This window comes from Peromyscus maniculatus, chromosome 21 (assembly GCF_049852395.1).
Source record: "Peromyscus maniculatus bairdii isolate BWxNUB_F1_BW_parent chromosome 21, HU_Pman_BW_mat_3.1, whole genome shotgun sequence".
Lineage (NCBI taxonomy): Eukaryota > Metazoa > Chordata > Mammalia > Rodentia > Cricetidae > Peromyscus > Peromyscus maniculatus.
The window spans coordinates 48,967,258-49,107,925 of record NC_134872.1 but is presented as its reverse complement, the minus strand read 5'-3'; the positions used below and the strand labels follow the sequence as shown (position 1 = coordinate 49,107,925).

At 48.9% G+C, this 140,668-nt stretch overlaps 4 protein-coding genes and 1 long non-coding RNA gene across 15 annotated transcripts; 3 read left to right on the top strand and 2 right to left on the bottom strand.

Annotated features, from left to right (window-relative positions):
* Positions 1-20,588: 20,588 nt before the first annotated feature.
* Znf318 (zinc finger protein 318) lies at positions 20,589-68,936 on the top strand. Of its 4 annotated transcripts, XM_042266175.2 has the most exons (10): positions 20,592-21,134; positions 23,417-23,568; positions 33,388-34,030; positions 35,303-36,760; positions 39,165-39,264; positions 41,617-41,921; positions 46,418-46,618; positions 47,080-47,179; positions 47,653-47,771; positions 48,054-52,130. In XM_042266175.2, the coding sequence occupies exons 1-10, from the start codon at positions 20,682-20,684 to the stop codon at positions 51,198-51,200; spliced, it is 6,678 nt and encodes a 2,225-aa protein (XP_042122109.2). In that variant the 5' UTR covers positions 20,592-20,681; the 3' UTR covers positions 51,201-52,130. The 4 variants fall into 4 exon arrangements, with proteins under 4 accessions (XP_076413855.1, XP_042122111.2, XP_042122109.2 ...); XM_076557740.1 differs by lacking the exons at positions 47,080-47,179; positions 47,653-47,771; positions 48,054-52,130 and adding exons at positions 57,643-57,795; positions 68,870-68,936 and having other exon boundaries at positions 20,589-21,134; XM_042266174.2 differs by lacking the exons at positions 20,592-21,134; positions 23,417-23,568 and adding an exon at positions 24,861-25,018.
* Positions 57,738-72,064, top strand: Crip3 (cysteine rich protein 3). 3 transcript variants are annotated; one of them, XM_076557742.1, is made up of 10 exons: positions 57,738-57,795; positions 68,870-68,936; positions 69,295-69,355; positions 69,664-69,758; positions 70,130-70,187; positions 70,281-70,412; positions 71,090-71,161; positions 71,286-71,380; positions 71,474-71,531; positions 71,692-72,064. In XM_076557742.1, the coding sequence occupies exons 3-10, from the start codon at positions 69,313-69,315 to the stop codon at positions 71,751-71,753; spliced, it is 615 nt and encodes a 204-aa protein (XP_076413857.1). In that variant the 5' UTR covers positions 57,738-57,795; positions 68,870-68,936; positions 69,295-69,312; the 3' UTR covers positions 71,754-72,064. The 3 variants fall into 3 exon arrangements, with proteins under 3 accessions (XP_076413857.1, XP_076413856.1, XP_006990879.3); XM_006990817.4 differs by lacking the exon at positions 57,738-57,795 and adding an exon at positions 68,068-68,137; XM_076557741.1 differs by lacking the exons at positions 57,738-57,795; positions 68,870-68,936 and adding an exon at positions 58,579-68,137.
* A 241-nt stretch (positions 72,065-72,305) lies between these two features.
* Positions 72,306-78,898, bottom strand: Slc22a7 (solute carrier family 22 member 7). 3 transcript variants are annotated; one of them, XM_042266178.2, is made up of 11 exons: positions 78,786-78,898; positions 78,420-78,629; positions 77,739-77,842; positions 77,487-77,641; positions 77,204-77,372; positions 75,074-75,197; positions 74,640-74,749; positions 74,002-74,216; positions 73,793-73,901; positions 73,084-73,290; positions 72,306-72,670 (listed from the first exon to the last, which is right to left on the bottom strand). In XM_042266178.2, the coding sequence occupies exons 1-11, from the start codon at positions 78,810-78,812 to the stop codon at positions 72,637-72,639; spliced, it is 1,464 nt and encodes a 487-aa protein (XP_042122112.2). In that variant the 5' UTR covers positions 78,813-78,898; the 3' UTR covers positions 72,306-72,636. The 3 variants fall into 3 exon arrangements, with proteins under 3 accessions (XP_042122112.2, XP_006990880.2, XP_042122113.2); XM_006990818.4 differs by having other exon boundaries at positions 78,420-78,812; XM_042266179.2 differs by lacking the exon at positions 73,084-73,290 and having other exon boundaries at positions 78,420-78,812.
* LOC121824751 (uncharacterized) lies at positions 77,236-84,733 on the top strand. Of its 2 annotated transcripts, XR_013046761.1 has the most exons (4): positions 77,236-81,113; positions 81,243-81,387; positions 83,090-83,185; positions 83,669-84,733. It is a non-coding gene; the product is annotated as an uncharacterized LOC121824751 (long non-coding RNA). The 2 variants fall into 2 exon arrangements; XR_006066726.2 differs by having other exon boundaries at positions 78,892-81,387; positions 83,669-84,730.
* A 4,664-nt stretch (positions 84,734-89,397) lies between these two features.
* Ttbk1 (tau tubulin kinase 1) lies at positions 89,398-132,853 on the bottom strand. 3 transcript variants are annotated; one of them, XM_076557738.1, is made up of 15 exons: positions 132,623-132,853; positions 129,078-129,239; positions 124,621-124,768; positions 123,970-124,043; positions 123,609-123,749; positions 122,800-122,904; positions 122,533-122,598; positions 121,877-121,969; positions 121,674-121,799; positions 119,131-119,285; positions 116,175-116,406; positions 115,831-116,009; positions 112,699-113,260; positions 93,141-94,729; positions 89,398-92,510 (listed from the first exon to the last, which is right to left on the bottom strand). In XM_076557738.1, the coding sequence occupies exons 2-15, from the start codon at positions 129,183-129,185 to the stop codon at positions 92,126-92,128; spliced, it is 3,963 nt and encodes a 1,320-aa protein (XP_076413853.1). In that variant the 5' UTR covers positions 129,186-129,239; positions 132,623-132,853; the 3' UTR covers positions 89,398-92,125. The 3 variants fall into 3 exon arrangements, with proteins under 3 accessions (XP_076413853.1, XP_076413854.1, XP_076413852.1); XM_076557739.1 differs by having other exon boundaries at positions 129,078-129,235; XM_076557737.1 differs by having other exon boundaries at positions 89,398-92,507; positions 132,623-132,740.
* Positions 132,854-140,668: the final 7,815 nt, after the last annotated feature.

The window sequence follows — 140,668 nt, the reverse complement described above, 5'->3', positions numbered from 1 at the left end:
CAGCAGACTGGTAATGCCACAGCCATGTGGTAAAACATAGATTAATAGAAATGGGTTAATTTGGCCGGGTGGTGGTGGCGCATGCCTTTAATCCCAGCACTCGGGAGGCAGAGGCAGGCGGATCTCTGTGAGTTCGAGGCCAGCCTGGACTACCAAGTGAGTCCCAGGAAAGGCGCAAAGCTACACAGAGAAACCCTGTCTTGAAAAACCAAAAAAAAAAAAAAAGAAAGAAAAAAAAAAGAAATGGGTTAATTTAAGATGATAGAGCTAGCTAGCAAGAAAGTTAAGCCATTGGTCATAAAGTTTGTAAACAATATAAGCCTCTGAGTGATTATTTTATAAGTGGCTGCGGGACTTCGGGGCTGGGTGGGACTGGAGAAACTTCCAGCTACACTCAGGTACCACGGATGACAGGCCAATCAACCACCAGGGACTGTGGTGGCTACTGCGGGTTCCAGCCTTTGTTCCAGGCCCCTCACTCCCCAAGCTGAACAAGGCAGAAAGGAGGCCTGGGTTAATCTTGTCCTGCCGGGGTTGTCATGGCAAATGCTTCCGGCTCCTCCACCGGAAGTCCACGCTGAGGAGGCCAACCGAAAAGGCCCAAGGTGGCCTGCTTCGGTCCCTCGGAGACCAAAGAGTTGTATTTTCCAGTAAAATGATCTTAAGGACCTCAGAGGCGGTGGCTGCACCCCCTTCAACAAATTATATCTTGACAATCCTGGAGACATGAGGTAAGGGAAGAAAACTCCATCCTGTGAGTCTTCACCCTCACACTTCCCAGCCCTCATATGCATTTATACTTTTTTGTTTTTGTTTTTTTTTTTTTTTTTTTTTTTTGGTTTTTCGAGACAGGGTTTCTCCGTGTAGCTTTGCGCCTTTCCTGGAACTCACTTGGTTGTTTTTGTTTTTTGAGAATGGATTTCTCTGTGTGCCTTGCTGTCCTGGATCTCGCTCTGTAGACCAGATTGGCCTTGAACTCACAGAGCTCCTTCTGCCTCTGCCTCCTGAGTACTGGGATTAAAGGCACACACCACCTCTGCCAGGCTGCAACCAAGTTTTTAATGCATGAGCCTTTAGGGGGCCACTTCTTATCTAAACTATCATACAAGGAGTGCCTAGGCCCAGTTCTCTAAAGACTGTCAATGTTTTTATCTTCCCACTCACTTGGCACAGAGCTCTCAATAAAGATATAGCCCCGAGCAGAAGGTTGGCAACTGTCTTGTTCATCTTGCGTGTAGAGGCAAGGGTGCCCCTGGCTGTCAGCGGAAAATCTGGCACAAGTCCTCCTATTCTGATGAGGCCCTTACATCTCCATTTCCTCACAGGGAGCCACACACTAACAGCAACCCTTCTTTATAGATTCATTCCAGAGCCCAGCGGCCTGCAGCTTCAGCATTTCCATTGCCAGGGGAAGACAGTTTCAGAATGTGTCTTGCTTCTCAGGCTCTGTGTTAGTTTGACACTTTGTTGCTGTGAAAAGGTACCTGACAAACAGCTCAAGAGAGTGATATGTTTAGGCTTATGGTGTCAGTGGCCTTGGCTTTGTAGATTGTAACCGACTTTCTTTTGGGCCACCGACCGGCTCCCAAATCATGTCATGGAGACTTAATATTAGTTATGAATACTTGGCCTTAACTCATGCTTGTCCCACTGGCTCTCATAACTTAATTAACCTGCTTCTCTTCATCTACACTTTGCCTCTAGGCTTTTTACCTTTCTTTCATTCTGTGCATTCTCCATGTCTGACTGGCTGCTGCCTGGCTGCCTGGCCCCAGGCATCTCTCTCTCCTTCTCCCTAATTCTCTCTCCCATTCTCTCTTGAGCTTAGATTTCTCCTCCTCCTTATTCTCTCTGCCCTCCAGTTCTTCCTATCCCCCTACTGCCTAGCTATTGGCCGTTCAGATTTTTATTAGACCAAGCAGGTGCCTTAGGTAGGCAAAGCAACACATCTTTACATCATTAAACAAATGCAGCATAAGCAAATGTAACCCATTTTTGCCTAGTTAAAGTAATATTCCACAAGTGATTCTGCACCAATAGTGAGGTGGAACATGATAGCCTTGGAAACCTGAGGCTGAGGCTACTCACCTCGTCAGACAGGAAGCAGAGAGGGGAGGGGACACTGGAGGCCAGGTGTAACCTTCAGAGTCCGGTGTTCAACATTATACAATGGGAACTTCTAGGACAGGCCCCTAGTGGCCTGTTTCCCCTCACATTTCCATCACTTCTCAGAACAGCATCAGCGCCTGGGACTAGGCCTCCACCACATAAGCCTATGGGAACATTGCATATTGAAATCATAACATTCAATCCCTAATCACCAAAGGTTCATGGACTTTTTTCATAACACAAACAGTATTTAGTCCCATTCCCCGAGTCCCCCAATCTTAACAGTTCCATCATTGTTCAAGGAGATGGAAAGATGGTTCAGCAGTGAAGAGCTCTGGTTCCTCTTTCAGAGGACCCATGTTTGATTCCCAGCACCGGCATGGTTGGCTCATAATCATTTGTAACTCCAATTCCAAGGGATCTGATGCACTCTTCTGGCCTCCATAGGCACCAGCTACACACTTGGTGCACAGATCTACATGCAGGCAAAACACCCAATGTTGTTCAAAAGTCCATATTAAATGTCAATTCCTAGCTATGGGCCCCTGGAAAATAAAAAAGAAAATGTATACTTTCATTATAAGTGGAATAGAGTAAACATTCTCATTCCAAAAGGGAAGAATAGCAAGGAAGGAGTGGATGAAACCCAGCACCTCCTGCAGTTTTGTGTTCAGCAACAGAGCAGGGCATGAGCTCCTCCGGGCTTGGGCAGCCTGCTTTATGGCCTTGACGTTTGGAGCCATGTGGCATGTTTCTTGGGCTGGCTCCATTTATTGTTGTCTACCACTTTCCTTGGATGAATCTCTAATATCCTGGGGCCACCAATGAAGCTGAGACTTTACGCTCACAGCTTTGAGCATTGCTTTCTCAGGGGCTGCCTGCAAGGACTTAGAACTTTCAGATACTGCTCGGGTTCTCATATTTCCTCTAAAACTCAAGTAAAAAAAAATCTCTACAACCATGCGAGTTCTTTGTGCCTGCAAAATCAGCAATGTGTGGACGGTTCTAAGATCTGCTGTTGGCTCAAGCACAAGCCAGGCCCCTGGAACCGACACCACATTTGCCTCCCTGGGCCTTTGAGCATGAACTGTGATCCAGGAAAACAACTTCTTAGGTGTGCCTGTGTGAGCAAGGTGTCCTGGAGGTACTTTTCCCCCAAGGAAACATCTTTCATATGACTTTACTCTTTCTTACTCTTGAGTCAGTAAAGGGTGAAGCCTGGATAATTATTTAGATTCCTTGGATGTGTTTCCTATCTTCTGATGCAAAATACTTCATTTCTTTTTTAATTATTTATTTTATGTGTATGAGTACTTTGCCCGCTTGTATGTGTGTGCACCATGTGTGTGCCTGATGCCCATGGAGACCAGAAAAGGGACAAGTTGTAGGCAGTTGTGAGCCACCCTATAGGTGTTGGGAATTAATTGTGATCCTCTAGAATAGGTAGTGCTCTTTTTTTAATTAAGAATTTTTTATTCATTTTACATACCAACCACAGATTCCCCCTCTCTTCTCTCCTCCTGCCCCTCAGCATTCCCCCGCAACTTACCCTCCATTCCCTCTCAGACAAGGCAATGTCTTCCATGGATAGTCAGCAGAGCCTGATACATTCAGTTGAGGCAGGTCCAAGCCTCTCCCCCTGCCTCAAGGCTGCACAAGGTGTCCTACCACAGGCACTGAGCTTCAAAAAGCCAGCTCATGCACCAGGGATGGATCCTGATCTTACTGTCAGGGGCCCCTTAAGCAGATCAAGCTACAAAACTTTCGCTTATGCAGAGGGCCTAGTCCAGTCCCATGGACCACAGCTGTTGGTCTAAATTTCATGAGTTCCCACTAGTTTGGTTGTCTCTGCAGGTTTCCCCATCATGATCTTGATGCCCCTTGCTCACAGAATCCCTCTTCTCTTTCTTTAACTGGACTCCTGAAACTCGGCCTGATACTTGGCTGTGGATCTCTGCATCTGCTTCCATCAGTACTGGAGAAAGGCTCTATGATGACAGTTAGGGTAGTCACCAATCTGATTACAGGGGTAAGCCAGTTCAGGGACCCTCTCCACTATTGCTGGAGTTGTCCTTGTGGATTCCTGGGAATTTCCCTAGCATCCAGTTTCTCCCTACCCCCATCATGTCTCCCTCTATCATGGTGTCTCTTTCATTGCTCTCCCACTCCACCCCTGTTCCAGCTCAACCATCCCACTCCCTTATGTTCTCATCCCCCATCCCCTACCCTCTATTGCCCCCCTCTTACACCCAGTTTACTCATGGAAATCTCATCTATTCCCCCTTCCCTCTTAGGGTCTTCCTTGTTAGCTAGCTTCTCTGGAGTAGACAGTGCTCTTAGGCCCTCAGCCACCCCTCCAGCCCCATCCCCTTTTTTGAGACAGTCTCTCTACATAGCCCTGGCTGTCCTGGATCTCACTCTGTAAACCAGGCTAGCCTTGAACTCACAGAGATTTGCCTGCCTCTGCCTTCTAAGTCCTGAGATCGAAGGCATGCACCACCATACTCAGTCCTCTTATTAACGATGCTGATGTCTTCAGAAACCATGTCTTCTGTATTGTCACTTAGTCTCAACTTGCTCTGGCTTTTCTTAACCGAACTACAAATTTCTCATGTATTTTTTTATTTGCTTTCTGCTACTGATTTTTGTGGTGATATTTTGTTTGTGATCTAACAAATAAAGCTTGCCTGAAGATCAGAGTGTAGAGCTAAGCCACTAGTTAGTCTTAGAGGCCAGGCAGTGGTGGCACACACCTTTAATCCCAGCACTTAGGAGGCAGAGGCAGAGGCAGACAGATCTCTGTGAGTTCAAGGCCACCCTGGGCTACACAAGATTGATCCAGTTTAAAGGAGAAACGGAGCCAGGTAGTGGTGGGGCAAGCCTTTGATCTCAGCACTTGGGACATGGTGACAAGAAGCGATATGGCTGGGTGGAGAGAGGAATATCAGGCAGGAGGAAACATGAGCTCAGCTCCCTTTCAAGTTGAAGATTCAGTAGAGGTAAGAAGTCTTTCTAGTGGCTGGCTGCTCTGCTTCTCTGATCTTTCAGCATTCACCCTGATATCTGACTCCAGGTTTTTATTATAAGACCAATAAGGATTCATGTGACATCTGGTGTCCAACTTTGGGGCACGAATTCACGAAAAAGCCGCCTTTCTGCAGGCACCAGCACAACCGGAGCCACACCCAGCTAGAGTCCTACCCTGCGGGCCAAGTTTCTGCTGCAGCCTCTCTGCAGCAAACTCCATAGGGTTTGGGGCTCCAAAAACCGCAGCAGTACTCATAAGTGGATACTAGATAAAAAGAGAAGAACAATCAGACTGCAACCCACAGATCCAGGGAGGCTACATAGCAGGGGGGACCCTAGGATGACTATGGCTTATAATAAATTTTGGTTTTACTCAATCACTATTAGCATAAGAATTTGTACTGTATCAAGCTGATAATAGAAATAAATAAAAATGAAAATAAAAGAAAAATACAGAGAAAATGTTGCCTTCATGGCGCCTACTTATAATAATTCTCAGCCTGTTAAGAGACATCAATGGAAGGTTCTCCCATAGGGAATATTAAATGGCCCTACCCTGTGCCAATAAATTGTAAGTCAGCCATTGGAAATGATATATAAGCAATTTACTCAATCTATAGTTTACCATTACAGGGACAACATCTTACCAGCTGATTCTAATATAGATACTTTAGAATGTTTGAAGAAGTAAAGAAAATTTTGTCTTGTTAGGGACTACAAATTGCTCCTAAAAAATACAAAGAGGAGAGTCTATTAATTATTTAGGATATAAAATTGGTCTACAAAAAAATTAGACCCCAAAAGGTGCACATTAGGAGTGATGAGTTGTGGACTCTTAATGACTTTCAAAGATTGCTAGGAGACATTTCCTATCTATGGCCCATGACTGGAGTAGAAAATCCAGAACTGGTTACCTCCAAACCTGAAAAGGTAACAAGGACCTAAATAATCCAAGAGAATTATCAGCTGAATCTGAGAGAGAATTGGCTTTGGTGGAAAAGAAATTACAGGATGTACATGTAGATCATTTGGATCCAGGACTTGATTGCGTTCTGGTTATTTTACACTCTACCCATTCTCCTACAGGAATATTAATGCAGAGTGAAGATATTATCTTAGAATGGATCGTATTACCACATAAACAGAGTAAAAAATTAAAAGCTTATATGGAGAGGATTCTAAAAGGAAAATTGTGACTTCATCAATTAGCAGAAATAGACCCAACAGAAATTGTAGTACCTTTTAATAATGATGAAACTGACAAATTATGTGCAGAAAGTGAACCTTAGCAAAGAGTTTGCAGTAATTTTTTGGGGAGAGGTTAACAACAAATATCCTAAAAGCAAGAGAATTCAATTTATAAAAAGTTCTAGCTGGATCCTTCCTCATATTGTACAGAGAACACCTATATCTGGAGCCCTGACATTCTATACTGATACAAATAAATCAGGAAAAGCAGGTTACAAATCAGCAAATTTAAGTACAGTGGTTCAAAGCTATTATGACTCCATCCAAAAGTCAGAATTATATGCTATTCTGATGGTATTAATGGATTTTACAGAACCTCTTAACATAGTTACCGACTCTTAGCATGCAGAAAGAGTTGTTTTACACATTGAAACTGCTGGATTTATTCCCAGTGAGTCAGAATTAACTTTGTTATTTATTCAGTTATAAGAAATAATCAGGAAGGGTTGGAGATTTAGCTCAGTGGTAGAGCGCTTGCCTAGCAAGTGCAAGGCCCTGGGTTCGGTCCTCAGCTCTGGAAAAAAAAGAAATAATCAGGAATAGAAATCATTCCTTATATTTAACACACATCTGATCCCATACAGGTCTTCCAAGCCCTCTGGCACAAGGTTATGAGGAAACTGATCAACTATTGATAGGAAATGTGCTGGAGGCCTCAGAATTTCATTAAAAACACCATGTCAATAGCAAGGGTTTGAAAAGAGATTTTTTCCATCACTTGGCAACAAGCCAAGGAAATGTGCTACTTGTTCTTTATACAACCAAACTCCACTACCTGCAGGGAATAACTCAAAGGGTACTCTAAGTAATGAAGTCTGGTAGAAGGATGTGTTTCATTTTGTAGAATTTGGAAAATTAAAATATGTATACCACACCATAGATACCTATTCAGGATTTCAATGGGCAACTGCTTTGAGCTATGAAAAGGCTAATTCTGTAATCATACATTTGCTGGAAGTTATGGCCATCATGGGTATATCTGTATAAATTAAGACTGGCAATGCTCCAGCTTATGTTTGAAGTAAAATGAATCAATTTATTGCTTATTACAATATAAGGCATATTATAAGTATACTACACAATCTTTCAGAGCAAGCAGTTATAGAGTCAAACTGAACTCTAAAACATATGCTAAATAAACAGAAAGAGGTAACAAAGACCTCAGAAAAAATTGCATAATGCTTTATTAACTTTGAATTTTCTCAGTGCTAATGAGAAAGGAACAACAGCTGCGGAGATACATTGGATAATAGAAAAAAAACTATAGAATTAAATCAGCCTGTATAGGTTAAAGATGTGCTGACCTCAGAATGGAAACCAGGATATGTGTTACATTGGGGATGAGGTTTTGCTTTTGTCTCTACAGGAGAAGATAAGCTGTGGATACCATCAAAATTGATAAAGGTTTGATTTGAACAAGAGAGACCTCTTCATTAGAAGAGGTGATAGTTGATCAAACAGTATAGCTGCTCAATCTAAGCTAATTTATAAGACTAACAAATGCTTCTCATTTGATCAGATATAATTTGCCAAAAGGAAACCTTCCTATAGTTAGTGTTGGGGCAGGGTTTTGTTTTTGTCTTTTCAGGAGAATGAAGGTGTTGTTTGAATATTAGATTTTTGTTTTGTTTTGTTTGAGACAGTGTTTCTCTGTGTAGCTTTGCACCTTTCCTAGAACTCACTCTGTAGCCCAGGCTGGCCTCGAACTCACAGAGATCTGCCTGCCTCTACTTCCCGAGTGCTGGGATTAAAGGCATGCACCCCCACTGCTGGACTTTAGATGGTCTTTTAATAAAAAACCCAGAGCCAGATATCAGGGTGAAAGCTGAAAGGTCAGAGAAGTTGAGCAAGCCACCGCCACCACCTATGACCTCACCAACTCCATGAATCCTCTGACTGAAATCCTGAGTCCTCACCAGAATGAGTCTCAGCTAAACTGCTTTAGTTCCTGTTTCCTTACCCTCGTATACCTTTCTCTGCCCTGCCATCACTTCCTGGGATTAAAGGCGAGTGTGCTTCCCAGTACTGGGACTAAAGGTGTGTCCCACCACTGCCTGGCTCTGTTTCCAGTGTGGCCTTAAACTCACAGAGATCCAGACAGAATCTCTGCCTCCCTGAGTGATAGGATGAAGGGTGTGTGCCACCACTACTTGGCCTCTATGTCTAATCTAGTGTCTGGCTCTGTCCTCTGATGCTCTGGCAAGCTTTATTTCTGTACACAATATATCACCACATGAAGGAATTCAGCTAAGGAATCTGAAGACCACTGGACAAATGAGACATCTGAAGAAAAAAGACAAGTTATCAAAAAAAAAAAAAGTGTCAAGAAAAAGAGTAAATTGGCCTATTGATATATCACATTTTCAACAGGATAAAATTTCATAAATCTTCCTAAATGTTTGTTTCTGCTATTCTCTACAAACCTATAATGCAAATGGTCTAGTTCAATTAAAAATTAAAGCTGGCTTTGGAGTTGGAGTGTGGCTCTCTCCTTCTTTAAACCCAAGCATGCTTGTTGAAGTAAAACTCAAAATCTCTGTCTCGTGTCAGAAGAACCACCTGATATGGGACTATTTTATTACCAGTAATTTCATAATCCTTTGGTTTTATTTTGACTCTTTGGAGCTTTTCTTAAAGTATAAATATTATCCCAAAACTTATAAGATTAATGTGTGTGTGTGTGTGTGTGTGTGTGTGTATATATATATATATATATATATATATATATATATTAAACTTTTTGTCACGATAATAATGGTCATATACAGTACTAACTAATTCTAGAAAAAGGCTTCATCTAGCTTCCTGTACATGATTTCGGTTTGAGTCTCCATCAGTTCTCTGCAGTGAATCATGACCTTGCTTAACAGTGACCTTTGAAGTCTCCAAAAGGATGATGGGGCCCCACAAGGGTGATTCCACATGGATTATGATAATGCCACTAAGCTGACAAACACCACCTAAAGATTGGCTTTGGACTATAAACTGCTCAGGACAATCCTGAGGTGGCTACCTGAAATGATCCAGCCTCACAGACTACTCTAGCCAGGACTTGAGACAAGCCCTGCACTTTCCCATTACAGAGACTGAACAACAAATGATACAGCTACTTCTCCCAAGACTAGACAATTAACCCAAATTTTTCTTTTCAGGATCCCCTAAAGATGTTGTTGCCTCTAGACTTCCCGAAGTAAATTTAAGAACACAATGCCCACATTCCCAAGAGGTGGGGTGAATGATTTTTTTTTGTTGTTGTTGTTTTTCGAGACGGGGTTTCTCTGCGTAGCTTTGCGCCTTTCCTGGAGCTCACTTGGTAGCCCAGGCTGGCCTCGAACTCACAGAGATCCGCCTGGCTCTGCCTCCCAAGTGCTGGGATTAAAGGCGTGCACCATCACCGCCCAGCGATTTTTGTTTTTTTTTTAATGGGTTATGGATATTTGTCATCATTTAGGGTGGCTGGTTACAAGTTGTTACTGGTAACAGGAAAAAAGCTGAACAAAGGAGATTAGATTCAGGGTTCTTGTTTTGAAAAATAAAAAAGGAAAAAAGGAGATATAGAAATGATAGGATAAAAGGGTAGATTATTGAATCTACTTTCAAAAAGCAACTACATGTTTTAAATATTTTACATTGATATAGATCTTTGTATATTGATACAAAGTTGAAATTATTTTTGTTAGAACATACTGTACATACGATTTTTAATCTTGTTCAAAGTATTGTATGTACCTATACATCTCATTTAACAATATAATGCAAATTGCTAGCCATTGAAAGTTATTATTGTAAACTATTTAGGATAATAAAAAATGCAGGTTAGTAATTAGTCACCTATTACAATCGAACTTGTTGTCATATTAGGTATATTTTCAAGGCCAGAGATATATTTTAGATAGATAGGTTGTCTTCAAATACTTCAGAGATCTACAGGATATGGCATTTAAGATGTTTTAATAATGTAGGCTCTCTTTTTTTTTTGTGACAATGAGACATGTCTGCTCCTGGAAGCACCAATCTATTTCGAAGAAGATGATAGGCATCAAAAAAACTCTGTATGGAATTTAGTTTCTTTCTTTCTTCCTTTTTTTTTTAGAAGCATAAATATTTATGTGTAACAAAGGAGTTTGTATACAGTGTTGAAAATCTACAACTTCTTGTTAAATTTACATTTGTACTTCTCCTTTTTAAACAAACATTTATAATCATTATTTTATACAGCTATAGATATGTAAATACAACATTGAGTTCAGTGGTCCTTCAGCATTTTCCACTTAAATGTTTTTTTAACATAAAAACAGGTTATGATTTCAAATTCCAGAGTTATTTGAATGTGGAAAATATTTTTTCTGTAGAAAATAGTAAAAATGATAACATTTCCCAATAAGCCCTTTTAAGCCAAATAATAGCTGAATTATACATATAAATATTGATTAGATTCTGGCATACAGAAGAAACCTATCTTCATCTGTTCAGAGAGCTATGTTTTATTTAAGTTGTGTAAGTGATATTCCTATTCATCTTCCCCTTCACTGTTTGATTTACAGCAGATATTTTTCTATAGATTAATCTATAATCTAAAAAGATTTTAGCCTCCCCTCCTGAAAGTACAGCCAGCATATCCTTTTATCAGCTTGATATGATACAAATTATTATCCTAATAGTGAAATGTTTCACTAAAGCATGCCCAGTGATTGGGCAAACCCGAAACTTATTATAAGCCATGGTCATTCTAGGGTCCTCCCTGCTAGGTAGCCTCCCTGGATCTGTGGGTTGCAGTCTGATTGACCTTTGACAGTCTGATTGTCCTTTGGACAGCCTGCTTTTCAGATTTTCCAATTTTTGGAGTACAGGTTTTTGAAGTATGACCTGATGATTCTCTGGATTTCCTCATTGTCTGTTGTTATGTCTCCCTTTTCAATTCTGATTTTGTTGATTTGGATATTCTCTCTCTCTCTCTCTCTCTCTCTCTCTCTCTCTCTCTCTCTCTCTCTCTCTGCCTTTTGGTTAATTTGGATAAAGCCTTGTCTATTTTGTTTATTTTTTTCAAAGAACTGATTCTTTGTTTCATTGATTCTTTGTATTTTTCTCTTTGTTTCTATTTCATTGATTTAAGCCCTAATTTGATGATTTCCTGGCATCTATTCCTCCTAGGTGACTTTGCTTCTTCTTGTTCTAGAGCTTTCAGGAGTGCTGTTAAGTCATTAGTGTGAGATTTCTCCAACTTCTTTATGTGGGCATTTAGTGCTATGAACTTTCCTCTTATCCCTGCTTTCAGTGTCCCATAAGTTTGGGTAAGTTGTACTTGCATTTCCATTGAATTCTAGGAAGTCTTTAATTTATTTCTTCCTTGACCCATTGGTGATTCAGTTGAGCATTATTCAGTTTCCATGAGTTTGTAGGCTTTCTGTAATTTTTGTTGTTGAAATCTAACTTTAAGGCATAGTGGTCCGATAAAATACAGGAGGTTATTCCAATGTTTTTGTATCGTCTGAGATTTGCTTTGTGACCGAGCATGTGGTCAGTTTTCAAGAAGGTTCCACTGAAAGACCCCAGCCCTTCAGGCTTACACCCCCAAGCCTCAGAAAAGAGAAACTTCAAGCACCAGGAAATGAGAAACTAAAAATCTAGCTCCAAGGGCAACCTGACTCAGCCACTGTTCAATCTCCCCTGCAACCATATAACAATGTAAAGAGATCTCTGTTAAGAGATGTGCTCAACTGTGACTGGGATAGTTGCAGGTGTTCCAGGAAGGACCACCATGATCTTTGTGTAAACTCCGCTCCCGCCCTGATATCCCCACTTGAGGTTTCAGGAAGAATGTACCTGTTGACATAACTGTACCCCTCTGTGATCACTCTGTACCCAGACCATGATCTTGTGAAACGAAATTGTATGGGAACTGTAATCTTGTGGCTTTTGTGGGTTTTTCCTTTAAAAACCCCCATGTGGCTGCAGTAAGATGCGGCTCTTGCTCATAGGAGCAGAGTTTGCCCTTCTATATAGAAGCTTCAATAAAAACCTCTTGCTATTGCATTAACTGGACTGGAGTCTGGGTTCTTGGGGCGCCCACTCGAGACCCCCAGATTTGGGGTCCAACACCATGGGGTGCTGAGAAGAAGGTATATTCTTTTGTGTTAGGGTGGGATGTTCTATAGATATCTATTAAGTCCATTTGAGTCATAACATCTGTTAGGTCCTTTATTTCTCCGTTAAGTTTCAGTCTGGTAGATCTGTCCATTGGTGAGAGTGGTGTGTTGAAATCTCACACTACTAGTGTGTGGGGTTTGATGTGCGATTTAAGCTTTAGTAATGTTTCATTTACAAATGTGGGTGCCTTTGTATTTGGAGCATAAATGGTCAGAATTGAGACTTCATCTTGGTGGATTTTCTCTATGAATAAACACGTAATGTTCTTCCCAATATCTTTCGATTTAGTTTGAAGTCTATTTTATTAGATATTAGGATAGCTACACCAGCTTGCTTCTTAAGTCCATTTGATTGGAAAGCCCTTTCCCAGTCTTTTACTCTGAGGTAGTGTTTGTCTTTGAAGTTGAGGTGTGTTTCTTGTATGCAGCAGAAGCAATGGATCCTGTTTTGTACTCATTCTGTTAGCCTGTGTCTTTTTTTTTTTTTTTAAAGATTTATTTATTTTGTATACAGCATGTATGACTGCAGGCCAGAAGAGGGCACCAGATCTCGTTACAGATGGTTGTGAGCCACCATGTGGTTGCTGGGAATTGAACTCAGGACCTCTGGAAGAGCAGTCGGTGCTCTTAACCTCTGAGCCATCTCTCCAGCCCTAGTCTGTGTCTTTTTATGGGTGAGTTGAGACCATTGATATTGACGGATATTAATGACCAGTGATTGTTAATTCCTGTTATGTTTAGGTGGTAGTGTTGGGTTTCCCTTCTTTGTTATTTTTTTGATGTGGAATTTCTATTGCCTGAGTTTTCATGGGTGTGTCTAATTTCCTTAGGTTGGATTTTTCCTTCTAGTGCTTTCTGTAGGGCTGGATTTGTGGATAGGTATTGTTTAAATCTGGTTTTATCATGGAATATTTTGTTTACTCCGTCTATGGTGATTGAGAGTTTTGCTGTGTATAATACTCTGGGTTGGCATCCATGGTCTCTTAGTGTCTGCATGTTTCCCCAGGACCTTCTAGCTTTCATTGTTTTCATTGAGAAGTCTGGTGTTATTCTGATGGGTCTGCCTTTATATGTTACTTGGCCTTTTTCCTTTGCAGCTCTTAATATTTTTTCTTTATTCTGTATGTTTAGTGGTTTGATTATTATGTGGCAAGGTGACTTCTTTTTTTTGGATCCAGCCTATTTGGTGTTCTGTAAGCTTCTTGTATCTTCATAGGTATTTCTTTCTTTAGGTTGGGAAAGTTTTCTTCTATGATTTTGTTGAATATATTTCTGTGCCTTTGAGTTGGTATTCTTCTCCTTCTTCTATCCCTATTATTCTTAGCTTTAGTCTTTTCATGGTGTCCCAAATTTCCTGGACGTTTTGTGTTACACCTTTTTTGTCTTTAGTGTTTTCTTTGACTGACAAATCTATTTTTTCTATTGTATCTTCAACGTCAGAGATTCTTTGTTCAATTTCTTGCATTCTGTTGGTTATGCTTGCATCTGTAGTTCCTGTTCATTTAGTCAGATTTTCTATTTCCAGCATTCCCTCAGTTTGTGTCTTCTTTATTGTCTTGATTTCAATTTTTAAATCGTGAATTGTTTCCTTCATCAGTTTAATTGCTTTTTCTTGGCTTTCTTTGATTTCTTCCAATTTTTTGTTTGTTTTTTTTCTTCCATTTCTTTAAGGGAATTTTTCATTTCCTCTCTAAGTTAGTTTTTCATTTCCTCTTTAAGAGAATTCTTCATTTCCTCTTTAAGGGGCTCTATCATCTTCTTAAAGTCATTTTTAGGATTGATTTCTTCTGCTTCTTCTGAATTGTTATGTTCAGGTCTTAAAGGTGTAGAACCACTAGGTTCTAATGATGTCATATAGGTCTTTATGTTGTTGCCTGTATTTTTGCACTGGCGTCTGCTCATCTCTTCCTTCACTCGGTGCAGGCAGTGTCTGTGTCTGAAGGTGCCTCTCTTGTTCCAATTGTTAGTTTTGGTCTACTGGGAGTTCTTGGTCAAATTGGTACTGATGGGCTCTGTTTCTCCAGGAGCAGCTTAGTCTCATGGGTGTTAGTGGGTTCTGTCTCAGGGAGCAGCTGTTCCCAAGGTGGGCTTATGGCTCCAGTGGTTGTTGGTGTCACATGGGGGTGGTTTTCTTGGTGAGGAGGCAGGGATAGAAACCACTGTCCAGTCCCTGGGGCTCTAATGGCTGTTCCCAATCGGTGCAGGGTGGTTTATGACTCCAGTGGTCATTGGGGTTGCAGAGGCTGGTTTTCTTGGTGAGGGAGCAGGGAAAGGCAGCTGCCTGGTACCTGGGGCTCCAATGGCGGGTTTGGGTTGGGGGGAGCAGCATGTAATGTGCCCCTAGGGCCTAGGGGCTAGAAACCTGGTCTGCCGGTCTGGAGATGGGGCCTTACCTGTTTCCAGTAGGTGTAGGGTGGGCTTATGACTCCGGTGACCTGGTTCAATGGTTGGACAGCTCCTTCTCTTGAGTTCTCTCAGGTAGCGCTCTGCTTGCTTGCTAACTCCTCAGCTGATCTTGTTTCCTCAGACTGTAGGCTTCTGAGACCTCTCCTGAATGGATCTCAGCTGAATAGGTTGATCAAAAGAGCAATCTCACCAATGCCTCCAAGTTGTTCGACTTCGAATGATCAGCAACTGAACCCCAGGCCGGCCATGGGCAGAATGCTTGGGTCCAATCTGGTCATGTCCCATGGCAACAGCTTCTTCCCTGAGTGCTCTATGAAATCCTCAGCTGTTTCCAGCCAGTATAGGATGGGTTTATGACTCCAGTGACCTGGTTCGGTGGCTGGACGTCTCCTTCTTTTGAGTTCTTTGGTTGAGCTCTGCTCGCTCATCGGCCAACTCCTCAGTTGATCTTGTTTCCTCCAAAACCACTGTTTTAAATCTCTTCAAAAGTAGACAGGATGGCCTTTAGTGGTGATACTGCCCTGTAATTCTAATACTTCCATCTCCCTCTTTTTCTCCCTCATTCTCTTCTCTCATTCTCCTCACCAGATTTTTTTTTTTTTGGTTTTTCGAGACAGGGTTTCTCTGTGTAGCTTTGCGCCTTTCCTGGAGCTCACTTGGTAGCCCAGGCTGGCCTCGAACTCACAGAGATCCGCCTGGCTCTGCCTCCCGAGTGCTGGGATTAAAGGCGTGCGCCACCACCGCCCGGCAACCAGATTTTTTTTTTTTTTTTTTTTTTTTAAAACAGTTTTTAAAATTTGGGTTCGTCTAAGGTTTCTTCATTAATTAATTTGGTTTGTGCCTTTGTAAACTGCTCTTGAAGATACATTGTGAGTTTCTTACTGGAGTTTACTTTCTTTGTTGCAAAGTTAGGCACTGGGCTAGAAAATGCCCTTACCTTGACTGCTGACAGTATGCTGTCCAAATGGGACAAGCAGGACACAAAAGAAAGGACTCTGAACCTTGCCAAGACAAGGTAGGACAGCCCTTCAGAAAACCCTACTTCATAGAAAAGTCTGTCAGATATTCTAGGCCAGTAGGCTGAACTAGGATACCTCAACGTTGCAAAAGAACCTTGGATGACTGTCCAGGCAGCCAGCTGTTTCTGTCATTTCTCACATTTTTTGTAAGTTGCTTGTTTGTACTTCCTGCTTACTCAGGTAATATTATTTCCTTCTCGGGTCTCTGATGGAGTTGAAGACTAGATAGTAATACAGTTATAGTTTTCCTTATTTACCAAACTCAGAAAAGAAACTCACTAAAGAGGTGTAAAGTGTATAGGGTTGAGAGACATCCAAAGACAGTTTTGGATGGTAACGCAAGTTAGGATAGAAAGTGAATTAGGTATAAGACTTTGGACTCACCAAGATAGGCCAGATAATGGAGTATTTTCTCTGAATTTGTCAAATGCAAATGGATTAGATGTTGTTGATGTATTTATTGCCTGTATATGTTGTATATAGTTATTGTACTTATTGTACATAGCTTTTCTTATATTAGTTATAACCTTCTATTTTTATTTTATTTTATTTACTTATTTCCCTAAAAAAGGGGAAATGTGGTGTTGTTTGTGATCTAACAAATAAAGCTTGCCTGAAGATCAGAATGTAGAGCTTAAGCCACTAGTTAGCTACAGAGGCCAGGCAGTGGTGGCACACACCTTTAATCCCAGCACTTGGGAGGCAGAGGCAGACAGATCTCTGTGAGTTCAAGGCCAGCCTAGGCAACTGGCACAAATCATTCAATGCTTTGTCAAGCAAGAGAATGAGGGCCATGGTATGGGCTGCCTGAGGACGAGGGTCTGACAGCAAGAACGATATCTCAGACCGCAGTCGTGGGAAATAGCTAAAGATTTAAGCCTGCAATGGGGGCCTAGCATAGCCGATGAAGGCTGTGGATGGGGTTTCCCCAGCCCCGAGGACACCAGAGGGACACTGGGTGACCCACGGTCACTCCCATGGGTTCCGGGAACTGCTGGTAAGGGGAAACTCACCCATTGTAACAGCCGGTGGCTGGGCAGATGGAAAAGCGGGCAGTTGTAGGTAGAGCAGACCTTGCTACAGGATCCCAGGTGCAGGGCACTGGGAGGGCCCGCGTCGCCTTAGCACCGATGTTATTTATTAAGTGGCACTGTTTACCTTTCAAGAGAAGCCACGAGGCACAACAAAGCCCACTCTAAGAGTTTATTAGGGGAAGGGAATAGAAAGGGTGTGCATAGGCCTAGGGAATGACCGTGCAGGGAGAGAAGGAATAGGTGGAATCTGCTTTTATAGGTCCCCCCTTCACCCCCCCTCCCCGCACATGCAAATGGGCTTACACAGCTACACCATGCATGAGCATAGATTATGGGATCACGCAACGCACAAATGACTAAGCATCTTGCTTGGCTACTGGACCACGAATGCCTGGTCATGTAACTGGGGGGGTGGCTAGGAATTCTAGCACCATTGCCTTTTTTAATTTTTTCTTTTTCTTTTCTTTTCTTTTTTCTTTTTTTTAAGATAGCATTTCATTATATAGTCCTGACTGTCCTGGAACTCCGTATGCAGGCCAGACTGGCCTCAAACTCAGAGATCTGCCTGCCTCTACCTCTGGATCTGGGATTAAAGGTAAGCATCACCTTTTAAAAAAGCCCACCAAGGTGACAGCCGAGAAAAGAGCCATCATTTGTAAGCTAGCCATATGCATTTCGGGGAACGATTTTGGAAGATAACAGCATGCTGCACCACACAGGAAAGGCCTTGTTCTTTTGATCTCTTTCTGTACCAAACCTTGCTGTCAGAAATGGCTGCCAGTCAGAGAGCGGTGAGGGGCAAAGTCCAGGGAGTAAAAGCCGGGTTGTGGAGAAGCCCAGCCCACTCCTAAACCCACCAGGCTCCAAGGCTGGCGCTGAGAGCTGTTACCTGAAATGAAGTTTAAAGGTTTGTTTGGTTTGGTTCAGAGTTTTTGAGACTGGAACTCTGAAAGGCCATGAGGATGACCTTGCATGTTTGGTCTTCCTGCTGCTGTCTCCCAAGTTATGTGCCTCCCGCCTGCCACAGGCTTTGTGACCCTGGGCTAGACATTTGCCCTGCCGCAGTAACACCACTCACAATACTGAAATGTGTGAAAAGTGAAGGATTCTGCAAAAACTTTCATCCAGGACACAATTCTTCATAGGGCAGGCATGAAGGGCAAAGAGTAGAGTTTCTCTGATTATATACTATAGAGACTTGCCCCTTTGATAAAAAAAAGTACTTTATTGTTGGAGAAAGACAGAAGAGGCAATGTTAATACTAGTATAGCAAACCCTGTTTTAAAATATATTTATTCTGATTCTAAAGAGTAGTAGTCCATATTTATGTTCCCAGCTCCTGGGAAGTAGAAGCAGGAGGATCAGGAATCCAAGGTCATCCTCTGATACATATCAAGTTTAAGACAGGCTTCAGGTAACTGCCACACAATAAGTATTGACTTCAAGTAACTATACACTGTGATTTACCTTTTCTCACCTTTACTTATATTCCATGGGAGTGTAGATAACTAAATACATAGATAATATGATAAAGATGGGTACATACCTCTGGTAGAGTAACTTTTTCATTAGATTAAATTTTATATTTAAAAATGAGAGGGCCAGGCAAATATCATAACAGGTTCCTGCTAACTCAGTTAAGAACGAGGCCTGGGCCAAACCCCTCCCCACCCTCACAGGTAATAACCAAATAAGGACAAGACCTGGGACTTGTCCAGAATTGCCCTAGGATGGAAAAGCTATAGCCTTAGCCCATCCTTGCTAGCACTAACCAATTAGAAATCTACTAATATGATTGCCACTTTCATAAGCCAATCGTAGATAAAATGGCCTAACTGTCCTAGGATTTCCCCTTAGCTGTGCTTAAAAGGAGTTTACATATCCCTCCCTGTTTTGTACAGGTGAGCTACCCCGCATGCATGTGGTATAACAAACATTTGCTGATTCCATCGTCACTGGTGGTCTTTTACCGGACTTCTTGAGGACTCTAACAAAAAATTATATCAATTATATAGGATAAAATAAGATGAATGTAAGGGAATTCAGTTGGTAAAATTTTTATACTGGGATTAGGTGGGAGGCAGAGGTAAGCAAATCTCTAGGAGTTCAGTGTCAGCCTGGTCTACATAACAAATTCCAGACCAGTCAAGGCTGCATAGTGAGACCCTATCTAAAAAAAAAAAAAAAAAAACACCAAAAAATAAACAAGCAAAATTTTATAATGAAATATGATGAGGTAAGCATACGTCTTTATAAATATATAAATTGGTTATATTTTAAACATAAATTAGCAAGTAGAAATATTTTATAATTTATGTTTTCTTTGTTTTGCCTTTAAAACCAGAAATCTGATTTTTATACAAATTTATGATTTTGTGTTTAGCTAGTGAAAATATAAAGCTATTGTTTAGAGCCAACTTATTTTTATTTTTTATGTATATGAATGTCCGTGCATCATGTGGGTGCCTAGTGTCCAGAGAAGGTGGTGGGATCACCTGAACTGGAGTCCCAGACGGTTGTGAGCCACCATATGGGTGCTGGGAAAAGAACACCTGGGCCATCTATCCAGTCCCTATTTTCCTGCTTTGAGTGACCCCTTATTTTGTCCTCCTCTTCTTTAAAGATTCATTTATACTTTCTGTGTGTGCGTGTTTGCCTCCATGGATGTCTGTGTACCACCCCCACGACAGGAGCCTGTAAGAGGCCAGAGAGGGCGTCGGATCCCACAGAACTGGAAGTTATGAATGGTTGTGAGCCGCCTTTTGCTACCTTTTTCCCCCCGACTTTTTGTATTTAGGATGCAAACCCCTGACACTGGCATGTGGGGGAAATTATGCCTCTAGTTTGGAGAGGAAATTACGAATGTCTCCAAAACTTGCCGGGCTTCTTCCTGCCGGTCAAGGTACGGGTTGCTCTGATGGTGAGAATCAACACCACGTTACCATAGCATTTGATCAGAACTTCTGGAAATTTTACTTCTCATGTATGACTTGCCCCTCCCTGCACTTTCTCACCCTCAATTTAAACCTCTATGAATTATCGGACTGGAACGTTACTGAATGTCAAGCTTCCTCTGGAGGGGGGAGGACGTCCGCGGGTGCTCCTGCTGAGGTTCACAGCCTCTGAGAGGGTGAGGCCGTCACTTCGGTTCTCACTCGGATCATTTACCGTAAATCAGACGGGTCGAAGTGGGCAGGAAAAGGCACAGACACGCTCCAGCAGCCCGAGACCCCACTCCCGGGCACACAGAGCTGGGCTGCACCGACGCCCCGCCCACCCGGCCGGGCCCCCTCCGCGTCACGTGGGCGCCGGGGGAGGGGAAGTGGGTGGCTCGCCGGCCGCCATCTTGCGAGCCGAGAGGCGGGGCCTGCGGGTCTCCGGACGCGCGTCCTCGGGGCTCGGGCGGCCTCCGCGCTCCTCCCCACTTTCTCCCCCGCCCGCCCCGCTCGCTGGCGCGGCCGCTCGCTGCGTCCGGCCGCGGGGAGCCTGCGAGGGCGGGGGTGTGTCGGCGCGTGCCCGCGCCCTCCAACCGCTGGCCTCCGGGCGCTCTCGGCCGGGCCTCGGGGGCGGGCGGGGCGGCGGGGAGGGGGCTGCTCGGTCCGCGAGGGCGGCGCGCTGCGGTCTCGGCGGCGGCGGCGGCTGCAGCTGTGGCGGCGCGCTCGGGGCCCGCGGCCGCGGCGCTCCCGGTCGCCATGTACCGCAGTGGCTCCCGCTCCTCTGTCTCTTCGCACCGGCCGAAGGACGGCGGCGTGAGCGGCTCGCGAGCCGGCCGCCCGGGGGGCTCCTCCTCGGGCTCGGCGCGCCGCCCCTCCTCGCCGCCGCCCTCCGGCTCGGCGCGGCTCGCCTCCCGCCGGCACCGCTCGCCCTCAGGCCACCGCGGGCGCCGGGCCTCGCCGTCCCCGCCTCGGGGTCGTCGCGGCTCCCCCTCCCCGCCCCGCGGCCGCCGGGCCTCGCCGTCCCCGCCTCGGGGTCGTCGCGGCTCCCCGTCCCCGCCGCGCGCCCGTCGCGGCTCCCCGTCGCCACCGCGGAGCCGGCGGCTCTACCCGCCGGGCCTGGCTGGCTTCCGAGGCAGCATTCGAAGCGAGTCCCGCGCCGACTTCGCTCGGGACGGCCGCGGAGACCATCCAGGCGACGGCGGCAGTCGGGTAATCCCACCCTTCGTCCGGGTCGCCCCTCGATCCCAAGCCCCCGGGGCCTCCGCGCTGGAGTCCGAAGGGCTACGTCTACCCCGCTCCCTGACAGCCCCGGGCGCCTGGTTTACACAATAACGGACCCGAGACCCTCTGGGTCGCCGGGTCGCAGCAGAACGCCCGGTTTCCTGGAAGAGGCTTTCGCTGTGTGGAAAAGTTAAAGCGAGGGGGAATTTCGTCCATACTTATTGGCGCCTTGAGGTTTCCCTGGGGTTTGGTGAGATTGATTTCCCTTAAGGCCTGCGTGTAGGAAAGCTTGAACCAAAGCAGGCTGGACGCTGTAGCTGTCATGGGGTCTCCGTTGGAGCTGTTGCTCCGAAGCGAGGTGTGCATAATCAGTTACTGTGATTGCATGCCCACCGGTTAGCGACGTGACAGCAGCTCCCAGCATTCTGTTAGTGCTCACAGCCCCGGGAGGTAAAGCAATGAGTGTTGCTCCTGTTCTCACAGCTGAGGAATCCGCTCAGAAAGGTTTAACTGAATCAAGGTGACAGCTACAAGTGATGGGCTGTGGTTCAGTTCACATGTTGGAGTCTCACAGCCCGCGGTTTTAAATGTTAAAATGTCCTGCTAGAGGAACAGCGTGACTTTAATTTATGGTGATGGTGGGTGTAGGTCCGAAGTGGAGGGCTCGCACAAGTATGAAACCCGACTTGGATCCTCAGCATCCTGTTAAAAAAAGAAAGCGTAGATGTGATATTGACCTCTCAGGTAGCGCTACAATTCTAGTAGAGTCTCTGCATGTGGCCTGGTGTTTTGGAGTTTTTGTTTGTTTGGTTTCAGTCCATCTGTCTTTGTTAGTGAAGAGTTTCTCTTGAATAGCACAATATAAAACACGTCCTTGGGCTCTGATCATAGATAAACTGATTTGTCACACTGTTAAGACTTTTCAAAGCCCCTCACTACAGAGGAATCAAGAATAGAATACTGTACTCCTGCCTGCCTCCAGTCTCTTCTGGATACTGTATTTGCTCCAGTTCTCTGGCCTGTAGGACATTTTTATCTCCTTTCTCTTCTGTTCAATCTGAACACTTACCTCATGTGACCTGTTAGGTGTACCTTCAGGGTAAATCCTCAGCACTCTGATGGCCCTGTTACCTCTTCCTTGGATTGTTAACATCTGCCTTCTTTACAATTTAGCCTTGCAACTCACCAGTTTTTTTCTGTGTTCATCAATCAAGCTGATTTTTAAAAATATTTTTAATTAATTGTATTTGTGTGTACCTGTGTGTGGGCATGTACCTAGTAGTGCAGATGCTAAGGGAGACTTTGGATCCCTTGGAGCTAGTTGTTAGCTGCCTGAGGGGGGTGTCATGAACAAACTGGTCCTTTGCAAGAACAATACTCACTCTCAGCTGGCACCCCAAACTGACTGTAAGCCTTCACTTTATACATTTAGTAAGCATAGGTTGAGCATCTGTGGTCTTGGCGGTGGTCTGTGGTGTGTTAAATGTGATTAAGGGCTAAAACCAAAATGCAGCAGTGAGTTACCATTTTTCATAGGGTTTCAAGGGAAAGAACCTCCTGAGAGGTTCACGCTTTGAATGAAGACCCTAAGAGACTGAGAGCTCTAGTAGTGTAGGCCCCTGGAGGAAGAGTATAGTTGGGTCACACAACATTGATCCTTAGAACCTTCTATGGCTCTCGCCACGCTTAGAGTCCAGTCCAGATTTCCTAAGTAGTTTTCCTCTTCGGTCTGTCACATTGCTGCAGCTGTGCTGGCCTCTTTTCTGATGCCCAGAGCATGCCAATTCATTCCTGAGATGTTGCTTCCCTTGGCCTGAAACATCTGTTTTCTTTGAAAGACCTATAAGCTTCCCATTTACTTCTCAAGTTAAATGACAATCTCTCAGAAATGCTGCCTTTAGCCACCCTATCTGGGGTGATTCCTCCTTTTCCTTAGTCTTTTCCAGTTCATTTTTTAGTGACTGGGCCACTTATTGCTGCTTTCAAGTCCTTAGAACTGGTTTGGCTTTCCCCCTGTAAGCTAGGTATGTGTAGGCCCTGAAAGCAGGGATTTGATGTACTTGGCTACCCCATGTTCCATAAGAGTAAGAGGTTATATCTCAGGAGTGGGGAATATGAACTTTTAGCTCTGAGATTTCTAAAACTCTTTTTTATTGTGGAATGATTCCTTACCTTGATAGACAACATTTTATGAGTAGGGAATACATTTTGGGGCATAGAGATGTCTTCATATGTTGACTACCATATGGTTTTGTCTTTTAACTTTGTAGAGACGTTCTCCTGGTCTGTGTTCTGATTCTTCTTTGGAGCAGAGTTTAAGAATCACTGTTGGCAATGACCACTTCTGTGTTAACACACCAGAACGGCGTCGACTTAGTGACCGGTTGGGATCACCAGTTGATAATCTGGAGGATATGGACAGGTAGGCTTCAACTATGGCAGGGCACTTCATATTAGTTCTGGAAGGCAGAAATACTGCTCTTCTCTAAGTGACATGTTTGAAAGTATGGTGCCAGCACTGAAGTTATCCCTATGTCTGTGTCTAGTAGAAGATCTAACACTGAGAAAGGCTGAGTAGGAAGAGTGTATTGACATAGACTTATGTTTCTGAATGAAATGTGTGCCAGAAAAAGAACATTGTCGTACAGCTAGAAAGAGAAGGCTAGGGGACACAATCAAATTCTGGATTAAAATAAAATTTAAGAGGAGCCCCACCCTTTTTTTTTTTTTTTTTTTAAACAAAATGGGAAGTCTTTGCTTTCTTTTTTTTCCCCCCAAGACATGGTTTCTGTGTGTGCCCTAGCTGTTTTGGAACTTACTCTGTAGACCAGGCTGGCCTCAAACTCACAGATCCACCTGTTTCTGCCTCCTGAGTGCTGGGATTAAAGGTGTGTGCCACCATGCCTGGCTTTTGTTTTCTTATTGATGGAGAATTTATTTATTTGAAATCGAGTCTCACTATGTAGCCCTAGATGGCTTTGAACTCACAGAGATAGGCCTGCCTAGTGCTAGAATTAAAGGCCTGGGGTACTACACTTGGCTTTTGGGGGTGCCATGGGTAAGTCTGTATAGTCCTGGCTGATCTGGAACTCACAGAAATGGTCCACCCTCTGCTTCCGGAGTGCTGAGATTACAAGCACGAGCCCAACACCCTGCTTAAAATACTGTTTTTAATGGTTCTTTTTTAGCTTGTCTAGGCTAGAATATAGATACTGAAAGCATTTAAATAAACCAATGGATAATGCGTGTATGTATATTAAGTGTATGAAGTAGTAATAGAAACTTAGAGATCTTTAAAATGTTTAAGTGTGGCCAGGCAGTGGTGGCGCACACCTTTAATCCCAGCACTCAGGAGGCAGAGGCAGGCGGATCTCTGTGAGCTCAAGGCCAGCCTGGGCTACACAGTGAGTTCCAGGCCAGCCTGGGCTGTTACACAGAGATTTGGAAAAAACAAACAGAAAATGTTGAGTGCTAAGGAAGGACAAATAGACACACAGTGTTGAACATAGACCTCAATTATATATATTACATATGGGGAGTAATAATTTTATTACCTCACAAATGTAAAAAGGTGGAGATGAGAGTATAGGACAGCATTTTCTCCATCCTAGAGCATATCTGTTTTAGTCTCTAGCAAATTGGGGTTTCATAAATGATTCATTAGTGATTAATCAAGGAACTATTGTTTATTACAGGTAATGTTGAGTATTGTATAGAGTATAGGCAGGCAAATGGAGACAGCTGGGCAGGAAGTCTGAGGACAGAGGTACTACTGGTGCTCTTTACTTCAAGGCTCCAATGGCTATGGATGCAGTGAAGCAAGGCAGGACAGTCTTATGTAACATTGAGGCTTCTGAAGATAGGGCTGCAAGGTATGTGACTGGATCGCTAATGGAGTCACCAGCTCTTGCCCTTCAGTCGGCTTCTATTTTGGGAGGTGACTGAGTAGGTGGACTAGGGTGGTGGTACAGGGTGTGATTCTCTTCCTTCCTTGCGGGGTTTCCTTTTGAGGGGCCTCAACTGACATTTCCTCTTTGTTATGCACATATGCTCCTGATAACCAACTATCTTTTTAAGTTAGAAAAATTTAATTTCCTTCATAAGGTGTTTAGAACTGTAATATTTCCAGAATCATGTGTTTTAAAGAAATCTGCTTTACAGAATGTGAGAATAAGGGTCTAAATGGGAGCTGAGAGTCTGGTGTGTGTGTGTGTGTGTGTGTGTGTGTGTTTCAGTTTTCTCAAGACAGGATCTCTCTGTGTAGCCCTGGCTGTCCTGGAACTCAGGATGTAGACCAGGCTGGCCTCCTACCTCTGCCTCCTGAGTGCTGGGATTAAGGTGTGCACCACTACCAGCGCTCAGTTTTGTGTTTTATATTTTACCACCTGCACATTTGTGATTACTTTTTTTAAAATTAATTTATTTTTATTTTATGTGCATCGGTGTTTTGGCATGGGTGTTGGGTCCCCTGGAACTGGAATGACAGACAGTTGTGAGCTGCCGTGTGGGTGCTGGGAATTGAACCAGATCATCTGGAAGAATGGTCTCCAGCCCGTGATTACTTTTTTTTTTTTTTTTAAGATTTATTTATTTATTATGTATATAGTGTTCTGTCTGCAGGCCAGAAGAGGGCACCAGATCTCATTACAGATGGTTGTGAGCCACCATGTGGTTGCTGGGAATTGAACTCAGGACCTCTGGAAGAGCAGTCAGTGCTCTTAACCTCTGAGCCATCTCTCCAGCCCCCTCCGTGATTACTTTTTATATGGATAGTTACCATCCAGTAAAATAAGGTTGTAGAGTCATTAGCATATTCAGTATGTTTCCTGATGTTGGGTCTGGTCTTCAGCTAATTAAATAGACCATTTCCAGGTCTGGAGGGATGGCTCAGCAGTTAAGAGCACTGACTGTTGTTCCAGAGGTCCTAAGTTCAATTCCCAGCAACCACATGGTCGCTCACAACCATCTGTAATGAGATCTGGCACCCTCTTATGGCCTGCAGGGATACATGCAGGCAGAACACTGTATATGTAATAAATAAATAAGAATAAATTAAAAAAAAAAAAAGAACACTTGCTGTTCTTGCAGAGGACCTGAGTTCAGTTTCTAAAACCCATGTCCAGCAATACACAACCAGCTGCAAACTTGTAACTCCAGTTCCAGGGAATCTAGTGCCCACTTTTGGCCTCCATGTACTCAAGTGGACATAGCAGAACACAGACACAGAAACACACACACACACACCTCACTCTTTCTAAAAATAAAAACTTTGGGCCAATTTCCAAAAGGCCATGTTAATTTTTCTTTCTCTTCTTGAGACCACTGCCCCCAATATTTTCCCTCTTACTGAATCTGTCAAGTCTTGCTATTAGGTTTTTTTGGTAACAGCCAAGTGTCTTAGTTAGGGTTTCTATTTCTATGATAAACACCATGACTAAAAGCAAGTTGGGGAGGAAAGGATTTGTTTGCCTTACATTTCCACATCATAGTCCATCACTGAAGGGAAGTCAGGACAGGAACTCAAGCAAAGCAGGAACCTGAAGACAGGAGCTGATGCAGAGGTCATGGAGGGGTGCTGCTTACTGGCTTGCTCCCCCTGATTTCTTATAGAATCCAGGACAACCACCCTAGGGTGGTGGTTTTTAATCACTAAACACTAATTAAGAAAATGCTCCACAGGCTTCCTACAGCCCAGTCTTACAGAGGAATTTTCTTTCTTTCTTTCTTTCTTTCTTTCTTTCTTTCTTTCTTTCTTTCTTTCTTTCTTTCTTTCTTTCTTTTCTTTTTTTTTTTTTTTTTTTTTGGTTTTTCAAGACAGGGTTTCTCTGTGTAGCTTTGTGCCTTTCCTGGAACTCACTCTGTAGCCCAGGCTGGCCTCGAACTCACAAGAGATCCACCTGGCTCTGCCTCCTGAGTGCTGGGATTAAAGGCATGTGCCACCACTGCCCGGCTTGTCTTTTTTCTTTTCTTTTTTTTAATTTGTTCATGTGCGTTGGTGTTTTGTCTGCATGTATGTCTGTGGGAGGGTGTTGGAGTTACAGGCAGTTGTGAGCTGCCATGCCATGTGGGTGCTGGGAATTGAACCTGGATCCTCTGGAAGAGCAGTCAGTGCTCTCAACCTCTGAACCATCTCTCTCCAGTCCAGGAGGCATTTTCTTAAGTGAGGTTCCCTCCTCTCAGATGACGACAGCTTGTGTCAAGTTGGCATAAAACTAGCCAGGACACCAAGTTATCAAGATTATGGTCTAACCTTAACAGCCCTAACTGGAGTATCTCTTATTCTAAATGGGAGTGTGAACAAGTTGAGTGAAACATTCTAAGACACTTGGACACTAAGATACATATTTTCAGAGTTGTGTTTCCACTGCTACAACAAATCTTATAACATTTTTATTATGACTGGAGAAATCCTGATACACTTACCCTTACTGCCCTTACCTTATCTCGGTTCTAGGTAATATTTTTATTTGTTTGTTTGTTTGTTTGTTTGACAGTTTCTCTATGTAACAGTCCTGGTTCTGGAACTCTCTATATAGACCAGGCTGTCCTCGAACTCACAGAGATCTACCTCTGCCTCCTGAGTGCTGGGATTAAAGGTGCATGCTATACTTTCTACTTTTATAGGTTCAATGTATGATTTTTTTTAAGATTTACTTATTTACTATGTATACAGTGTTCTTCCTGCACCAGATTTCATTAGAGATGGCTATGAGTCACCATGTGGTTGCTAGGAATTGAACTCAGGACCTCTGGAAGAGCAGCCAGTGCTTTCAACCTCTGAGCCATCTCTCCAGCCCCATTGTATAATTCTTTTCAACTAGCTTTCATATATTTTAAGGTTCATCTATGTTTATAGTGTTTGTTTTTATTGCCAATAATATTTCTTGTATGAATATACCAAATTCTGTTTTTTCATTATTAGTGAATGGATGAATATCATTGAGTTGCCTTTTCTTTTAGCTGTTATAAATGATTCTACTATGAATGTTGTTGTACAGGCTTCTTTGTGGATTTATATATCTGTAGACCAGTGGTTCTCAACTTTCCTAATGCTGCGACCCTTTAATACAGTTCCTCATGTTGTGGTGACCCCCAACCATAAAATTATTTTTTTGTGGCTACTTCATAACTGTAATTTTGCTACTTTTATGAATTGTAAATCTCTGATATGCAGGATATCTGATATGCAACCCCTGTGGAAGGGTTGTTCAATACCACCCCATGGGTCATGACCCATAGGTTGAGGACCACTGCTATAGACAGATACATTGTTGGTTCTTGCTCTTTGGGGACCCACCACCCAGCTCCCAAATAAATCACACATGTAAGTTTATTCTTAACTATGAATGTAGCTGGAGAATTTCTCTCCGGGTCCTGCCAACACCCCACCCCCACCCCCGCAGTCCCGCAGCCCACTTATAAAATAGTCACTCAGAAGCTTATATTACTTATAAACTGTATGGTCATGGCAGGTTTCTCGCTATCTACTTCTTATATCTTAAATTAACCCATTTCCATTAATCTATACATTGCCACATGGCTCGTGGCTTACCGGTATCTTAACATCTGCTTCTCATGGCGGCTGGCGGCGGCTCCTGACTCAGCCTTCCTGTTCCCAGAATCCTCCTCTCTCTCTGTCCTGACTATACTTTCTGCCTGGCTACTGGCCAATCAGCACTTTATTTATTAACCAGTCAGAGCAACACATTCAACAGCATAGAGAACATCCCACAGCAAATGAATTCCTGGCCTTAGCTTAGATTGTTTCTAGCCAAGTTTTCTTAACTTAAATGATCCCATCTCCCTTTTTGCTCTGGGCTTTTCCCAGTCTCTTACTTCTGTAAATCTTACTCTTACTCCATGGCTGGCTGTGGAGCTGGGTGACTGGCTCCTGCAGTCCTCCTCCCTCTCTGGCTCCTCCTTTTTCCTTCCATGTCTCTCCTGTATATTCTCTCTGCCTGGCAGCCCCACCAGTCCTTTCTCCTCTCTCGCCATTGGCCATTCAACTCTAGTAGACCATCAGGTGTTTCGCACAGGCAAAGTATCACAGCCTCACAGTAACATAGGGCCAGCTGGAGAGATGTCGTGGTGACTAAGAATGTAATGTACACTGATCTTTTAGAGTATCTAAGTTTGGTTTCCAGCTCCCGACTGCCTCTCAGCTCCAGAGCATCCAACACCCTCTTCTAGAAACCCCGGGCTGGGCCTTCTTCTTCTTCTAGAAGCCCCTGGCTGGCCTTCTTCTTCTAGAAACCCCGGGCTGGGCCGCCTTTCTTCTTCTAGAAGCCCCAGGCTGGGCCTTCTTCTTCTTCTAGAAGCCCCGGGCTGGGCCTTCTTCTTTTTCTAGAAGCCCTGGGCTGGGCCTTCTTCTTTTTCTAGAAGCCCTGGGCTGGGCCTTCTTCTTCTTCTAGAAACCCCGGGCTGGGCCGCCTTTCTTCTTCTAGAAGCCCCAGGCTGGGCCTTCTTCTTCTTCTTCTAGAAGCCCCGGGCTGGGCCTTCTTCTTCTTCTAGAAGCCCCGGGCTGGGCCTTCTTCTTCTTCTAGAAGCCCCAGGCTGGGCCTTCTTCTTCTTCTAGAAGCCCTGGGCTGGGCCGCCTTCTTCTTCTAGAAGCCCCTTGCTGGGCCTTCTTCTTCTTCTAGAAGTCCCGGGCTGGCCTCTTCTTCTTCTAGAAGCCCCGGGCTGGGCCTTCTTCTTCTAGAAGCCCCGGGCTGGCCTCTTCTTCTTCTAGAAGCCCCGGGCTGGGCCTTCTTCTTCTTCTAGAAGCCCCGGGCTGGGCCTTCTTCTTCTTCTAGAAGCCCCGGGCTGGGCCTTCTTCTTCTAGAAGCCCTGGGCTGGCCTCTTCTTCTTCCAGAAGCCCCGGGCTGGCCTCTTCTTCTTCCAGAAGCCCCGGGCTGGCCTCTTCTTCTTCCAGAAGCCCCGGGCTGGCCTCTTCTTCTTCTAGAAGCCCCGGGCTGGCCTCTTCTTCTTCCAGAAGCCCCGGGCTGGACTTCTTCTAGAAGCCCCGGGCTGGCCTCTTCTTCGCTGCTGATGGTTGCGAGTCCCAAATGCAAAACTCCAGCCATCCCTCCTATGTCATGCATCTCTTCTGTGTCATAATGAGATTGTTTGATTAAAAAAAGGTATTAATAGGGGCTGGAGAGACGGCTCAGCGGTTAAAAGCACTGGCTGCTCTTCCAGAGGTCCTGAGTTCAATTCCCAGCATCCACATGGTGGCTCACAACCATCTGTAAGGCATACATGCAGACAGAATACTGTATACATAATAAATAAATCTTTTAAAAAAAGGTATTAATAATTACTTTCCTCTGGATGGTAATTCATTCTGGATTTTTTTTTTTTAAAAAAGACTGGGTTCCATTTTAAAGTTGGGGCAACTCATTCTAGCCCAGTCTGGTCTCAAACTCACAGTGATTATTCTACCTCAGCCTCCTAAGTTATAAGATTACTTTTTTAGATGAATTAGATTTCTAACACTCTAGAGGATCTCCTGATATAGAGGATGTCTGGCCAGCGAGATGGCTCAGGAGGTAGAAGCACTGACCACTGAGCCTGGAGACCTGCGATTGATCCCTAGGACACATATAACAGAAGAAAAGAACTGACTCCTCTTGTTCTCCCCTGACCTCCACACATGCACCACGGAACACATGTGCCTACATACATAGAGACATGTACACACACAATTTGTTTTGTTTTTGAGACAGGGTTTCTCTGTGTAGCTTTGGCTGTTCTGGAATTCGCTCTGTAGCCCAGGCTGGCCTCAAACTCACAGAGATCCGCCTGGCTCTGCCTCCCAAGTGCTGGGACTAAAGACGTGAGCCTCCACTGCCCGGCACAAAAACATTTTTTAATGCAATTTTAAAAAATCCTAGAGGATCTTTATTTCCATTTGTGATTTAAATCAAAACCCTGGTCTTTTGAATCATAGAAGCTCTGTGACCATAGTACCCCAAAATGGCTAGATTTATTATCTGCCTCTAAGCTAAAAGGAAAACCGTCTCATCCTGATTTTTTTTTTTTTTTTTTTTTGGTTTTTTCCAGACTAGGTTTGTGCCTTTCCTGGATCTTGCTCTGTAGACCAGGCTGGCCTCGAACTCACAAAGATCCACCAGGCTCTGCCTCCCAAGTGCTGGGATTAAAGGCGTGCACCACCACTGCCTGGCTCTCATCCTGAATTTTTACATTTATGTTATGAAAATCTGAAATCTTTATATTTCTGAAAAATAAAAATACACAGTGAGCCAAAACATCACTTATTGCTGGGTCCTATGGTAGGAGACTGCTTGTGGATCCAAGACAAGGCAGGAAAGAGCGTGATCAAATAGTTTTTGGGGTCTTAGTTATCCTTATAATCAAACTTTTCCCCCAATAGAAATATGTCAGACTTGGGTATGTAGATGTGAAGTTGGACTGGTAGGTACCACTTTCATGAGGTGGAAAGTCTAGAACCTCCCTGACTGCTCTCCCAGCATCTTTCCTTAGGCAGCTCCTAAGTGCCTTGTAGAATCTCTGTGGGCTGGAGGTACATATATATGCTCAGTGATAAGCAGTTGCCTGTTAGATGTGGAAGCCCAGGATCTATCCCCTATACAGCTAAGGAAAACAAAACAGATTAAGAAACAACCCTAAGCCTGGCGGTCGTGGCGTACACCTTTAATTCCAGCACTTGGAAGGCCGAGCTAGGCGGATCTCTGTGAGTTTCAGACCAGCCTGGTCTACAAAGAGAGATCCAGGACAGGCTCCAAAGCTACACAGAGAAACCCTGTCTCAAAAAACCCAAAATTTAAAAGAGAGAGAGAGAGAGAGAGAGGGAGGGGGAGGGGGAGGGGGAGGGGGAGGGAGAGGGAGAGGGAGAGGGAACAACCCATGGGACAAAGCTTTGAAGCCATTGCTCTTGAATGATGTTTCTCAAACTTTGAAATACATTCAAATCACCTGTAAATCTCATTAAAATTCAAACTCTGGCCCAGTAGGTGTGGGAGGGAGCCTAAAAATTTGTGTTTCTTTTTTGTTTGTTTTTCTGTTTTGTTTTTGAGATAGGGTCCTATAGCCAATCTGTCCTCAAAGTTTCTGTAGCCAAGGTTAACTTTGAACTTAGTATCCTCACTGGTATTACAGATATGGACCATCATGTCTGCTTAGAATCATTATTTTTTAATAAATTCTCAGTTAATGCTAGGGATGCTGATCCTGATAAAGAGCTTAAATTTAGTTAGTCAAGTTTATGTTGTTGTTGTTTTGTTTTTAAGATTTATTTATTTTTGTATGTGTGGGTGTTTTCCTGCGTGTATGTCCGTGTACTTACTATGTGTATGAATGGTGCCTGAGGAAGAGGCCTGAAGAGGGCATTGGATTCCCTGGAATTGGGAGTAACAGTTAGTTGTGAAACCATCATGTGGGTGCTGGGAATCAAACCCAAGTACTCTAGAGGAGCATGCAGTGCTTTTAACGAGTGAGTCATCTTTCCAGCCCATTATGTCTTTTGTTTGTCTAAGAAAGTGTTTGAGTATGTAGCTCTGGAATTCAGAGCTACCTGCCTCCATGGTGCTGGGATTAAAGGTGACACCTGGTCCTGATAGTCAAGTTGTATCAATTAGGACTCTGCCCTTTTTTTTTTTTTTTTGAGATTTACTTTTATTTTTCAGTTTTATGTATATATATGCTTCTGTGTGAGTATGCACATGTGAATGCAAGTACCCTTATAATCCAGAAGAGAGTGTCTAATCCCTTGAAATGGGAGTAAGCCATTGAACATAGGTATGGGAACTGAACTTGGTTCTTTTTTTTTTTTTTCTTCAGAGCTGAGGACTGAACCTAGGGCCTTGTGCTTGCTAGGCAAGGGCTTTACCACTGAGCTAAATCCCCAACCCCTGACCTTGGTTCTTGTAGAAGATAGTATGCAGTCTTAACTGCTGAATCATTTCTCTAGCTTCTTTGTGATGCTTGTATCTCCTGAGCTCCAGTGTGATACTCTGCATCCTCAGACTAATTAAAACAATAATTAGCCTAAGAGTTCTGTAGCTGTATTAGTAATAGCACCTCTTGATGAGACGCCAGAGCAGCTGGTGACCCTGGGAAAGGGAGAGGGAATGTTCTGTGTGTAATCTCGCTTTGAATTTCAATCATTTGCTTTTGCTCTAAGCATTCTTTTGTTCCCTTCCTAAATAATACTATCTTAGCATTGTCTGGCCTTTCTCTCTCCAAGGCCAATATATTCAGTGATGCTTGTCTCTTTTCTCAGGGATGATCTGGCTGATGATTCTGTCTTCACTCGAAGCTCCCAGTGCTCTCGGGGCCTTGACAGATACATTTCTCGGGAGGAGGGGCCGCTTAGTCCCTTATTGGGACAACTCGATGAGGACTACCGAGCAAGAGAAACGTTTTTGCACAGATCTGAGTATAGTCCCCATATCAGTTGCCATGAAGAACTGTTGAGGGGAGCAGGACAGAGTAGAGACAAACTCAGAAGCTCCTCCTACTCTCGACGATCTGAGGAGAGAAGCCGGGAGACCAAAAGACCCCGTTATGATGACACAGAGAAGGTGCATGGCATAGGAGGGGACCACGCAAGTTTTCCGTTTGGGACTCGCAGCTATCGACAGCGAAGAAGAAGCCCCAGCCCTAGGTTTCTCGACCCCGAGTTTCGAGAACTGGACCTTGCCAGGCGAAAGCGAGAGGAAGAAGAACAAAATAGGAGCTTGAGTCAGGAGCTTGTGGGAGTTGATGATGATGATGCAACTAGCTGTTCCATCCCTGGGTTGTCAGATGTCCTAGCAACATCAGAGCCAGGATATTCTTTGCATCAGCCTGAAGAAGTGCCTGTGATGCCCAAGAAGTCCATTCTGAAGAAGCGAATTGAAGTGGACCTGAAGCCTTCCTTTCAGGTCTCTGTTGTATTTCTCTTGATAGTTCCTCTGATACCCTGAGTCCTGATACTGTCCTGGGACCGTGTTCCTTAATCGTGTCTGTGTAACATATGCTGTGCTGCTGACATCCTTAGGCCTAACAATGAGCTACTCCCAGCGTTCTCCAGATTAAGCTGTAGGCTCATAATGCATCAACAAGGGCTTCTGTTACTACATTACTTCCTAAATAGATTGAGGAGAGTGTCTGCCTTGATTTTTTCCCCCATAAATTGAATAGCCCTATAGGAATCTCTGAATGTGGATTCTTGGAATTAAGCTTAAGGGCAAAAGGAGAAGATAATCTTGATTTCTTTATCTTTTTAGAAGAAGACAATGCATGAGTTATAGGACATTAGACTAGAGATCAAGTGGTTCTGATTTAGGAACCATCAACTTCCTGTGTAAATTTTAGATGAGTCACAACAGTCTTGGCCTTGACATTGCTTTTTCTTCCTATGAAAAGATGGTCAGGCAAGACTACTAGTGTGACTGGAGGCTTCTGAGCAAGTACTGAAATGTTTAGAAAAACAAGAGCACGTTAATCAGTAGAGTTCCAGAGTACCCTGTCTCCAGAGTGGTCCTACTTGTGTTTTTCTTTGGTCATCAGTAGATAGGAAGATAAGGTGGGTGAGGTGGGATGCACCTATAATCCCAGCAGCTGAGAGACCAGTGCAGGAGGATTCCAAGTTCAAGTCTGTTAGGGCACATTGAAAGTTAAGGCCAGCCTGGGCTACATAGTTAGACCCCCAACATGGCTGGGGGCAAGCCTGATGACTTAAGTTTGATTCCCAGATCCTAACTCCTATAAAATCCGCACATATAGTCACACACTTCCCTTCTCTCCCTCCCTCCCTCTCCCCCTCCCCCCCCCCCTCTCTCTCTCACACACACACACACACACACACACACACACACACAGTGTGTTCATGTGTGTCCATATATTCATATACCTCCTACACCACCAACAACAATAAGACGCACAGTTCTTAAAAGAAAACAAAAAAGGGAAACAAGCTAGGGAAAATGTCCAAAAACCTTTTGAATTCAAATTCCTTGATGAATAGAACACATGGGTCACGACCACTCAGTCTGTGGCAGAGACAGTTGGAGAGATGGGGACTTAGTTTTGAACTTGGCTGAGATGACTTCTTTTTATATACTTAGATCTCTCCTATTGAAGAAACATCTTAGTTCCTAGTGTTCTGTGATTTTTCCCAGATGCTAAATGAGTGTGCTTGCTTGTGTTTGCAGCTGGAGAGCTTTTCCAGCAGACCCAGCTCTGGTCGGGATCACCCTCTCTATTCGGAACACTCACCTCCTCCACTAGGTGGTGCCATTCCTGCTTTTGCTCCCGAGATTGAAAGTAAGGGAACTACAGTGGAGGCTGACCTGAAGGAACCTCAGAGTAACCTGTACCAGTGGGGTCCCCTCCGTGACATCCCTAAAGACAGCAATCCTCTCAGTGACAAGTTGGACAGTTTTCTGTGCTATAAGGAAAAATTGAACTTGAAGGCTGAGGGACTTGAACGACATACAGACTTCTTACTGCCCCATGAGAGAGCTAGCCAGGATGGCAGTGGCTTTTCCCGAATTCTGAGCATGTTGGCTGATCCTACCAGTACACAGGAAAAAAGAAGACGGAGTTTCCCTGATATTGAGGATGAGGAGAAATTTCTCTATGGGGATGAAGAGGAGGATATAAAAGCAGAATCTCCACCTAAGGCCCTTGGGGACTCCGAGAGTAAAGGTTCGAGACAGAAAGCAAGCTCTCTGACCTCAACCCCAGCCATAAAGCTAGAATCACTAGAAGAGAGCAATCCGGAATATGCCAAGATTCATGACTTGCTTAAGACCATAGGACTGGATATTGGAGTAGCAGAAATTAGTAAATTGGCTGCACGTACCCAGGAGCGACTTCATGGCAAGAAGCCATCATCACGCTCCTTAGCTGACCGGCGTTCATCTGCTGACCGACACTTTTCAGCTGACCGCTGTTCCTCAGTTGACCACAGTTTCTCGACTGATCGGCGCTCATCAGATTCTCACAGACTGGAGAGCAGGGAGGCACATCCCAGCAATACTCAGTCCCCAGAAGTATCTCATCCACACCCAGCCTCCCCGGTAGATCCTTACCTGCTCACAAAAAATAGCCCTCCATTCTTAAAGTCTGACCATCCAATGGGTCATGTTTCAGGACCAGACGTAGTTGGCGGTGGGTTTCAGTCACCTGTTCCTGTTAGGTGCATGTTGCCATCGGCTCCATCTACTCCAGTTAGACTTCCACACCCTGCCCCTTTAACCCAGTTCCATATACCAAGGCCACCGCCCCAGTTTGCTCCACCTCGGTTACCTCCAAACCACCAGGGATCTGTCATTCCCTCTCCTTCCTTTGATGCCTATAGGCACTACATGGCATACACAGCCCCAAGGTGGCCCATGTATCCTGCCTCTCAACCATCAAGCCTCCCTGTATCAGAACCACACAGGCTAATACCAACAATCATCAAACAAGCTACAAACAAACAAGCTAGTCGCCCCAATCTCCTTGTGATCCCCACCGTGACTCCTGAAAAGTCCAAACAAGAGGTGTCAGTGCTAGGCTCGGTTTCTGTTAAGCAAGTTCCTGTTCAGGCGTCCATTCCATCACTCATAAGATATAATCCAGAGAAGACCTCTGACGAGAAGAACCGTGCTTCCCAGAAGCAGAAGGTGAATATTAGCTTTGGGCATCTCACGCCTGAGTTTTCTGTTTCTATTTAACAAAAACAGTTTGTACCTGTTTTTTAGAGGAGGTTTTTTGGAGGTTTACATCATTACCAAGTAATGTATGTAATAGCCCCTTTGAGCTGCTAATGTTTTGTCCTTACAGTTTTTAAGTGTATTTCTCTGTCATGTATAGTCTGAAGATACAGAGGGTAGAAGCTGGGAACCTTGAAGCATCGTATAGTCTCATCTTTTTCCACGTAAAGAAATGTAATCTTTGGAAGACAAAAACATTTTAATTTTGTATGGTATTCAAATACTTTGAACTTTAGCCTTAAGTCTCATTGACAGTCTTAAGTTTCAAAAAAGAAAAAACTTAAGCTTCAAGAAAGTGTTTGGAGACTGAGCACTTTCCCTTTAAGAGCTTCACACTAAGTCAGGGCTGATAATACATGGTTTTTCTCATTTGCCTATTAAAGACCAGCCATATTCGCTTTTCTTTTTTTTTTTCTGTTAGCTGGTAGTAACTGGTTAAGAGATAATAAAAATCAGGACAGCTATATTTTGTTTGTGTGTTTGTTTTGGGACCATGGTCTTGCTGTGTAGCCCTGGCTGGCCTAGAACTCAATCTGTAGACCAGACTGGCCTAAAACTCAAAGAATCCACCTGCCTCTGCCTCCTGAGTGCAGGATTAAATGAATGTGCTACCATGCCCAATCTGTATCTGTATTTTAACTTTGACTTTGTGACCTGGGTGAGGTTTGTTTGTTTATTTGTTTGGTTTGTTGTTGTTGTTTATTTTTTGTTTTTCTGAGACGGTTTCTCTGTGTAACCCTGGCTGTCCTGGAACTCGCTTTGTAGACCAGGCTGGCCTTGAACTCACAGAGATCCACCTGAGTGCTGGGATTAAAGGCATGTGCTGCCACCATCTGGTGAGTTGTTTTTCTTTTTCTTTTTTTTTTTTTTTTTTTTTTTTATTCTTTTTATTTTTTAATTTAAGAATTTATTTAGTTTATGTGAATGAATGTTTTGTCTGCATGTGTGTCTATGCGCTATATACGTGCCTGGTATTTTAGAGACCAGAAGAAGGCTTCAGATCTCCTGAGACTGCAGAGTTACAGGGAGTTGTGAGCCACTGTGTAGGTGCAGGAAATATATAGGACCCAGATTTTCTAAAAGAGCAGCAATGTTCTAAACCACTGAGCTACCTCTCCAGCTCTAAGATTTATTTTGAATTATATATATATACATATACATATACATATACATATACATATACATATACATATACATATACATATACATATACATATATATATATATATATATATATATATATATATATATATATATATCCTGTATATGGATTTGTGCACATGTGAGTGCAGGTACCCAAGGAGTCCATAAGAGGATGTGGGATGCCCTGGAACTAAGAGTTACAGGCAGTTGTGAGCCACTTGATGTGGGTATTGGGAACTGAACTCAGATCCTCTACAAGATCAATACTGCTCTTAGCTGCTAAGCATTTCTAACCCTGTGATACTGAATCCTATATGACTTTACTTTTCCTAATGTAAAATAGAGAAAATGTAAAGCTTAAATAACATGAAATGTGTAATACAACTAGTCTTAACCACATTTCCTTCCTTCATGTTACCCCTGGGTTCAGAGAGAAACTCTTGTCTTGAAAAAAAAAGTATTCTGGAGCCAAATGTAAGTGTCTGTGGCCCAGGAACACAAATACCATGTTTCACTATGGCTATAGTTACGTGAGGTTTTTGTTATTGTTGTTTTTCTCTTTGATTTGCTTGTTGTTACTTTGGTTGTTGTTGTTGTTGTTTTGAAACAGGGTCTCTAGTCCTGGCTGTCCTGAAACTCACTCTAGACCAGGCTGTCCTTGAACTCTCAGAGATCCACCTGCCTCTATCTCCGGAGTGCTGGGACTAAAGATGTGTGCCACCACCGCCCTGCTAAGTTACGTGAGATTTTTGTCAGTTAGAGAACAAAATGAGTTATGAAAATATTTACAGACTCCATTGGTAGGAGGCACAAGACAGACAGGCACAGCAGAGGAGGGAAAGTGCTGTGCGTTCATGTGGGGGTCAGTGCTGTTGTTAGCTTTTGAGTTGATAGAAGCTGCGGTCTGCTAAGAAGACGACATACGATTTTGGGAATCACAAGGATATGAGATCAGATGGTCCACAGGTGTGGGCTATGGATGATTTTAAAGGGAGTAAAAATAGCTCAAAATAGTTTGGCTCTGTCTTCAACATTTTAGCTCTCCATAATCTGGAAGTTCAGTCATATCACCATATAGAATCTTTTATCACAGGTGCAACTTTCCTCACACACACACACCCTCCTGACCTCTTTTGGGAACTTCAGATGATAACCATTTTGTACTCTCTAGGTTATTGAAGAGCGGGAAAAATTGAAGACTGACCAGGAAGCCAGGCAGAAGAAACTGTTTTCTCTCAGGACTGAGCTGGAGCGGCTTCATAAACAACAAGGTATCAGCCAACTCCTTGTCTGCCTGCCTTGTTGTGTAGATAGTAACTGAGTAGGAACCCAGTGTGGAGGTGCTGGTGCTCAGATGGGGCCAGCGAGAACAGTGGGGCAGGAACCTGGAGAAAAGTGGTAGTGGCCATGCAAAGAATCCTCAGGTAGTCCTCATTTCTCCAGTTGTTAACAGTTCTGCTCTCGTTCTCTCTCTCTCTTCCTACCCCCTCTCTCTTCCTCTTTTTGTATTTGAGTGTCAATTTGTGTTGTTTTTATTTTTCAAGACAGAGTTTCTCTGTGTAGCTCTGGCTGTCCTGGAACTCACTCTGTAACCCAGGCTGGCCTCGAACTCAGATCCACCTGCCTCTGCCTCCCGAGTGCTGGGGTTAAAGGCGTGCACCACCATGCTTGGCACTGAGTGTGTAATTTTCCCTGAACTCTTTCAGAGTGAATTGTGGATGTGATACCTTTGAGAACCTTCAGGAAGAATTTCCTAACAAGAATTCAAGTGCACAAGTGCAGAGTACACTAATGAGCATTGGAGAATTAGGGTAGGATGATGGCTTAGGGGTAAAGGACTGGCCGTGCCAGCACGAGGCCCTGCGTTTAGACTCTCAGAACCCACAGACAGTTAGCTACAGTAGCATGCATCTACAATCCCAGCATTTCTATGGCAAGATGGGAGGTAAACAGAGACTCCCCAGAAGCCTGGTGTCTGCAGCAGCAGATGAAATCCTGTCTGGCGAGATGGAAGGTGAGGACACATACCCAAGGTTGCCCTTTGACCTCCCGTAGGATGTGTATGCCTGTACTCATACATGTGAACATGTGCACACAGAGAGACACACACACACACACACACACACACACACACACACACACACATGCAAAAGATTTTTAAAATTAGGAAATGAATTGTAGTATCTAGTCTACCAATCTCACATGTTTTACCAGTTGTTTTATAATTGTCCTTTATAGAAAAAGAAAGAGATTATCACATTCAGTTGTCAGTCTTTTAATCTTTTGCTTTTTAGTAATAGTTCCTGAGCCTTTCCAGTCATAATTTGATATTTTAGAAAAAAGGTCATGTCTTCATTTTAGTTTATCTGATTTTTTTTATAATTAAGTTTAGCTTATAGGTTTTGGCAAGACTACGATGATGTCAAGTTTACATTGCGAATGTCTTTCAGGGAATCTTTGAGACGATAGTAAAAATCACTCTTGACGCTTCTTCCCACCAGTTTTAATTAATGTTTCTGAGAAACATTTTTTGTTTTGATGTTTTACTAAATCATGTTTTGATTTGTTTTGCTAAAACATGTTTTGATGGTTCCTAGATAATGATTTTTCTAATTTTATTATTCCTTCTATGTAGTGTGGTTTCTGTTTTCAGGAGGAACTTCTAACCCTACTCCAATCTGTTTAGTCATTGTATGAGTGTATGTTGTATATTCATTAGTGATAGTAGGTTATCATCTGTCGTTGTCATTATTTATTTCATGCTCAAATTTTTCCAAGTTTAGCTAGGGGGAGCCACTTTGAGTTGATTATAGTTTCCTTTTGGTATCTTCTTATCACTTTAAGAGCTTTCTTTTTAGCCTAAAATGTTCTGTGATGTTCTATTTTTTTAATTCTATTTCCCTCTCCTCCTCTTATTTTTGTTTTGTTTTGTTTTGTTTGTATTTTTGTAGCCCACACTAGCCTCACACTCACTGTGTGGCTCAGGAGGACCTTGAACTCCTGATCCTCCTGTCTCTACCTTCAAAGTGGTGGAATTCCAGATATGCACTGCTGTGCCTTCCATTTCTTCATTTGTGCTTTTAAAAATTCATGTGCATGAGGGAAAAAAAAACAATGCTTCTAAATACTGCAACTAGATAATAGTATGAAAGAGAAGAGAACAGAAAAAGATAATTGTTTCTGTCTGAATTTGTAATGTTTAAAATGAAGAACTTAGTTATTTTGTCCTGTAAGGATTGACCCATGAAGACCTGCAGTTTGGAGCAAGAGATAACATTAGGCATAAACCAGCTTAGAAATTGGCAAAGTGTTCTTAAATCAGGTAAAGTCACATAATCTTTTCAGGAGACACATACATACAAGCCTGCATATATCACTTGGAGAGTTTATGGAGCTCCTGAAGTCCTGTCTGTAGAGCCTTCGCTCATTATCCATTAACAAAAGAGAATATGATCACTTGTCCTTCAACCCCATATGGAAACAGAATCTTACTTGCTTTGTTTTTTGGTGGAAAATGATTTTGTAGTCATATAGCTCTGTAGGCTGCTACTTACAAATTTAAAAAATGAATTCTCTTAGTTTATCTCCCTTGGATTTCTTTTGGTAAACTTTTGACCATTCAGGGGAGATGTTGCGCAAGAAACGAAGGGAGAAGGATGGTCACAAAGACCCACTTCTGATGGAGGTGAGTCGACTTCAGGATAGCATTATGAAGGACATTGCAGAGCTACATAAAGAGTCAGAAGAAGCAGAAAAGAAGCAATCTGAACTGGACAAAGTGGCACAGATCTTGGGAATTGACATCTTTGATAAACCCCTGAAATCTTCAAATGACAGTAAAGAGTCTACAGAGAAGCCTGAAAAAGGAGAAAAATCGAAGAGCCCAGAGAAAGAGTTGTCACCCTTAAACTCTCCTTCTGCCAACAAGGTAATGATACTACTTTTCTGTTGTTGTTTTTGTTTTTTTCCGCCTAGGGACTGCTACAGAGGCTTACAAATATGTTTTTGTTTGTTTTGTTTTTGAGACAGGGTTTCTCTGTAATTTTGGTGCCTGTCCTGGAACACGCTCTGTAGACCAGGCTGGCCTCGAATTCACAGGGATCTGCCTGCCTCTGCCTCCCGAGTGCTGGGATTAAAAGTGTGTGCCACCACCACCTGGCACAAATATGTTTTTGAAACAAGGTCTTCCTACGTGGCCTTAGCTGGCCTGAAGCTCACTCACTATGTAGACCATGCTAGCCCTGAACTGACAGACATCCCCTTTAACTCTAGAGTGCTGGGATTAAAGACATGTACCACCACACTAAGTGCTACCACATTCTCAATCCTCTGGTCACACAAAGCTTGTGATTGTTACACTCCCTTACCTGCTTCTTAGCCTCATCATGTTGCTCTTCTTTCTTGTTCACTGTAATTCATCTAACCAAGATTCTCATTTCCTAAGTGCCTTTTTCCAGCCTAGTGACGAATTCATATAAATAAAAGTATTTGTTATTGATAGCTCTTGGGGACTTCTATTTTAAAAGAGAATTCTAGCTGGGTAGCTTGTTCAGCAGGTAGAAGCACTTAACTATACAAGCTGGATAACTTGAGTAATTCTCAGAACCTGTAAAAAGTGGGATTCAATGTCATTTTGTCTATAAATCCAGAACTTCTAAGATGAGATGGCCAGTAGAAACAGAAGAATGAGCCAGAAGCTCAAGGGTTACTGTCTTAGGGTTTCTGTTGCTGTGAAGAGACACCATTGACCAATGCTTATAAAGGAAAACATTTAATTGAGGTGGTGGCTTACAGGTTCAGAGGTTTAGTCCATTATCATCATGGTGGGAAACATGGCGGCACACAGGCAGACATGGTGCTGGAGAAGTAACTGAGAGTTCTACATCCAATCAACAGGCAGCTGGAAGTGAATGTCACTAGATCTAATTTGAGCTTCTGAGACCTCAAAGTCCACCCCTCAGTGACACACCTCCTCCAACAAGACGACACCTCCTAATAGTGCCACTCCCTGTGGTCCTGTGGGGGACACTTTTAGTCAAACCACCACATTCTACTCCCTGGCCCTCCTAGACTTGTAGCCATAACATAATGCAAAATGTATTTAGTCCAACTTCAAAGGTCCCCATAGTCTCTAACAGTCTCAAACTTGTTTAAAAATTCTGAGATTCATGCAGTCGCTTAACTGGAATCCCCTGTAAAATCAAAATGAAAAAGCAGATCACATACTTTCAACATATAATGGCACAGGATATACATTACCATTCCAGAAGGGAGCATAGTAAAGAAATACTGGGCCAAAGCAAGACCAAACACCAGCTGGGCAAACTCTACAGCTCCATGTATGATGTCAAAGCTCTCTTCAGATTTCCAACATCTTTTAGTTTTTGTGGACTGCAACACACGTCTCTCTCTTGGGCTGGTTCCACTCCCTTTTAACAGTTCTCCTCGGCAGGTGTCCCACAGCTCTGGCATCTCTACTATCTTGGGGTCTCCAAGGCAATCCAGGTTTTACCTTCACAGTTTCACACAATGGCTTCTTTAGGCCTCCATGCAAGGACACCCCTGATATATGCCTGGCCTCAGCAGTTTTCCTTAGAACGGAGGCAGATTCCATAGCCCCTTTTCTTCTGTCCTCTACTCTAAAGCCAGAACCCTGTGGCCAAAGCTTCCAGGTTCTGCTGTTTGATGGGACTGGAACAAGATCCACTTGTTCAATTACATCTTTACCAGCTTTCTGTTTTTGATGGTTTCCTTTACTGGCTGTCCTGGAACTTGCTCTGTACACCAGGCTGGCCTCAAACTCAGAGGTCCACCTGCCTCTGCCTCTGCCTCTGCCTCTGGAGTGCTAGGATTAAAAGTGTGCTCCCACTATATCCAGCCCTAAACTTTTTTTTAATTCCTTTTTACAAGTTGGAAGCTTAGCTGGATGGGATCTTGCCTTGAAGTCACTGCTTCCTTTATTCATTGTAACATCAGGCTTTTCTTTAATCCGTTTTTATCTCCTTGAACACAAGATTTAGTTCCGTTCCACTTCCTGGTGCCCCTTTCTCCTCAAACTGTACATTTTGTATTTTTCTTCACTCAGCTTGCTTCGTTTCATTATAGATCTTCATAAGAGTGACTAGTAACCACAGGACAGAGTCAATACTAGGCTGTTTTGAAATTTCCTCTGCCATTAATCCAAAACTCGTTAATTTAGCCTCAAGCAGACTTTTCAGACAAGGGCAAAAAGCAGCTACATTCTTGGCCATAAAATCTTTTTTTTTGTTTTTGTTTTTGTTTTTGTTTCTCAAGACAGGGTTTCTCTGTGTAGCTTTGCGCCTTTCCTGGGACTCACTTGGTAGCCCAGGCTGGCCTCGAACTCACAGAGATCCGCCTGGCTCTGCCTCCCGAGTGCTGGGATTAAAGGCGTGCGCCATCAACGCCCAGCCACAGCAACTCTTATAAAGGAAAATATTTAGTTGAGGCTGGCTTACAGTTTCGGAGGTTTAGTCCATTATAGTCATGGCGGGAAGCTTGGTGTGGCACACAGTCAGACATGGTGCTGAAGAGGTAGCTGAGAGTCCTACAACCAGATCAGAATGGCAGGCAGCAGGAACCAAATGTCACACTAGACCTGGCTTGAGCTTCTGAGACCTCAAAGTCTACCCCCTAGTGACACACTTCTTCCAACAAGACCACACCTCTTAATAGTGCCACTCCCTATGGGCCTGTAGGGGCCAATTTTATTCAAATCACCACAGCCATCTACCTTAGAATATACATCATAGCAGCAGAAACAAAAGGTTTCTTTCCTTGGGGCTGGAAAGATGACTGAGAGGTTAAGAGCACTGGCTACTCCTCCGGAGGAACCAGGTTCAGTTCCCAACAATCACATGATGGCTCGCAACCATCTATAGTGAGATCTGATGCCCATTCTGGCATGCAGGAATACATGCAGGCAGAACACTGTATACATAATAAAAATAATAATAAATTTTTCTTATATCTTTCCTCTGTAAAGTAGAGGGCAAGAACTGATTTCACATTTTGTTCTCTGATCTCCAAACACATGCCTTGGCATACATGAACCTACATGTACACACACACACACACACACACACACACACACACTGAATAGAGTTGTTAAAGTTAACTTGTGTTGGTGACTACACACACTGAATAGAGTTGTTAAAGTTAACTTGTGTTGGTGACTTTTAGGCAGTTTAGGAATATTTGATGTGATCCCTTTAGGTCAGTCCGTGGACATTACTGTCTGCTTTATGTGTGTGCAGCATTGGCTTTCCATATGTACCAGGACACCTAAGAACAGTGATTTGACCTGTGACTTATTTTCTTCATATTCTTAACCTGCTAGCTGCCTTTCACATTTCCTTATCTCTTTCTAGTTATTTTGATTTTAAGTTAGCATATTTGTTTCTACAGGTAATACATTGAACATCTACTAAAAGGCATAAGGAGATGATTCCTTCCCACTGTTGTTCTCTAGTTCCCATCAACAGCAGCAGTCAGATCATTCTACAGTCTTGGCTAGTCTGTCTCTCTAGTGTGTGTGTGTGTGTGTGTGTGTGTGTGTGTGTGTAGATACACATGCATATGGATAGACATACATATATAATTACATTTTATTTAGATGTATGTGTGATAGCACATGTGAGGAGGTAAGAAGACAACTTTCAGGAGTTATTTCTCTCCTTCCACTTTGTTTTTGAGGCAGGGTCTCTCTTGATGTCTCTGCTGAGCTTCAAATTACAGGCTGTCTGGCCTATGAGCTTCCAGACATCTCTCCTGTTTCTTCTTTCCATCTCTCCCAAGGAGGGCTAGAATTACAAATGTATGACACCAAATCTAGTGGTCTATGAGTTCTGGAAATCAAACTCAACTTTTACCTGCTGAGCCGTCTCACTTATCCCATATGATCTTGATATTCTTCTAGAGAAACTTTAGGATATATAAGTATATGTGGTTTGTTTTTTTAAGATTCTATATGTGTATGAATAATATGCCTGCATGTATGTATGTGTACCTCATGCATGCAGTGCCCTCAGAGTCCAGCAGAGGGTGTCCGAGCCCCTGGAACTGGAGTTTCAGGCAGTTAGTTGTGAGCCATTATGTGGGTACTTGGAACTGATTCCTGGTCCTCTACAAGAGCATTCAGTGCTCTTAAGAGCTATCTCTCCAGCCCCAGTAGTTTTGTTCTTGATATGAAAGAACTGTAGAGTCTAAATCATTTTCTTGAGCTTTGAATGCATTTTCTATTAAGATTCTCCCCATCTTATATAGCTTTTTATTTTAGACATTAGACATATGGTCATTCATAATTCCTATGGTCATATTTCCTATAATTATAACCACCTGTTTTAAGAGTAGATAAATCTATTAGTTTGCCTTGAATTATTTATAAGTGTAAGTTTTTCTCTCTAGGAATCAAAAGTCAATGAAAAGTCCTATATTAAGAGCCCTAATTCTACTGAAAGCCTCCAGCCGGCCTCTAAGCAGTCTGAGCAGCCTGTTGCTGGTTATGAGTATTATGATGCTGGCAATCACTGGTGCAAAGACTGCAACACCATATGTGGGACCATGTTTGACTTCTTCACGCATATGCACAGTAAAAAGCACACACAGGTAGGTGTCCTGACCATTGTTGTTTCTGCTATCACCCTCATTCCTCTCCAACTGCTGTGCATCCATCTGCATTACAAAGCTGGAAAATGAAACATTCTCAAATGGACAGGAGCCCTAATCTGAAGAGCCAAGAGATAAGAACAAAGGAGATACTCTCCCCAGGGCTCAGTTCAGGGGACCTACTATAACTAAACACCGTCCAAGTGTAAGTGAGGCTTCTGTCTCTTTTGATTCCTTGAGTACCTGAATTTTTATTTGTCTGTTTCTAGTACTTGAGCTAACACGTTTTTACCTTTTCCACAGGTGATTCCGTTTAAACAGTTGGCAGAGTTGGTGGGTGGGGGCGGGTAGCTAAGGACTACTGGTCCCCTGGTCTGATATTTAGGGGAAGAAAAAGAGAGAAAAATGGGTCATTGAGATTGTAGTGCTGTTGTGTGAGCGCCTCTGCCTCTTGCAAATAGACACTGGATCCCTACAACAGACCTTGGGCTTCAAAGACCCAGAGTGAGACTAAGCAAGACACTGGAAAGCGAACTGACAAGATAACTGTTCCTGCAAAAGGTAGGTTTCCTTCCTCCCTGTCCTTTCAACTAAAATCTGGAAGATTTTGAAGTGGTTTTTATTAAGTTTGAGAGATCAGATGTCTTTGAAATTTTGCTTTATAAGTAGTCAGTGTGCTTACTGCATTTGTTTAGAGATGATCCCTGAGGACTTGGTACCCATGTGAGAGCCCCTCATGCAAATGAGGGAGTTAACTATTTGAGAACATGGTTCTTAAAGCTCCTCTAAGATGCTTGGTGCATGTTAGAGTTTAAGGAGTGGAACTGGCTAGGGGTGTACTCAAGAGGTAGAAAGACTAGCTGTGGAGTTCAGGCCTTAGGCTGGAAAGAGTGTGCCCTTAGGAGTCATCTAAATGCCACTTCTAACTCCAGAGTGGGTACAGTCATCTTACTGCAAAAGAGTGATGGCATTTGCCTTTGGTTGCTGTCATTCTTAATGGAAAAGGCTTGCTTCCTCTTTTCTATTTCTTTCAGGTTCTGAGTTTCTGATTCCCATCACTGGATTTTACTGCCAACTTTGTGAGGAATTTTTGGGGGATCCAATTTCTGGAGAGCAACATGTGAAGGGTCACCAGCACAATGAGAAATACAAGGTTGGTCTGTGTAGTCCTTGTGGGGCTCCCCACTTTTCTGTTTAATTCCTTTGACTTTGTCAGATATTAGCGTTAGAAAGCAGCTGACATTTCACATCCCATCTAACCACTAGGAAGTTCTTGGTCCTGGTGAGAGATGCTAAGTTAATCAGATTATCTGTAGTTCTTGAAAAGATTTTCCAATGATTTATTCTTAAACGAGTTGGAGTAGTGGCAAGGGCCAAGACTTTTCTCTTATAGCAACTTGATAGTTGATTGAGCCTTCATCTTCTCTCTTTCCAGAACTATGTGGAAGAAAACCCATTGTATGAAGAACGAAGAAATCTGGACCGCCAGGCTGGCTTGGCCGTGGTCCTAGAGACAGAGCGACGGCGGCAGAGTGAGCTGAAGCGCAAACTTAGTGAGAAACCAAAGGAGGAGAAGGTAGAGAAAAAGGCAAAGGTTGTCAGAGAACCGAAGGAAGAGGAGGACAAGGCCTCCACAGACTTAGAGGACCAGCTGTCTGAGGGTGGGAACTCCCCTGAAAAGGGTGAAGTTAGAAGGAACGCTAGCCTCAAGCTCCCAGGAAGAGAAGAGGTAAAGAAGGAGTCATCAGTAGCATCTTCTTTTGGAAAGTTCAGTTGGAAGAAGCCAGAGAAAGAAGAGGAAAAAAGTTCACCAGTGGCCCCAAGTGCCCCCAAGGAAGACACTGTGGAAAACAGTAAGGACAAAGACGATGGAAAAGCTGAAACCGGAAAGGCAAAACCCATCAAAATCAAGCTTTCTGGGAAAACTGTTGTTGCGCATACCAGCCCCTGGACACCTGTTGTTACAACTTCAACACAGACTAAGATCCGACCCAACCTGCCTATCCCATCCACGGTACTCCGCAAATCGGGGTCAGCCACAGTGAGCAAGCCTGCCCCTCTTAACACCTTTCTGTCCATCAAGTCCTCTGGGACGTCTGCCAGACCTCTGCCAGTGGTTAAAGAGTCTTCATCTGATCTACTCTTGCCTCCAGATATCATCTCCAAAGCTTTTGGAGGGGAAGAGGTGATTCTAAAAGGATCTCCAGAGGAAAAAGTGGAACTGGCTGAAAAGAATGAGCCATCCCAAGTACCTGAGCAAATGTTGGCTCTGCCACCACCACCTCCACCACCACCACCTCCACCTCCACCACCGCTGGTTATACCTCCTCCATCTGCCCCATCTCCTGCTCAAGCAAATGTCTTAGCTCCAGTGAAATCCGATTCAGTTATATCTCAGACTCTCGGTGGTGCCTTCCAAGGTCCTAAGATTTTGAACCCAGCTTTGCCTGTAGCCTTCACGACCTCAGAACAGCCAGTCGCTATTCCTTCTGATGAGACAGCTCCTGGGGTGAGTGAGAGTGACCGCGACCAGACCCTGATCTCTATGTTAGTGCGGCCTCCGCCACCCCTCTCAAGTGTATTCAGTGAGCAGGCCAAAAAATTAGAAAAGCGGAACTTGTGCTTAGCCACAGCCAATGCTAAGGACCTGTATGGGATATTCTACAGCAGTGGTGGGAAGGGGGCCCATGAGACTAAGCTGAGTAGTAGTCCATTGGCCAACGGGGAAAGTAGCAGCCTCTCCAGAACTGAAAGTTCAGATATCTCTTCCACTTCTACTTTGCACAGTAGTGAATCCCCAGAGGACCTGCCTCAAGATAGTGGTTTGGTCACTGCTCCTGTAATTAGCCAACTTGAAGATCCCATTTCAAAAGGTGTGGTGTCTGTAGAGAAATGGTCAGTTGTCAAGCATATAGATCCCCAAAGTAGAGACAGCAGCTACAGCTTCCTACAGCCTCTGACAAGGTTGTACCAAAATAGGCCTTATGAAATGGTTACCCCAAAGACAGAGACTTCAGCCATGTGGACTTCGGCTTCCTTCCAGAGTAACACTGATAAGGATAGCCCTCCAGAGGGGAAAATCAAATTTGACCTGGGAGAGCCAGGGACATCTGGTACAGACTCAGCTTCTCATCTGTCAGATACGCACTGTCATACCAAGGGGTCTCAGAAGTTGGTAGAAACTAACTTTGTAGATAGCCAAAACAAGAACCAAGAGTTGAACCAGTCTGAGGACTGTAGAGAAAGAGAAATGAAGAGAAATACTGAACTAAAAGGAAAGGGAGCAGTTGAAGAAGGAGCAGGAGCCAGCATTGGACTCCACGGCATAGAAGATTCCAGTTTGAACCACGGCAACAGAAACACATGGGAAGGAGAAATAGGACAACCCAAATTATCAACAACTGACCAAGAGGTGGAGCGGTCTAGGAGACTGATGACAGGCCATGAGAACCCAAATCAAGTGGGAATTGAACCGAGTCAGTCTCTCTCTTCCAAAAGGGCAAAGATAGAGTCATTTCCATCGTTGCTCCAGAGTCCAAAAAGTGTGCCTGAGTTACTTCTGCTGTCCCCACCTAGATCAGATATGTGTTTAAAGAAACCGGAGGCTTGGGAGAGCCCAGAGAAACTAGGAAGGAGCCCAGAGAAGCTAGAGGTGGAAGCTGTGGAGCCACAAGACCCCTGTCCAGAACTAACAGTGACAATAGAAAGCAAAGCCCTGGAAAACTTGGACGCTCCACACTTAAAGGTAGAGGGGCTTGCTGCCCTCAGGAATCTGGGGGATGTGTGTGCTGATTTCTGCAATGCTCAGGTAGAACGAGCACATAGATCACCAACTGCCCCGTCCCAGAAAATGTGTGAAGAAAATTCTGTACTATCTGTAGTGTGTAATCCTTCCGGCCCCACTGACTTTGAACCAATACCATCTTTTTCTGGGTTTCCGTTAGAATCTCCCAAAACTTTGGTGCTTAATTTTGAAACAGAGGGTGAACATAGTTCTTCTAATCCCAGAAATGGAAGAATTACTTCCAACTGTCTAGAACCAGGACACCCTGTAGAAAACATTGACCATGACTTAGGAGGTGAGAGAACACACCAGGCCCTTGACTTATTGGCTGGAGGAATGCTGTCTGAGGAAGTAAAAGAAACTTCACAATTACCGAAAGATTTACTCAGAATGGAATCCACAACAGTCAGTCCTTCAGGCCTTGGACCATCTCCTTGCCTTCCAGACCTTGTTGATTTTGTCACACGGACGACTGGAGTTCCAAAAGAGAAACTGTGCTCTCCGCTCTCTGAGCCAGATGACTTTCTTAGGTGTAATTCCTTGGAGATGGGCTCACCACCGCTTGGAGTTCTGAATGTACCTGGTTCAGAGGCAGTTCCTCAAGTAAGTGCAGACATTGGCAGTTCTGTGAACTTGGTGAGAACTCCACCCTCGGCGTCCCCTTCGAGGGATCAGGTAGTCAGAGGCAATCTAAACCCTCAGGAAATGCCTGAACAAGAAGCTGCAGTTGATGTCATCCCAGACCACACAAGAGCAAGTGTTCAGGACTACAACAGCCAGGACTACCTGAATGGATGAGTCATACTGGGTTATAGAAATTGGACCCCAGCTGATCCAGGACTAGTTGGCAATCTGGAACCTTCACAGTAAATGTTCATGGGAGCTAAGAAAATTTGCCTGTTTCCCCCACTCCTTTCCCTTTCAAATATTAGACAAATCGGTCTTAACTTCTCTACATATCTGTTAATAATATTTTCTGTTAATTTTTTAAAATTTTTGGCCAAAATCTTTTCTCTTTGTCATTAAAATCCGATGTCTCTCTGGCTCACCTCAAAGTGTGCTTTGATTCGGGCTGTGAGGAGTGTGAGGGGAGGGAGACAGCTGACTTCAGTTACTGTGGTGTATTCCTACCCACTTTTCTGGGCAGTTGATGGCGCTCTGGGAGAAACCAGAAAAGCTAGCTGAAATGGAAAACTTGTGAAGAAAGACTTGTTCCTCCCTTAGGTTTCACTCGGAAGAGACTGCCTTACCTTGTTAGAAATGCAACATGAGCAGCTCTTGGGCTTGCTGTTTAACTCTCTTACTGGCGTGTTAGCTCCAGCCTTCCTTACCTTGTTGCCTTTGCTTCATGGTCCTGGTCACTTACAGACTTGTTTGGAAATGGCCTTGGTAAACGAAAGAAAGCTGGCAGGCTCAGGTTTGGAAGACAACAAATCGGTAAGGCGTATTCATGGCTCAGTACCAGAGTGTTTGTGTTTCTGAGGTCACTTTTAGTTTTGAAATGGCCTTTGCTCATTATATTGTGGTCCAGTAACTTTTTATGTTAAATAATCAGCCATTTCTGTTGTGAACTCTAGCAGATCTGCAACTGGGATTGGAAGAATTCTGTGTTCCACAAGTATAGATGTAACCCCTCTACCTCTCCCTTACCCAGGTTATTACCGCCATAGTGTGATGTCTGGGGTTGTACATTTTGTTTAATAAAAGATTAAAGAATTTATGAAGTTGGCTTGGACAAGTTTAACTGTTTTTAATGTGTTAATTTTTTGGAATAAATGTCCTCATCTCATACTTCTTTCTGGATGTTTGTCTTGACACCGTACACATTTGAGCTTCACAAGAAACTTGACTGGTGAACTGCTGCCCTGCTGTCTACCCAGCCTGCAGCTGTCCTTCTCTCAAGCCACTTCCTGCTTGTCAGAAGAGTAGGTTGTAGAGTCTACCCTGTGCTGCCTCGGTGTGAAGAAAAGACAGTACTAGTCTAGTACTGGGATCTCCTGTTGGGAAGCTGTTTCTATAAGTGCCCTTGTGTTGGCTCTCCCTGGGTGCTTCTGGAAATGGAGCTCCAGCAGGACATTCAGGTGCTTGAGCAGGATGCACTTGGGAATCGGGGCCCAGACCTCGGGCTTTGTATACTCTGTTCCAGTTTCCTTCTGCCGTTCCTTGGCCAGCAGTTTGTAACCTGGCTTAACGGAGACTTGAGCAGAATCAGCCTTACCAATCTCTTTCTTTAGGATTCCTTCCCTGTTTTCTTATACAGACTCCCTAGATTGCGTTTGGTTTTTCCAGAGCCTAAGTTAATTCCAACTTACCAGTCATGGCCTCTGTTGTGAAAAGGCATGGGTGTGAGAGACCTAGATCCTTGAATGTCTCAGCCATTTGCCATGATTTTGGATACGTTGCTTTACATCATCAGAGTTGGCATGTTGTATTTGTTCCTTTAAAGGTGAGGATTATTACCTCATCTCAGAATCAAATATTTACCTGAGTAACCTTTGATCTACTTTTTCAAAGTAAAATGTTGGTGTGTGTGTTTGTGTGGTGTGTGAGAAGGCATGCACATGGATGTCAGAAGGCAACTTTGTGGAGCTGGTTCCAGGGATTGAACTTAGGTCATCAGGCTTATGTGAAAAGCACTTGACACACAGGTCCTCCAGGTCTTTTTAAACGGAAGTTTGAGTTGAATGTACTCTTGGCCTAGAAACCGTAGAGTGACTTCAGAAAGTGCTCTGTGGAAAAACTGAAACTCCGGTGGGTTTTAGAAGAGATCTGTTTCTTCAGAAGGTGTCTCCTTTCCTACTGGAGGAGGTCGTCTACAGAAGTTTGGGGAAAGATAAGTTAAAGTGCCAGTTTGCACTCACTCTCAGGTCTCAGTTCCACTTTTCTTTGGGAAGAGGAATTAATCCTACTTTTCAGAGTAAGAATCCTTCCCTCTAGTTTAGTAGGCCTAGAGAGGCTGGGAAGGGAAGAGGCACTATGTGAGGGCAGACTGGTTTCGGCTGCTGGAGCCACCTTAAACTGCATGTAAGAAAGGAATGCCATTCTTCAGATCTGCCCTAAACCAGCGCAGGGAACCAACCGCTTTTAGGACACTAGTTTGCAGGATGTGCTGCTGGCTCTACCCTTTGGTTAATGACATCTAGCTTTGGAGCCCATCCAGAAAGCCATGTGAAAGGAAGAAAGTGCAGAGGTCTAGCCCAGGAGCTGGCACTTAGATGTTTTCCTGTTTGTTATCACAGTACTAAACGTTTGACCTTGGAGATTAGGAGTGGGCTCAAATATTGTACATGAGCTGTGCTGTAATAGAATTATGGTTAAGTCAGGAACAATTTTTTAAATTTATTTTTATTTTATGTACATTGGTATTTTGCCTGAATGTATGTCTGTGAGGACATCAGAAGCCCTGAAACTGGAATTACAGACAGGTGTAAACTGCCACGTGGGTGCTGACAATTGAACCCGGGTCCTCTGGAAGAGCAGCCAGTGTCTTAACTGCTGGGCCATCTCTCCAGCCCGTCAGGGACAATTCCTCCAGGATTTACTTAAGCAGTGAGAACTTAGCAGTAATGTTTAAATGTGGACAAATGCCTATTTTTGCCCTGTTTGTTTACATTACCTCCTGAAAGTGCTCTTTGCCTTGTGAATGCTTTTTTCCTGCCTTATATGCCATCTTTCTATTTATAACTGGTCTCACAGAGCATGTAATACTTGAGCGATCTTTCTGCTAACCCTGCTGAGCAATATAGTAAAATACTCATACCTAACCATCCCACTTGGTTTCTAAAAAATGAAAAAAGTGTTTGGGTATAAAGCATGTGAAAATATATGTCTTATCAGATCCACAGCTTCTGGGACTGAAGAAGATGGAGAATGAACACACATAATATAAAAACTGTGTGTGTGGTGGGGGTGGGGGGGTGGGGTATGTAAGTGGAGGAGGCCTCAGAGAGGAGAGAGCCTGTAGCAGAATTAAGTGGGGTGGTTTCATTTTCATGTACTTCAAAGAATTGTGTCTCCTCACTAAAGCTCACCTAATTCTTCATTCATTGATAATTTATTTGAAAACAATAGAAATGTGGAGGTAGTTTGGGATTTAAGCACATTTTTCTTTATTTAGAGTTTAAGTGTTAATACATTTGTATTTATCAACACTATAAACAATGTTTAGCCCAATTCAGCACAAATACCTATTTGGTCCTTTCACAGAATTTCTTATTTTCTTTTCAAGATTATGATTACAACATTTCTCCCTCCAAACCCTCCCACATAACCTTCTTGCTCTCTTTCAAATTCATAGTCTCTTTTTTTCATTATTGCTTATTGCATGCATATATATGTACATACATATGCCTGTTCGGTCTGTACAATGTTGTTACTTGTATGTATGTTTTCAGGGCTGACAATTCATATTGGATAATCAATTGTTGTGCTCTTCCTGGAGAAGACTGTTCTCAGCTTTCCTTGGTGTCCTGCAGCTCTTTGTGTAGGTTGAGGTCTTGTGGGCATGTCTTTTGGTGTCGTCCTAGGTCAGCTCATGTTTCGGCAGTCATGTTGGTGAGACTTGATGGGTGTAGCTTCTGACATTGCTGGGAGACACAATCTCCCAGCAAACTCTCTGCTGCTCTGGCTCTTACAGCGCCTCCCGCCCTCTTATACAGGGTTTCCTGAGCCTTAGGTACAGGAGTGTTTTGTGGATGGATCCACTGGGACTGAGTAGAGTTTAGTTTTGCAGTTATGTTTATTTAATTTCATTTTGGTTTTGTGGGGTGGTTTTTTTTTTTGTTTGTTTGTTTTTTGTTTTTTTTTTTTTTTTTTTTGCTTTTTCGAGACAGGGTTTCTCTGTGTAGCTTTGCGCCTTTCCTGGAACTCGCTTGGTAGTCCAGGCTGGCCTCAAACTCACAGAGATCCACTTGCCTCTGCCTCCCGAGTGCTGGGATTAAAAGCGTGCGCCACCATCGCCCGGCTTTGTGGGGTGTTTTTTAAGACAGCTCCTCATGCTAGCCCAGACTGGCCTAGAATTAACTAGAAAAGGATAGACCTAATTTGCAACAGTCTTTTTGCCTCAGCCTCCCAAGGCCAGGATTATAGGCACGTACCAACATGCCTGGCTTGCTTATATAACTTTAATTATGTATACAGTAATATTCTCATTGATAGTGCAATTTTGAGAGTTCATAATCTTTTTAAAAAGTTACCAGTATCCAAATACCCTGACCCATATACACTGGAAGAAAGCATCCATAAAAGTGTGTGTTTCTGTGGAAGCATCTAACATGGTTATAATTTACCCTTCCGTGTCTCTTTGACTAACATGCCCACTGACCACTGTAAGAGAGGTCGTTTTTGCTTGCTGTGCTCCCCCTCATTGTATTCATAGTGCACAGTTGCCTCGTACATAGAGCACACTCAAGAAAAAGCAGTGTGGTGAGAGCTGTTTTCCTTTCCTGAATGTTAATACTTAGCAATTTGTACGTAGATTAAAAATTCTCAGTTGCTGCCTGTGTTTGCTGAATGCTGAGCATTCTAGAAGCCAACTGTCTTTTTGTCCTTCTGTTCTCAACACTCAAAGCTCTGTGGCAGTTAATGTGTATCAAGGATGCAGGTGGTCCCCTCTTTTCAAAAACATTCTGGAATAGTGATACCCGGTTAGAAGGGGAGCACTACCCTTACAACTCCTAGAAAAGAAACTGAGATTGTAAGGAGAGACACTATGGTAAAGAGAGACACTGACTATGGTAAAGAGAGACACTGACTGTGGGAAAGAGAGACACTGACTAAGCTAAGAGTTAGCAAGAAAAGAGCTGGAGGCATTTTGAGAACTCTGATTTTCAATTGGCCTCTTTTTCTCTTCCAGCCAAATAAGTATGTTGATGTCAGCCAGTTAAACTCTAAAATTTCTATGATTTGGCTAAAGGAATAATTCAATGTTTTATGTCCTAACATTTTCTTGACGTTTTAACAAAACTAAAACTATTCCACTTCATGGAAACAAACAAAAACCATACAGAATTATCTTGTAGGAGGAAGGAGGAGCATTTTTAATTTTTATTTGTATTGTCTTCTGTGTTTCAACCTTCTGACAATGAAAATGTACTTTATATAAAAATATTCTGTACATATGTATGTATTCACACACATGAGATTATGTTAGAATTGTCTAGAACTAAAAAATTACAGGTCAGGGTTGTTGTTTCTTCTTCTGTATAGATCTGTGTGCTGAACATTTTTCAAGGCTGTGTCTTTCCTGTTTACTGCATCCCTGACTTCAGCTTCTGTTGGTTTTATTCCTCCAGCACAAATAGGTCCTGATGTTTCCCCTCAAGACTTAGTAAATTACTGCCACTGCTGCCAAGGCAACACACCTTCTTCAAGAATCTCCAGTCACTTTTATTCTACTCTGGACAGTAAATGTTATCTAGACATTTGTCTTCACAAAGCTTACTTTTGCAGATCCACAACAGATACCAAGTTGTTATTATAGACAGTAGATTGGAAGGTAATACATAGCTAGATGTATTAACTTACAGCTTTACAAGCTTGTGTTACTTCCATTCATGAATGATCTGGCCAGACAAACAAACAAACAAACACACACACACATGTATGTTTCTCTTTGGTGAGATGGCTCTGCAGGTCAAGGTGCTGGAGCCTGCTGACCTGAATTCAGTCCCACCAACAGGGTAGAAGAAAAGAACTGACTCTTGTAGGTTGTCCTCTGACTTCCACACACATGTGCCTACACACATACACAAATAAATGTAAACAAAATTAAGGGATTTTGCAGTAAACAAGTATGCTTAAAATCAGTGAATAAGTAGGAGAAATAAAAACAATTATATAATGAAAGACCAAAGGATAGAGTTCTGAGTATAAGCATGTACTGCTCTTGTAAAAGACTCAAGCTAGGTTCCCAGCACTCACATCAGAAAGCTAGCTCATAACCACCCATGACTCCAGCTTCAGGAGATCTGGCACCCTCTTCTGGCTTCTGTGGGTACCTTCACAAATGTGCACACCCCACCACCACAAGCACAAAATAATTAAAAATGTTTAAAAGACTTTATAAAAAATAATGTGGAGAAAGCAAAGACATAAAAATCAACCATATTGAAGCATTACTGCATCATTACTTTGATACTTTGTTAAGATTTCATTCAGCTTTCCTGTACCCTCCTACATTACAGTAATTATGATCACATTGTTATTGACTCTCACCCATCTGTCTCTTTTTTTTCCCCAGGGGGTGTCTCAGAAGTCTTCAGATTTCCAAAAGGAAGGACTGAAGCAGACATCTCTGCTCCAGGAATGCAGGGATAGAAAACACAGAGATCACGGAACTAATGAACGTCCTTGTGGCCAGTAGACAGTTACCCTTAGGCCTAACTTACAGAAGGTGGGTATGGCTGTTTACAACTGTATGGAGAAAGCCCTTCATTTTAGCTGCCAGGAACCAGTTGGTGAGTAAATATGTGTATTTGTGTCTTTATATCTAGAGGAAGAACGAGATAAGAATAGACATAATGGGTGTATTGTTAGATTTGCCACTGTACACCTAATCTAGCATTGAATAAATTACTCAACTCCATCTCTAATGTTAAAATTGTGGGAAGTGGTAAGATGTTTCAGTCAATAAAGGTGCTTGCTACCAAGCCTGGTGACCTGACTCTAATCCCTGGGACCCACAGTGGAGGGACAGAACCAACTCCTCCAAGCTGTCTTCTGACCTCCACACATGCATGGCACGTGCGCAAATGTAGTTTTGAGAAATCTGGACTCCGAGCTTTCTTGTTTTTTGTGGGCCATGTGCCCCAGTGTCTTCAGCAGGAGGCTCCGTCTAGTTCTAGCCTCACTTCCTAGTTGATGTAAGAATAGAGGTAAGATTGGATATGGTGTTAGAGGGATGAGATACAGACGTTCAGAAAAAGATCAGAAAGGAGGGGCAATCACAAAGAGGATGCTTAAGAAGTACTAGGCTGGGTGTGGTGGCACACGCCTTTAGTAACCCAGCATGCAGGAGGAGAGGCAGGCAGGTCTCTGTGAGTTCAGTGTCAGCCTGGTCTACATATTGAGTTCTAGGCCAGCCAGGGCTACATGGTGAGACCCTGTCTTAAACAAGAAAGATGAAAGGAAGGAGGGAGGGAGGGAGGGAGGGAGGGAGGGAGGGAGGGAGGAAGGAAGGAAGGAAGGAAGGAAGGAAGAAGAAAGAAAGACTGACCTCATACACATAGGCCTATGGAGACCAGAAGAAGGTATCAGATCCCCTAGAACTGGAATTACAGACAATTGTGAGTCACTATGTGGGTGATGGGTATTGAACCCAGGTCGTCTGGAAGAGCAACCAGTACTATTAACTGCTGAGCCATCTCTCCAGCCTCTCCAGTCTTGTTGCCTCTATACACACTGTAACGTGGTTGGCACACGGACAGACAAGCCTCCTTACAATTACTAAGGAAACTCCTATGCTTATCTCAAATGCTGGTAAGGTTGGTACTTTTATGAGCCTCTGTGACTTAGATATTGTGGGCTTAGTACCATAGTGGAAAGGAGAACCAGGACCCAACAAATCTTAGCCTAACTTAGCCTTTTAAATGCCTGTGATCATTTAAATGTCATCTACCACAGTTACAGATCTATCCAGAAAACTGTTAGTCTAATTTTCTCCTGATCTGTAAATCCAGGCACTTTCAGAGTCATGGACTATGGTTTTGGTAACTTTTGTAACACTATAAATACAAATAAAATAAAAAAAAAGAATTACTGAAGCAGATGAGAAGTAAAGTGTCTCAGGGCTTCTTGCTACAGAAAGGTTTCTAAAGCAGGACAGTGCAGGTGAACCTTGTTCTGTGTTGCAGTAGGGGTGGGGTTGTCAGTTAAAGAAAGAGGGTGACTGCAAATGTAATTCAGGGTAGCAACGGCAGCAGAGCCCACCTCTTATGAACTGACTGCTCCTGGCTTGGCCAGGCGGGGGTGGCGCACGCCTTTGATCCCAGCACTCAGGAGGCAGAGGCAGGCGGATCTCTGTAAGTTCAAGGCCAGCCTGGGCTACAGAGTGAGATCCAGGATAGGCACCAAAACCACACAGAAAAACCCTGTCTGGAAAATACCAAAAAAAAAAAAAGCCTCTTTTATTGTTACATGAATTATACTTCTTTGTAGATGTAACCAACCGTCTTATTAAATAAGAAACACAGAAACAATGTAAAAGAGAAAGCCGAGAGGTCAGAGCTCAGAGCTAAAATCTCACCCTTCCGCCTGCGGTGTCCCAGCTTCCCGAAAGAGAGCTACTTCCTGTCTGTAAATCGATTTTCCAGTCATTCTGCCTTCTCATTGGTTGTAAACCCAAACACGTGACTGCCTCGTCACTGTCTGTATGTACAGCCCCCTAGGTCTTAAAGGTATATGTCTCCAATGCTGGCTGTATCCCTGAACACACAGAGATCTATGGGATTAAAGGCGTGTGCCACCACCGCCACACTCTGTCTATGGCTCTAATAGCTCTGACCCCCGGGCAACTTTATTTATTAACATACAATCAAAATCACATTTCAGTACAATTAGATTACCACCACACTTCTTAGTAAGTTAATTTCCAAATACCAAAACCTCTTATCTGGAGTTGTTTGAAGGAGCCATTTGCCTAAGCAGTTCTTAGCCATGAGACCTCGTGGTTTGCCAGGTCCTCTCAAGACTAACTTATTCAAAGACTCTAATTCCTTCCAAAGAGCAACTCAAATAATCATCACTGAGTTTCAACCAGACTTGAGAGCCGAGGTGCTAGCACTTGGAAATTCCAGCCAGATGCAGTGGCTCTGTGCAATCTCAGGAGCCAGGAGAAAGATGGCCGACACTTTGTCACCATAGTGTTCTCTGACTCCAAATCTGTTCTCATCTCCTGTCATGTTCCTCTTCCCAGGGACAGACGAGATTTTGGTCACAAGCTCTCATCTCAGATTGTGATTCTTGTTCTGTGCCAGCTCCTTGTCTACTTACCCTTGGTTCTCCAGGGGTGTCTGGAGTCTGTGGCTGAGGTGTACTGGGGGAGTCCCAGGGGAAGAGACCATTTCGAAAGAATGCTTTCCCATCAAGTGTTTATTTATTATGCCGGAATCCACATATATTAAAATGATAAACTGTTAGCTGAGCAGTGGTAGCACACGCCTTCAATTCTAGCGCTTGGGGCAGAGGCAGGCAGAAGCCAGCCTTATCTACAGAGCTAGTTCTGGACAGCAAGGGCGACATGGAGAAACCCTGTCTCAAAAAAGAAAAGAAAAACCTAAACTTTTTTTTTCTTTTTTCTTTTTTTGAATGTAAAAACATTTTATGTACAACTGCAGGAGAAATAATACACAGAAAGCTTGAACATAAAAACGGGTTATAATTCAAAAGTCCAGGGTTATTTTAAACAGTAAAATATTTTCTCTGTAGAAAATAGTAAAAATTATAACATTTCCCATTTATAACATTAAAAGATAAGCCCTTTTAAGCCAAATGATAGCTGAATTATACGTATAAATATTTTTTTTTTTTTTTTGATTTTTCAAGACAGGGTTTCTCTGTGTAGCTTTGCGCCTTTCCTGGGACTCACTTGGTAGTCCAGGCTGGCCTCGAACTCACAGAGATCCGCCTGCCTCTGCCTCCCGAGTGCTGGGATTAAAGGCGTGCGCCACCACCGCCCAGCTAATACGTATAAATATTGATTAGATTCTGGGATACAGAAAAAACCTGTCTTCATCTGTTCAGAGAGCTATAAAACTTAAACTTTAAATTAATATAAAATTTAATTTTTATTATAAAACTTATTATTTACAGTATACAGCTGTCAGCACTAATTCCAGAGTTTTCCCATGCCTCCCCTGAAAAGTTTTTGTACCCTGATAAGCCTCTCCGCCAATGCAGCGATCCAAATCAGACTGAATTAGAAAAAGCCCGTTTAATGGGTAAAGTGTCCTGGGTGATTCTCCAGCCCCTGAGAGAGGAGATGGGCAAGAAAGACCAAAAAACCACATGTGTGTTTTCTGGGAGGCAGTTTAAATACCCTATGGGAGAGGTCTTGAGCATCTCTTGGGGAGGAGCCGTGTTTGGCGGGACTTTCTGAGGGGAAGGGTCTGGGCAGAGAGGTGGGGCTTCCACCAGAACATTCCAGACTCTTTGGGTCTATGGATGCCAGGGGGCCAGCGGCTGAAGTGAGCTTCCACCAGAACATCCCCCACCTCTAAACTCATGCATCAGCAGATTCTTAATCACTCTATTCTCAGGCCACGCCTGCCATTGGCAACCAACAGTGCTTTCTGTCCTTATGCCTTTACCACTCTAGGCACTTCATTAATGTGTGGCCTTTTGTGTCTGCTTCCTTCTACTTAGCATAATGTTCAGGTGTCATATATCACTACGTCATATCTATGGCTGAAGACTATTCCATTATAGGGACATACAATATTTTTTATCCTACTAGTTTAAGATTATAATACCACTGTATCCACATACAAGTTTTCTGTGTGGGCATGTTTTCAGTTCTCTTAGATGTGCACCCATTAATAGATAACACAGTAACTGTCTTTAAAAATAAACATATTAAAGTTTATTAAACACATTTTTAAAATCATACACATTATGATTGTTAAACTCAATAATTTCTGTAAAGTGAACATAACTCATTAGTTAACACCAAGTTAAAAAAAAAAAAATAGAGTATTAGCTGGCTGTGGTGGCGCACTCCGTTAATCCCAGCACCCAGGAGGTGGAGGCTGGCAAGTCTTTGTGAGTTCCAGGCCAGCCAAGGCCACATCTCGAACCTCTTCTGTTCTCTTCCAGGCAGCACTTTCCAAAAGGTAACTGCCATTCTAACTGCTGTCCCAGTGTCCTTTAACTGAGGGAAAATCACAGCGTCAAATAGGTGACATTTTCTCCTAGTATGAATGTTCATGTTTATAATCCCTGTACTAAAACAATTTTGAGACAGTCTTACTCCATACCCAGGCTAGCCTGGAACCCACCATGTAACCAAGGTGGGATCCTCCTCCCAAGTGCTGAAATTTTGGGCAACATGCCGACGCCCCAGCTTTTGACGCCTTTTCTTGCCTCACTGCTCACTTTGCCCTTCTGGTGGTGCTGAGTAGGGTGGGTGAAAGTGGCATGCGTAGTTGTTTCTGCCTTTTGTGTTCATTTGTGTTTTTCAAGACAGATTTCTCTGTGTAGCCCTGGCTGTCCTGGAACTCGCTCTGTAGACCAGAGATCTGCCTGCCTCTGCCTCCCAAACACTGGGATTAAAGACCTGCACCACTACCACTCCAGATTTTTATAGATATATATAATTTTCATTTTATATTATAATTTTTATATTATATATAGTTTATTTTATTTTATGTGCATTGGTGTTTTGCCTGCATGTATGTCTGTGTGAAGGCATCAGAAGCCCTGGAACTGGAGTTAGAGACAAGTGTGAGCTGCCATGTGGTGCTGGGAATTGAACCCGGGTCCTCTGGAAGAGTGCCAGTGCTCTTAACCTCTGAGCTGTCCCTCTAGCCCTTTGTTTCTGCCTTTAACAGGATCAGTATTTCTCTATGCAGTATGATGTTAGCTGTGGATTTTTCATAAATGCCTTTATCATATTGGAGTACCCTTTTATTTATAATATTCTGAGAATTTTTATTATGATAGTGTTGCATTTTGTTAAGTAATCCTGAATAAACTGAACTGATTATGAGTGATTTTCCTTTCATTCTATTAATGTAGTTAATATTAGTTCACAATTATTTCTTAGAAATATAGATGTAAAACTCCTCAGTGAAATAATAGCAGACCAAACCCAATGACATATGGTTGTTTTATATACTAGTATATGAGATGCACTGACACTTGAGAAGCCAACCTTATCTTTCCTAACTGGGTGTGGTGGGTGTGAAGTCCAGCCTCGACTACATAATGAATTCAGGTCAGCCTAGACTACAGAATGGATCCATCTCAACCCTCACTGCCCCCAAACCAATCCATTTTTCCTTTTCTTAAACTGATTCTGAATTATTTCGGGTGACTCCACCACGTCACAAAGTGCAGCCCCCTCAACAGCCCCAAGCGTTTACTGTTGGTAACCGTATCCCGAGTTAGAGCAAAGCATTTATTGTTGGTAACCATATCCAGAGTTAGAGCAAAGCATTTATTGTTGGTAACCGTATCCAGAGTTAGAGCAAAGCTTGTAAGGGGGCAGGTGGCGGTGGTGCACACCTTTAATCCAGCACTTGGGAGGCAGAGGCTGGCAGATCTCTGAGTTTGAGGCCAGCGTGGTCTACAGAGTCACAAGACAGCCAGGGCTGCAGAGAGAAGCCCTGTCTCAAAACAAGGAAGAGAAAAAGCTTACAAGGGTGAGATGGTGCTGGAACAAGAGAGGTGACACATGGTCAGCCACACACAGGTTCTCTACAAGGCAGGGGTTGCTGTTTGCAAGAGAGCCAATTCAGAGTCATCTCTCAGTCTTCCAGTCTTTCTCAGTCTGTCTCTCTCTCTCCGTGTGTGTGTGTGTGTGTGTGTGTGTGTGTGTGTGTGTGTGTGTGTGTTCAAGTTTGAAACAGTCATCTAGAACAAAGGGGTTTGTGTGTTTGGCTTTTGATTAGGGTGGCATGGTATAGTTGGAACAGGGTCTCTTGGTATAACCCAGACTGGCCTCAGTCTGCCGTCTTTCTGCCTAAGGGGGTTACAGGCATTTGCCACATGCCCAGCTCACAGTTTTTGGTATTGCCTTACAAGACAAAGGCATGTGATCATATACATGAGCCAGTCTAGAGAGACATAAAATTAGTAAAGTTTATAATTGTAATCAAACTTACCAAATCAAAGTTAACCAAACACATAATAACAGTGATACACATATGGAGCTTTATACTTTACACCACACTTTCCCACATTCTCTCATTTGCCGCGTATTTAATGATACATGTAATTTGTGCTACATGCTAATTAAGCTTAATTAGTAGGTCTTGTGAATGACTATAAATAGTAGAGATGGTTTGCTGCCAAAGCAAATTTTCAGGTTTTTTAAATTAGTTACCTGATATTTTTTGTTTGGTTGGTTGGCTTTTTGTTTTGGTTTTATTTTTTGTTTTTGTTGTTTTTTGTTTGTTTTTTTGTTTGTTTTCAAGACAAGGTTTCTCTGTGTAACCCTGGCTGTCCTGGAACTTGCTCTGTAGACCAGGCTGGCCTTGAATTGAGAGATCCGCCTGCCTCTGCCTCTTTAGTGTGGGATAAAAGGTGTGTGCCACCAAGCCCAGCTTAGTTACCTAATATTTATAATCGGGCTTAGTTTAATCATATTGTTTTGCATCATACTTGTTGATAGTTATGTGTTTTAAGAAATGAACTGCATGATAGGGAATATAGTTCAGTGGTAGAGCACTTGCCTAGCATGATCAATCCCCTGAGTTCAATCCCAAGTGCTGGAAAAAAAGAAAGAAAGAAAAAGAAACAAACAAACAAAAAGACCTTGCATCTAGGCAGCTGAGCTTCCCTCAATCCAAAGCCTTCCTTGTTACCAACTCTTGAGTACTACTGGACTCCTCTTTTCTCCACATTTCTTCCATTAGTACCAGTATTCACACCCAGGGACCGTTTGTATAGTACTCTGCATTCATTCACCAACATACATTATTTATTGAGCATTATGTGGGAGAGATTGAGCAAGGCATCGGAAATACTACATACTAGGTGGGACTGCCCTGGTCCTTACACTATGGAGTTCACTGACTAAGGGACTAGACAGCTTATATTTGGTTGTGTGGAGAGGTAAGAACAAGAAGTTGGCAGCCCTAATTTACCTCTAGAATATATTTGCCTGTAGATGTAACCAACCATCTTATTAAATAAGAAACACAGAACCAATGCAAAGAAGAAAGCCAAGAGATCAGAGCTAAGAGCCTTACCCGCCTGCTGCAGCTAGCCTCTTCAGCCAAGAGACCTCTCCGTAAAAGACCTACTTCCTGTCTGTTTGTCTTTATATAGACTTTCTGTTCTGCCTTCTCATTGGTTGTAAACCCAACCACATGACTGTATGTACAGCCCTCCAGGTCTTCTATGGTATTGAGATTAAAGGCGTGTGTCTCCAAGGCTGGCTGTATCCTTGACCACACAGAGATCTACCTAGGTCTGCCTAACAAGTGCTGGGATTAAAGGCGTGCACCACGAACGCCCAGCTCTGCTATGGCTTGCTCTGACCCCCAGGCAACTTTATTTATTAAGATACAAATAAAATCACATTTCAGTACAATTAAAATATCACCATATTTGCCTTTTTAATTTTTAATCAGGTTCAGCTGTCTGGGCCGGGTTCAGTCTCCCCTCCAGCAGAGGATGATGCTATAGGAGGCACTAGTGCTCATAGCCTGGTGTTGGGTACATGAAGGGGAGCCTGCTGCGGCTGGGCAGGAATTGATAAGGTGGCATATCAATAGAACCATGCTTCTTTTGTTAATGTTTTTATGGTTTATCCATGCTGTAGCATGCATCAGTACTGTATTCTTTTTACCACAGAATAACGTTCTATAGTATGGATACTATTCTAGTTTATTTTCTGTTGCTGTGATAAACACCACGATCAAAGCAACATGAGGAGGAGAGGGTCTATTTCATCCCATAACTTATAGTTCTTCATGATGGGAAGTCAGGGCAGGAACTTAAACGCAAGGACCGAAGCAGAACCACAGAAGAATGCTACAGACTGGCTTGTTCTCCAGGGCTTGTTCAGCCTGATTTCTTACCACCAGGACTACCTACCTAGGGGTGGCACTGCCTACAGTGGGCCAGGCCCCTCACACTGGCATGCCTACAAGCTAGTCTGATGGAGGCAGCCCTTCAGTTGAGGTTTCTAGTTTTGTGTCTAGTTGGCACAATCGACCAGCACATCTAACACCACCTGTGTATCCACTTACCGGTTGATGAACTCTACCACCTATGCAGCTAGTGGTATGGACGTTCAAATCCAAGTTCTTATGGGAACATATTTCTTTTAAGATACTTTAAATTGTATTATTTTAAAGGTTGCAAATAGGGGCTGGAGGGATGGCTCAGGGGTTAAGAGTACTTGACTGTTCTTTCAGAGGTCCTGAGTTCAGTTCCCAGCAACCACATGGTGGCTCACAACCATCTGTAATGGGATCAGATTCCTTCTTCTGGTGTGCGTGAAGACAGAGCACTCATATACATATGAATAAATAAATAAATAAATCTTTAAAAGTTACAAATAGCTGGGCAGTGGTGGAGCATATCTTCAATCTAACACTCAGGAGGCAGAGGCAGGCAGATCTCTGTGAGTTCTAGACCAGCCTGGTCTACTGAGTGAGTTCCAGGACAGCCAGGGCTACACAGAAAACCTGCCTCAAAAAACCAAAACCAAAAAAAAAAAAAAAAAAAAAAGGAAAGAAAAAAAACTCACTCACTGAACCACTGAACCCAGCGCTCACTAGTTGACAAAACTGGCTGGCCAGCAAGCCTGGGGTCCACATGTTTCTAACTCTCTGTGGGGATTATAGGCATATGCCATAGTGCCTGGGTTCTAGAGATCCAAATTCGGGATCTCAAGGTTGTGTACTAGGTATTTTTACTGAGTGAATAAAAACTCATTCCCCAGCCTTGGGCTATTTTTGACACATTTTAAAATCCTTTTACATCTGTGATTTTATTTACACTACTTTGTTAAATGTCATTTTTTTAATTTTATAATTTAATTTAATTTTACATAACAGCCATGGATTCCCTTGTCTTCCCCCCTCCCCCCTCCCCCCAGCCCACCCCCCATTCCCATCTCCTCCAGGGCAAAGACTCCCCTGGGGATTGAGTTCAACCTGGTAGATTCAGTCTAGGCAGGTCCAGTCCCCTCTTCCCAGGCTGAGCAAAGTGTCCCTGATAGGAAGAAGCAAAGTGCTAGAGAGGTCCACAGAAATCCACAGATACCTCCACAGTAGACTGCTGGCAATGGTCGAGAGACAGCCCGAACTGACCTCCTCTGGTGATGGGATGGCCAAACACCCTGACTGTCCTGCTAGAAATGTCATTTTTTAAAAAGCTCCTCAGTGTGGAGTTCAGCAAATCTCTCTGAGATCCCAAGAGGAATTCAGGACAACATCAAAACTCTTAAAACCCTGGTGCAAAATTAAATCTGGGGTCCAGAGCCGGTAACATCAAGAACATTTTTATTCTACACTTCAATTTGTACAAGATGTGCCTGAAATGGTGTTTGATATTGTTGAACATGGCTTCAGTTACATTCCTGAGTGTCTCAAATGTGTTGCGTTAGATCTTCCATCTGTAACAGTTGTTCATCTTAGGCATGATCGTGTCTGGCTGTGTAATTTCAAATTTGTGTTTAATGAATAAATACTCATTGATTATTGTTGGGGAGGTGATAATAATGGCAGTATTTTAATTGGTGGCACTTATAAAAACATAATAAATAAATGTATGGAATAGTCATTAAAAAAAAAAATCCCATCTGACCAGGTGGTGGTGGTGGTGGCGCGCGCCTTTAGTCCCAGCACTCGGGAGGCAGAGGCAGGTGGATCTCTGTGAGTTCAAGATCAGCCTGGTCTACAAAGTGAGTTCCAGGACAGGCACCAAACTACACATAGAAATCCTGTCTGGAAAAACAAAACAAACAACAACAACAAAAATCCCATCTGACTAGGGCTGGAGAGATGGCTCAGCAGTTAAGAGCACTGGCGGCCCGGAATCCCCAGAGCAGAGCCCAGCCATCTGTAAGTCCGGTTTAGGGATCCCACTCTCTCTTCTGGGCTCTGTGGGCTCTGCATGCACATAGTGCATCAGTATACACACAGGTAAAACACCTATCCACATAAAATAAAAATCTAAAGACTGATCTGAATAACTGAATGACTGGCAACAAATTTAATATTTATAATAAAGTCTGGCTTAAAAGTTAAGATACATTCTATAACTTAAATCTATTCTATTAGGCTTTGGGGGCAGTGGTTGCTAAGGGGTTTTCCATTTTTAAGTTAATATAGTCATCTGTCAGTTTCCTACATGTGTGTAATATATCTGATTGCTGCCATCCTACACACCTTTTCATCTCTCTTTTTACCACCACCACCATCCCCAGGCCCTACTAGTCCCTTACCAGGTTCAGGATTTTCAGATCAGGTTTTGTTTGTGACCCATTTAGTTTAATCAGTGTCAGCTGTGTGACCATTGGGTTGGAACTATCCATTCATCCTGTATAGTCATCAGTGACTACACAACACTTTAAAGGCTTTAACTAAGTTAGAAATATGTGGCTGGTGTTTAACTGAAACTTCCACATTTAACAAGTGTGATCATCTTATGAGCAAGCCATAGATTGTATGCAGCACCACATTTGGGGACTTAGAAACTGGCTTATGAGTTCCTTTAAGGGACTCTTCATAGCCCTTGCATAGCAGTTATATGCCAGGCACTGTTGAGATTAATTTACCCAATTCCCATTACAGCCCTGTGCCACGAGACAGTTACCAAGTTACTGTTCTTTGTACAAACAAGAACATGGAGGCAGAGGGGGTGAGTTACTTCAAAGGTGGCCTTCACAGCCCCTTGGTCTCGGCCCGCTCCACTAAGGAGGAATTAACCACTTAGAAGAATGCCTGCCTGCCCCTTGCTTGCTTTCTTTCACTGACCTAGAAAGGAGCCATTGAACTCAGGGCTCCTTCCCTCCAAGTCCGGATCCCACTCATTCTTTTAAGTTCTTTAAAGTAAATTGATGAATTGCCCTGTCCCTCAGCTCTAAGGTTTTGGTGTCCAATGAGCGCCCACAACTCGATGAGAGCAAAGCCGGACAGTGGGCGGGGCTGGTGGAGGGGCGGGGCTGGTGGAGGGGCGGGGCTGACCTGCGGGTGCCTATTGTTGCTGTTTGGATCAGGCTGTCCTGTGAAGAACCATGAGCTGGACTTGTCCGCAGTGCCAGCAACCCGTTTACTTCGGTGAGGCTGGGACCAAGGAGTAAAGATAAGCGTGAGCCCCCCGGGGTCCCTGTGTGTGTGTGTGTGTGTGTGTGTGTGTGTGTGTGTGTGTGTGTGTGTGTCCCCGTGTCGGAGCGCGTGCCACACCTCCAAGAGCCTGAGGCAAGAGGCACCAGGGTGGGCTGAAACTTCCTCCTGGAAGTACTATTCATTGTCTCCAGAGAGCGAGACTGGCCGGGCTGGTTCCCCCAGAAAGCTTTTTAGTAAAAGGGGGGCTTCTCTGGCGCTGGACCGAACTTTGCAGCCCGGATCCACCTTGTTCCCCACAGCTGAGAAAGTGAGCTCCTTAGGCAAGAACTGGCACCGTTTCTGCCTGAAATGTGAGCACTGTCACAGCGTCTTGTCCCCTGGCGGGCATGCAGAGGTGAGGCCTGATCAGGGTGACAACCTTCTCACACCCCCCACCCTGACAGACCCCAATTTCAACCTTGGAAACCTGCCAAAGGCAACCTCAGGGGCTACCCATCTGATAGGCCTCATACCAGCCAAAATTTGGGAGTCTCAGTGATGCTGCTGGCCCACGGCTTTGGGGGAGGGGTAAGCGGCTGCTCCGTGCCCCACCCATACCCTCAACCCCTGACCACAGTGGCCGTCCTGGCATGTTAGCCGACCACCCAGCCCTCTCAGACCCATCAGGCTAGTTACAGTGCACATTTGCACCTGACAGCCAACACTGAGGGCCTCTGAGGCAGGCCCCTTGGCCCTGAATGACCCCTGCCCTCTGCCTGTGCCCAGCACAACGGGAGGCCATACTGCCACAAGCCTTGCTATGGGGCTCTCTTTGGACCTCGAGGTGAGTTCCAGCCTAGAAGGGGCCAGGGGCCACAAGACTCTCCCTGTGGCTGGGAACCAGAGCCTGACCTCCCTTATCGGCTTCTCTCCACAGGGGTCAACACTGGTGGTGTGGGTTGCTATCTCTACAGTCTCCCTGTTCCCTCCCCTGCCAGCAGAGTTGTCCTCAGCCCCAGCAACTTCAGCCCCCCAAGGCCAAGGGCTGGCCTCCCCCGGGCCAAGAAAAGTAAGTGAAGGTGGGCTTCGACCGTTCTGCTCCCCCGACCCTTCAGGCTGCAGTGGACACTACGTCATCTACCCTGCCCTCTGCGCCACAGGCCTGGGACGCTCTGAGCAGTCCAGTGGCCCTGTTCTTTTCTAGTCTCTCATGTGAGGAGTTTAAAAGGTAAACTGGACAGATAGCATGATCACCCTCATTTTGCAAGAGACGCCCAGAGAAGTCAGAAATAAGGCTGGCCGGGAACCTGGGCCCCTTCCCTGGCCGGAGCAGTAGAAAGAAAGACCCAAAGTGAGGGCTCCTTAGGATGGGCCAGCTCCTCAGCTTCTTCTCTAGTCCCTGTTCCTTCCTTACGCTCCCCACAGTGGGCAGTGACACCAGGTTCCCCAACACCCGACACCACTGCCCTGGCTGGCCAACTCCTGTGTCAGCTCAGGTTTCCCGGTGCTTGAGTTACTCCCAGCACTGCCACGTTGAACTGGTGGGCTCATGAGGCCCTGGGGGGGGGGGGGGAGACAAGGAAGCAGGTGGTCCCTAACGAAGATGGGCAGTAGGTGGAATGAGTCTTGAACTCAAGGAAGGCAGATTTCATGGCTGCCTGGGCTGTGGTGTGGTGCGGATGCATGGATTTGGGGATCCTGGAGGGCTCTGTTGAGGGCTCTAGCTGGGGCCTCTTCCCATTAAAGAACCTCCCTACACGAAGACATTCACTGGGGAGACCTCACTGTGCCCTGGATGTGGAGAACCCGTCTATTTTGGTAAGTGCCAACAGAAGACTTGAAGAGGAGTACTGACAGGTGGCAGAGGGCAGAGGGTGACGAGGCAGGGGGTGGCCTTGCCTGCCCCTGGAATGGACGACACATCACTTCTCTCCACCACCAGCAGAGAAGGTGATGTCTCTGGGCAGGAACTGGCACCGACCTTGCCTCAGGTGCCAACGTTGCAAGAAGACCTTGACGGCTGGGAGTCACGCAGAGGTGAGCATGGCGGGGATGGAAGTGACATTGGGAGGAAGGAGTCCGGAAGTAGGAAGAGAGACAGGCTGAGGAGATTCTTTTTCTGTGTTCCAGCATGACGGCATACCCTACTGCCACATCCCCTGCTATGGATACCTGTTTGGCCCCAAAGGTGGGCAGCCTGACCCCAGACACTGGGCCTAAGGTGTCAGGGCCTATGGGAATGTGTGGACAACTTCCCTTGTGGTCAGACATCCCAGGACCCTCCTCTGTCTCCCTCAACCCAACACCCATGCCACCCAAGCCCCTGGTGACAAGACTTTCTCCTACAGGCGTGAACATTGGCAATGTGGGCTGCTACATCTATGACCCAGTGGAGATAAGATCCAAATAAACCATTCATGGGAGTGACCATCCTAACTCAGGCTTCCCACCCTCTCCTCCATGGTCCATTGGAAGCTCTGGAATTCCCTAGTCCTTTCGAGAGGGAGAAGAAATCCCGGGGCCTGGGCCTGGGCTCCAAGGTAGTCCCGACTCTAGACTTTCTCTGCCAATTCTTTGCTTCCCCGTTCCTATTTGGATAGGCTACCCCACTTAGAATGGCGATCTCCTGGCTTCTCAGTTCCTTCTCCCAGCAGTGATGGCGTTTGAGGTCATTTACCGAGTCTGGGCTCTCTGGCTGCTCTAATAAAACGTTGACTCTCATGCCTTTAGCTCTATAGCTGTGGAGCCTAGACAGTATGGGGAGCAGAAGCACAAGTCTGCTGCCTCAGAGGTAGCCTTGGCAACAAGTAGCTCTATCTGTTGGTCCCGGCCTTGGAACTGGGCAGATCCTAGCCCTGCACCGTCGACAGCCTACCCATCAGCCTCATGTGTACTTGAGATAATCATAGGATTTTAGCAACATTTCTAGAATCGCCTTGTTCAGTTTGAGCATGACAATAAATCCTGTCTTCGAGGAAGTTTAATTATCCACTTGGGAGATGAACAGTGGCAAGTCAATGGCTCCCCATTTGGAGATCTCCCCAAATCTCAATGCTGCCCCAACCCATGAGGCACCTTTATTTACAGAGCCCCCCAAGCATGAGGGGTGCCCGTAATCTCCAGTAGCCCAGTGCATTCTGGGAGGCTATCTTGTCGCTGGAGACGGGATGAACACAGAAGGTGCCAGTGGCAACTCCGTCCTTAGGCACAGGGGTGTGATGCCCAGTTTCAAGAGCCTGCCTTCTGTCCCAAGCTCCTGTGGAGCTCCTGGGGAGGGCTATCTCTAGTCTCACTCAGTTCCGGATCTGCGTATCTTCTTCCTGAATGCTGGACAGGACGATGAGGAAGGAGGGGGTCAGGAATATGGTTTAGTCCTGGAGCCTGCAAGGGCTGGCCCAGGGCTTGTCCCGGCTCCTTGCATACAAGCACACATACTCGCTCCCACAAGTGAGTCACACGTGTCTGGACATATTCTTGGTGTGTAGGCATAGCTGAATGTGCATGTGTATATCTCTTGGACATTTGCATACACATAAGTACGGTCTCACGTATGCCTTTATGTACATAATTTGTACACACCAGGACACACACCTCGAAACACTCACCTGTGTGCAAATGTACAGGGTCAAGTGTAGTTCTGTCTCCCGCTCTGCATCCTAAGTGTCATGGGCTTAGGCATTTGAACCTACGAATACCCCACCCCCACCCACCCTCCCCATCCCCACCCCACCCCCACCCACCTCTTTTTTTCCACATCCTGGATGGTCTCTGGCAGCTGGGCTGCCTTTGTCTCTGGCAGCAGGAGTGCAATGCAGGCAGCCAGCAGGGCGATTCCCCCGTAAGCAAATTTGGGCAGCATCAGCCATACTCCGTCCAGCAAGGCCGCCAGCGGAGCCAGAGAGGCCCCTAGGCGGCCCATGAGTGCAGTGAGCCCCAATCCTGTCTGTCTGTTCAAGAGAGGATGAAGGGGCCATGCATCACAAGGCTCCCCTCCTGGGCTGGCAGCCCCTGAGACTGGCTTCTCACCCCCTACCCAGACCAGGAGCCCTTAAACCAGTACCCCCCCAGAGGATGGGACCCCTATTCTGACAGCTACTAGGGGACCACTATAAGGAGCTACAAGATGATGGTGTGGAAGGGAGATCTGTAGCTCACACAGGCACCGCCATCTGAGGGGAAGCCCCTGGCCTTGTGCCCAGAGACACTGCCCAAGGGCTCAGCAACGCCGTGGTCAGGATGGGTATTCCTGGGACTGTTTTCTTCAAAGAAGCCCCATAAGGCTGACTTGGCCCAGGGTCACACAGTACAGAAGATAAAATTCCCTGTGTTCTCCAAGACTTGGGCAAACAGCCACAATGTATTTGGCTGTAGCTAAAGAATGGATAGGGCAGTGCAATGACCACAGATGCCTTCACTAAGGCAGGCCAGTCGCCTGGGACCCCAACTCACCTGAGCACAGTAGGGTACAGCTCAGACGTGAACAGGTAGGCTGTAGTGAAAGCAGCTTCAGAAAACACTTTCCCCAACACCAACAGAGCCGTGATCCAGGACTTGGTCTCTGAGGGAAAAGGATTCCTGTAGTAACGAGCCGACGCCAGGAACTCCCTGGGTTGGAGGCAGAGGCTAGGCCCGAGCCAAACTGCCAGACCTCAGCTCACCCGAGGACACCAGCAGGCTGATGCCAAAGGTCAGAGCGGCCCCCAGCAGCATTCCAGCCTCCGTGAGGCGGCGTCCCACGTGCCGCACAAGGAAGTAGACTGTGATTTTGGCGGGCAGCTCCACAGCCCCGAACATCAGCTGCACCTGGTACACGGTCAGCCCCAGCCCGGACACGTCCAGAATCAGGCCATAGTAGGAAAAGTTCACTCCAAACCTGAACAGAATCGCACTTACTTATCCTCAAGAGCCCTCTCCTGCCCCGCCCCTCTTGTCCTTGGGCTCTTCAGAGCCTGCAGCCCAGGATCCCCCTCACCACCAGCCGCCCGTAATCCCCAAGTAGGTTACCAGTGGCCAAAATGCCTTTACCCAATCGCCATAGCAACCCTGTGACACAGGAATGAACAACAACCCGTTCATTTCACAACAATAGATGCTAAGGATGGGAACCTCACATAGGAGGTCAGAGCCTAAGTCTGAGCCTGGGTGTCTCTGCTGCCACTGTGACAGTCAGAGTCTCCTCCCTGCCCCCCAGAGCATGAAAGGTCTCCCTACCCTCCAAAGCTACCCTCACCTCTCTCACACCCAGCCCCTTCCTCCATCACCCTCACTCCGCCAGGCCCAAGTCGGCCCCTCTTACCACACCACCATACAACACAGTGAGATACGTCGGAGCCGCGGTGTTCGGAACAGGTCGAGGTACGAGGGTCTTTGCTGCCCCCCTTCCAGGGCGACCACTTTGTTCAGGGCCTGGTGAGAGACAGAGAGCAAGGCTGTGGCGTCAGAGCTCGTCTCTTGGCAGCCAGTGTGCTCTCTCTGCGTTCGTCTCTCTCCTCAGCAGGACTGGGGCGGGGGGGGGGGGGGGGGGGGGGGGGGGAGGACGCGTGGAAGACGTGGAGTAAGGGAGATGACCCCCCCAGAGCCAGGCAGACTATTCTAACGCTAGGCTCTCTCCACGGGAAGGCAAAGGCTTTCCTAGTCATATATGGTGGACCCAGGAGAAGGGGCACTCGGACACACCCGCCCACCCACCCTCCCCACCCTGTGCACTCTCATACAAACTGCCACCCTCACCTCCTGGCTCAGGCTGTCCTCACCCACAGGCTTCCCATTGAGCGCGGCACAGCGGAACAAGTATGTTTGGGCCTCCTCCACACGGCCCTGGGTTAGAAGCCATCGTGCAGACTCAGGCACCCACCTAGGGAGAAGAAGCCAGTCTTGCAAGCCACCTCTACTTCCTGAGCTCACAGGCTATAGACTCCAGGTCTTCACTCATGCAGTCCCCTCTGCTGAAAAGACACCCCACCCCTAGATCTCCTACTGCCCAGCCTCAGGAACTCTTGTTCAAGCCCAATTTAAAAGCTACCTTGTGGTGGTGGTGGTGGTGGTGGTGGTGGTGGGGTGGTGGTGGTGGTGTGGTGGTGTGGTGGTGTGGTGGTGTGGTGTGGTGTGGTGGTGGTGGTGGTGTGGTGGTGTGGTGGTGTGGTGGTGGCACACGCCTTTAATCCCAGCACTTGGGAGGCAGAGGCAGGCAGATCTCTAAGTTCGAGGCCAGCCTGGTCTACAGAGTGAGTCCCAGGACAGCCAGGGCTGTTACACAGAGAAACTCTGTCTTGAAAAACAAAACAAAATAAAGCTACCTCTCTCTCCCCCACCCCAGCCTAAGTCCTCCAGGGCATCCTTTCCTTACTCAACTGAATTGGTCTTACCCGCAAAACCTTAGCCCCCGGGGGTGGGGAGAGATGCAAGAAGGGGAGGGATGGGGAACGAGCTGGTATGTAAAATGAAAAAAAAAAAAATTAAATAAAAAAAGAGCTTAAAAAAAAAAAAAAAAACAACCAACCTTAGCCCCCAGCACCAGCCAACTCTCCCAGCGGGATACAGGATGGACTGCTCCATAGTCCACCACTAGCATGCCCACCTTGCTAGGCCAGCCACTCTCCTGCCTGAGTTCCCACCGCCGTGCTGGCCACGTCCCACCCCTGTCCCCTGAAGGCAAACCCCGCCTCCACTCGGGGTGTCTGTCTGTCCTGTCCGAGTCTCCCTGCCTGTCTCTGTGTCTCCACCGGACCCTCTGAATGCACCCGTCAGTCCTGGCCTGGTACTCACCACCCGTCTCCGGCTCAGCCTCTAGCTCCCCGTGCCTTGCCCTCTGCTCCTGTGTCTTGTGGCATCTTTCTGTTGGCTTCTGTCTTTCAGACTTCTCTTGATACCTTGTGTCTCTTGGTCTCTGGTTCTGGTTCTGCATCTCTTAGTCTCTCTCTCTCTCTCTCTCTCTCTCTCTCTCTCTCTCTCTCTCTGTGGCATATGCATGTGTGCATGTTTGTATATGTGCACATGTGTACATAGAGGTTCAGGTGACATCATGTGTCTTCCTGAATCACTTTCCACTTAGTTTTCTGAGACAGGGTCTCTCACTGAACCTGGAACTTGATTCAGGTAGACTGGCTGGCCAGCAAGCCCAGATCTTCGTATCTCCGCCTCCCTATTTCCTAAAGGATTATGAGTACACATCTCCATGCCATGCTTTTTACATGGGAGCTGGGGATCTGAACGCAGATCCTCATGCTTTGCATGGCAAGTATTTTACCTACTGAGATATTTTCCAGGACAGCCATATTTTTCCTTTTACTTCCCCCGTCCCGAGACAGGGTCTTCTGTAACCCAGGCTGCCCTTCAACTTCCTATGTAGTTGAGGATGACCTTGATCCTCATGCCTCTCTAAGTATCGTGAATAGAGGCGTATGCCATCACGGCTGGTTCATTCAGTGCCCAGGATAAACCCAGGGCTTTGTACATGCTAAGTTACCATTGAGCTAAGCCCAGCCCCTCCCTCAGTCTCCCGGTTCTTTTGTTTGTTTTGATTATTTTTAGTTGAGAGAGAGAGAGAGAGAGAGAGAGAGAGAGAGAGAGAGAGAGAGAGAGAGTGTCTGTATTTGGTGTGGGTGTGTGTCTGTGTCTGTAGTGTGTGTGTGTGTGTGTGTGTGTCTGTGTGTGTGTGTGTGTGTGTCTGTATTTGGGGTGTGTGTGTGTGTGTGTGTGTGTGTGTCTGTATTTGGTGTGTGTGTGTGTCTGTATTTGGTGTGTGTGTGTGTGTGTGTGTGTGTGTGTGTGTGTGTGTGTATTGTATTCAGAACCCCAGCCTCTTGTGAATTTTGTCTTGGCTGTATGTGTCTCTCACTCCCAGCTGCTTGCAATTCTCACCAGATGCTGATGATGCCCGGGACACAGGGCAGGGTGACAGCCAGCAGAAGCCACCGCCAGCTCCGTATCAGGTACCCCACCAGTGCCAGCAGCAGCACACCTCCCGTCCAGAAGGCGGAGCTGATGACACCAGCCACGATGCGGTGCTCCACGTCCAGCCACTCCAGCTCTAGACCCAGAGCCGCCCGAACCGAGAAGACAGTTAGCAGGGGCCAGATGGGCCCACCTCACTCCAATGCCTCCCGCCAGCCTGGCAGGCCTTGCCCATGTCGGTCTGCCTCACCCAGCGGCAACACAATGATGGTGAACCCAGCCAGGGCCGCGCCAGTGAGGGTGCGGGTGAGGACAAACATGACGTAATTGACTGAGGCCGCAGATGCCAAGGTCAGCACCAGGGAGCTCACGTAGGTCACCAGCAGAAGCCGGCGCCGGCCAAACCTGCACAGGGCCATGCAAGGTCAGGTCCCACTGGGGCGTCCCCGCACTGAGAGAGTCCCCTCAGCCTGTTCCCTTATCTGTCTGGTACCCAGCTCACCTGTCCGACAAGTATCCGTACACCACAGCCCCCAGCAGCACGCCGATGAAGAAGCAGGTGGATATAACTTTGTTCAGCCCTCTCTGTTCACACACCAGATCCCACTGCAGACAGGCAAGGGGGGGCCTTTGGTGTGTCTCAGCCCCCCCCCCCCCAGCCAGTCCCTCCTCTCCAGGCTCCAGAAGATACCCCCATCCTTGGCTAGCAAACTCAGCATTGGAAAGGGAAGACTCCTCTCCCTGGACCCTCACCACTGCCCAGGAATCCTGTTGCCTCTCCCCCCCGCCCCCCCAGGGAGACTCCATCTCCACCCACCCTTCCTCTCTGGATGAATCAAGGAAATCTCAGACATAGGCCTGGAATGAGGGACAGAAGGGAAATGGAGGCCTCTGCGGTTTCTCCATCCTTCTCAGCTTTCTGTCCCAACCGCCCCCCCCCACCAACCCCCGGGGGCCACCTTGGTTCTCCCTCCCCTGCCTTCATAATCTCCCAGTGAATCGGAGCAAATGAACCTCTCAGTTCAAGCCCAGAACTCGACTCAGGGCTTTATAGCCATAGACCCTGTCTACACAGGCAAACAAAAACTCTCAGCACAGGACGGTTATCTCACACCCACACAACAAGCCCCAAGGCAGTGACAGGCCCAGCCCATCCACACACCCCTCCCCCTGGCTCAGGTACCTCAGTTGCAGTGGTGGAGGAGAACTCTGAGTGGTCGTACTCCCAGCCCTGAGAGCAGGGCACTGTGGAGGGCTCACTCTCAGACTCCCCAGAGCCGTGTGCCTCCGTCCCCAAGGTGGTATTGGCGAGAGGCTGGGGATGCTCGAAGCGGAGGCAGGAGCTAAAGCTGCCATCAGTCTCCCGGGGTAGGTGGGCCTCCAGCCACAAGTCCTGGTGAGTGAGGTTGGCAGGGGCACCAGGCAGGGCACAGTGGTGGTCAGGCACGGAGGCCATGAAGATGGGCAAGAGAAAATGCATGGGTACCACCACTCGGGGCAGGGCCAGGAGTGCCAGATTCCGTAGCTGGAAGGGACCAAAGCCACCCACCTTGTCCAGGAGCTCCTCAAAGCCCATGCTGCCCACCCACCAGAGGTCCCTCTGTTGCGCCTAGCACAGCTCAACCTGCCCGCCACGTGGACCTTTGGACTCTGGAAGTGGACATGGTTGTACTGATGAGTGGAGAGTCTGTAGCCAGAACCCAGCCCTCAGGGGCTGGCCCAGGCCTGAGTCCTCCCCCACCATCCACACTTTCAGGGATCTTACATGACTAGCCTATGGCCGACGGGGAAGGGCTACATCCATCCGAGGTCATGGTGTCCATGGATCTGGCCTTCATACAGTGGACCTCAGAAGCCAGGCAGGAGAGCCAGGGGCCAGCACAGGAGGGCAGCTGGGCGTCAAGGAGGCACTGAGACCCTAGCTACTGATTAGAGCGTCAAGGCTGTCTAGAGTGGGAGGTGCCCTGGACACAGTACCTCTTGTCCTGGATGGCCTTTGTCCTGTGAAGCTTTAAGTCAGTCTTGTCCGTTTGCAGCCACAGCATAGTTTGGCCCACAGCCCAGGATTCAGGATGAGGGCTGGACTTATGTAAGGGAGCCATCTGCTGAACGCCCCCCCCCCCCAAAGCTTTCCTTATACCTCTCACCCATGTCTGGAGTGGATGCCCCAACCTAAGTCACCCCTGGGACTGTGCTGGCCCCTCTTGGGGTCTCTCTTGGCCATCCAATCTGCCTCTCCTCAAGATCATCCCAGATGACCCGTTGGAGTACTGTTTTCCCCAGTAGCCAAGAGTCCATGCAGCACCCTCGGGAAGCTCCACTGATTCTCAGCTACTGGGCCAGTTTTATGTCAACTTCACACAAGCTAGAGTCAACTGAGAAAATGTCTCATAATATCTATCAGCTGCAGGCAGGAAGTCTGTAGAGCATTTTCTTAAGCATTGATCGATGAGGGAGGGCCCAGTCCATTGTGGGTAGTGCCATCCCTGTGCACGTGGCCCTCACTTCTATAACTATAAGAAAGCAGACTGAGCAAGCCAGTAAGCAGCACCCCTCCACGGCCTCTGCATCAGCTCCTGCCTCCAGGATCCTGCCCTGTGTGAGTTCCTGTCCTGACTTCCTTTAGTGATGAACTACAGCGTAGAGGTATAAGTGAAATATGCCCTTTCCTCCCCAAGTTGCTTTTGGTCATGGTGTTTCATCGAAATAACAGACACCTAAGCTGATTCCCCCAAATGCCAAAGCCCCCTTGGGTATTCTTTGAGAAAAGATCTACTATATTTTTAAAAAATTTACAAAGCACTGTTTGATCTATCTCCCACTTTGAACAGATAAAGAAACCAAAGACAGGGTGGGGACCTGTTGGGTTTGTACAATGACAAAACCAGAGAGCCAAGAAACCCAGGAACGCAGTCACACACACCCAGGCCCGAGCTGCTGACTGGATATGTGCCGGTCAGCTCGAGGCTGCCCCAGACACTCACAGAGATGGCTCAGAGGAACTCGAGCTGCAACATTTGGTGTGTGCTGATAGGTACATGGTGATGGTCGGGTTGTTGTTTGGTGTGTGCTGATAGGTACATGCTGAGGGTCGTTGCTAGGAGACAGGAAAGAGGAGCTGGTGCAGGGGTTAAAAGTACAGAGGCTTGCTTAGTCTAATGCGTCTCAGGCATTCCGCAGGACGCAGAGATGCTTCAGACAAGTTTCTGCCCGTAGAGGATCTACTGAAGGTTCAGCCAGGCTACAAGCCTGGAGGAAAGTGTGGGTGCCTGTGTTGGAGAGGGGTCACCAGTGGGCTGAGCAAAGGAGCTAGTCTTGGGAGGTCAGACAGCCTCAGCTGAAGACCAGGACTTTCCGCCTGTCCTAGTTAAGGTTTCTATTGCTGTGAAGAGACACCATGACCACAGCAACTCTTACAAAGAAAACTTTTAATTGGGGCGGCTCGCTTACAGTTTCAGAGGTTCAGTCTATTATCATCTTGGAGGCGTGCAGGCAGATGTGGTTCTGGAGCTGAGAGTCCTGCATCTCGGAGGCAACAGGAAGTCAACTTCGACACTGGGTGGTATCCTGAGCATAGGAAACCTCAAAGCCCGCCCCCACAGTGACACACGCCCTCCAACAAGGCCACACCTTCTGATAGTGCCACGCCCTCTGGGGGGCCATTTTCTTTCACACCACCTCTAGCAATGGGAGCTAGTGAAGGTCTTAGCGGGACCGTCACACTACCATTGTATTTAGTTATTGTGTTTTTTCTTGTTTTTGTTTTGTTTTTTGAGACAGGGGCTCTCGTAGCCAAAGTTGACCTTAAACTCACTGTGTATGAGGATGACCTTGAATTCATGATCTTGTCTCTACATCCCAAGTGTTGGGATTCAAGGCAAGAACTGCAATGCCTAACTCAGGCGTTTTATTTGATTGATTAATTGTTATGCTATTACTATTATTATTATCATTGAACAAATAATAACACAGTGGTCCCCTCTCCCTCTTTATACCTTGGCTATAGGTAAATCTACACCTGCAAGCCTTTTCTTCCGAGAGAAATTTGTACCCTGACCTACTCAACATGGCAGCGCTCTTCTCCAACGTCACTGAGAATGGTGGTGGCGATGATCACAGTGTTTAGAGGCGGGGGCTGATATGGATGACAGGTATGAAGTACCGAGTCTGATAAGAGCTTTAACTGGAGTGCACACACGTGTGTGTGGGGGGGTATGTGTGTATTGAGTGTATGTGTGCAAGTGTGTGTATGTATGTGTCTATTGAGTGTGTGTAAGTGTATGTAGGTATGTATATGTGCAGGTTGGTGTATGTGTGCAGGTTGGTGTATGTATGTATTGAGTGTGTGTAAGTGTGTGTGTGTGTGTGTGTGTGTAAGTGTATGTAGGTGTGTGTGTAAATGTGTAGTGAGCTGCTGAGACTGGGCTTGTAGACTATTTCCCTCTCGCTCCTGGCTGAGTTCTCAGAGCCTGCATAGTCTCTACTCATCAACACCAACGTCTGCCGCAATACTGCCGAGAAAGGAAAAGGGACACCCTGTCCTTTAGCCATGGCTTGGTGGCCTCAGCTTTTGTGTTTCCTCCCTCCCTCCCTCCTCCCTCCCTCCCTCCTCCCTCCTTCCCTCCTCCCTCATTTTGAGATAGGTCTCACTCTGTAGCCCAGGCTGTCCCTGAACCCAGGGTGTTTCTCCTTCCTCAGGCGTGGAGTGCTGAGGTTACAGGTGTGAACGATCCTGGCTTCAGTCCTACCTGGCGCTTGTTCTGGCCTCCATGAGAAGCCAATGGGAAATCTCAGCAGACCCTGCACCCAGTGACCGGGGACATCTTAGTTTCTTCTCTAGGGTGTCCCCTCCACGTGACATGAGCTCCTCCTGGGCTGGAGAGATGGCCCAGTGTTTAAAGCACTTGCTGCTCTTGCAGAGGACCTGGGTTCAGTTCTCAGCACCCACATGGTGGCTCACAATCATCTGCAACTCCAATTCTAGAGGAACCAATGCCTTCTTCTGGTCTCCACAGGCACTGCATGTGCACCATGTACATATATAGGTGCAGACATTAATATTCACACATACAAAATAAAAATAAATATTTTTTCTTTCTTTCTTTCTTTCTTTTTTTTTTTTTTTTTTTTTTTTTTTTTTTTTTGAGACAGGATTTTTCTGTGTAGACCTGGCTGTCCTGGAACTTTATAGACTAGGCTGGTCTCAAACTCAGATCCTCTAGCCTCTGCCTCCTGGTGCTGAGATTAAAGGTGTGCATCACCACTACCCAGCAAAAATAAATCTTTTTAGAAGCCGCTCCCACTGTTCTATGTCTCCATCTAGACACTGACTAGATGAGATGACCTTGTCTAGGCCAAGCTTCTCTCTGGGTCTCTGTCTCAGCCTTGTCTTTGACCACAGAACAGAAAAGAGAAAGCTTTCTTAGAGAGAGTTGGGAGGTGTACCAGGGGATTTCCCCCCCTCAAAGCAGAGTTTATCTGTGCAGCTCTGGCTGTCCTGAAACTCACTCTGTAGACCAGACTGGCCTCCAACTCAGGCATCCACCTGCCTCTGCCTTTCAACTATTGGGATTAAAGGTGAGTGCTACCTTGGCCCCGCATGATGAACAGATTCTTATCTGTGGGCCTCAGGTAGTTCCTACAACTGAGCTGGACTTGGGCATGTCTTGGGATCCTAGGGAAGGGCCTGAGCAGAGGGTCTCTGGAGTCCCCTTACTGTCTCACATGGCATAGCCCACCCTTGCAGGACCTGGGCCTGCTCAGTCTCTGCTCCCATCCTGTGCTCCCTGGTTTTTGCCTGTGACCAATGAGCTTCTGTCACACTCACATCTGCACTCATTGCTCATGCTGCAGGTTCAGCTGGGAATGTGCTGTCCTCTTCAGCGGCTCACTCCTATCGGTCCAGAATCTGGTTCAAGAGGCACATTGAGATGCAGGAGCTGCAGTGAGGTGAGGGTTTGCAGTGAAGCCTATGGTGATATTTTATTTGTACTAAAATGTTATTTGTATGTTAATAAATAAAGTTGCCTGGGAGTCAGAGTTATTAGTAAGCCATAGGAAAGCTGGGCGGTGGTGGTGCATGCCTTTAATCCCAGCACTTGGTAGGCAGAGCTAGGTAGATCTCTGTGTGTTCAAGGATACAGCCAGCATGGAGACACATGCCTTTAATCTCAATACCAACCATAGAAGACCTGGAGGTCTGTACAGACAGGCAGTGGTGAGGCGGTCATGTGGTTGGGTTTACAACCAATGAGAAGGCAGAACAGAAAATCTTTATAAAGACAAAAACACAGGAAGTAGCTCTGGTTCGGAGAGGTAGGACCACCGCAGGAGGAAGGGTAAGGTTTTAGCTCTGAGCTCTGACCTCTTGGCTTTCTTCTTTGCATTGGTTCTGTGTTTCTTATTTAATAAGACGGTTGGTTCCATCTACAGAAGCCCAGTCAGCCCTTACTGAGAAACTTGAGCTGGGGTTCCTTTTGCTTCACATACACTGAGAGCTGCAGAGCGGAAGAAAGACGCCCAGGCGTCGTGCTGGCCAGACGGGGAAAAGCAGGTCATCTGTGAGCTCAGAGAAGGAGCCAGAGAAGCCAGTGCGCCCCAGGAGAAAGGTGTCCTCCAGCCTGCAGCTACCACCCCGAGAGGCATGCATTTGAACCTCCACAGATCTGACTCCTGACTCCAGTCATTGAGCAATTGGTTCTGGCAGAAGAATTTATCTAAATAGTAGTTTCATCTTGCTAACAAGAGTTATGTGGAGACAGCCCCCACCCTGAGATCTTCCCGACCTCCATGTGGAGACAGTCCCCACCCTGAGATCTTCCTGACCTCCATGTGGAGACAGCCCCCACCCTGAGATCTTCCTGACCTCCATGTGGAGACAGCCCCCACCCGAGATCTTCCTGACCTCCATGTGGAGACAGCCTCCACCCGAGATCTTCCTGACCTCCATGTGGAGACAGCCTCCACCCGAGATCTTCCTGACCTCCATGTGGAGACAGCCTCCACCCGAGATCTTCCTGACCTCCATGTGGAGACAGTCCCCACCCCGAGATCTTCCTGACCTCCATGTGGAGACAGTCCCCACCCTGAGATCTTCCTGACCTCCATGTGGAGCCCATCCCTCACCCCGAGATCGTCCTTAGTTCCATCCAGCTGCTCGTGTTTCCAGCCCTGGTGACCTGCTCATGGCTGCTATTTCCTCACTATTTAAACATGATAAGCCCATCTTCCTCATGAATGCTGGACCGTGGACAGAGATGCATGCAAGAGAGAAACCAGGGCCCATGAAGGCCAGACATTGGGCAGCTGAGAAGAGTGGCATAGCCACCTCGGGGGTCTTCTTGTCTCCCTTCAACAACCGCTTCTTTGACACAGTAGTCTCAATTCTCATTTTTTTTCTTTGTATTTGATATTATAATTTTTGTATCCTATGAAAAACATTGTATACATATATTTTGCTACACAGTGATTTCCTAAAATACAGTTTATTCATTCATTTATTTGTTTGTTTGTTTGAGACAGGGTCTCACTACATAGCCCTGGATGGGCTAGAACTCACTCTGTAGACCAGGCTAGCCTTGAACTCACAAAGATCTGCCTGCCTCTGCCTCCTGAGGTCAAAGGTGTGAGCCACCACACCTACTAGTTTGTTTATCTTGCACATATGTATTTTGAAAGGTGATTTTAAATCTCTGCATGTGTGCCTGTGTGTGTGTGCCTGTGTATGTGTATGTGCCTGTGTGTGTGTGCATGTGTGTGCCTGTGTGTGTGTGCATGTATGTACCTGTGTGTGTGCATGTGTGTGCCTGTGTGTGTGTGAGTGCCTGTGTGTGTGCCTGTGTGTGTGCCTGTGTATGTGTATGTGCCTGTGTGTGTGTGCGTGTGCCTGTGTGTGCATGTATGTACCTGTGTGTGTGCCTGTGTGTGCCTGTGTGTGTGTGAGTGCAGGCACACATGTGGACATTACTCTTCACTTTCCGTCTCTTGCTGTCTGTCACTGTGTGTGCCACACTAGCTGGTCCCTTCTCAGTGCAGGTGGGCCAGGAGTGCAGAGGCTCAGTAGTTCTGGCTTGATGTGGTTCTGAGGACCTGCCTATCCTCACGCTTTAGCGGCTGCCGCTCCACCCAACTCGTCACCACCTTGAAAGCTTTTAGTTATAAAACTCTCTTATGTGTATTGATGTTTTGGCCTGCATGTGTCTTTGCATCTTGTCCACACCTAGTGCCTGCAGAAGCCAGAAAGGGGCCTCAGACCCCCTGGAATTGGAGTGACAGGCAGGTGTGAGCTGCCATGTGGGTTCTGGGGATTGAACCCAGGTCCTCTGGAAGAACAGTCAGTGCTCTTACTGCTGAGCCGTCTTTCCAGCCTCTTGAACACTTTTTTTTTTGTTTGTTTGTTTTTTGAGACAGGGTCTCTCTTTATAACCCTGGCTGGTCTGGAACTCACTGTGTAGACCAGGCTGGCCTTGAACTCACAGAAGATCCACCTGCCTCTGCCTCCCAGGTGCTGGGATTAAAGGTATGCACCACCACAGCCCAGCTCCCTTGAAAACTTCCAAAAATGAAAAATAATCACTTGATTTTTTTTTTTTAAAGAGGCACATCCAACAAGGAGCCATTATTCACGCTCCCAGTCTGACATACCACACGGAAAATGAAAGTTTATTCCCAACCGCTATACCTGTTCATCCCTGCATCTGAGAAGGTACGGTGCCAGACACAGGGGCTGGGCAGGTACAGCCAGCAATGGCCCAGATAGTTTGCCAACCAAACGGGAGGAGGGAGCCAGCCCGACGGAGCACACCTGTAGCTCCAGCGCTCAGAGGGCGGAGGCGGGAGGAAAAGACATTCAAAAGTCACCCTTAGCTACATAGGGAGTTCGGGGCCACCCTAGGCTGCACAAAACCCTATCTCAGAAAAGAAATAGGCTGAGAAATCATTTATGGACTGGATACCAACATAATTAACATGTAATTTGTGGCATTCTCTCATTCATTCAATCAACAATAAGCAATTTTAAAAATAGAAGGAAATACCACTTTTCTTCTGTTGGTTTGTCCTGGGAATCCCTAGATAAGCATTTTCAGGACTAAGGGGACTTCAGAACCATAATATTCACTTTGGCATGAGTGAGATGCAGTATGATGAGAAGCCCATAGGGAACTGTTAACTTAGATGCAAAACATTTGTGTGGTGTGACATTATTATATAGTCATTAAAAAGAACACAAAGGCCATTGTTACTGTTGGTACAAATGGAAAAAAATGGAAATTTGGTGATTCCTCAAAATGTTAAATGTGGCATTATCACTAGCAATTCAACACACACACACACAGAGTAATGAAACACATTCAAAAACTTGCACGTAGTAGCATTATTTGTAATAATCAAAATAGTTCATCAACTTATGAGTAGAAAAGTAAAATGCCATGTGTCCTTATAGCAGAATATCATTTGTTAATTATAAAGGGGAAGAAACTATGCTAACTGAAAGATCACAGAATGATCCTATATGATTTTATGTAAATAAAATGTCTAAAATCAGCAGTTGGGTTTTTGTTGTTATTGGTTTGAGATAAAGTTTCCTGTACCCAGTTTGGCCTCAACTCACTACCTGTCTGAGTATGACCTTGGATTTCTAATCCTCCTGCCCTCCGAGTGCTGGAATTGCAGCAGGTATCAACATACCCAGTTTATGCAGGGCCAGGATTCAAACCCATGGCCTTGTGTATGGTAGACAAACACTCTACCAAAATGAGTTACATTCCAGCCCCCAAAGAGGTGGACCTATAGACAGAAAGTAGATTAGTGATTGCCTAAGGCTATGTGGTTAAGTAGACATGGAGTAGACGCTAATTAGTGGGCAGGGAGTTTCTCTGTGGATGATGGAAATGTTCTGCAATTGAGTGTGGTGACGTCTATACAACTGTGAACACACTGAGTTGTGTAATTTAAGTTGGAAAGCTGTATGTAAATCATATAACAACAAAATACTTGTTTTTCCCTGAGACAGGGTTTCTCTGTGTAGTCCTGGCTGTACCGGAAATCACTCTGTAGACCAGGCTGGCCTTGAACTCAGAGATCTGCCTGCCTCTGCCTCCCGAGTGCTGGGATTAAAGGCGTGGGCCACCACCTCCCGACATATTTTATAAATTAATAATAACCGTTTTGAAATGGAGTGAAGCTGGAGACTGCCCAGCAGGAGAGCACTTGCCTAGATGCACAAGACTCTGGATTTGATCCGGTGTCACAGGGCGGGGAGGAAGTGTATTTCAGCACAAACTGTTGGGAATAAAAGTCACATTTCTGAACAGTAGTTATAATATGCTCCTCTTTTATTTATAAGAAATATATATGGACAGAGAGAGATAGGTATTATTATAAACATAAAAAAGGTCCGTGATGGTGCACACCAAGCCGTTCACAGATCTTTCGATGGTCAGGGTCACGCACAGGAGTTGTCTGTATCTGATATGCTTTTAGCATGTACTCCAAGTATGTCCTGCTCGGGACATGTTAAACAAGAAGGAAAGAGAGAGTACACCCTGCGGAGGCCCCGGAGCCCACTGCATTCAGGTTAGCGGAAAGGGGTCCCGGGATGCTGAGGTTCCGCATATCCAAGCTCAGCACCCCCAGGCAGAGAGGAGGCTTTCAAGCCTGGATGGTCTCACTTCCCTCCCAGGTATGGCTCAGAGCCAGGCTTGGGGGAGAGACTGTCCACTAAGTGAAAAGACTCACTTATGGTGAATTTAGGATTCAAAATACAAAGGGTACTTCCTGTCTCACCCCATGGCAACCTCCCTTCACCCAGCCTACCCCCTGTAGGGCTACAGACACTCAGCATCCAACTGCCTTGATGTTCCAGTTCCAAGAGCCTCGTGGCCTCACACATTGTTTTTTCCTTGTTGTGGAGACTGGTCCATAAGAACATGAGCACTTCCTTCATTTTGAGTCTCACAGTGCCCACAGCGGAGTCCTTGTCATCCGTATGGACCTTACTTTGCTGACCACCCCAAACAACGGCCAGTAAGATCGCTCTTGAGCCGTTTCTTTTCCTGGACCACAATCTCTTACCAAAACCATTGCCATCACAGAAGAAAGATAGATGAAATACTTTTTTTTTTAAAGGAAGAAAAGAAATTCCATGCATAGTCCATATATTATAAATAGGGTCAAGAGCGGTGTCTCCATATCAAAGACGTTAATATCACCACCTAACTAAGCATAGTGGTACACACCTGTGATCCCAGCACTTGGGAAGTTGAAGCAGGAGGATGGCACATTTGAGGCCAGCCTGGGCTACCTGGCAAAACCTTGTCTCAAAAATTTTGTCATTCCACTGAAAACATGTACAAGTGAAATTAATAAATATAAATAGCTTGCCATGGCTTTTTTTTTTTTTTTCTTTTTTGAGACAGTCTTACATTTAGTCTAGCCTGGCCCTGAACTTACTGTGTAGTCCAGGCTGGCCTTGAGCTTTCAAAAACTCCCCCTGCTTTAGGTCCTGTGGCTACCAGGATTACAGGCCTGAGGCCACCGAGCCTGGCTCTTGTGTTGGGCTTGGATATGGAACAAATGTGGACCATCCAAGGCAAACTCTCACTGTTTGCACAACTTCCTGGGTTCCAGATTCGTCGGCAAGGCTCTGCAGAGCTGCAGGAAGAGCGAAGAGTGGCACGGGGTGACTTTGAACTTGTGTCGTCCCGCAACTGTATCCATAGGATAAACTTGTAGCTGTGCGGAGGAGGCCGAGTCACAGGCGGTGCCGAGTCACAGGCGGAGGTCAGGGCGGGTTCTGCTGTGGCATCGCCTGTGAGCTGCTCCGCCTTTGCCTCTCCAGACAGTCACTTCTAGCTGCTTCTTTTAGGGCGATGATAGTTTCGCTTCTTCTCCTATCTCTGTGCCAGGCCAAATGGAGAGTCCGCAGCCTTCCGCAGAGACAGGCAGGGAGCTGAGGACAGGCTTCGCTAGACACCTTTCCTTCTGTGAGACCCTGAACAGATTACCCATACCCGACAAGCTGAACTTCCTTTCCCTTCTCTGTGCAGATGACATCTCTGCCCACTTGTCACCATCCGGTCTCCTCTCTCCTGCCCACCCCCGCCCTCAGGGGCTGGGCTTTGCCCTGCCCTCCCTATAGGGAAAAAGAGTCCAGGCCAACAGAAAGGTCCACAGGCTTTTTAATGGTGTAATGGCTACTTCCCTTTGGAGACCCCATCTGGTTGTGACAGCTTCTTCCAAGGTGTTGGTGTCAGGGGGGTGGGCGGTCGTCGCAGGGTGGGCAGAGGCCATGCAGTGACTGGGAGGGGTGGCCAAGGGCTGTTACATTCTGTTTGGCATGTAAACATTCTTCTGTTGCTTCCCAGGGAGGGGGAGGGCAATTCCCTGTCCCCTAACACCTGCCCGAGGGGCTCAGGAGACTGAGCGGGCCCGGGCCCCTCAGGAGGAGCTGGGAAGCCAGAGAGCCATGTGCCTGGGGCAGGGCCCTTCTCCTGCACCCCTCTGCACACGGTACGACTGGGGGGGGAGGCGTATTAAGGTGAACACACCCCACATCTGAGCCAGTGACATGAGCAGAAAGGATTGGGACATGAGGGATGGTGGTGGTGGTGTGATACTCTCACAGAGGAGGGGTAGGAACCTGAAGGGCCATGCGCAAAGGATGGATGATTCTCACGGAAAGGGCTTCAGCTGGGGGTGGGGGGTGGGGGCATGGGGAGATGTGGTGTCCTCTGCCCTGGTTCCTTCCTGGGGAGAGGAGCCGCTTGGTCCCCTCACCACTCACCTCTGCTGGTCCTCTGTCCCTCCTTCCTCCTAGCCTGATGACACTATTGACGTAGAGGCCTGAGGTTGGTTGGAGCCCTGTGGCGGTCTGGAGTCCCAAGGGTAGACTGGGTTTTACATCTGTACCAGCTTAAGTGCTGGGTGAAGCTGGGGACGGGGTGAGCCTGGGGCTTTCTCAGGCCTCCCTTTCCTCCCATCTCCAAACCAAGGTGTTGTCCGTCCTAGAGCAGAAATGAGACTTGGGGGGGGGGGGCCTACATTCATGGTTCGGTTGGTGGCAAGGAGCAGGCCCAGGGCCTGGGCACCAGGGGTCATGCCCTGGTCCCCACCTGGCATGAGCTGATTGTCATTCATAAAAGCTCTGGGTGGGAGGAAGTGGGCCCTCTACCCCTCTGCTAAAGCAGAGGGCAATTAGAGGGGAGCCTCGGGGTGACAAGGATAACTGAATCCAGAGAGGTTTCCTGAGTGTTCTGGGAGCTTCTGCACAGCGTGGGATAGAGACCTCAAAGACTATCCACCCCGGGCTGTCTTAGAGCTGCCTTCTTTGCGTGGAAGCAACTGGCCAGACCTGCTGACCCCCCCTGAGGAGTTCAGCGGGCACCACGCTGCTTGCAGTCAGTCATCCTGGGTACAGACAGTGCCGGACCGCTGGTGCGCGGCGGCCTGCCTGCCTGTCTTTCTTCCTCATCATCTCAATGTCTTGGTTTGCTCTCTGTGGCTCAGGGAAGGACAGGGGGGCCAGAACAGGGGATGGAGGCTGGGAGTGCTTGATAGGAGGCCTGCAGGGAACCCCTGCCCCAGATAGGAGCGGCTGCCTGTCCCTTCTGCAGCCAGAGTGCTGCTTGCCCCAGATGTTAGCAGCCGAGGCTCCTGATGAGGTGGGCGAGCTAATGCAGAAGCCAAAATGCAGGCACAGAGCATCTCAGCTGTGTGGGCTGGCTCAGAGCAAGAGGGGCCCAGGGTGAAGTGGGGTGGGGCTGGGGTGGGCGCTGGCTAGCATCACACAGTCTAAAGTGGGAAGGGCCTTCTGCCTCAGGGAGCCACTACACCTCATCCTGCTTCCTCTGCCCACTGAGGGGCATGATACCTAAGCCAGCCCACTGCCCACAGCAGAGGTGGCAGGATGACCAGAACCGAGTCCCTGAATCCTCAAATGGCCAGCACACAGAAGGTGATAACCAGTCCCTCCACCTGCATGGAACTCTGAGAGATGAGAGTTGACTGAAACTTGAAGATGCAGAATTGAGGTTGGATAGCAGGAAGGACTTCCTGATGGTAAGGGGTCCTGAGCACTAGACCAGAGGACCAGAGAAGTGAGTAACCTTTTTAAAGCCCCATTCCAGATTCCCGCTGGGAGACACTGCCCCAGAGAGGCAGCTCTGAGCTTCTAGAGGCCCCATTCATTTCTATTCAGGAAAGGTATTTCTGTTCCCGGCCCGGGGAGTAACCCCCTCTCAAGAATCACATGCCCTGTGCTTCGCACAGAGCTGACTTTAGCCAGACCAGAGGTGTCTCCTCAAGCCTAAATAAACCAATGACCCCTGGGTCCCACTTCCCCAATCCCAGCGTGGCCTTCCATGAACACCATGGCTCCTAGGAGACTGTGGGCAGGCCAGAGCCTGCGCACGTCTGGAATTTGAGGCTGTTTCTCCTGTTGGGTAGGGTTGGAGGCTGAAGAAGATGGGGATGAGGACAAGATGGGCCGCAGGAGGTGTAAGCAGATGTAAACCTCTTGGGTGGGGGGCGTAGAGATCAGCCAAGACCTGGTGGGTGAAGGGGACGGGCCCTAAAAGCGGGCGGTAAGTGGCTGAGCCTTCCCGGGGCAGAGGATCTGCTGTGAGCCTGTCCCTGCAGAGGGGGCGGTAGGAGGGAGGGAGGACGCAGAGAGAGGAACCAAGACACGCACCCTCCGGGGTCAGTGGGCTGGCTGGGCTGCAGGGCGCAACATGTGCTCACGTGCGTCCTGGTGGGTGCAGGCGGGAAGCTGGGGCCGCGGTGGCGCGCGGGCGCGTAAGGCTGTGCTGGAAGATGCTCCAGTGTGGCCGGCTGCGGGTGGGGACCAGGGTGAGGGTAGGGGGCGCCGCAGAGAGCCGCGGGCGGATGTCATTATCTGGTCCCGGGCCGGCCCTCCGAGACTGCCGCCCGGCCTTTGGTTGCTGCGCGCTGAGTCTGCGGTTGTTTCCCCCTGGGTCCTTTCTTGGGGGCCCCTGGAGAGGCCTCGGGCTGAGATCTGGCCTGGAGGACCCCCCGAGGGGGAGGGGCGCCGGGCCGGGCTTGATGCGACGGGGAGGAGCTCTCTTTGCGGGACAGGGACTGGCTCCGCGGGGACCCGCTGGGGTGGCGCGCGGTGGAGGCGGGGAGGCCGGGACTGCGGGGCGCTGCAGGCCTGGAGACTTGGGCGCGACCTGAGCCAGGACCCCGGCTCGAGGAGTGTTTGGGACGGATGTCCGCAGCAGTGGCCGACCCTGAGGGCTTCTGCAGCTGGAGCCTGCTGAGGGGCAGAGGGCAAGAGAAAAGGACGTGGGTAGGGGACAGGGGGACATTTTCAGAATGTCTTTGAGCACCGAGCCCTAGAGATCTGCCGCATCAAAGCTGGGTAAGGTGGAAGAGGTCAGGCACAGATGAATAAACAGGCCTGGTGTCCCATCCTGCAGGGCAGGGTCTTTTGGGCTATGACTGGAGGAGCCTGCTACGGGGTGTCCTTAAGGGCCAGGTGTCATCTTTAAAATGCCCATGGGTTTTGTATTCTAATCTAGAATATGCTTACGTTAATATCAATACAAAATACTATTTCATGCCAGTTACTGGATGCCCAAGGCTTTACCCTTTGGTTTCAAATGTCCCATGTGAACTAGGGACTGTGTGTGGGCTCTGCTGGTCTCCAGCAGCCTCCCCTGGTCCCACCTCACCGTATCCTCCTCTAGTAATGCTGTTCCCGTTCCCTTGTGCCCAGTGACAGAGCTAACCCTTGAGTCACAAGTAACACAGTGCCCAGATGGGAGATGGTGGTAGACCCGAGAGATGTCGGAGGATGTCATAGTCCTTAACCTTGGCTCTATGACATCCCTGGAGGCCTCCTCTGGCCACTCTGCCCACAACCAGTCCCGGCAGGGTTTCTCACCTGCTGGTGATAGCCAAGTCAGACGCTGAGGCTGCACCGTGGGGTCTACCAGGAAGCTGCTGCCCTTCTGCAGGCGTGGGCACACCGATGGGGCGAGGAATCCGGCTCCGGGTGGTCACGGCCCGCCCAGCCTTCCTAGGCAAGGCTGCTGTGGGCTCTGAGGCAGGTGCGTCCTCCTCAGAGCCTGTGGCAGAGAGTGTCTCTGAGGCACGGCGCTGCTCTTCGCTAGAGGAGGATGAGGCTCCTGAGGCCAGCCTCAGCAACAGGCGACCCTGCCTCTTCTCCATCACCAGCCGCGCCAGGTCCTGCTGCGGCCTAGCCCGCCTGCTCCACAGCTCTTTGGCCGACAGTGAGCCCGAGGGCTCTGAGCCCGTGTCCTCTTCAGACAACAAGACAGGAATACGGCTCCTGGGGCGAGAACCTGGCGTAGCGTGGCGGCTGGGGGAGACGGTGGTCCCTTTCTTGGTGACTGGCTCCAGTGGGGATGTTGGAGCTGGCCCATCAGCAAGGGCTGGGCCATTGGGCAATGAGTCTGTGACCACTTCTGAGGGCGTTTCCCCGGGAAGGCCAGACAGGGCACAACTCTCCGTTTCGGTTCCATCCAGCCCTGGCAAAGCCATGCCATTCTCCAGAGGCACTCGGGCCCCCTCCTCTGCGATGCCCGCCTCAGAGAGCGCCGCCTCGGAGAGCGCCTCCAGGCCCAGCTCACCCCCAGTGCTGAACTCCTCTGGCCTGGAGGCCTGCCCTCCGGAAGACATGACATTGAGGTGGGATTTCTCTGCAATGTGAACAAAGGTCCTCTCGACTTTGGTGAAGGGGGAGGAGGTGACTGCCACCAGCCCACCAGTGGCCACCAGCCCAACCCCAAGCCCTGCTCCAGGTCCTGAGGGCTTGGCTTCAGACTTGAGGATGGAGGACAGGGTGCCGGGCTCCGATACATCCAGCTGGCTTCCAGTAGGCTGGGGCTGCTCCTGCTGAGGGGTGAGGGCCGCCAAGGTGCCCAGATCGGGGTCAGGGGCCAGTTCGGCAGTGACTGGCGACTTCTTCATGTCGCCAGGGGAGACGAGCACCAGCGTTTTGGATCCCTCCTCAGGCTCCAGGTCCCCATCGGCCACGGAGGCCCGGCCCCTGGCCTCCTTCTGATCGTCCGCCAGCAGTGTGGACGGGGCGCCCTCCTGGCTCCGCTCGGTGCTCCGCTCGCTCCCCTCGCTGCTAGAGCCACTTTGAGGCCCCAGCACCTCCCCAAGGGCCCCTGCCTCCTCCTCTTCCTCCTCCTCTTCATCTTCCTCCTCCTCCTCTTCCTCCTCCTCTTCTTCCTCTTCTTCGTCTTCTTCCTCTTCCTCCTCCTCCTCCTCTTCCTCCTCCTCCTCCTCTCCCTCCTTCCCATTGGCCTGAGGCTGAAAGGGAGCCAGCGGGACCTGTGGGGTGGTGAGCAGTACGTGGGAGAAGCCCACCCTCCGGACCCTGTTGAGCAGTCGGGCCCGTTCTCGGTAGTCAGAGAGGTCTCTCTTGAAGTCCTGGTAGGGCAAGCCCAGAGGCACAGCTCGAGGAAGGCCATTCACCTCAAACGGGGGCGCCACAGAGAACACCTGTAAGGGGCACACACAGGGACCCGCTGAGGTCACCCACCCTCAAGGGCCCCGGGAGGCCCCACCCCGACCCCCGCCAGGAGGTAGACAGTGGGTCTGTTCTGTTGTCGTCGTCGTGGCCTCGGGACCCAGAATGATCCCTGGCACCTAGTAAGGCTCAGGGGATCCCTGTCCGAGGGCAGATCCCTCTCCTTCCTCCCTGCCCCCTCTCCCTCACCAGACAGAGACAACTTTAAGGTATGACTGGTAGCACAAAATAACCCCGCAGTGTGAGCATCTCAGAAAACCCTTTTTTAGGTGACCGGGCAGGAGGGGCTGAGTCACTTTCTGGAATGTTCTGTGCTTGCAGATGTCCAGCCTTAGCCCCTCTAGCAGGGGCAGGTCCTCTGTAGCTGCTGTCCAGGACCCCGAGAGCCCGTGAGGGAGGGTCCTCTCACACTACAGTGTGAACAGGTTCCCTGGAGCACCAGCCTGTGTCCTCTCCTTCCGGCCTGTCAGCGAGAACTATATCCAGTCCTCTCCCCCAGGAACTCGGCTAAGTTCTCCTCTTTGAAGCCGTGTGTGGGGCCCTTGGCGATCCCATCACGGCTCAACCTCTTCCTTCCGCTCGACCCCCATGACATCCTTGCTGCCTCCTCTCTAGACTAGAAAGGCCCAGCCTCCTTGGCAGAACTGACTGTCTCCTGCACTCCTTGGTCCCTTCTCTATCTGTGTCTCCCTCCACTCCACAGAAACACCACATCAGGTCTATGGGCTTTGTTCCAGGGGGTGGGGGGTGCTCAGGGTCCAGCGCTTTCTTAGGCTTCCTTCCTTCCTTCCTTCCTTCCTTCCTTCCTTCCTTCCTTCCTTCCATCCTTCCTTTCTCTCTCTCTCTCTTCCTTCCTTCCTCTCTCTCTTCCTTCCTTCCTTCCTTCCTTCCTTCCTTCCTTCCTTCCTTCCTTCCTTCCTTCCTTTCTTTAACGCACTGGCCCTCTGCCTTCCTAAACCAACAGGGCACAGTCCATCCAGGCGCGACGCCTGAAAGGGGAAATAATTCTGTCACTTCCCGCATCACAGCCCCACACAGCCATCCCAGTGTCTGCTCCCCCAGAGCTCCCACGGACTTTTCCCTGCCAGTCTAGTATTCCACGGCCACCAGCCTGTTGCCTCAGTCCTGGCAGGCATCTTTCTCACAACTGCCCGACTGAGCTTCCTGAAACTCAGATCCCACGCGTCTCTCTGCACACGTGAGTGTGCCCATCCTTGGTGTGGCACAGGAGCCATCTCTCAGCCCTGCCCTGCCTCCTCCCTTCTCCCTGCCTCAGCCTGAGAAGGCGAAGCGCCCCTGCCCCACCCACGCTCCAGCCATTGACGTTAGCAGCATCTCCCGGGTGTCATGCACCTCACACTTGTCTGTTAACAGTTCTTCTGCAAAGCCTTCCTGTTCATCAGCCTTCCTTCCTACCTGCGTGCCAGACTCTTCCGTGTGTGTATGTGGCTCTCTTTTTTTGTGAATGAAGTCCCTGGAGGGTTTTGTTGTTGTTCATTCACTCAAGAGGTCCTTAACCACCTGTGGTGGCACACACTTGTAACCCTAGCTCTTGGGAAGCAGAGTTACGGAGATCAGGAGTTCAAGGCTAGTCTTGGCTGCAGATTGAATTTGAGGCCAGCCCTGGGCTCTAGGAGACTGTGTTTTTAAAATAAGAGGGGGTCATGGGGATCCACCCCTAAACAAAGAACTATAGACAAATAAGGACAGCTGAGAGAGGGGGATTGCTCTTTCCCAGGGGTCAGCTCCCTTAATTGCCTATTTAATACAAAGCAGTCAGCCCTGAACTCATATACACATAGGCAATGCTAAATGAACTCAGCAGCTTGTATTTATTCATGTGTGTGTGCATATGTGTGTGTGCGTATGTGTGTGTGTGTGTGTGTGTAAGAATAACAATCAAAGAAACTAGGCCATCAATTTAAGAGAGTAAGGTGGGATAGAGGTGGAATCGGAGGGAGGAAAGGGGGAAATTATGTCATTATATTTTAATTATTTTTTAAAGAGCAGGGGCTGGGGGCAGATGGTTCAGTTGGTAAAGTACTTGCCACCTAATTTGAGCCAGGTATGTGGTGTCTGTGTTTATAATCCCAGTGCTGAGGAGGTAGAGACAGGTAGGATTCTGGGAGCTAACTGGCTGGCCATCCTAGCCTAATCTGCAATCCCAGACCCCACTGAGAGACCCTGCCTCAGAAAACAAAGTGGACTGACTGCCCAGGATGATGAGGAAGGCTGATCTCCAGCTTCACACACACAAAGTGTCCCGGTCGCTATGTGAGACAATAAAAACCTATGGGTCAAGTACTGAACGATGCAGACATGCATTTATTTGAGTCAGCAAGGGAGAGGAACTGGGCACAATGCCAACCCCACAAAGGTCCTAAGCATCAAGGGGTCTCATAAGCAGATAGCTCAAAGAGTATTTCCTCACTTGCCTTTGCTCTGCTCACCCTGGTTTGTAGATCACTGCCCCTTCCAACCTCACCATGAGTTTTGGCAAAGGAGATGCCCAACCAGTAAGTAGCTTCAGTACACTCAGCTGGTGGAGAATGAGACAGGAATCTCCAAAGCTGCGAATCTGTCGCACTGGTGACATCCCCCTCAACATCCACCATCTTCCGCATAATCCACTGTCTGAGAGGACTCATTGTGGGAGTGAGTAGCAGGTAGACAGTCTGTATCTGGTGTGCTGGCACATGCCTGTAACCCTAACACCGAGGAGACTGAGGCAGGAAGATTGCCATGAGTCTACAGTCAATCTGGGCTATGTAGCAAATTAAGACTGTCTCAGGAAACCAAAAAAGGCGGTGGCAGAGGGTGCTGGGGGGTGACTCAGTGGTCATGCGCTTGCTGCACAAACTTGAGGCCCTGAGTTCAGATCACTAGTGCCCAGGTGAAAAGCCAGGATGTAGTGGCACATGCCTGGGGGGAGATTTCCCTAGCTGGCTCTCCAGTCAGTCTAACCATTTGACGAGCTCTAGGTTCAGAGAGAGACCCTGCCTTGAAAAATAAGGTCTGGAGAGCTGGCTCAGCAGCTCAGAGCACTTGCTCTTGCAGAGGATCCGGATGGTTCATAGCACTCACGTGGTGGCTCACAACCATCCATAGCCCCAGTGCCGGGGGATCTGACACCCTCTTTGACCTCTGTGGGCCTCAGGCACACATAGCGCACAGACACACATGCAGGCAAACACTCATGCACATAAAATAAATAAATCCGGTTTTTTTATTTGAAAAATGAGGTAGAAAGTGACAGAGGAGGATGCCTGACCTTGACCTCTGACCTCCACATTCATGTGCGCTCTGTTGTGCAAACACATGTGCAGAGGCAGGTAGCCTTGGCCCCCAAAGGAACTTCTGATGGTCTAGAAGCTTCTGTAGAACTTTTCCCTCTTTACACCCCTGTGGAGGTCCCCAGTAGCTGTTTTTTGTTTGTTTGTTTGTTTTGTTTTTGTTTTTGTTTTTGCCCACACTACCTTTCCATTCTTGCTTCAATTCTTCATCCACTGATGTGCCTTCCAGTGTCACAGCTGCGGAAAACAGCTGGCCGAGTGGACAAGGCTGCTTAAGTGGCGCTGGGCACCTTGGGCTGGGTGCACGCACTGACAGCCACGGGCAGGAAGACACTTGGCAGCTTTGCTCATGACTTCCTACCCAGCACCAGCCTCGCCCGCTCGCCACAGGCGCCCCTCAGCCCCACCCCTCAGCCCTACCCCTCAGCAGCTCTCCCCACCCCACTTCTGCGGTCTTGGACATTTCTGTTAGAAACACCTTTTTTCCCACACCTGGCCAAGTCCTGAATCTCTACACAAAAGCCCCATTCAAGGGAGACCCACCCCGCAGCTGGATAACTAGAGGAAAAGCCCCCCCCCCCATCTAAGGCCTTTTGCCCTAGTGGTTTGGGGAAGAGGAGAACTGAGAACCAACGAGGCTGGCGAGGGAGCAAGAAGCACTGACCAAGCATTGGCCCAAACTGGAAAGTGTGTTGACAAGGGCTACCAAGACTCAGAATCTGTTAGCGCCTCTCTGTCTCCCACCCAGGAGCATGGAGGACCTTCTGCACTTGGGGGAGGGCGGACGGGGGAGGGGAGGGAGGCTGTAGATCTCAGAGCTTTGCCAACAGGATCAGGGCACCCACACTAGCCTGGGTATACTGGGTTTCTGTTTAAGTCCCCCGCCCATCCCCCACCTACTGTTCTAGAAAGGAGTTTCCTCCTCGGCAGAAGCTCTCTGCCTCTCCCAGGATGTCTAGTGAGCTATTTGCCCTCTTGATCTCCTAGTCTGCTGGTACCTCCAGGGTGCTTTCTGTGTGCTTGGCCATGGAAGCCTGAGGAAACTCTGGGAGGGCAGCACACCCCAGTCGTGTGGAGGGCTAGCTGGCCTGAAGGAGATCACACCTCTCCCCAAGGCAGTGACCCTTACGATTCTCACTTGGCTCTGCTCATCCCACTGATTTGAAGTCCCCTGGTTGCCAGGCATGGTGGTGGCACAAAGCTTTAACCCCAGCACTCAGGAGGCAGAGGCTGGGGGGTCTCTGTGAGTGCAAGGTCAGCCTGGGCTACTTGGTTCCAGACCAAACAAGACCCCATAGTGAGACTGTTTCAAAAGCAGCTCGGGCTGATGCAGAGTTCAGCCGAAGGTGGCACTGGCTGTTTTATGACCCGAGGGGAAGCAGGCCATTCAAGCGGAGATCCTCAGAGAGAGCAAAAGCCCCAGGCTTCTGCTCCCCGCACTGTCCCTGCAGCTTCAAAGGCCAGCTGAAGTCTTGCCCTCAGCACCACACACAAAGGGAGGTGGCCGGACCTGGTTCCCTTTCGCTGCTGAGCGAGCTGGTGTCCTGTTAGCCCAGGGAGAACTTGTGAAGACCTGCCACTCCGCCTCATCCCAGTGCCCACACAGGGTGCATGAGGTGACTCTCCTGCCTGGACCCTGGCCAAGCCGTACCTGGAACCACGCTCCAGCTCAAAGTCCCAAAGTAGTGGGGGATGGGACAGGCTGAGTGCCAACGCAAAGGATTAGCTGACACTCCCCACGATGAGCAGGGAAAGGAGTGCCTGTCAGGACTGCCTCATGGCCCACATCCCTTCCTCTGCTCTGGAAGGTGAAATATCTAAGCCAACATGCTCCACCACCCTGGCCCCCAGCCAAGCAGCAATGCCAGGCCTCAGAGGTGAGGACATGGAGACCAAGTAGCTGCTGTCAGCTCCTCAACCGCATCTGCTGCGTCACTAGCCTGCCTCAGTCTACCTGCTCCCCTCAGAGTATTGCTGTCCAGCCAAGGCCCTCCCTCCACTCCACCATAGCCCAGCCCTCGAGGTGGCTACTCTGGCTAAGGAAGAGGAAGGTGGGAACATGGCTACCAGGTCTACTCAGACCTCACACACATGACTAGATCTCCCTCCACATCTGCTCTAGGACCCAGAGCCAACAAGGATGTGGGGGAGGGGGTCCTGAGCCCCCTGGGGAATAGGAACTGGGGCTGTCACTGGCTCTGCACCTCCCACTTGCTTTGGGCCCCAAGAGGAAGGTTGCTTCCCCTTGAGCAGCTGGAGGAATTCACCCACTAGCCAGGACCTGTCCCAGGCAGCCCCCAGTCACCAGTAATACTAGCTCCTTCCTGTCTTCTGCCCAGCCAGGGTGAGGGGCCAAAGAGAGGCGGGACCCAGGAGATTCTGTCTGCTCAGCCTGCTTCTGCCGTGCTGGCCTTCTTAGTCTAGACCCTTTGGCTGCCTGCAGGCCCTGGGCTAAATCTGCAGGGGCGCTGTCCCTTCACCGAGCAGGGGCAGGAGCACGGTAGAGAGCACAGGGCACTCTGTCTGGCATTCTGGCGCCCCACCTCCACCACACTCGCTCGGTGGGACCTAACCTACTTCAGTGGCATTCCTCTCTGTCCAGTCGGCACCTGGAGCAGGGTCCCAGAGGCCAGAGTCCACCCATCAGCTTCCCCCACGAAAGGAGGCGCGGGGGCGGGGGCGGGGAGGGTAATTCGAGTCCAGCTGATCAGCACTCGTCAGTGAGCAGTCCCGGCCAGCCCCCTGCCCTCCGCCCTGCCCCTGGAGCTGAGGTCCTCACGGACCCTAGTGGGCGGTGAAAGAAAGCAGGCCAAGGCAAAGGTTCCTGGAAGGCGTCTTTAATCAGGATTTGGTAGTACACAAGCTCTCCGGATTGTCTGCATGAACATACAGGGACTTTAAAAGGCACAAGATCCCTCGCACAGCGACGCCTGACGGCGGGGCGCCCCCACCCCCGCCCGTGCACGGCCGTGTGCGCGTGGGTGCGTGTCCGTGTCCCACCCCCGTGGCGGCGCCGCGCGTGTGCGTGTCGGTTTCAAGTGTTGGATTTGTACAGTACTCGCAGTCTGGGGTGGGGGTGGGGGGCTCAGTGCATGCTTTTCTACCCGGGTCGGGGCCCCTGACGCCGCTATATACACTAAGGAGGACGCACCCCGGAGAGAAACAGGGGAAAAGGGAGAAGAAAAAAGAAGAAAAAAAAGAAAAGAAAGAAAAAGAAGAAGAAAAGAAAAAGCGTCCCATCTTCGTGTGTGTGGTTTTGAGTTTCTCGTGCATGCTTAGGCTGGCCGGGGTAAGGGAATAGTGCAAGCGTATAATACAGTATTATTGCAATACAAAAGGGGGCTGAGGAAAGACTTGGGATGAGAGGGAGGGGCGCTCAGGAATAAACCGGCTGGGGCTGGAGACCTCCGGGAGGGTCTTCTCGCCAACCCCCCTCCCATCCCTCGCTTCACCCCGTCCCCGGGAGGGGGGATAAGGGGCCTTTGTCGGGAGGGAGCTCAGTTAGGTCCTGGGGCTGAGTTCCCCCACACCACCAGTCCCACCTTTCACGGGGCAGGGGCCAGCCCCTCTCTGCGTCAATACTGTCGATCAACTCTAGGGGCCCCGGAACCCGCCCCTTCCCCCACGGAAGCCCCTCCACCTGGGGGAGGGGTCGACGGAGCAAGTGCAAAGGAAGCAGATGTTGGTCCCTGAGTTTTATTTTCGGGGGTGGGGGTGAGGAGGAGTTGGAAGTGGGGGCATGTTTGGGGAGCCCCCCAGGGCCCTTAGTGGCGGGTGGGATGGGACAAGGGACGCGGACTGGAGCATGGGCAAAGGGGAGTGGGGTTGGGTGGCTCTGAGAGACCTAGGCTCAAAGTTCGGCTCTCCCCTCAACTCTGGGCTCTTTGGCATCCAATGGCAAGGCCAAGGGTGGGGACAGCCCTCTGGGCGGTGAGGTAACCGGAATCGGGATAGGGGGTCGGGCTCTAGGAGCCAGCTCCTCCCAAATCCCCCTCCCCCGCCCCTGGGCTGCACCCTAACCCTGGAAGCACTCAGGGGCGAGTTCCTCCAGGCCAGGGACCCAGCGGCCGCGAGCCCGCAGAAAGGAAAAGCAAACAAAATCGAGAGCGAAGGCAGACAGCGGGGGCGGTAACCCAAGAGAAGGATTTTAGCAGCAGGCAGCTTGGCGGGGCGGGGACCGGAGCTGGGGTCCCGGGCAGGCCGGGTGCGGGGCTGGACGGGGACTCCGAGGCCGGCGGTACCGGGGGCACGCCAAGTAGCAGCTGGTTAAAAAGACCGAACGTACATTCGAGGTGCGACGGCTGCAGGGGTTGGGGTGGCGGGGAGGACGGGCCCCGGGGCGGGGACGGAGCTGGAGTGGGGCGACAGACGTCCCTTACAGTTAGAAATCTGCGACAGGGGCTCGGGGGCGCTCCGGGTCGGGGCTGCTGTTTGCTGTCCGGAGAGTGGGTGAAGTGTACGCGAGGCTGCGGAGTGTGAGCGTGCGTGTGCGTGGGTGGTCATTCTCCCCACCGACAGCCTGTGCAGGATCCGAGGGCAAGTGGTGGGGGTGATAGGAAACCCAGGGAAAGGAGAGGGCTGAGGAAGGTTCCCGATTCCTTCCCCACCTCTTCTTGGGTGGGCTCAGGGGCCTCCCAGGTTGGGAAGTCCACTGAGTATGTGTGGGGTTATCTGAGGGAGATGGTCCTCAGCCTTGGGGCCTCTCCCTTAGGGAGAAGGATGCCTTTAAATGTCAGTGTGGGGTGGACGTGGCTCCCGCCCTCCAGTTAGGAGCGTCCCATATCTAAGTGGAGATTGAGGTACAGCAGAAATTGCCCTTAGATGTCTACACTTGCACCCCAATTGCCACATCAACTCAAGGACAGCAGAGAACACATCATCTGTGTCCCCAACCCCAACAGAGCATCCCAGCCTCCAATGGGAACCACATCCCTCCCAAGCACGGTTTCTCCCCACACCACTCATTAACACTGACACAGCACGTCTATCCTCCTCGGTGGCCCAGGCTCCCCCACCCTGTCTGAACAGACAGCACCACCCTGCCCCAGAAAAAGAGACCAAGGCAGGGCAGAGGACAGAGGCAGGAAGGAGGGTGCTGGGACCAGCCTGGCTCCGAGCTGCCACCCCACAACCCACTGGGAAGGGCTGGGTGTGTTTTCCCTCTAACTAGAAATGCCTAGAGAGATTGGTTATTGGGCTCAGGGTTAGTGGTTGGGATGAATGCTGAGTGGTTATTGCTGTGGCCCAAGCTGCCTTGAGTGTATGGGGTATGTATTGATTACGAAGAATTTAATACAGCATTTCTCACTGACCTACAGTCCTCAGGACACCCGCTCCCACTGAGAAAACACTGGCCCTATCAGACGGTTCTACTCCACTCACAATGAAAAAATCCAATGGCTTCACACACTGAGCTACCACAGAGACATGCACACTAGCACACACACATACACATGCTTGCACACACACCACCACCACCACCACCACCACCGTGCCCCACGAGCTCAGCAGCTAGCTTTCTAAGTGGCTGCCTGCCTTGAGTGCCTGCTGAAGAGCAGCCTTGCTTTGAGAGCTGCGGCCCTGGACAGAGGAGGCAGCGAGGAGTCCTCAGGGCCACGGAAGTCAGGTCACCAGCTCTTCCCAGAAACTGCTGTGCGCGTGCGTGCATGTGTGCGTGCGTGTGTGTGACCAATAATTAAATATTTGGAGAGTTCACATAAAAATTGGAAGTCAGTGGCAACCACTGGCTGAGCTGAGCAGAGTGACCGCAGTGGGGTTTCCTTTATGGTAAATTTACCGGCACTGTTTGGCCTCCTGTATGAGTTGGTGACACCCTCTCAAAGTCCCCTGATTCCTGCTGAGCCTGACCCCTTGGGTCCTCTAGTGGGACTGAAGTGGGGTCCAGGTGCCTGCTTTCTTACGGTGTCTTTGCTGCCCACCTAATCTTCAGCGCTGCTGTACAATACTTGGGGCAATGTGGGACCAAGGGGGTGGTCATAGGACCAAGACAGAGTCCAGCCAATTCAACTGACCCCAGTGCTCTGGGGTGCCTCATATCTGGATGCAATCCCATGCCAAGGTGAGATTGGGACAGGACAGGATGGTTCAGAGACAACCCTCCTCTTCCAGGAGGGGACCAGCAGGAAAACAACACCCAGACCAAAATATCTAGAGATTCCTGTGGAAGGAGAGCTCAGTTACTCAGCATCAGTGGCTTTTCTATTAATTTGTGTTCTTATAAAGGGAGTATCTGGTTAACCCATGAAATGCAGGAGCATTGAGATCTATCTCATAGGTTAGTATGGGGTTCAAGTGAGTTAATTTTGTCAGGTGCCCAGACCATGGCCTGGCACACAGGAAGCACTGTGTACCAGTGACAGGATGAACTACAGAGCACCCGGAGACACCACTACACGCAGGGTGTGGGTACCAAGTATGAAAACACCACGCTTTAGGCATGGCCAAGAGGGCTGCCCCCTGGCAAAGCTGGCTTTGGAGAAGCTGTACACCGCCCCCTGGCACACACTCACTTCTGCAGACATGCTCTGTTCTCTGGGGAATTCTCAGAGGAAAAGCGTCTGACATCACTGCAGGCTCTTCCTAGGCCTACACGCAGAGACTCAGCCCCAAACCACACAGAGCTCCACCCAGTGCCACAGGACCAGGGTCTAACACAGTGGCTTAGAGGAGACTTGAGCAGCCCCACCCCAAAGACACAGTCTGTCAAGATCACTTCCGGTGGGCTTACAAATTCCTCCATCACAGAGGCCAATGCAAACGGATGCCTCTGGAGGGCCAGGCATTTTGAGTGTTGTCCTAGGTGACTGAGAGGTGGGGGACAGATTCCCCCATCCCGATAAGCTTGGGGAACAATTATATGAATAGAATGCTAAACTGAGGCTCAAGCCAGTGCCATTATCTTTGACTAAGCATTAAGGCACTTGGGGATCTCAGATAACCTCAGGGACAATTCTGGCCACTGAGGTGGAACTCTGCTCAGGTCTGGTGGTGGAACACTCTGGAAAGGAATGCCAGATAGCAAAGTACTTGGTGTCATGGAACCCCAGCGCGGCTGACTTAGGGAGCAGATGAACAGAGGACGCCTGCTGCTGTCACGTGGGAGAGGGCAGAGGGTAAGGGGAGGGGCAGTGCTGGAAGGAGGGCGGGGCTGCTGTGTGGCCCCGCCCCTCCCCTTTGTGCTATGTGTTCCGTTCTTTCTCAAGGAGTCTCCATGGACTCCCTCCCCAACTCCTGCCTGGGCAGAAGGCAAAGCCATCCAGAACAGCCCAGAGGGCAAGAGAGCCCTGGGATGCAGGACATTCCAAAGTGAGCAGCCTGGCTTGAGGAGGGCATATGATTAGAACTGGGGTCTGGCTTTGGTTGCTACATGGAAGAGATGCTCTTGGCCCAGGCATTAGTGTTTAAAAAGAAAAGAAAAAGAAAAAAAAGTTTTAGAGAAGTAAGTTGGTCATGTGCATATGTGGAAAGATCGGCTCCTGGCCACTGCCCACTAGATATAAGCATCCCCATATTGGTCCAGGAGCCCTAAGACCTCTACTAAAATCAGGGATATTTGAGGAAGTTGATGGACCACAGGGTGGGGAGGAAACAGAGGTCAGAGGGAAATGCATAAAGAGCAGAGCAAAAATAGGGACCTAGGAAGCTACTGAAGACCACACACACACACACACACACACACACACACACACACGCACGCACATGCACACACACATGCACGCGCGCACGCACACGCACGCACACGTGCGCACACACAGCTGCAGCACCGTGTAACTTCGGTAGGTGCTGGTCATACCAAGGTCTACGTAAGTAGCATTTTCTGGACTTGTGCTCGACACAGCCTGAGCATTCATCCCTGACAGCCTGCTGTGTGTACAGTCACGGATCAGCACACTCACATGGGTACGACACGTATTCCCCCAAGCTCACCAGAACACACGGTCTGCAAACTCTCTAGCCTCCTCCTCTCCCCAGTCACTAGCCCTCCTGGCAGCCTCCTCACCACCACGCCCTACGCCTTGCTGGCTGGCATGAAGAGAAGAAAGAGTGGGGACCCTGCAGTGACAGGTGGGGGACTGAGGAGTGGGCAGAGGGGGAAAGGACAGTCGGGTACACTCCCAGCAGTGTCTAGGTCCTCTTCTGGCCTACCTACCTTGTGTCCTGTCTGCACCACACCCAGGGTACCTCCAGGGGGAGCCCCCCGAGAGTGGCAGATCTGAGCTGTCTGTCTGGTGTTCTGAGACAAGATGTCCCTGTGCCCAGGATCTGGTGGGTCCTGGCTCCTTTACCACATTCTCCATATCGCCTGCAAGTTGGTCCTTGGGAACCCCTCTATCCATCCCCAGCTCCCGAAGTCAGGCCTCTCAGGCAGTGGCACAGAAGAGTCTTGGGGATGGTGGGGTAAGATGTGGAAGGGAAGGCTCTCTGCCCTTGGTGGTGGTGGCATGGGAAATGTTCACTAGGTCACAGGGCCGTCCACTCCCCACCACTGAGTATAGACACTCTCTCACCACACGTGCCAAGCCGGGTTTGACCAGCCTGCATCAACACTCCTATCCCACATCAACTAGACAGACACAGACGCACATCTGCAGAGGTTCGAGTCCCAACAACCCGTCAGGGGTGGATCCGACCCAGCCCCACCAAGACACTACAGAGTAAACAGAACCTGACCCCGCAGCCAGACTGCTCCCCGACACCTTGGTTTCCCCTGGACTCCGGAGCCGCTGGGAGCTCCATCTCAGGGCCCCTGTCCTGTCCAACTGCGCCAGCACACCACCCCTCCCTGCACCATTTTGGCTGGCCCCTAGCAAAGGAGCCCACCCGGGACAGAGTCTCTGGGGACAGAGCCTCTGGTGGGGCGGGAGTTTTACAGTATCTCGGGCCAGCCTTCTAGGGGGGCGTATTGCACGTGGGTGGGATGGGCTGTGTGGCCTGTGATTATTGCGTCCTGGGAAGGAACCACGGTCTCTGTCTGCTCCCCAGCCCCCCCCACCTGCCCCCTCCAGGAGGGGGGGGCGCCCAGCCTAGGTCTTGTGGGTGAACCGCGCCCACACCTGCTGCAGCTGGGACCGCGAGATGCGGAGCACCGAGGGCACGAGTCTGTGGTTGCCGGCGGCCAGGGGCGCGTGGCGCCGGTGGGGAGCACGCACGGGGCTGCTCTCGGCCGAGCGGCTGCGCTGAATGAGGGAACCGGAGGAGCCCGAGGAGGAGCCGCCGCCGCCGGGGTGAGGGTAGTGCTCCGTCTCCAGCGTGGAGGAGGAGAACACGGAGGACGCCAGTCGTCGCAGGGGGCTGTACCGCGGGAGGGAGTGCCCCGAGAGTCTGTCCTCCTCCAACTGAAAGAGACCAAGAGAGTGGAGGAAAAAGAGGCATCAGGCACAGACTGGACAGCTCTTCTCGGGGACCACCCACCGCTCACAGCCCCCGCGGCACCGGCGTCCCTGGCAGGGGGCGGATGGCGCTGGAGGAGGGGGCGCAGGCTGCCCACCCAAGGTCCAGCCTCGGAACCGCCAGCGCCCTGCCTACCTCCTCCTCTCACAGCACGGTCTCTGGGTGAGAGACCTTGATCACTCACCTCCTCCGGGAAGCCTTCTGGGCTTAGCCCCATCTAGCACAGGGCTCCCTCTGGGCTGGAACCTTCCAGTCAGGAAGGCCCTTTTGTTGGGTCTCTTAGCCAAGTGCCGCCACCCTTGCTAACCCAGCCACACCGCACACTCCTCCAGATCATTTTTAACGTATTTGCAGTGCTGGAGCTTGAAGCTTTGTCAGTGAGCTATGACCCCCAGCCCGCCTCATGAGATCTAAAACATCAAGTTCCTCCCTCCTTGGCACCCTCAGCCTCCTTACCGGAGGTGTCAGGAGTCTGGGGGACAGTGGATGGACTCTGGAGTCCAAGCACTCACACTTATTTGCAAGAAGTCAAGAGAGTGTTTTGTTTGTTTTGCAGTTTGGGGGAGGGAGCCCAGGGCCCTGGGCTTGCTGGGCAAGACCTACCAGCAGAGCTTTTGGGGTTGTTTGTTTGTTTGTGTTTGTTTGTTTGTTTTGAGACAGGGTTTCACTCTGTACCCCACACTGGCCTAAAACTCACTAATGAAGCCCAGGCTGGTCTCTAACTCTTAGCAATCCTCCTGGGTCTGCCTTCCAAGCGCTGGCATTACATGCACAGGGCATCACCCCCCAGCACCAACCCAAAGATGTCTTAACCCCAACTCTATCACCTACTGCTGGGTGACCCTTGACCTCAGTTCTCTGTGCCTCAAGTTCTTCCCCTGTAAATGGGGTAAAAGTGGCTGCCACCTCCTCGGGTTTGAGGACCAGATATGCGGGACACTTACAGCAGTGAGGGACTGTGTTCAGGAGCCCTTTAAAGACACTCTTCAGAATGGCAGGCCCAGAGGGTTGCTGAGCTGGGGTGGGGGGCAGCTACAAATTAGTGGTGGCCGTAAGAATCCCTCTTTGTGCCCTCCTGTCCCCAGGGTCACAGGGGACACTTCCCAAGCACATGGGGATGGACATGGTAGCCTGGTGTCTGCAGACTTTGCCTCTCCTTGTCCCTCGCTCTCCCTGGGGAATGAAGGGGCAAATCGGGAAGGGACTGGGGCCACCCAGCTCCAGTATGCCTTGCTGGTGTCAGACAGGGAGGGGGTCACAAGAGACCCCCTTCGGGGAGGGGACAGGGGAAGACTTTAACACCATCATCTGCTCCACACCACACCAGTTTCCTTCCTCCGTCAGCTTCTTTGGGGGGCCAAATTTGGGCTCCTTATTTTCTGTTTGCAGTGAGATGGGGCCCAGGCACCCAGAGGCTCCTCTCACAGCACGTGTGGGTGCCTCGAGTACAACACCCAGTCAAAGAGGTCTTAGGAGCTGAAACTGGATCCAAGCAGGGTCCCTGCTCCAGGCCAGGCATCACTTGTGACCACTCACTTGTCCTCAACACCCAGTGTGAAGTCACCTTTGTGAGGACACCCCAGCTTCCCTCCTAAGTCCCTAGAGCAGATGAAGGTTCTTCCTCCTCCTGATGGCCCTAACTGTGAGTGCCCATCTTCCAGCCCATCCTCCCAGCTCTGAGGCCTGAGAAGGAGGCCTTGCTCATCTTTGTTCCCAGGCCCAGCACACAGCCCAGCTCCTAACAAGGCAGCGTTTTGGTGGCTTTGCAGCAGATGTCTGTGTGGTTAAGGAATGCTGACCTGCTGTGCTACTGGCCTCCCACATCTACACACAGTCAACCCCAAATCATTCCCTCGGCATCCCCTCTGCCCAAGCTGAGCTGTCTCCTTGGCTCCTGCCAATTTGCACCTGGAGGGAGCCAGGTATTCCCATATCCACACTAGGCACACCAAGGAACAAGCCAACGCCTAGCTCCACATCCGCTCCCACAGCTGTTGGTTACTGCGTTCATGTGGTAATGACTTCTGCAGGGACAGTTCACACATCAGACTCAGAGCCTGCCACCCCAGGTCTAGGAGGGATTCCCCGAAGAAAGGTGGAGGATGGGGTGGGTGTGTTCTTTCTAGTCACCCAGGAATGGAGAGGAATCTCACGGGTTTATTGCAACGTGTAACAGCACGCAGCCCCAGCCTAGGCCAAAGCACCCCCTGCCCTGCAACAACCAAGAGAACACACGCCAGTCCGGTTTGCTCTCCCTGCCTTGGAGAACAAAGGGCTTGCCTCACCCTGATGTCCTGAAATACATACAGCACACGTCCTGTCCCATCTGTCTCACCCGTAGGCACCCAAAGGCACTATGGACATGCCTGCGGGCACATCTGCCAACGAGGCCAGCCAGCTGGTGTGCCAGGCATGTGCATGCACACACACACATTCAAATGCTCCAGGCACTCTGACCCTGCGCAGACCGTCTGTTTCTCTGACCTGCATTTGCTACTTACTCTACATGTTTGACACACACGCCTTAGATTGGGCTCCCAGGCAGAGGAGACCCTGACCCAGCTGCCTGGTGTCATGTCCCAGCTCGACCATTTAGCGGCTCCAGCCGGAAAGCCTGCTCATTTGTCTCAGGTCACTACTTGAGGCTCCTTCCCCAACTTGTAAGTCAAGGCTGCCAGCGTGTAGTGTTGCCATGAGGACCATTCACGGAAGTCCGCAAGTGTGTCTTCCGGTGTCCCGTGCTGGCTGCCGTCTGTCATTTCCCTCATTGTCCTCCCTGCTCTGGTCCCCACGAGCTCCCAGATGCAATGATGTGTGCACATCTGTCCACACCCGCAAACAATGCACACTCAAGATCAGTGGGTTCAGACAAGCACACACGTAATTGTAGAATGTCAAGCCACCTCAATTCTGCACAGTATGGGGAAACCGAGGCTGGCAAACACCTCCTCCTCTTCCCCCCCCCCCCCCCCCGTTACCCCACAGACACAACTCCCTTCCCTGTCCATGTTATACACCAGGACTGCACAATAGGCCTGTCCCCGGTCCTGAAGGAGTTCCCAGCATGACACCTAGGATGTACAAAGTATCCGCAGGAGAGCGCAACCTGAGAGGAAGCTTGGCTCTCTTGGTCTGAGGCCCGGAAGGAGACAGTGGCCAGCCCCCAGGGACCAGAAGGAACAACAGAAAAGAGAGCTGACTTTATCATGTTTTCCTCCCCTCCAGCACCACGGTCTACACCCTTGCCCCAACTCCGAGTTTCCTGGGAGCCCGGTCCCCTTGCCTGTCCCTTTGGTATCTCCGCCACCTGGCAGATAACAAATGTTCTGAGGTGCTGATTAGGAGGAACAGGGAGTGAGAAATCCTGAGAACATCTTGTTTGCCCCTACCTTCCCCAGAGCCATTTGTGGGAACATTGGTCGTGGCCTAATCATACCAGCCCGCATACTGCCAGAGGGAAGCCCGCACATCAGGCAGCTGGGGTCTCACTACTACTTCCAAGTACAAGGCAAAGCCAGGTGTTCTCCAGAGTGTGAACCAGAGCATCACTTCTAGAAAGGCTCTCCTGACATGAACAAGGCCCAATGCACTCTTCCCCAGAGCTGCCCTCTCCGAGGCACTCATGCCATTCCAGGCCAGACCTCCCAACCCGAGTGCATGGCAGAGCTGGTTCCTAGGCTGTACCTAGGCACCACGCAAAGCTCCAACACAAGCCCACCAAGTGGAACAAGCCGCAGGCCCTGAGACTGTGTAAGAGATGATGTTCACTTCTCAGTCAGAGGTCAGCACAGTGGCTACAAACCTATTCTGACAGGGTTGTCCTTAACAGGAAACATGGCACACACACACTCTCTCACACACATCGCCGTTGCCACCATGAGATACGCTTCAGATCCTCAGACCAGCATTTCCAAATCCTTTACCCTCCCACCCTGCTTCTCCGGCCTGCTCATCTGAACCAGGTAGAGTTGTGCGGCCCTGTAACCTCACATGCTCTGAAGGCTGTTAAAAGGACTGGAAACCAACCGGCCTGGGCCACACAGTGGGACCCTGTCTCAAAATACCAGGAAGGGGGGCGGGAGACACTGAAGCCAGACAGGGCTCCCAACATGCCTGTGAACTCACTATGCAGCTTAGGATGAGCTTGACCTGCCAATCTTCCTGCCCCTGCCTCCCAAGCACTGGCATTACAGGAGTGTGCACCAACACTCGAGTTTTATGTGGCACTGGGAATCGAACCCAGGGCTTTGTCCATGCTTTCCTCTCCGGAGTCTTTCCTGGCTGCCATCAGTCATAGCCCATCCTGATTTTGCTCACCTCTCTCCCTATTCCTTCTCCCACATTCTGGTTCCTCTGGTCAGGATTAAGGACTCCCTTTTCTCCCGCTCCTCCATGTGTGAGCATTTCCCAGCTCTGGGACCCCCCACCCTGCATGTGGGTGACAGCACCCACTCCAGGGTTCCTATGAGTTCAGGTGAGATCTCTCTCCTGAGCAACGGATAGCACAGCATGGTCATCCTTCAGACATCAAGAGGTCACTGTGCCCAATCTGAACCCACACACACACCCTCAAAGTCACTCAGCACTGTTACCATCAGAAACCCGGGCATCCAGTAAGATATTGTCACCCCCAACCTGCCCTCCATCATAGCCTTTCTGTTCTCCATCCATCCACCTTGCCCCATGTCACAGTCTACACAGGCCACCAGGGTACTCCTGCCACTGAGGACACGTGGCCTTCCTGCTTCTAACTTCTTACCCTTTCAATTAATTTTCTACAAAGCAGCCCAAGGGATCGCTCAAAAGCCTCAAAGCCACCATAGTGCCACACTATGTGAAAGTCTTCAATGGGCTACCACGCCTTCAGGGTCAGTCCCATCCCTTCAGTGTGGTGCCAAAGCTTCCGTGACAGCCTCAGGACCCGCTTCACACCCTCACGGTACTGTGCTGACGACGGCCACCGCAAGGCCTCTGTAGGCTGTCCCTGGGGCCCAGGGGGCCTTTATCCTGCTTTGTGACTTAGCTGTACTCCTCACAATGCAAGACTTATCCCACAACCTAGGCCTGTCTGTCTCCACACATGGTGGGGACCCTTCATACCTGGCTGTCTCCACCATGGCCCTGTCACCGCCGGGTTCCTAGGCCGGGGGGGGGGGGCCACAATGGGGCACACAAGGCCTGCCTGCAGAACTCTGGGGGTCTCAGGATAGGGAAGTCATACACAAGTCCAGTCTTACCTGTCTCTGAGGGCCTGTGGGGTCCGACTCTCTCCGTCGAGGGCGGGGTCCCGAGTGCAGGGGTGAGTGGGAAAGGCTGCCAGGCGTGGGTGGCTGTGATGTCTCTGATCGGCCATCAGCCTGGCTCAGCTGAGGTGGTGCCGGCTGGGGCAGCATCTGCCGCAGGTCCTCCTCCGCCAGCGTCTGCATGCCACGCCCTCGGGGCCTGACAGCGGGCTCCGTCCCCAGACGCCTCCTTTCCTCGCCCTCCTCAGGCAAAGGCCGCAGCTCCTCAGGCTCCTCGTCCGTGGTGCCCGACGTGCTGGGCTCGGCCCCGGGAGGGAAGTCCTTCAGCTCCGTCTCCTTGTCAATAATGACCCACTCCTTGCTGTCAAAGTCCTCCTCCTCGGCCAGCGGCACCGAGCGGAAGGCGTTGCTCAGGGCCTCCTGCTCCACAGAGGCTGACACGTCCATCCGGCCGCTAGCTTGCCGGTCAGCATGGCCTGTGTCCACGGACAGCATCTGAGCTGGCTGTGAGGAGCAGGCCTGTCGTGAGGGTGAGCCAGGCAAATCCATCCGCGACCTGCAAGAGCCACCCGAATGGAGCTCAGTGCTGGGGACATCAAGCCAGGGGCAGGGTAGGATGTGACTCCTGCAACATGGCTTTCTAAGAAACACTTCCGTTATCCGTCCACCTACCATGCATTCATTCCGCAAGTATTCCTTGATGCTTACCATATCCCAGGCACACGAGCATGCAGAAAATGAGTCCATCCCTCTCCTCCGGGCTACTCCAGGGAAGCTAGTCTTTCCAACACTCAGCAGGCACTTACGTTCCATCTGTGGCTCCCTCCCGCTGCATCCAGGGCAAATGCACCAGCTGGCTCTTGAGTTTACAGATGGCTTCCAGCTCTACCACTGCACCCTCCGGTCCTGCCCAGCTGGTGCTTTTAACCCCAGGTAGGCTGGGCCTCGCAGTCCCCAGCTGCAAGTCGGAGTCTGAATTCCTTAGCCTGTCCCCAGGGCGCCTCCTTCCCTAACCAGGTCTATCTCAGATCACCCACTTTTCCTTAACGGTCCACCCTCACCCCCACAGCCAGTGCCTCCATCCTCTGCTCTCCGACCCTACTCTGAAGCACTTCCTGGAGTGAACCCTCCCCTTCCTGCATGGACAGTTACTTGCCCCCCACAAGGCACCCCGAGCCCCCACCACACCATGGACCTCAGATCTACTGGCGTATCTGTCTTCCTTACAGATAGACTGTGACCTTTGCCTGGCAGGGCCTGGGTTCCTCTAACCTTTGACCTCAGGGCACGGATCCTGCCTGGGACATCTTCCGTCCTCACCTTGAACTATGCCTCTGACTCCCACCCAACACCCAGAACATGTTTGGCATGGTGCCAACCCCACAGGGAGGGTGCGTCTCATACCGTATGGTTGTGTGTGTGTGTGGTAAAGGAAGAAGCTACATGTGGAGGATGTGTTGGCTCCTGGCCCCAGATCGCCAGGAAAACCAGGCCTAACTCCTCTGGGATCTGGGCTCCGGGCAGGGGCTCCCTGGCGTTCAGTGACTCAGCCACAGAGGGAAGATGTGCGGAGCGGATTCCCGTTAGCGCTTCTAAAAGACCCCGTCCAGCCTGCGCGGGCACCGCCCGATCCCACTCTACACCGTATTTGTATCGATTTGTTAGTAAGGCTTAAAATAAAACACCATTGATGGAGGACGCCCTGGGAGACGGAGGCCGCCCCAGGACTTCCTGCAAATGGCTGCTCACATTCTTTTCCTGAGAGCAGCTCGTTCTGAGGGACATGAAGGACAGAAGGTGACGAAATGGAAGGTGAGCTGTGTGTGCGCATCCCTGAGTGTATGAGGACGAGAGAGAGACAGAGAGACAGACAGAGACAGAGACAGAGAGACAGAGAGAGAGAGACAGAGAGACAGAGAGAGACAGAGAGACAGAGACAGAGACAGAGAGAGACAGAGAGACAGAGACAGAGAGACAGAGAGACAGAGACAGAGAGACAGAGACCCCAAGTGCCACCAAGCCATCCTGCCCCTCCCCTGCCTGTGACATCCCGAACCTTCTGTAACAGACACTCTCTTCAGCCTGCCCCTTCCTGCTTCCTGTGACCCGAACCGACTTGCTCAAAGTTCCTTCTGAGCGGGCAGCTCTTCAAAACTGTCTTGCTCGGGACACTTGCCCCTCTCGTCTCCACACATATCCCTTCCTTACTTCTCCGTGTCCAGAACGCTCTCTACCAAGGGACTCCATGCTGCCATGGGTGGAGAAGAGGTGTCTGGCGCCCGGCAGGACAGCCCAGGTGAGTGAGTGAGCTCTGTCACACACCCAGGGACCCAGCCCGGTCTGTGGTCTGTCTGGCCCCCAGACTGGCACTGTGTTCAATCTGGAAGGTCAGGACAGTTAGGGCAGGGTCCGGGGGAAGGGCCATGGCTGATGAAGGTCGTTAGGAAAGATACTGAGTGGGTATCAGAAAGGACGCCCTCTTCCTGCGTGGCCGAGAGGGCCTTTTCCCTTTCCTAGTGCACAGAAGGCCCTGGTCTACTATGGAGCAAAGGAAAACTCGTGACATTTCATCCTCCAGATGCCCCCCACCTGGTGACCCACCCACTCAGGTGGTGACTCTGCTGACCCCTGCCAGCTAAACCCCACCCACGGCCGACTTTACCCTCCCCCCACTTCCCAAAGGCCAATTCCCTCAGCACCGCCCCCCAACCTCTCCCTCATTAACCAGGTTCCTGCTGGGTCCCCCTGCTCTCAATTCATACCCCTTAAACCCCCAAAACTTGACCCACCCCGCCACCAGCAGCCCCTTAGCGCCCTTCCTCGGCTCTCTGCCTGCAGCCCAAAGGAAGTTCGCCTCTGCTGCTCTCTAGGCATCTGGGAATCGTGGTCTAGGAAAAAGTCGTCTAGAACCGAGGCCTGGGCCCAGAAACCGGCCTGCCCCACTCTTTCCTCTCTGGATACCCCACCACAGGCCACCGACTGACCCCAGGCCAAGCGCACCCCAGCATGCTCTCTAGGGTTCCTCAACTCCTGCCTCATATATGAACTTTCGCAGACCAGCCACGCTGATGAAGGCGTTCGGGACCAGAGGGCCCTCGTCACCCCGAACCCCGTCTACAGACTCACCTCCTCTCATGCAGCTCTACCCGCCCATCAGCTGCTGTAGACAGCCTCTCCGACTCCGGGCTGTTGACCCTTCGGTAGCGTAGAGACCGTACTGGGGTTGTTGGGGAGTCTGGGGGGGCACGCACTGGGGAGCTGGGGACCCCTACTCCCCGACTCTGCTCTTCCTCCACACAGGGGGTCTGTAGGAGAGGAGACGCTGTGAGTTGGGGTTGACAAGCCGGTGAGAGGTTTTCTCAGGGGAAAAGAGACCTGAGGCGGGTGGTGGTGGACTGGGAGGATGGGGTCAAGGGCTGGGAACCCAGATGGGGAAGGCCGCCCACACCCTTCTGCCTGGGTGCAATTACTTTGCCGATGTTGATGCGCAGCTTGTTACGGTTGACATCTGTCTCCTCCCACACTTCAGCCTCCGGACCCCCGGGGTGGGGCACGAGGTGGGGGCCAGGGCCCAAGCCCTCCGGAGGCCTCCCAGGCAGGATCGGGGGTGCATTCTCCTGGTCACTCAGGTGCTCGCCCTGTAGCACATCCTCGGTGTTCTCACGAAGCAGGTCCCCGGGCACTGGCGTCACATTGACCACTCTGGAGAAGCCAGGGAGAGTCGTGGGTAAGGCTGGCAGGGATGCCCTTCTCTCTTTTCTCCTTTACTCTCTGCCAGCACAGGCCCTGGGGACCCTCCAGAGTGGACACTCCATTGCCATCCCTGACCCACAAGGCCTCTGAGACCTGATCATCCTCAAATTGCCAGGGGCTGCAAGGAAATGTGCCCCGCAGGGACTAGAACCTGTCCACCCTTGCTGCAGCCACGGTCAGGGTCTGGCTCCCTTCAGACCCCGGAACAAGTCTGTGAAGGGCCCTTTACACTCCTTATCCAGAGACCTTTTAAAAAGAGATGTAGTTACTTTATGTGTAAGAGTGTTTTGCCTGCACGTATGTATGTGCACTGCGTGTGTGCAGTGCCTGCAAAAGCCAGAAGAGGGCGCTGGATCCCCTGCTCTGGAGTTACAGACAACTGTGAGCCACCATGTGGGTGCTGGGAATCAAACCCAGGTCCTCTGCAGGAACAGCCAGTGTTCTTAACTGCCGAGCCATCTCTCCAGCTCCACGTGTTAGCTCCTTAATACATTTTATTTACTTTCTTTCTGTTTTTGTTTAGTTTTATCTTTGTGAGTGTGTGTACACAAGTGTATATGACACAGTCTGCACGTGGAGTCGGATGACAGCCTTAGCTGTTGGCTCTGCCTCCATCTTGAGACACAATCGTGATGTGTGTGCTTGTGTGTCTGTGTGTGTGTGTGTCTGTCTGTGTGTGTGTGTGTCTGTGTGTCTGTGTGTGCCTGTGTGTGTGTCTGTGTGTCTGTGTGTGTGTGTCTGTGTCTGTGTGTGTGTGTCTGTGTGTGTGTGTCTGTGTGTGCGTGTGTGTCTGCATGCATGTATGTGGAGGCCAGAGGTTGGTGTGGAAATGTCTTCCTCTATGGTTCTTCACTTTGTTTTTTTGTTTTTGTTCTTATTTATTTACTTATTTATTTATTTATTTATTTATTTATTTATTTATTTATTTATTTATTTATTTATTTATTTATTGGTTCTTTTCGAGACAGGGTTTCTCTGTGTAGCTTTGCACCTTTCCTGGAACTCACTCTGTAGACCAGGCTGGCCTCGAACTCACAGAGATCCACCTGGCTCTGCCTCCCAAGTGCTGGGATTAAAGGCGTGCACCACCACCACCCTGCATTTGTTTGTTTTATTTTTTGAGACAGGGTCTTACTATGTAGTCCTGGCTGATCTGGAACTTGCTATGTAGACCAGGCTGGTCTCAGATTCCCAGAGATCTGCCTGCCTCTGCCTCCTGAGCGCTGAGATCACACCTAGCCCTCACCCTGTTTTTCGAGATAAGGTCTCTCAGTGAACCTGGAACTTGCTATTTCAGCTAGACTGACTGGCCAGCTAGCCCCCAGGATCCACTGAGGTAAGGTTCTCTTGTGCATCAGGCTGGCTGGGCTGCAAGCTTCCCGGGGGCTTTCTGGCCCTGCCTCCCATCTCACCATAGGGACACACGGAATACAGGGACGCAATACTGTGTCCCCCTTATATGGGTTCTGGGAACCCTAATGCAGGTCCTCATGATTGGGCTGAGAGTGCTTTATCCACTGAGCCACATTTCCCAGGCTCCTCTCTGTTTTCAAAACAAGGTCTCCCTGTGTAGTCCAGGCTAGTCTCAAACTCATAATCCTCCTGCCTCATCCTTCCAAAAATGCTGGAAGTAGCTATGTACCATCATACCCCACTTCCCCGAGCAGCCTCAGCACAGAATTGGGCCATCGTGGTGTGCCAGCAATTTCTATGACATCTCCCTCCCAAAGGTGGCCCTGGGTTAGGTGATGTGATGGCTATTCTTGGTTATCAACTTGACTACATCTGCATTTAACTAAAACCCAAATGGCTGGGCACACTTGTGAGGGAGTTTTCTTAATTAAATAATTTGAAGTGGGAAGATCCATTTCTAATCTGGATCTTTAAAGTGGAAAGCTACACCTTTAATCCAGATCTTTCAAAATCTGAAGACCCACTTTTAATGTGGGCACGCCTTCTGCCGGCAGCCTACATACAGGACACGGAAGAAGGCAGCTTGCTCTCTTTGCTGCTTGCTCTGGCTCTCCCTGGCAAGTCCATTCCTTCACTGGCCTTAGAGCCTACTTCTTCAGGATCCTGATGTATACTGAAGACCAGCTGAGGCATTCAGCCTCAAGGGCTGAACAACTACCAATTCTTGGACCTTCCATTGATAGACAGCCATTGTTGGACTAGCGGATCACAGCCTATAAATTATTCTAATAAATACATTCATTCTATCAGTTCTGGTCCCCTAGAGAATCCTGGCTAGTAGAGGTGGGAACACTTCTTAGTCAGGAGCCTCCCCAGGTACCCTTTCACATGCCCCACATGGTTTGGAAACTATTTCCCCAAATCAGCTGAGGCCCTGTAAAGACAGGCACCAATGTCTCCCTGAGCCCCTGCGGCGTGGATGATGTAAGACAGACATGTTCGTTATTTACAGTGAGAAAGGCAGACTGTGGGGTTCAAGTTGATTCACCAGGATTTTTCCTTAGTCAAAAGCCCTAAATGAAGAAGGTACCCACTCCATGCTTAGATTCAAGGTAGACTGTGATAGGACAGCCAAGCATCCAGCATGAAGATACAACTAGGGGGGTCCAAGAAGGATGAGAGGGCTGGCTTCTGGGGTGACGGCTCCAGGTGAGGGTCACTGACCACCCCACTCACCCTGATGCCCCCACTCAGACTCACCCGAACATGGCTGCCGTCTGCCGGGTGTTCTGCTGGGGTGGGGTGGAGGTGCTTGTGGACAGGAGGGCATCGGTGCCCGCCTTCTCCCAGTCAAAGGCCTCGTTCTCAGCAATGCCCCGCTCCTTCATGCTGTTCTCAAACACCGACATGATCAACTGCAGGAAGACAGAGGGGTGACCCCAGGCCCGGCCAGGCAGAAGGGGCAATAGCGGGGATTGCAGCGGGGGAAATGGGGCCAGGGATGGGCCGAGAGGGGGCACTGGAAGGACAAGTGCTCTTTAAATGAAAACACAGCACAAAGCAGTGTGCAAATTCCCCTCTTGGATTAAGCCCCACCAGATGGGTGCTAGTCCTCCGAGACCTGTCCTTTGAGGACAGTCTCCAGACTCTGCTGCCATCTGAACAGGCACATCAGTGGCCCTGAACCCCTGGGTTCCCTCATGGTCTTAGGACTCTGCAGGCTACTGCCTCTGATGGGTGCCTCTCTCACATCCTCTCCTGGCTCCTGACTGACTCCCATACAGTTCCCCTCTCACACTGGGCACAGAGCATCCATTTTTCATCACTTCTCACATGCTTCGCTGCCAGTTCTACACCTCTAGCCAACATCACAGGGCTCAATAGGTAGGTGTTCATAACTGTGTGGACCAAGGGACTCAATGAGGCTGAACCAGGACAAGGAGTCGGGGGTCAGCCCCACCAGCAGCTGGGATGTCGGGTTCAAGAGGTAGCAGGGTGGCTTCAAGACCTCTGAGAAGCCCAAGCCATTCAGCGTTGGGCTGGCGCTCTTCAGAGCCCGGGGAAGGCACTCTGATGACAGGGCCCTTGCTTCAATGTCTGCTGCTGTGAGATGGACACTCCCCAATCCCCTCATTGTGCAGCACTGTGCCTCATCCAGAGTGGCTTCTGGGCAAACACTGATGATATGTCTCTACATTCTCCCAATGGTATGCTAGGTCCCATGAGGTGTGGTGATGGAGCTATGGGGAAAGCATTAGACCTGGAGTCAGTGTCCTTCACTACAGTGATGTATATGAGGATGGCGCCATGAAGTTATTGAGAAGCTGGAAAATTCCTATCACCTGGTCATGTGACATTGTAGAACATTAATCCAGTGTGTGGTGGTGCTGGTTTCATCAGTCATGTGATTATGCAGTATATAACACTATGTGTTTGATTTTGGTTTTTGTGTTTATTTTATTTAAAAAATTATGTGTATGTGTGTGGGGGGGGGGTGTTATACACATGAATGCAGGTGCCTGTGGGTGCCAGAAGATGGCGCCAGGTCCCCTGGAGCTAGAGTTACATGTGGTTGTGAAACTCCTGACATGGTGCTGGGAATTGAACTTGGGTCCGCTGCAAGATCAGCATGTGCTGTTGACTGAAAAAGCATTTCCCTAGCCCTGATCTTTGTTGTTGTTGAGAGAGAGTCTCCCTATGCAGCCCAGGCTGACCTCAAAGTCGTGATGCTCCTGCCTGTGCCTCATGTGTTCTGGGATTGCAGGTGTGAATCACCACACCTGGCCAATTATTTTTTAAATCACTATTTAGAACATACACCCTCGACTTACAAAAGAGAAGTTTACTGAGGTTGCTGATGTGACTGTCAGTGGAAGGTCTGCTTGCTTAGCATGCAGGAAGTTCTGGGTTCAACCTCAGGCACGGTAAATCACGGGGCATGGTGGCACATGTCTAAAATCCAGCGCTTGGGAGGTGGAGGCAGGAGGGTCAGAAGTTCAAGGTTATCTCCAGCTACATATTGAGTTTGAGGACAGCTGGTCTACATGAATCCCTGTCTCAAGAACAACAGAAGCTGTAATCTGCTACAGCATGCGATGTTAGGCCAGGAGAAGCTTGAGGGTCTCAGGTGCACTGTGTCTCTTGTCTGGATCATGATCTGATCTTGTCTGCCACACTGTAGGGCAGGGTTGATGAAGGGGGGAGCCTGTCCAGGTTTGGGAAGTGAGCTCTACAAAGGCTACACAGTGAGATGCTGAGGACAGTCTGCCCTGTCACTAAGCAACGTATAACTGCCTGAGCCCAGCCCCGCTCTTAACCATGACGTCTGTCTAATCTCAGGTTCCCATCTCTGAACAATCATCACAGTTAGCTTCCTGCAGAGTTCCGATGTCAAGCATCCTATCATGGTCCTTCCCCTACCCAGGCTCTCACTATGTACCCCAGCTGACCGGGAACTCTCTGTGCAGAGCAGAGACCAGGCTATCCTCAAACTCACAGAGAAATCCACCCCCACCCCCACCCCAAGTGCTAGAATTAAAGGTGTGTATGATCATGCCCCTGCCTCAGACCCTTATTTTGAAGCTTGAATGTGGTAACACAAGAACAGTACTTATGCTGGGGACGGTCAGCTCTTGAGAAATCTTAGCAGTGACTGCGGTTTGCAAGGGCAAGAACAGTCTGGTATAGTTAGAAGTCCAAGGGGCAGATGCAGGGGCATTGAAGTATGCCAGGCTGCGGGGGCAGGGGCAGTCACTGTTGAGGGCCAGCGACCTCTGAGTGGTGCCCCAGGCTGGGGGTCGCACCTGGTAATCAGGCTTGGTGAAGTAGTCAAGGCTGGCGATGTGGTCCAGGAAGAGATGGAACTCCGACGGCATGTGCTTCAGGAGCATCCGGTGCTCATACTTCTCCTTGATCATCCCCACCTGCTCCTGGAGGGGCGCGGACACAGGAGGTAAGGCCCCAGCTAGTCCCCTCCGCCTCTTCCACCCAGCTGTGGGGGCCTCACCTTGTCCTTGATCTTCCTCCAGGGCAGCTGGCCCACTGCGAACTCCACCAACATGTAGAAGAGAGACCACAGGTCATCGTGGCGGCCCATCTCCTGAGAGGGAAGGGAGAGTCACCTTAAATTCTCAAGTCCTCCTCTGGGAAGGGGTAGTGGACCCTTTTCTGGGGACAGCTGACACCTAGACCAGATAGACAATGCTAGGGTCTCTCTAGGGCTGTGGCTCAGCACATAGACACCACAGTAAAAAGTTCTGGGTGTGGTTTTGTTTTGGTTCGGTTCGGTTTGGGTTTTTTTTGAGACAGGGTTTCTCTGTGTAGTTTTGGTGCCTGTCCCGGATCTCGCTCTGTAGACCAGGCTGGCCTTGAACTCACAGAGATCAGCCTGCCTCTGTGATTAAAGGCTTGTGCCACCACCGCCCGGCCTGAGTATATTTTGTCTCTTCAAAAAAAAGAAAAAAAGGTGATTTTTCAGTGGGGAGAGGGATAATGGAGGCCCAGAAGAGGACATTGGGGCAGCCAACAGGGACACCTTCCTCCATCTCCAGGATGCAGCCACACCCCATTCTTTTCTCCCCACCTTGACATCCACAGCTCCCTCCGTGCCCAGCTCTGTCTTCCTGCCCTTAGCCCTTAACTCAGGGCATGCCACCCACTCACCCGGTTCTTGTGGGCATTGACCGAGGCATAGCGAACAGTCCCCCGGAACCCGGCCACATTCCGAGGCTGCAAGGAAGAGACCACACCTCAGCCACACCGCCACCCCTACCACCACCAAGACTAACTGCCCACCTCACCCAGGTACCAGCTGTCATGCCAGGGTTGGGTAAAAAGAACACCAAGCCTGCTTAGGCAGCTACGAAGAGAAATGTCCCCATACCAGAGAGTTCTTAGAGCCCCACCACCCTGGCGCCGAGTGGTACTCACGGGCCGGACGTCTCCTGTAGTGTTGGTGTACTGCCGGGCCAGCCCAAAGTCCAACATGTAGCACTTTCTGTAGGTGGAGGGCAGCCGGCCCATGGCAAAGTTGGACTGTGGGAAGAGAGCAGCCGTGAGCTGGGGTCCAGCACCCCCAGACTCACTAAAGTATTGCTATGCCAGCGCTGAAGGGCCCCCAGCCCATGGATTCTTACACCCACCCAGATTCGCGTGACTGTGACTGTGGCACCTCAGCGACAGAGCAGGGATGACTACCCTCATTTAGAGACACTGAAGGGAAGGTCCACGGCTGAGGACGCTTCTCTGAATCACAGAACTGGTGACAGCAGCTTCGAGCGCTGCTCCATCCTGCTCTAGATCCTCAGCTCCCAAAGGGGCAGCAGGGCTTGGTACGGCTGCCTGGCTCAGAATCAGCCGCCCGGCTCAGAATCAGCCGCCTGCACCTTTCTTGCTGTGTGCCCTGGGGCCGTCCACTCAGCCTTCCCACACTTCTCTTTTTACCCTTTTAAACGAGAGGATTGTCCTTTCCTTTTCTAGCACCAAGATCCAAGACGGCCTCCCCTGACCTCCTCACCTCTAGACTGAAGGACTACAGAGGGTCATGGGTGAGAGATGAAGAAGGATGGACAGAGATGAGAGCTGGGCACTCGGCCTGGCATGGCCAAGAGGTGAGAACGAGGGGATGGGGTTTGGTGCGGATCAAGAAGTGTCTAAGTAGAAGAGGTTCCTGAGGTTCAACCACTGGAGCGGAGCGGCCAGGCCCCACAGCAACAGGAACGCTCAGGCACACTGCTCACCGGCTTGATGTCACGGTGCAGGAAGCCCACGGAGTGGATGGCTTCGATGGACTCCAGGATCTGCTTGCCCAGCCTCAGTGTGGTGCTTAGCGTGAAAGTGCCCCTCGGCTGGCTTCGGCGCAGGTCAGCCAGGTTCCGACCCTGGGTAGGGTGGGCGAGATGGATAAGATGGGATAGGACGGGGAAGGGGGAGGGGAAGACTCATCCCAGCTACCACCACTATGACAGCCTTGCCCACAAAGGGTCGTGCCTACCCTCTACCCATCCCATCAGGGACCGATGCTTCCCTTCCCCATGCCACACCCAAGTCACCCTCCAGCTCTCGGGGAGAGAGGCAGGTGGACAGGTCCCAGGGACACACCTGCAGCTGCATCACCACATAGTTGAACTTCTCGTTCCTGCCACAGCCAATGAACCTGCACACGTGGTCCTTCCCTGAAAGGCACAAAAAACGAGGGCCTCTCAAGTCCCATTCCTTCCTCCTCACCAGCCAAAGACAGGGTCTGGTGTGCCCCTCTACCCCCACCCCAGCTCACACACACACACACACACACACATACACATACACACACACACACACACACACATACACACACATACACACACACACACACACACACACACACACACACACACACACCACTTTGTTGTGCGTGGTGTGTATGTATGCCATGCCCACCTAGCGTTGATGTGGATTCTAAATTGCTTTGACCCTGGAGCCACTGAGCCACCCCTCTGGCACCCTCTCGAATCCTGTTCCCGCCCTGGTTCTGGGAATTCTGGGAATGCCTCTGTAATAGCCCTGCTCCCACCCCCCACCCCCACCCCCATCCCCGCCTTCTTTCTAACACTCTGGCCACACCGATGTCTGTAAGCCACGACACACCTCACTTGGCCATCACCAACAGTCTCCCTCATCACTCCCCGTCACTCTCCTAGCCTCTGGTCTCATCTTTCCCAGCCCCTGGCTCCATCGCCTCTTCCTTCCCACGCCCCAGCCCCAGGGTGGTACCTTGAAGCTTTTTGAGCACAGCCACCTCCATCTTGAGGACCTGCTTAGGCTGCTGGGCTGACTCCACCTTGAGGGCCACGTTCTCCCTGGTCAGCAGGTCCATGGCCTCGTAGATCTCACCAAAGCCCCCGCCCCCGATCTTCTTCAGCTGTGGGTGAGGGGAAGAATTGTGCTCAGGGATCCAGCTGGGCAGCTCCTCAGCCCACCTCTGCGGACTATATTCTCCACCGATGGGCAGGTGGTATTCTTGAAGGAGAGGACACACACACACGCGCACACACACACACACACACACACACACACACGCACACACATGCGCACACATGCGCACGCACGCGTGGCACTGGACAGGTATCTGAATAGGAGTGGACTATAAGAGACACACGGCTTCAGGCAGACACGAGACTGCCCTGACACAGGGTTCTAGAGATGGTGGGTCATCTGGAGAGTGGGGCCAGGGGTGTAGCTTGGTCAGCAGAGTGCTTGCTTAGCACACATGAAGCCCCAGGTTCGATCCCAGTACCACATCCAACAGGCATGGTGGTGCACACTGGCGGAAGGAGGTAAAGGTTCAGTACCAGCCTGTGCTACATAGTAGGGCTAGCCTGGGATATCTGAGTCCCTGTCTCCAAAGAAGGGGAGGGAGGGAAGGAGAGAGGGAGGAACACATGGGTAGGAGCTTAGCATGTAAAGGCGCTTGCTACCAAGCCTGACATCCTGGGTTTGATCCCCAAGACCCACATGGGAGAAGACAGCCAACTGCCTCATGTTATCCTCTGACTTCCACACACATCACGACACACAAAGCCACAGCACACATCAATAAATGTAAAAAATAGTCATAACAGTAAAGGACAGAAGAGGAACCAGCACTGTGAGGAACGGTGAAGGTTCTTGAGGCAGGAGAGGAACACAGAAAGAGAAAGGGCAGAGGGCAGAAGGAGCAGGCAGCACCCTGCTCTGACGGAAGCTGGTGACAACAGAAACCTAACAACCAGGTGGGAAGGACCCAGCCTCTCGAGACAGCGGCCTGTCTCCGGGGAGCTCTCGCCTCGGGAGACAACAACCTAGTCCGCATCCTTCTACAGCTTGCTGCCTGTGTGTGAGCATGGAGGAGAGACCGGGTAGGCGTGTGAAGGGCTCACAGACCTCACCACAGTCAGTCCTAGGCTCTGCAGCACAAGGGAGGCGGGGTCACCTGACTCCCGTGGTGCACACAGCGACAGTCACAAGGCCCAGGGCCTGCCATGCTTTGGCTAGGCCACACGGCTAGCAGATAACTGGGCTGCATTTTCTCCAGCCTGCATCAGCTGGAGACAGAACCTACCGGTGTAGGAGCCGCAGGTTACGGGATGTGGACCACTGAGCATCACAAGCGTGGATGCTGACACTCAAGTCTTCAGACTCCCTGCTGGTGGGAACACCCCTAGCGTCTGCTCCCCTGCTCCCAGCTTCCCGGGGCCCCAGCTCCTCTATTGGCCTTTCCCCCAACTGAACCTCCTTTACTTCTCCCCCCATCCCTAGGGAGGGGTCTGGATGCTGTCACTCAGCCAGCATCCTTTCCTTCTGCTCTGCGATGAGGGCATTCTCATCCACTGGCCACAGTGATAGGCCCCTCACAATCCCACATAGATTGGGGATCCTTGAAAAGTGGGGTTGGAGAGATGGCTCAGCCGTTGAAGGCAAGGCTGGCAACCAAAAGATAAAGTGATGAACTTTTGGGCCAAAGAGAAAAACTCGGTCTAGAATACGAATGTATTACTCTCTGTAACAATGCGTCATAAAAATGCAATTTTTAGTTCCCTGTTATAGAAGGGGGTGTCATGAGACAAAAGTGCCCAGGGCCCATGAACGTCACAAGGCGCCCCTGCTCAAAGCCCCTTAAGAGAACACCCTTCGGATCCTTAGCAGGCCCAGTTTCTCTGCTTCTGTGTGTTTCAACGATCCCAACCCCCATTGAGGGACCTCCCTAAACCAGAGAAGAAACACAACACAGGAGAGCCTCGGTTTATTTGGCGCAGACTCCCTTTTCTTGGCCCCACTCTGGACAAACTAAAGTTATCTAGGTTTTGTAAACTTTTTGAGTCTCCACTTTTTCTCCTCAATAAGAGTTGGATTGAGCCGGTGGCGGTGGCGCACGCCTTTAATCCCAGCACTCGGGAGGCAGAGCCAGCCTGATCTACAGAGTGAAATCCAGGACAGGCACCAAAACTACACAGAGAAACCCTGTCTCAAAAAATGAGAGAGAGATAGAGATAGAGATAGAGATAGAGATAGAGATAGAGATAGAGAGAGAGAGAGAGAGAGAGAGAGAGAGAGAGTCGGATTGAAACAAGTCACAAAGATCTTTCACCCCTAAGGCCCCAAGTCTCACATGGGCTGATATTCTTACTGATTGTGTTCATGTGGCAGACAGACCTCAGCCTGTCTTCTGATCACGAAACTGGCAAGTTAGCTGACCACACCTATGAAACAGGTGTGCTGGTCACTGCTGTATCTAACATCAGTTCCTGAGATAACCCCTGGAGGACACCTTCACAGCCTCTGAGAACAAGAAAGGCACAGAGCGGCTGGAGAGATGGCTCCGCGGTTAAGAGCACCGGTGTTCTTCCAGAGGACCCAGGTTCAATTCCCAGCACCCACATGGCAGCTCACAACTGTCTGTAACTCCAAGATCTGACATCTCACACAGATACACATGCAGGCAAAACACCAATGCACATAAAACAAATAAGTTATCTTAAAGAGGTACAGCACAAACACTAGGATTTTTATCGCTGTTGTTTGCTATGCTGCTTGCAAGGATCACCCCTCAAGAACGACTTACTGTTTTTATTTTATTTTGTAGCACAAAGAAATTTATTTACAACTTCCTATTTTTAAATATTCCTCCTAGATCGCTGACCCCCGTTTCTCCTGGCTGCAGCCCCCTCTCTGGTCCGTGATTCCCGGTTCCCATACTCACATATCAGTCCCATCCCTGCCCGAAAATGGCTGCATCCGGCACCTGGTCTCTAGCTCTCCAGGGGCAGGGCAGGAGACAGCCTTAAGGACAGTCCAGGTCTGGCATACTCGCCCTCCCCCCAGCCCCCGCCACTCCCCCTGCCATCTCCCTCCCCGCACACTCCCATCCGTCTTCCACAGAGCACAACAAGGTCTTTAGTCTACACTCAGTGTGTGTGAACAGTCTTTTTCTGGCCTTTTCAGGACAAATGTTATTCAGCCTCCCATCTGCCAGACACCAAGCTCGTGTGCCAGGGACCGGGGGTCTTGAAGGAGCGCTTCTCACTTTGCCAAGCACCCCTTCCTTTTATGGCTGCCCCGGCTCCTCCTGCATTTCTGTCCAGTTACTCTTTCTCAGGAATCCCGCTTCAGGGGCCCTAAGACTCTCCTAACACCCCCGCTCCCAATTCCTGAAAATGCTACTTTGCCTCTCTCCTTGGACCTCTAGGGGACCTGCGCGGCCGGGGGACTGTTGCCATGGAGATCCGCCGGCACCCAGGCCCCACCCTCCTCTCCAACCCAGCATCCCTAGTAAGCTGAGCCTCACCACACCAAAGCCCAGGGACGCGCGCACGCGGACACCACAACTGTACGCGGTGAAAACATCTGACCTCCATGGTTCTTTCTTCCCCTCTGGATCCCCATTTCTGTGCATACCCCACAGCCGCACACACTTTTCCCACACTATACCATCCTACATCATCCCACCCTACAATAAAGAGGACACCAGGGTGCTTTAAAACGATGGAGAAAAAAGGATTTGGACGAGGCTGACCGACAGTAGGTCTGGTTCCCCAGACACAACCCTGTCCCGACCCTTACAGTGTCCCTCTCCCACCCAGAATATCATCTCCCCCCGCCCCCCACCCCGCCACGAATAAACTCGGACTACAACTCCCAGCAGGCCAAGGAGCCCGAAGTCCTGGGTTAGAGGAACAGGGCACGCTGGGAGATGGAGTCTCGGCGTGTTGCACCTGCCGCAGGAACCCGGGAAGGGAGGAGGGTGGATGGAGAAGATGGAGTGCGGATGCGGTGGGAGCAGCCCGCAGGGCCTCTTTCCCCAGACCCAAGCCTTTCCGTCCTCTGCGGAAGCGGAGGAACACATGCTCACTCAATGTCCTTCCCCAAGGTGCGGCAGAGAAGGAGCCCCCTCCCCCACCACCCTCCTCCGCACCCAGCTCTGCAGCTCGCACCTAGACATCCAACTAGGAGTTGTTCAGGCTGAGCTGGACCAGCACGACCTAGCCCGGGAAGGGGTGAGAGGGAGCCGGGTTGGAGAGAGGGTCCCGGGAGAATGTGTGGGCAAAAATAACATTTGAGCGGCATGCAAACGAGCTCGAGGACGCCTCCCACTTAGGGTAAGGGCTCCAAGGGCACCAGTCTTAGGGAGTCTCCAGATCTCTTCTGCTCCTTTCCCAGACCCCTCCCGCTGCCCAGCTAGGTCACTCACTCACCACCTTCCAGCGATCTTTGACCACGTAGTTGGCCGGCAGGATGTCGGCCTGCTCCCCTCCCCCACTCATGTTGGTTTCGTCCTTAAGAGCAGCCGCTAGGCACTGCATCCGCCAGCCGGAGGGAGGGGTGTCCGCAGGGCCTGCCCTTGGTGGGCCATCTACCTGGGAGAGTGAGGAAGGGCAGTGAACAGCCTGGCTGCCACCCTAGACCACCTGACAGCTGGGGAGAGGCGCCCCATCCCCATCCTGCTGGCAGGCATCCTTCCCAAGCCGGGGTGGGGTGGAGTGGGGGGGGGGGGCTCTGATGCTCAAGGAGTTACTGGGAGAAATACTTCTGGTGATGGAGGTCAGTGGAAGGGAGGTAATATAAACCACAAATGGGAGGTGTGAAAATCAGCAACAGGACACATACACAGGATGAAAACAGGAGAGGGCAGTGATGTGTGAATAAGCCATGGGGAAAACGTTTACCATAGAGACATTCCAAAGGAAGGAGGGGAAGATGCGCTAGCCAGGGGGCAATCCTAGGCGGACACCCAAGAATGACAAGCCTGAGTCACTCACTACCTGCCGTCCCGGTCATCCACACCTAGCCTGTGCCACACAACTCCTGTGGAGATGTGCTTTGCTGGCGGAGAGGGAAGACCTGCTGAGCATGGGTAAGCCATGGGCTACCCTCATCAGAGTGGCCACCCAGCCAACCAGAGAGATGTGACCATCAAGAAAGACAAGGACATGCACAACAGCCCCTTGAGGGTGGCATGGAGGCAGCTGGGTTGTTGAGAGGTGACCACCACCCTCAGTGGACGCTGGCCCCGCTGGCAACCACAAGACTGGGAAGCCAGGGTGTGTGCCAACGGTGAACACAGGACCACGGACTCAAGCCATGGGTTTCAGAGGGATGGTACCCCAGGGTCTACTCCACGAGGGCCAAACTGAACAGGGGGAGAGCAGAGCAGTGGGTGCTGTCTGAAGGAAGGCAGAGAGTGGTAGAGAAGCACAGGTCTGGGCAGGCAGGGTCGAGCAAGTCCCTTTCTACCTCTGTGTGGAGCCGGCCTGGAGGAATGCAGCTTCTACTGTGCTTAGGTGGATAGAAGTTGAGCGTTGGAACTAGTATCCCAACCTTCAGAGGTACTAAGACGCATGTTATCCAAAGAAACGTGTGTGTGTGTGTGTGTGTGTGTGTGTGTGTGTGTGTGTGCCTGTGTGTGCTTGTGTGTGTCTGTGTTCATGTACCCCTCTGTATGAGTGTACATGTCTTGCTTTGTGTGTGAATGTGTAGAGAAGGGGCCAATAAAGGTGACTTTCTGGTATTTCTGCCAAGCCAGCACAGGATTTGGAACCAGCATCTTTTCTTCTCATCTTTCATCTATAGATACTTTATGTGCTCTCTGCCACACTAACCATGGCCCTGGAGAGCCACACACAGGAGTGAAGGGAGTCACTCGGCCTGGGGACTGGGCACAGGAGAGGTGGAAAGTTCTTTGTAAATGGGGTGGGACACTACAATCACTAATTGTAGCTAAGCTCTTTGTAAATGGGGGGAAAGGACATTACAGGTACTCCATGAGCCTGACACTCCTTGAGAGGGCTGACTTCTCAGGTCCTGTGTCTAGACATCCTGGTAAGGGCAGGGTGGGTTGTGAAGGACCTGAGACATCTTCTCCAGGTCACAGTGTTCCCGTGGGACATGAAGAGAAAGCATTTCCATTGTCACTCTTTTTAGCTTTTTTTGAAATGACTGAGCTGAAATGTCTCCTCCAACCCGTACAATGCCAGGGCTATGGGCCGTCAGGAGTTCGGAAGACAGGGACGACAAAGGCAAGATGGAAGGAAATGGGGTGGGGTTCCGGAATATAGGTCGAGGACAAGACCGAGGCAGCTGGGCATGGTACCACACACCTGTGATCCCAGCACTCTGGAGGTGGAGGCAGGAGGATGAGGGATTTGAGACTAGTCTTGGCTATACAGCAAGTTCAAGGCCAGCCTGGGCTACAAGATACACTGGCTGAAAACAACAAAACAAAACAAAAACAAAACTAAACAAAAAAGACTGGAGACACAATCAAACTTGTGTGGAGGAGGCCTCAGCTGGAACTCAGCTGGAGCTTAATCCTAATGTGTAGGAGGCCATAGCCCCAGCCCGAGCCCCAGCACAGGGGGGAAGGAAAGAGTTAAATTCAGGCTGGGGAGGAAGCTCAGTGGTAGAGTACATGTCCACATGGTCAAGGCTCCCAGCTTCAACTCCCAATACCACCAAAAATTAACTTTTTAATAAAAAGGGGGCTGGGAGCCTGCCAGGACAGTTCTGTGAGAAAAGGTCCTCACCATCAAGTCTGATTCCTGAGACCCATGTGAAGAACAGAGGGAACCAGACCCCTGCATCTTGTCCTCTGACCTCCACATGTGTGCTGTAGCAGGCATACACCCTCCACACGCAAAATAAATAAAATGTAATCCAAAGGGGAGGATGGAGATGTGGCAAGATATTTGCCTAACAAGTCAGTACAGGGCCCTACATTCAGCTCCCAGTACTGAAAAAATAATAATTTAAAAAGTTGAACAATTGGAGGGGCCTTAGTCCTGTATGGTGGACTCTGTAGGCGGATGAGGAAAATCTGTGTGCTGCTCACACATGATACTTGGGAAAGTCTAAAAGGAATGGGTGTCGGGAGGGTGGGGGGAGAACTGGTCATCCTACCCACCACCCTTCCCAGAGGATGCCTCCGTGGACCCCAGCTATCCCAGACTGGGTTGACAAGCTTGGGTGCTTGATTACTGCCCTCTGAGGTCCGTGTGCGTGTGTGTGTGTGTGTGTGTGTGTGTGTGTGTGTGTGTGTGTAGGCATGGCTGTGTGCATGCACGAGAATGTGGGGTAAGTGGAGAGCGAGCACTAAGTGCTTCGGAGCATATTGTGGTTTGGGAGCAGAAGTGTCGGTGTGTGGCCCTGCAAGGTGTGAGGCAGGTGTGTGTGGGAATCTCCGAGGCCAGGTAAGGAGGGAGGAGGTCATGAGGAGGATGAGAACAGGAGAGAAGAGGTGAGGGGAGTGCAGAGAACAGGGCCTGTCAGAGAGACAGCATGAGGGGAGCGGGGTAAGACAAGGGACGGCAGGAGATCGTGGTGGCAGGAACGGAGTGACCCCAAGAGACCACGGGAGGGGCTTCTGGACACAGCTGGGGAGTCAAAAGGGAGGCTGGTGGGAGGAAGGGAGGGACTGGGGAGGAGAGAGAGGGTCTGGAGACCGCTGGATGACCTGTCAGAGGTGACCGGAGAGTGAGGAGGGACATCATAGGGCGAGAGCTGGGGAGGGGGCCGCTGCGGGGGATGGGCTGGCAGGGTGGGTCTGTGCGGGGGCAGGGAGCGGCTCCAGGCCTCAGGCTGCGGCCCAGGCACTGTAGGCCAGCGTCCCAGCTCCCGATGGCAGCCTCGGAGGCCGCAGACCGCTGCGGGATGGGAGCCGAGCCATGGAGGTGAGCCGGGCGGGAGGCCCGATGAACCCCAGAAGGGACCCCCGGCCCGCCCGCCTGGCCCCGCCCCGCCTCACCTGCTCGGTGTCCGCTGCGGCTGCGGCTGCGGCTGCGGCGGTGAAGGCAGCGGCACGGGGCGGCGCATCCCCCGGGGCCGGGGCGGGGCGGGGGCGGCTCAGTGCGGCGCTGGGCGGCCCGCTCTCTCCCGCGGCGGCGGCGGCCTCCCGACCCCGACCATCCCGGCCCGGCCCGGCCCGACCCGGATCCTCCTCGGGCGACGGCGGCGGCGGCGACGGCGGTGGCAGCAGCGGAGTGGGGAGCTGCCCACAATGCACTGCGCCGCCAGCATCAGCACCAGCCCTGACATCACCGCCCCACCGCCCCAGCCTTTACATCACTGCCGTTTTTTCTGACATCACGTTCCACTCTGCCCCCCTAGACCCTGCCTGAGCACTCTCGGATGTTCCCGTAAGAGCTGCCGGGTCTTCTTAACTGACCTGTGCCATTCACTTGACCACAGGCTCCTTACCTGTCTCCATCACCTTTTATTCCACCCCGCCCGCCTTCCCAGATTATCCCCATTACTCATTTAGCCTCACCTGACCCCCCATTCCATCCTCCACATAGCCGCGTACTTCCCTCTTAAGCCCGCTCCTCTACCTGTACCCATCCTCCCCATCCGTCTCTATTGTGGTCTCTTCTACCACCGTCCCACATTCGGACACACCACCCCTCACCTGGAACCCTCTCCTCATCATGTACTTCTCTCCTGGTTTACCTTCTCTTTCTTCCAACTGCTGACACACTCTGTCATTGTTTCTTATTGCTTACCAAATAAGATACACACTCTTTATTGTGACATTAAAAACTCTTTCCAACGTGAGCCCATAAGGCTATTACTCTTCTGACAGATGGGATTACTCAATATTCTCTGAATATACTCTGCGCCCTGCCTCGCGCGGCTCCTTCTCCCATTGCTTATATCCTCAACAAATGCAGAGGGAGCATCCTCAACAATAATAACAGTAGCCACACCTGCCAGACACATTAGCTCATCTGCTCTCTCTAAGCGCCCTGTGGAGCGAGAGCACACACTGCGCGGGCATAGTGACCCGAGTTTGGATCCCAGAACCCGTGGGAAAAGCCAGGAGCTGTGGTGCAGGGCTCCAAACCCAGCACGGGGAAGCAGACAGGTGAAGCCTCCAAGCTTCTTGGCCAATTTCGCTCCAGATTCAGTGAAAGAAGACACCCTATCACGAAGCAATCAACGAGGAGAGTCCTCTGGCCTCCACATATGTGAGTGCACAGGCACATGCGTGTGCACACACAGCTGGGAAGATGGCTCAGTGGGTAGTGTTTGCCTCAGAGGCCCGACAACCTAAGTTCTAACCCTAGACCACCAAACGTTGTCTTCTGACCACCACATATGCACTAAAGCATGTATGCAACCTAGCACACACACTCCCACACTCATCATGTACAGGCACAATACTAATAACAACAATAATACACTTTAAAAAATGAAATCATAACACTTTTAGGAATGTGGATGCCACTGGAAATCATTATGTTAAGTGAAGACTGAAAAAGACAACTGCTTCTGTTTTCTACCAAATGCAGGACTTCGGCTGGCAGTGTGTAAAGGAGCCTGTGGCCACAGATACACACACAGACACAGATACACACACAGACACAGATACACACACAGACACAGATACACAAACAACACAGATACACACACAGATCACACACAGACACAGATACACACACAGAGATACACACACACAGATCACACACAGAGATACACACACAGACACATAACACACAGAGATACACACACAGAGATACACACACAGACACAGATACACACACAGACACAGATACACAAATACAGACACACAGATACACACAGACCCACACTTAACAGAGCTACACACACTCACACTACACACACAGGAGAGACAGAGAGAAACAGAGAGATGGGAAGAGAATGGAGAGTGAAAGAGAGAAGGAGGATGGAGACCAGTGAGCTGGGCACACTTTTAATCCAGCACTGGGGAGGCAGATGCAGACAGATGTCTGTGTGTTCAAGACCAGCTTGATCTACACGTGAGTTCCAGACCAGCCAACGCTGCAGAGTGAGACACTGTCTTAAAAAACAAAGTCTCTTTGCCTCATAGCTCAGGTGATAGGATGCCCGCTTTGCATGCTCAAGGTCCCGGGGGAACATGCCTGATCCTCTGCTTCCCAGATCATCTACATTTCGTAACATGTTCAATTTTTCTTGTAACTTTCAAAGTATGAAATAATTACAACTGTTTTAATGCCCCTATCTATTAACCACTTTTTCTGGGTAATTTAATTTTAATTTATCTTCTGACTATTAGTCATATATTTTTCTGTTTATTTCCATACTTAGCATTTTTCAACCATCAAAATTAAATAAATAAATAAAACAAAAGTCCAGGGTCTTGGGGCTGGAGGGTGGGCTCAGTGGTTAGGTTGGGCTGGAGGGCTCAGTGGTTAGGTTGGGGCTGGAGGGCTCAGTGGTCAGGTTGGGCTGGAGGGTGGGCTCAGTGGTCAGGAGCTGCTGCCCAGGTTTTGTTGCTGCTGTTTGGGGTTGGTTTTCTTGTTTGTTCTTCTGTTGTTGTTACCAGCTGTTTCTATTTGAGATGTTTTTTCATCCACGCATCTCTTACGGGGCGCGTGGGTCGCTTCCTGCTTGTCCACTGTGCATAGCACTGAAAAGAATATGAAGTGCACGTGTTGCTTATAATTTCTGATTTAAATGCCTTTTAAAAAGATTTTGTTTATTTATTTTATGCGTACGGCTATTTCGTCTGCATGTAAGTCTGTGCAGCCTCATGGTGCCCGAGGGGAACCAGGACCAAACCCCTGGAACTGGAGTCTCAGGCAGTCGTGAGCCACCACGCGGGTTCTGGGGATCGAACCCCAGTCCTCTGGAAGAGCAGCCAGTGTGCGTACTGCTGGGCCATCTCTCCAGCCTATTGATTTACATTCTTTAGTACACACACCCACAGCTTTGATCCCCGGACTATATGGAGTTCCTTTTGAATCCTCTGAGAAGCCTCATGCCTTCTTCATAGTTTCTAAGTCATCCTTCCGGGCCCTCACGACCCAGCCGACACTTCTCTGTGGTTTTGGTGTAATTTTTCAGTTGTTGCTTTGTTACTGTTATTGTTTAAAACAAGGCCTCATGGAGCCCAGGCTGGCCTCAGACATTCTATGTAGCTGAGGCTGGCCTTGAACTCCTGGTCCTTCTGCCTCTATCTCTCAAGGCAGAGATTATAGGCATATGCCACCACACCTGGCTCACAATTTTCTTTTAATAAAATTCATTCTAACAGATGAGCTGATGTTTTGTTTTTAACTTATTTTTAATTTTTATTTATTTATTCATTATGTGCATGGATAGTTCATCTGTGTATATGATTGAGTACCATATGCATGCCTGGTGCTGGCAGAGGTCAAAAGCAGGTGTGGATTCCCTGGAACTGGAGCTGCCCTATGGCTGCTGGGAACCAACTCCTGTCCTGTGCAGGAGCAGCCAATGCTCTCTACTGCTGAGCCGGCTCTCCAGCCCCGACCTAGTGGCTTTTTTTTTTTTTTTTTTTTTTTTTTTTTGGTTTTTCGAGACAGGGTTTCTCTGTGTAGCTTTGCGCTTTTCCTGGAGCTCACTTGGTAGCCCAGGCTGGCCTCGAACTCACAGAGATCCGCCTGCCTCTGCCTCCCGAGTGCTGGGATTAAAGGCGTGCGCCACCAACGCCCGGCAACCTAGTGCTTTTTAATTGGGTGTCAAACACTGTGAACCAGCCTCATGGATTTCTCACTCTGCCGTGTGTGTGTGTGTGTGTGTGTGTGTGTGTGTGTGTGTGTTGTGTGTGTGTGTTGTGTGTGTGTGTGTGGTGTGTGTGTATGTGGTGTGTGTGTGTGGTGTGTGTGGTGTGTGTGGTGTGTGTGTATGTGTGGTGTGGTGTGTATGTGTATGGTGTGTGTGTATGTGTGGTGTGTGGTATGTATGGTGTGTGTGTATGGTGTGTGTGTGTATGTGGTGTGTGTGGTGTGTGTGTGTGTGTGGTGTGTGATATGTGTGTATGTGTGGTGTGTGTGTGGTGTGTGTGTGTGTGTGGTGTGTGTGTGTGTATGTGTGGTGTGTGGTGTGTATGGTGTGTGTGTGTGTGGTGTGTGGTGTGTATGTGTGGTGTGTGTGTGTATGGTTTGTGTGTGTGTGTGTGTGTGTGTGTGTGTGTGTAGACATAACCAGCTCAGCCTGAGCTGGTTCGCTGTGGCCTGGAACCCGACAAGGGGCCAATGTCACGTCCACTGCGCCTGCTTCGTCTTTCATGCACACCTGACCCCGTTGTTTGACCACATCCAGTCCAGCTGTCTAGGTTTATATCTGGCTGCTTCTTCCTGTCGGGGAACACATCCAGTGTGGCTGTCAATGGCAAAGATGTGGAGATGAACTGGAAGGAACCTTCCACGGGCTTTGCCTCTGCCTCTGGGCAGTGTGAGTGCTCCAACACTGGAAGCTCAGCCCTGTCGCGGCACTGGTTACCGCCCTCCTTCCCATTCTGGAGCTAGGGCTCGGTCTTTCCAAAGCCAAATGGACCCCAAAGGCTCACATCCCTTTTTATAGTTCCTTCAGTGCCACTGAGTGTCTTACACAAAACAGACACATTAAAAATGTGTCCCAATTTGTCTATTAAAGGAGAACTAAAAGACATAACATGGGCCCCTGGTGAGATGGCCCAGCAGATAGACACCCGCTATGAAACTAGCAACCTGAGTTGGAACCTGGAACTCACATTGTAGAAGGAGAAAGCATACCCCACAAGTTGTCCTCTATTCTACACACACACACTGCACACACACACACACACACACACACACACACACACTGCACACACATGCACATCACACATATACACCACATTCCCACATACACACACTAGACATATACACCACACACACATTCACACATGCACACACTAGACATATACACCACACACACATTCACACATACACACCATATACACATACCACACAAACATCACCACGTATATGCACCACATTCACACTCCACACACACACACACACACACACACACATACACACACACACACACACACACACACACACACACACCACACTAGGAGGGATTGGAGGGATGTCTCAGCAGTAAGGAGCATTCATTGTTGCTCTCCAGAGGACTCAGGTTCGGTTCCCAGCACTGTTTATAGCTGCCTGTAATTCCAGTGCCCGGGGACCCACTGCCCATTCCTGGTCTGTTCAGGGACTCATATACACGCAGGCACAATACTCACAAACATAAAGGAAAAGGAATCTTAAAACAAAAGTGAGGGGCTGGAGAGATGGCTCAGCGGTTAAGAGCACTGACTGCTCTTCCAGAGGTCCTGAGTTCAATTCCCAGCAACCACATGGTGGCTCACAACCATCTGTAATGAGATCTGGCGCCCTCTTCTGGCCTGCAGGGACACATACAGGCAGAATATTGTATACGTAATAAATAGTTTTTTTTTTTTTTTTTTTTTCTGAGACAGGGTTTCTCTTGTGTAGCTTTGTGCCTTTCCTGGAACTCACTTGGTAGCCCAGGCTGGCCTCGAACTCACAGAGATCCACCTGCCTCTGCCTCCCGAGTGCTGGGATTAAAGGCGTGCGCCACCACCGCCCGGCCAACGTAATAAATAAATCTTAAAACAAAACAAAACAAAACAAAAAAAAAAAACGAGACAGGTCTCACTCTGTAGTACTGGCTGCCCTGAAACTCAGAGATTGGTCTGCCTGTGTCTCCTGAATGCTGGAATTAAAAGTGTGCAACCATCATGCCTGCTGGCAAGAAAATCTTTAAAAAAAAGGAAAGAAGGGAGGAGGGAGAGGAGGGAGAGGAGGGAAGAAAGGAGAGAGAGAGAGAGAGAGAGAGAGAGAGAGAGAGAGAGAGAGAGAGAGAGAGAAGGAAAGAAAGAAGGAAAGGAAGGAAGGAAGAAAGGAAGGAAGGAAGGAAGGAAGGAAGGAAGGGAGGAAGGAAGGAAGGAAGGAAGGAATAAAAGAAAGAAAAAAATGATGGGGCTGGAGAGATGGCTCAGAGGTTAAGAGCACTGACTGCTCTTCCAGAGGTCCTGAGTTCAATTCCCAGCAACCACATGGTGGCTCACAACCATCTGTAATAAGATCTGGCGCCCTCTTCTGGCCTGCAGGCATACATGCAGACAGAATACTATATGCATAATAAATAAATAAACAAATAAATAAATAAAAGAGATGTTCAGGTTTGGGGTGCGGTAGAGCACTGGTGTGCCTGCAGGAGGCTCACAGACAGGGAGAGAAGGGGAGGGATGTAGTTTCAGTTCTCCAGAAGTTTCTATATGCCTCATTCAACTCACAACCCCCACACCCTTTAAACCCTCCAAAAATAAGTACTGCCCTTATTTTCATAGTAAATACCAAAACTCAACAGCTAAGATTTATCACAGTTTAAAGGTTTTATCACAAATTTGCACCTTACACACTGTGGTTTAATTTTTACTCATGTCTTTTTTAAAAGGCTATCTTTGAAAAAAAAAACATGTTTTGTTTTTGGTTTGAGGTTTTTTTTTGTGTGTGTGTGCTTTTGTTTTTTGGGTTTGGTTTTGGTTTTTGGTTTTTCGAAACAGGGTTTCTCTGTGTAGCCCTGGCTGTCCTGTATCTCACTCTGTAGACCAGGTTGGCCTCGACCTCACAGAGATCCACCTGCCTCTGCCTCCCGAGTGCTGGGATTAAAGGCGTGCGCCACCACTACCCGGCTTAAGAAATATTTTTCTTTATTTTTTAAAATTTTATGTGTATGGGTGTCTGTAGCTAGAGTTTTCCTGCCTTGCCCACAGTCAGGACAAATCTTTGTCACCCGCCAGTCCCACAGTTGCTCAGACCCAACCAAGTAAACACAGAGACTTATATTGCATACAAACTGTATGGCCGTGGCAGGCTTCTTGCTAACTGTTCTTATAGCTTAAATTAATCCATTTCCATAAATCTATACCTTGCCACGTGGCTGGTGGCTTACTGGCATCTTCACATGCTGCTGGTCATGGCGGCGGCTGCAGTGTCTCTGCCTCAGCCTTCCGCTTCCCAGAATTCTCTTCTCTCCTTGTCCCAACTACTTCCTGCCTGGCCACTGGCCAATCAGTGTTTTATTTATTGACCAATCAGAGCAATTTGACATACAGACCATCCCAGAGCAGGTGTCTGGCCTGGATGTAGGTTGACACAAGCAGTCGCAATGAGCTCATTTGTTCTGTAATTATTAATTGCTTGCTGTAATTGAGACAGGGTCTGGGGCTCGGGGTAGGTTCAGTTAGTTGGTCGAGTGCTTGCCTGGGGTGCACGAAGCTTTGGTGCTTCTCTAAGCCTTGGTCAACACACTCTGAAAGATGTACTAGCAGCCACAGGACGTTAGACCAGACACAGAAGGGGACTGTGCAAGGTTGTTAAGGGGACTAAACCTAGCCCAAAGTGATTTGGCTGCCAATCTACAACATTCCAACGCTGTGACATCAATCACCTTTGGAGGACCTTTAACATAATTATGGCTTTCTCTTCGGAATGTCATTAATAAAGTTTTCCTTTTAAATTGTTCTTTGACAATTTCATACCTGCATATATTTCTCCCCCCAACCCCCTTCTCAGTTTTTTCAGACAGGGTTTCTCTGTGTAGCTCTGGCTGTCCTGGAACTCACTCGGTAGACCAGGCTGGCCTCGAACTCACAGAGATCCGCCTGCCTCTGCCTCCCGAGTGCTGGGATTACAGTGGTGCACCAGCACTGCCTGGCCCTTTACTCTCTCTTATCCGCCCCACCCCCCACCCCCGCAACCCTCCCCTCCCCTCCCAACCCTGCCTTTCCCTTCCCTGCCAATGGCTTCCGAAATTCATGGTTTTTGTTTTGGTTTTGTGACCGCTTAGTTTAACCAGGGCCATCTGTGTGACCATTGGATTAGGACTAATGAGTGGAGCCTGTGGGTCTGGGTCACCAGTGGGTACACAGCTCAGAGCGGTGACTCTTCTTTTCCTTAACCTGTTAGTTCAGCAGTGAAGGGGGGCCTCC

Excerpts from the sequence above, each read along its gene's own strand:
- Znf318 (XM_042266175.2), top strand. The coding sequence starts at position 20,682 with ATGTACCGCAGTGGCTCCCGCTCCTCTGTCTCTTCGCACCGGCCGAAG. Across the intron at positions 34,031-35,302 it reads ACCTGAAGCCTTCCTTTCAG|CTGGAGAGCTTTTCCAGCAG; the intron begins GTCTCTGTTGTA and ends TTGTGTTTGCAG. Across the intron at positions 39,265-41,616 it reads GCGGCTTCATAAACAACAAG|GGGAGATGTTGCGCAAGAAA; the intron begins GTATCAGCCAAC and ends TTGACCATTCAG.
- Crip3 (XM_076557742.1), top strand. The coding sequence starts at position 69,313 with ATGAGCTGGACTTGTCCGCAGTGCCAGCAACCCGTTTACTTCG. Across the intron at positions 69,759-70,129 it reads CCCCTGGCGGGCATGCAGAG|CACAACGGGAGGCCATACTG; the intron begins GTGAGGCCTGAT and ends GCCTGTGCCCAG. Across the intron at positions 70,188-70,280 it reads GGCTCTCTTTGGACCTCGAG|GGGTCAACACTGGTGGTGTG; the intron begins GTGAGTTCCAGC and ends TTCTCTCCACAG.
- Slc22a7 (XM_006990818.4), bottom strand. The coding sequence starts at position 78,812 with ATGGGCTTTGAGGAGCTCCTGGACAAGGTGGGTGGCTTTGGTCCCTTC. Across the intron at positions 77,373-77,486 it reads CATCATTGTGTTGCCGCTGG|AGCTGGAGTGGCTGGACGTG; the intron begins GTGAGGCAGACC and ends CTCTGGGTCTAG. Across the intron at positions 72,671-73,083 it reads CAGGATGTGGAAAAAAAGAG|CATTCAGGAAGAAGATACGC; the intron begins GTGGGTGGGGGT and ends CGTCCTGTCCAG.
- Ttbk1 (XM_076557738.1), bottom strand. The coding sequence starts at position 129,185 with ATGCAGTGCCTAGCGGCTGCTCTTAAGGACGAAACCAACATGAGTGGG. Across the intron at positions 113,261-115,830 it reads GTAGAGCTGCATGAGAGGAG|GTCGCGGATGGATTTGCCTG; the intron begins GTGAGTCTGTAG and ends TGGCTCTTGCAG. Across the intron at positions 92,511-93,140 it reads GACTTGGCTATCACCAGCAG|CAGGCTCCAGCTGCAGAAGC; the intron begins GTGAGAAACCCT and ends TCTGCCCCTCAG.